Raw genomic sequence first — 126,875 nt, 5'->3', positions numbered from 1 at the left:
ATTCTGTCTTGTCTTTGAGAAAAGACATACAGGTTTCTCTGCGGTTTGGAACTGGGAGCTGTTGAAAGAGAGCAGACAAGCAGGAACAAGCTTTCTGAGACGGGCTAGAGGAGTGACAAGCTTTGATATGAGCTGCCATTCCAAAGATAGCTGTCATACACACTACTTTCTTCCCCCAGCACTGTCTAACTACTAAGTCCCAGTGACGCTTAATTAGCTTAGCACCCACATGGCTAGCACCCTCGACACCTGTTTGTATGCTCACGCCCCTTTCGCCTCAATGGAAGTTACAGCTGTATTTGGTCACCTAATAGTTGAAATGTACTCTCTGTTTTCACTTGCAGAGCAGCATGAAACATTCAGTGTGTGTGTATGTGTGTATGTGTGTATGTGTGTATGTGTGTGTGTGTGTGTGTGTGTGTGTGTGTGTGTGTGTGTGTGTGTGTGTGTGTGTGTGTGTGTGTGTGTGTGTGTGTGTGTGTGTGTGTGTGTGTGTGTGTGTGTGTGTGTGTGTGAATTGATACCTCCTCATCTGCAGGTTCTAGCCCCACACACTTACCATGTCCTCCTTTGTAACCCTAGCCTTATTTGTAACCATAGCCTTATGTTATATACAATACAGTACACAAGCCTTGTTATGATGAGAAGATGACATGGTTGAAAGACATACAGTATAAACACATCACTTAGCTCAATCAAAAAGGCTCTGAAATATTTTCCCTCTGAGCATTGTCTCATGTTTAATAGACTTACCAAGTAATGATGTAAGCAAAAATGTTCACCAACCCTGTTTCTACTCATCTATATAAGCTCTGTACATAAGACAAATTGCTGGAGAGCAAAAGTACCACTCTACAACACTACAACCAGTGATGTAAAGTACTTAAGTAAAAATACTTAGTATTTTTTTTGGGCATCTGTACTTTACTTAATTATTAATATTTTTGGCAACTTTTACTTTTACTCCACTACATTCCCTAAGAAAATAATGTGCTTTTTACTCCTTATATTTTCCCTGACATCCATAAGTACTCATTACATTTTGAATGTTTGACAGGAAAATGGTCTAATTCACACACTTATCAAGAGAGCATCCCTAGTCATCCCTACTGCCTCTGATATGGCAGACTCACTAAACACAAATGCTTAGTTTGTAAATTATGTCTGAGTATTGAGCTGTGCCCTTGGCTATCCGTAAATTTAAAAAACAAGAAAATTGTGTCGTCTTATTTGCTTAATTTAAGACATTTTAATTGATTTATACTTTTACTTTTGATACTTAAGTACATTTAAAACCAAATACTTTTAGACTTTTACTCAAGTAGTATTTTATGAAAATTGGGTAGTTTTTCCACAACTGACTACAACAACTATCAACACTACAACTTTGTGTCATTCTTACTTTCAGTAACAGTCTTACGTGTATGCACACACACACACACACACACGCACATCCGAACAGATTATTGACACAACACCCGTTCTTTGCCAGGACGTGGGCGCCAGTAGCATATGGAGAAGGATCAGACATGCCTCACATGCCTACTTCAGCAAACTGCAGACCACTATAGGCCTACAGGGGCAACTACAAGGACATGTGTTGCCTACCATCATGACATCACTGCTCAGCATCATCAACCATTCAGCCTAGAAACAACCCTAAAGAACCTGGCACTGTAAAAACTAATACATCTCTCTCTTTCTTTTTTTTCCATTTTATTTTAGTTCATTCTTTATGTCTCTCTCTTTTGGTCTTTTCTCTTCTTCTTTCCCTGTCTCGCTCTCTCTCTGTCTCACTCTCTTTCTCTCAGACAGACACACAAACAAATGTGCACGCACACTCGCACCCACGCACGCACGCACACACACACACACGCACACACACACAAAAAAAAGGTAATATGGAACGGAATCCACAGGTTGCTATCAACGAACACCATTCACCCTAAGCCCTCCGGAGTCCATCTCACACATTCTGGATGTGCTTTCTCAAGTGCACTTCCTTCAAGGCATTGTCAAGAATGTCCTGACCCCAGTAGTGTCATCCAAAATGTGCAGTTTTATAGCTAATCTCATGCTATTCTACACATTTTGCATTGAGGCTGAGAGAATTTCGCATTTTTAAGCTAGTTTCTAATCGTCCGCTAACGACTGGGGATTCTGACATGACACCTCCAGTCCCAACTACCCAAGGTCCAACGGCTTAGCAGAGAGTTCTGTCAAAATTGTCAAAGGTCTACACCTCTGCAGAACGGACTATCACCTGCACAAATGTTGATGGGACGTCGCATCAGAATGAATCTACCCATCCATGAGAACTTGCTAACACCCAGAGGTGCTCACAAAGTCAAACTTGCGAAGGAAAAACAGAAACAAAGAAAAAAACAGCGACACGACAAAAGTGCATATACTTTCTAGCTGAAGTATATGTTCATTAAAAGTAGTTAAACCTACACACCGGTTTGTCATTATACAAGGAACAAACATAACATTTCCCAACTCTGGTCCTCGAGTACCCCCAATAGTACACAGTTTCATTGTAGCCATTAACAAACACACCTCATTCAACTCATTGAGGGCTTGATGATTAGTTGACAAGTTGAATCAGGTATGCTTGTCCAGGGTTACAATAAAAATGTGTACTGTTGGGGGTACTGGAGGACCAGGGTTTGGAAACACTGTAGAATAGTATATCACTGAGAGGATATTGTTCAACTCTTAATACTTGTCTACTTAGGAACTGAATAGCTGTAAGTCTGACAGGCAATGGGGAACAATGTCAGATACAGAGCCAAAAACAGGTATCGCATAGCCCCGTTATAATAAAATGTATTCAATTTTAAGTTTTTAGTCCCCTTTACTTTTTGCACATTTTGTTACGTTAACAGCCGTATTCTAAAACTGATTCAATTGCTTTTCCCCTCATCAATCTACACACAATACCCTAAATGACAAATCAAAAACTGAGCGTTCCCAGTGTTGAGGATCAGTGTAGCAGATGTGTTGTTGCCTACTCTTGCCATCTGGGGGCGGCCCATCAGGAAGTCCAGGATTCAGTTGTAAAGGGAGGTGTTTAGTTCCAGGGTCCTTAGCTTAGTGACTGGGCAGTATGGTGTTGAACGCTGAGCTGTAGTCAATGAACAGCGTTCTCACATAGGTGTTCCTTTTTTCCAGGTGGGAAAGGGCAGTGTGGAGTGCGATTGAGATTGCGTCATCTGTGGATCTGCTGGGGTGGTATGTGAATTAGAATTAGTCTACGGTATCCGGGAGGATACTGTTGATGTGAGCCATGACCAGCCTTTCAAAGCACGTGACGCTACAGGGTGGTAATAATTTAGTCAGGTTACCTTCGCTTTCTTGGGAACACGGACTATGGTGGTCTGCTTGAAACATATTGGTATTACAGACTCAGTCAGGGAGAGGTTGAAAATGTCAGTGAAGACTCTTGCCTGTTGGTCCGCGCATGCTTTGAGAACACGTCCTGGTAATCCATCTGGCCCAGCGGCTATTGTGAATGTTGACCTGTTTAAAGGTCTTGCTCACATTGGCTACCGAGAGCGTTATCACACAGTCGTCCCGAACCTCTGGTGCTCTCATGCATGCTTCAGTGTTGCTTGCCTCGAAGCGAGCATAGAAGGCATTTCGCTCGTCTGGTAGGCTCGTGTCACTGGGCTGCTCGTGGATGGGGTTTTCCTTTGTAGTCTGTAATAGTTTTAAAGCCCTGCCACATCCGACGAGCGTCAGAGCCGCTGTAGTATGATTCAATCTTAATCCTGTATTGACACTTTGCTGTACATTAGAAGTTTTGGAAATATATGTGAGGATTTGATCATTACTGTTCTGCTATAGATACGTTTCAACACAGATCCAAAAGTTGCTTGTACGCAACTGAGAAAAACTGTAATGGAGAAATGCAATCGTCTAAGAGGGATACACTGTGACTCTCACTCGCCCCTCTCCCCCTCTCCTCCCTTCATCTCTCTCTACCCCTTGCTTACTCCCTCCCCCCTCTCTCTCTCTCTCTCTCTCTCTCTCTCTCTCTCTCTCTCTCTCTCTCTCTCTCTCTTTTTCTCTCTGTCTTAAATATATATCTAAAAAGAGAGAGAGAGCGGAGGGATTTTAGGTTCAAAGCTCACTAATGTGGCATTTCATAAGGCTCAATGCATTCTCCCTGGTGTGAGGGGCTTTGTGAAACCAGAGCCTCAGGGTACGGGGAGGCGGCATGGGGAGTGAGGATTCGCACATGGCTGGGAGAGAGGGAGAAGCCCAATCTTTTCCCGCAGAGTTGGACCCACAGGTGTCTAGGAACATAAAGTCAATAAAATCTTAATGTTCCTAGACAGGTGTGACTCTTGCAAAATCAATGACACACTGTATTGTAATCATCTATTGTGAAGACAGCATAGAAAGGTAAATATCTACCCAGAAAATCTAACAGGTTGACAAAGTATTCAAGGAGTTTTTTAGTGAAACCATGGTTTAAAAAACTACAAGATACAGGTAAAAAAAAAATCCATATTAAATGCATAGTATTCTCACACATATCACACACATAATCATAGTTACACTGTACAATAAATAATGAAAGTAGACAGAGCTTGACTCTCAAATTCCTTTGCAAAGGAGTTGCTAGGTGATGGATTCTTTAATCCTCTATATTCATACATACCAGCACACCCTCCCACACCCCATAATCCATACACCAACCTCTCTATCTCTCCCCCTGAGAATACAGATTCTGTTCTACTTCACTAATATTGATCAAGGGGATGGTATTTCAAATTCTAAAGACCAAATGTAAAATTATTTGCCATTTCTCTTGACTTTGTGGAGTAATTGTGTTTGTGTCACATTGCTTCAGATTCTAGAATATGAATAGGAAAACAATCTTGTTTATTTACTTTTGTCATGAGTTTCACGCAGTATTCTTCTTCTACACCTGCATTGCTTGCTGTTTGGGGTTTTAGGCTGGGTTTCTGTACAGCACTTTGAGATATCAGCTGATGTAGGAAGGGCTATATAAATAAATAAATTTGATTTGATTCTTATTTTGTACACAGAGAAAGAAACATTAAAAAGTAAATAGGCCACATTTTTTTATATATCTGCTTTGCTTGTGGCTCAGGCAAATTATTGAGGCCATCAAACCGTAATGCCAATGCCACTTCCCTGTTTGCCACACCCCCTCCCTATAAGGAATTGATGACATTCCAACAGGCGGGGGTTGATGACCTCCTCATTTGCGAATGAAGCTTCCGCGAGCCCAGCGTTCAGTTGAGCAACTAATGTGAGTGTTGAAGTATCCCAACCTAGCCTAGAAATAAGAAGAACACTTTCCCAAATGGATCCCCGTGGAATTAAGCTGTTGTTGTTTTCCTATGTATTTATTAGCTTTATATGTATTACACTGCAAACTAAAGAAGGTAAGCGAAGTACTACTTTTACAAATATAATTTCTCCTCTTGCAACAAGTCTATCCTCCTATGCCCAGGTTGTGGGACCACGAGGAAGTTGAACATATAAAGCGCAGCGCAAGAACACACTGATACAATAACGCAACTTGTAGAAATGTTTGGTTTTTGTTGTTGCATTTTGACCACAAAGTAAAATCGATTATCAGCTGTCTATCCCTGATCACTTTATCAACATGAGGTTGGAATTTTGAATTTACAGATTGTCTCTAGATCAATAAGGTTGCAGTATGACATTGTATGAACATATTAAATATAGCACAGATTCTTAGACAAAAAAAGACGATGCTACTTTGCCATAGTTGTCCTACACTGAAATAAAATGATCAGATACTTATTCAAAAAAAAAATATTAAGTGGAGATTTCTTTCGATATTTTTTCAATGGGAATTAAAAAACGATTTCACACTTGTCAGTGCAAGGTAGCCTAACAACTACATATGGGAGACATGGATAATTATCTGCATGGCTGGGCTGAACATTCATGTCTGTTACTACTTAGCGCACGCTCAATGACAGAATATACTAACTTTATCATCAAGTTAATGACTACACCCTAAGCTTCCTTTTTATTTTTAAGTCACTGAGATAGGCCTATGTTTAAGTCTCAATTTAGGAAGTGTAAGGGAATACAAAGTTAAATGGAGTAAATATTAGAGTGGCAATTATAATACCAAGAAGCAAATAAACTTCAAAGTGTACTTGTCCCAGCTCTCTCTGTTACAGCAATCACGTTAAGACAAGATTACATCAAGAATCGTCTGATGGTTGACAATATTAGTTTATCACTTGTGAATTATATATTAGCACTTGTGTATGATGTCCAGCATAAGAAACAATGCTCTTTGCGACTTTTTCGAATCATAGTCGCACACCTCATGTAGCCTAGCCCATATGTTTTAATAAGCTTTGTATCACAACTAAAGTGGCCAAATACCATCTTAAAATGAAGCAAATTAACCTGCTTTACATGGGGTGTAGAGCCTAACTGGCATATATTAGCAGCGCACAAGTTTCAAGTTTGGGGAAGATACCATAAAAATGCACCCTTTTATAATAATAGTATTACATTGCATTTGCGGTCACTTTTGATAATGGTGTTTTCTACTAATGGAACATTTGCGCTTATAGCCTACTACCATGTGCGCATTGCTGCACTTCACTAAGTAAAGTGGTTGAATTAGACTTAATTTGGACTTTTTCCCTTGTGCAGAGGTGCTGTTGGATATGAGGGCATCAGGGAGTGAGCTAGGCTGGCTGACCGGGCCATATGAACAAGGAGACAAGCAAGGGGTAAGTATCCATCCACTCTTTCCTATGCCCTGTTCCTGTACTCTTCTCTTTGGGGAAGTAGGGCTGGAGCAGCACATAATATGCCATGTCTGAATGTCTCACTTTCACACTACTTTCACAACTCTTATTTGCCAGTATCTGCCTTTACAACTTGGTGCTCAAGTACAAATGTTAGTCATTGTAATGTCAAGTTAAATATGTGAAAGGGTCATATTATTCTAATGGGGGTTGGGTTTTAGTGCATATCATGTCTGGACTCTCCAAGGGAGAGACAGACTGGAGAGAATGGCAGTTATAGCAAGCGTGGTAGAGAATACTTGTGGTTTTAAGTCCCTAGTTTCAGAATTGTATGTAAGGGTGCAATTAACTTAAGTTTGGAGCATATGGTACCTTTTGGGGAAAATTTGATGTAGCGAGTTAAGTTATCTGTCGTTTCCCAAAAGTAGAAAATGGGTTGTCTTTCAATTGTTGTTTTTTTTTCTTATCGTTTGCTTTTGTGTCATGCGTGCTTGGGCCCAATTTTGTGTCATTAACATTTGAGTGGTTATTCAGTTGCATGCAAATAATTACAAGTTGGTCTATTTGATGGGTTGATGACTTAAAGGCAAATTTGGGCATGCTGAACATACATAATCCTATCTTAAAATTCCTCAAAATAGTGTCTTCAATTGTGTACTAACAGTTATGTTGAATTTCACCTGGCACAATCTTGCTGAAGTTCAGCTACTGTATAGACCAGGAAGATAAAGTTAATTGAAAGCCTGAATAGTTGTTATTTTACAATATTTTATGTTTTTATAGCACTTAATTGTAGACCAAATTGACACATACAAAGATAATTATGATATCATGTATTATAATTCAAAATGTTTCTACCACGTTTGAATCACCCAAAACATTTTGCAATAGTTTTATGGAACTGCTTGCTCTCGTGTTGCATGCCTCTGTTTATATGTGATGCCACACAGTCAGCCAACAAAGCACGTTCTTTTAATAAATAGCATAGTGGTAACATGCAGAGAACAAACCACAGGCTCAGCCACCCGTAGGGCCAAATGTATTTGAGCATCCACTATTACGCTGAAGCATGTTAGAAGTAGGGCTGTTGCGGTGACCGTATTACCGCCACACCGGCGGTCACGAGTCATGAAGGCAGTCAAATTCCACATGACCATTTAGTCATGGTAATTAGGCTTCTCCAAATTAAGCATATAGGAGTACCTATTTCTTTGTTAACCGCTCAACACAGAATAGCCGCATGTGCACACTCCCTCAAATCGCTTGGAGAAAATACAGTGCCTTGCGAAAGTATTCGGCCCCCGTGAACTTTGCGACCTTTTGCCACATTTCAGGCTTCAAACATAAAGATATAAAACTGTATTTTTTTGTGAAGAATCAACAACAAGTGGGACACAATCATGAAGTGGAACGACATTTATTGGATATTTCAAACTTTTTTAACAAATCAAAAACTGAAAAATTGGGCGTGCAAAATTATTCAGCCCCCTTAAGTTAATACTTTGTAGCGCCACCTTTTGCTGCTATTACAGCTGTAAGTCGCTTGGGGTATGTCTCTGTCAGTTTTGCACATCGAGAGACTAAATTTATTTCCCATTCCTCCTTGCAAAACAGCTTGAGCTCAGTGAGGTTGGATGGAGAGCATTTGTGAACAGCAGTTTTCAGTTCTTTCCACAGATTCTCGATTGGATTCAGGTCTGGACTTTGACTTGGCCATTCTAACACCTGGATATGTTTATTTTTGAACCATTCCATTGTAGATTTTGCTTTATGTTTTGGATCATTGTCTTGTTGGAAGACAAATCTCCGTCCCAGTCTCAGGTCTTTTGCAGACTCCATCATGTTTTCTTCCAGAATGGTCCTGTATTTGGCTTCATCCATCTTCCCATCAATTTTAACCATCTTCCCTGTCCCTGCTGAAGAAAAGCAGGCCCAAACCATGATGCTGCCACCACCATGTTTGACAGTGGGGATGGTGTGTTTATTGTGATGAGCTGTGTTGCTTTTACGCCAAACATAACGTTTTGCATTGTTGCCAAAAAGTTCAATTTTGGGTTCATCTGACCAGAGCACCTTCTTCCACATGTTTGGTGTGGCTTGTGGCAAACTTTAAATGACACTTTTTATGGATATCTTTAAGAAATGGCTTTCTTCTGGCCACTTCCATAAAGGCCAGATTTGTGCAATATACAACTGATTGTTGTCCTATGGACAGAGTCTCCCACCTCAGCTGTAGATCTCTGCAGTTCATCCAGAGTGATCATGGGCCTCTTGGCTGCATCTCTGATCAGTCTTCTCCTTGTATGAGCTGACAGTTTAGAGGGACGGCCAGGTCTTGGTAGATTTGCAGTGGTCTGATACTCCTTCCATTTCAATATTATAACTTGCACAGTGCTCCTTGGGATGTTTAAAGCTTGGGAAATATTTTTGTATCCAAATCCGGCTTTAAACGTCTTCACAACAGTATCTTGGACCTGCCTGGTGTGTTCCTTGTTCTTCATTATGCTCTCTGCGCTTTTAACGGACCTCTGAGACTATCACAGTGCAGGTGCATTTATACAGAGACTTGATTACACACAGGTGGATTGTATTTATCATCATTAGTCATTTAGGTCAACATTGGATCATTCAGAGATCCTCACTGAACTTCTGGAGAGAGTTTGCTGCACTGAAAGTAAAGGGGCTGAATAATTTTGCACGCCCAATTTTTCAGTTTTTGATTTGTTAAAAAAGTTTGAAATATCCAATAAATGTCGTTCCACTTCATGATTGTGTCCCACTTGTTGTTGATTCTTCACAAAAAAATACAGTTTTATATATTTATGTTTGAAGCCTGAAATGTGGCAAAAGTTTGCAAAGTTCAAGGGGGCCGAATACTTTCGCAAGGCACTGTATATATTTTTTTATACAGGTTTGTTCAATTGTATCCTTCATACTATAAAATAATGCCACGGAATTATAAACAAATCTTGTCTGTTAAATGAACTAGTCTAGCCCACAGCCATTTGGCATAACCACATCAGGACCTAACATAAGGACAACTCGGAGTATGCTATTCTTTTCTTCTGAAATTAACTACATTTCTTCATATCGTGCTTCTTTATACCGGTCTAAAATAAATAAAGGATTTATTGTGAAGGTGTAGGCTAGATTACATGGATTTATTCAACTTTTTTGTGTGGAAGCCAGGAGATGCAAAATGTGTTTGTTAATTAACGGTCAATTACCGTGAGACCGACAGGTATTTGCTTGACAATCCCCGGCTGATGAAATTTCGTGAACGCCACAGCCCTAGTTGGAAGACTTCTCACTAAAATGTCTAACTGCTGTGGCAGCAAGAGTTGGATACATGGATCAACATCTTGCTTAAGATGCCTGATTGTTGACAGGCCTCAGGGGTATTTCAATAGTATTGTAAAAATCAGTGGACTTCATTCCTTCGCTAAGACCTCTGGACTTTTCTCGCCACTTATGTCTTGATATGTTCCTTCGGGGTCTCCCTCACTCACTTTCACTTTGCTTCCAGGGTTAAAATTACAGGGGTGCTAGTCACTCCTATAACAAATCAATGCACCCCCATTAGAATTTAAGATGTCAACATGGGCAGTAGGGAACCCCCAATAAGCATTGAACATTTTAACTTTGCTCAAAATGTATCCCCCAGAGTAAGTGTTTGACTGAATCCCTGATAGTCTGTCTGTGTGGTTGTTTCAGTGGGAGGTGGTCCAGAGGAGTCTCAACGGCTCACAGTTCTATACCTACTCAGTGTGTAACGTGGGCGAGCGTGAGCAGGACAACTGGCTGCGCACCACCTTCATCCAGCGCCGCCCGTCAGCCTCTAGAATCTTCGTGGAGCTGCAGTTCATCGTGCGTGACTGCAACTCGTTTGACGGCTCATCACTTACCTGCAAGGAGACCTTCAACCTGTTCTCCTCTGAGTCGGACGCTGATATTGGCACCAACTTCCGCAAGGGCCAGTTCAAGAAGGTTGCAACCATCGCACCCGACGAGATCACCAGCCGCAATGAGCTGCACATCAACACAGAGACGCGGGTGGTGGAGAGCCTCAGCAGGAAAGGGTTCTACCTTGCCTTCCAAGACATTGGGGCCTGTGTGGCGCTGCTCTCTGTCAGGGTCTACTACAAGACCTGCCCGGCCACTGTCAAAAGCCTGGCAGCCTTCCCCGAAACAGTGGCAGGGGGGGGGGAGAACCAGGCCCTGAGGGAGGTGGCAGGGGCCTGCATAGGGAATGCGGTGAGCGAGGAGACACCCCGCATCTACTGCACGGTGGATGGAGAGTGGGTGGTGCCCGTCGGACAGTGCCAATGCAGGCCCGGCTACGAGGCCGTCAACGGCACATGCCGAGGTAAGGCGTATGTTCCTTTGTTGGCTGGTGGTCTGAGAATCCACAGTAATTCCACAGTAACACAATGATGCTGAGACTCCGATTTTTCACTTTAACAATTTTTTTAACAATTTCCACAGAATTTTACAAAACACATTTACTTAAAGAACAGCGCAAATGCAAAGTTTGGTAACAGAATGACGGAACAAACAGCACAAACAGTCATTCTGTTCCCAAACTTTGCATCTGCACTGTTCTTCATGTAAATGCATTTTGCTCCATTTTTAGTGGAAATTGTTAAATGTCATCATTTTGCATAGTTAGCTGGTTTGTTTAACTTTGCAATCAAATCTGATTCTCGGCATCATTCCATAACTGAAAAGTGTTTGAGGTCACCCACTCTTGTTAGTAGCCATTTTTATCAGGACCTTTGGCCCTTGTAAGCTAGTATCCTGCTAATTTATTGTCATTCATTCACTCTCTTATCTTAAATACTCATACATAGCCTTACCTGGGATTTGTAGTCATGTTGCCACCATGTTGCATTCAAGTCCTCATCAGAGGCCCTCTAGTCTACATCTCCTCAGTCCTGCCAAAATGACAGATGTTGCTCAAAGACTGGAGAGGCAGAAGTCACTCTGAAACTGTACTGGTGGTGTATTGACTTCTGCAAGGTAAGAGGAGGGTAGAGAGGTGGAGGAGAGAAAGCCCCTCTGGTTATCAATTCAATTTCAATTCAATTTCAGTTCTCTGGCTTTCTTCGTTACATGCATCAGAGAAATTGTCATTCCTTAAGTCATTGGGCATTCCTTCTCTCCCTCTCTCTCTCATATCTGCTGTAAGAGACTCGGTTTCACCATGTGAGTGTTTTTGTGTGTGACTGCAGCAGGGTGAGTGAGAGCGAGAGAGCGAGCATGTTGGCATGCTCAGGCCTGTTAGGAGCTGTTCCGCGATGTGGCAAACTCCCATCACCGGAATATTAAGCATGTTGCTACACCACTGATTCTGGGAGGCACACACACACACAATCTGTTTCCCCTCCATTGTTGTGTGTGTGTGTGTGTGTGTGTGTGTGTGTGTGTGTGTGATTTTTTTAAAAGTGAGGAATGGAATGTTAAGGTAGGAGAACAATGAGGTGCAGTGTTGAGCTGTAGGCACTGGCTCCTCTCACCCTCCCCTTCCCATTCTCCACTGCATTCCTCTTCCATTTACTCCCAGATTACTGCAGGTCTGAGGAATTCCCTATGGAAAACTCCTGGCCTGTGTCCCAAATAGAACCCTATTCCCTATATAGTGCACTACTTTTGACCACAGCCCTATACATAGGGAATAGGATGCAATTTGGGACGCACTCCTGCTCCCACCTTACAGAAAAAATGGATTGAGGCTGAATACAGGTTGAATACAGAAAGCTACCGTGTAAGGTGAAAGTAAATGAGCTTGGCATTAGGAGTGGAAACATACACAGATAAAACTGTGCATACAATACATCAAATGAACACGCAAAGACATACACACACACACACACACACACACACACACACACACACACACACCTCTTCTCCCCCATGCAGTGTGCTCCAGTTGACTCACTGTTGACATTGACAGTTTTCTTCCTTAAAGGGTAGGTAGCATAAATGTAATCACATGTAACATATGGATTAGCATTAGAATGCACATCAAAAGTCCCAATGCAAAGTTACACTTCACTTTTCTATTTTTCGAGTTATTACATAAAACTGATCAGAATGCTGAAGTTATGCTGGAAAAACATTTGCGTGGTGTGACGTAATATGGATAACCAAGCCAGACTATTCCCTATAATATAAACTCCAACAGAAATAATTTCTAATTAAACAAATCGCTTGCACTCAAATTTTCTGCCTATTTGCAAGCTACTACTTTATGAATGTATTGTTACATATCAGCTTGCAAGGTTGCTAGCCAACTAGCCTACTTACGTTAGGCCTACCAGCCTGCTAACATTGCGTTAGCACTGCGTGAGTCGGCCAGTTGCTATCGACACCTAGCTTACAGCTATATTAAAGTAAACCAAAGTGTCCTAAATGCATAACGCCATCTAACCAATTATCAAATAATGTTACCAGTACATGCCGTTATCTTAGCTAGCAAGCAAGCCTTCCTGCTAAAGTTTATTTTAGCCTGCTAGCTAGCCAACCACCACATTCAACATAGCTGAGTAGTAAGCCAGACAACAACTAGTCTAGCACAGGCTGGAACCCACAGAACACAACAACAAAAATTGCCATCAGATATGAAGTAGAGAGAGCAGAGACTTACCAATTGACGCTAAATTAGCTACATAAGTTAAAGAGCCAATGAGAGGCCTTCAGAGGGAGAGGCCGTTTCACCAGCCGAGGGAGAGTCAGCTAATCCACATTGAATTTAACCGGTTTATCTCCATCACTGCAGACTCTCGCGATGTACCAGTAGGTCGGTATGAAATAGAGGTTGCAGGCGTCGCGCTCGGCACAGCACCTGGTTTCAGTCAGTCTCATTCCAAAACTGAATAAACCGGTCCCGCTTCAAAGCTAGCTCTCATTTCTGAGTTGTAACTCCGTCCTTGTGGATATTATGGCAATATGTGGGTATTACTGCACTAGCTACGAATGACGGAAAACTACTACAATGCTCCCTTGACTACCACTACTAAACGCACAGGAGAAGAGATCTTTCGCATGAAGTTATATGGTTTCTTTGTAGATTTTCACCAGCACCAACACTTGGTTTGGAATGTAATTACATGCTAGCATAGCGAGTAGCTAACGTTAGCCAGCTGGAACTAGCTAGGTAGCACCGGTTCTCCATATGATGTTGAGGAATAGTGCATTGTGGGTAGTTCTGAAGCTATCCGGAAATAAGTTAAGAAATATGTAAAAATTCTCAAACCACTGTGTGTACACTAAACAAAAATATAAACGCAACATGCAACAATTTCAAAGATTTTACTGAGTTACAATTCATATAAGGACATTTGTCAATTGAAATTAATTAATTAGGTCTTAATATATGGATTTCACATGACAGGGAATACCTTAAAATAAAAACAGTTTATCTGGTGTGGCCATCATTTGCGTCATGCAGCCTGACACATCTTCTTCGCATATAGTTGATCAGGCTGTTGATTGTGCCCTGTTGAATGTTGTCCCACTCCTCTTCAATGGATTTGTGAAGTTGTTTGGTATGGGCAGGAACGAGAACACGCTGTCGTACACGTCGATCCCGAGCATCCCCAACATGCTCAGTGGGTGACATGTCTGCTGAGTATGGAGGCTATGGAAGAACTGGGACGTTTTCAGCTTCCAGGAATTGTGTACAGGTCTTTGCGACATGGGGCTGTGCATTATCGTACTGAAACATATGGTGATGGTGGCGGATGTATGGCACAACAATGGGCCTCTGGATTACTTCACGGTATCTCTGTGCAATCAAATGGCCTTCGATAAAATGCAATTGTGTTTGTTGTCCATAGCTTATGCCTGCCTATACCATAACCCACCGCCACCATGGGGCACTCTGTTCACGTTGACATCAGCAAACCGCTTTCCCCCACAAAGCCATCTGCCCGGTACAGTTAAAACTGGGATTCATCCGTGAAGAGCACACTTGTCTGGCATACCAGTGGCCATTGAAGGTGAGCAGTCAGTTACGATGATAAACTGCAGTCAGGTCAACACCCTGGTCAGGATGACGAGCACGCAGATGAGTTTCCCTTTGATGGTTTCTGACAGTTTTTGCAGAAATTCTTCGGTTGTGCAAACCCACAGTTTCATCAGCTGTCCGGGTGGCTGGTCTCAGATGATCCCACAGGTGAAGAAGCCAGATGTGGAGGTCCTGGTCTGGCATGGTTAAACCTGGTCAGTGGTGGTTAAAATGACAGTGGCTTATAGTAGATAATTGAATGTTAATTTATCTGGCAACAGCTCTGATGGACATTCCTGTCGTCAGCATGCCAATTGCAAACTCCCTCAACTTGAGAAATCTGTGGCAATGTGTTGTGTGACAAAACTGCACATTTTCGATTTGCCTTTTATTGTCCCCAGTACAAGGTGCACCTGTGTAATGATGATGCTGTTCAATTAGCTCACTAACAGGGATGTAAATACATTTGTGCACAAAATTAAGAAATAAGCTTTTTGTGGATATGGAATATTTCTGGGATCTTTCAATTTCAGCTCATGAACCATGAGACCAACACTTTACGTGATACGTTTATATTTTTGTTCAGTATAGTTATAGGTTACCAGATCGTGACTACAACTAAGTCTTTTACCACACTGTTTTGAGTAAAAACTCATGCTTCCTACCCTCTAAGAATGTCTTTCTTTACACATAATCTTTGCTGGCAGAAAGGAACAGAAACTTTGTGTTACCACACAAAGACACACATTTGACCTGGCTGCTCCTTGGATTGTGTCGAGCTGACCGTGCCCACACCCTGTCACCCACATTAAAGCCATATGCACACTCATCCCAGAGCTGGGCAAATATGTCTTAAGGCCAACTTGACTTGCGTTCCAAATGGCATCCTATTCCCTATGAACTGCACTACTTTTGACCAGGGACATTTGAGACGCACACTCAGTATCTAAATGCTCTTGTTTACACACAGTCTGAATGTTGTTGAGCTCTTTTTTTTGTCTGTGGGAAAAATCCTGAGGGAACCAGTAAATTAGTTCTGTTAAGGTTATTTTCTCCCAAAGGAGGATTTCCCTTTTCCAGTAATCTAGGCCTAGTTTTCCTCTCCCCTAAACTGATGTCGGTGACTAAGTTGAAGCTACATGACTGTGCCTGCCGTGTGGTGAATGACTTTATGGGTAGTAATTGACTTGGGTGTGTGTGCTTTATGTGCAGTAACTACTGGTTCTGCCTGCGTCTTTGTCTTCCTGCCCTCATTTCTTTTGTGCGTTCTATTTTTTCTTTTTTCTCTTTATTGCTCCCAGGCTCTACCCCCCCCCCTTCTAATCTCCATTTTCCAACTCTCCTGTAAGTTTTATGATCAAAAGTAACATTATTACTGACTATTGCCTCATGGAACCAGCTACAAGACAACATTTTTCTATTGCTCTCTGGATGATGAAGATATTATTATGGTTGGTCTGTGTGCATCTACTGAATGTGACACCATTTGAATCGCAACATCCCGTTTCACGACCCACGACCCAGATGTGACTATTTAGACTTTGTGCTGTTCTGTGTATGCCAGTAAATAAAAGTATTTTTTGCTTATTTGACGACTCTCTCCAAAAATAATAAACAGAAGCTACATTTGAAAAGTATCCCTGATCTGTGTACCGTAGTTTGGTAGGGATACACATACTGTACATGGAGTGCAGGTAGTGCAGGTATTTTGCCCCCGGTGATGTGTTGAGCAGACCGCACAGGAGAGACATGCGGTTGCGGGCGGTGCAGTTTGCCTTACCAGGCACTGATACAGCCCGACATTATGCTCTCAATTGTGCATCTGTAATAGTTTGTTGGTCTTAGGGGCCAAGCCAAATTTAGTTGAAAAGGTGCTGTTGCTCCTCCTTCACCACACTGTGTGGGTGGACCATTACAACAAGCCTACAAGCCCTCAGTCCAGCCTCTCTCAGCCTATAGCGGACAGTCTGAGCACTGATGGAGGGATTGTGCGTTCCTGGTGTAATTCGGGCAGTTGTTGCCATCCTGTACCTGTCCCGCAGGTGTGATGTTCGGATGTACCGATCCTGTGCAGGTGTTGTTACACGTGGTCTGCCACTGCGAGGACCATCAGCTGTCTGTCCTGTCTCCCTGTAGCGCTGTCTTAGGTGTCTCTTGCAATTTATTGCCCTGGCCACATCTGCAGTCCTCATGCCTCCTTGCAGCATGCCTAAGGCACGTTCACGCAGATGAGCACGGACCCTGGGCATCTTTCTTTTGGTGTTTTTCAGAGTCAGTAGAAAGGCCTCTTTGGTGTCCTAAGTTTTCATAAGTGTGACCTTAATTGCCTACCGTCTGTAAGCTGTTAGTGTCTTAACAACTGTTCCACATGTGCATGTTCTTTAATTGTTTATGGGTTATTGAATAAGCATGGGACACAGTGTTTAATCCCTTTATAATGAAGATCAATGACGTTATTTGGATTTTTACAAATTATCTTTGAAAGACAGGGTCCTGAAAAAGGGTTGTTTCTTTTTTTGCTTAGTTTATGTATTCCTCTTGTCCAAATGGAATAGGGCAGTGTGCAGTGTGATGGCGATTGCATCATCTGTGGATCTATTGGGGCGGTAAGTGAAGTGGATCTAAGGTATCAAGGAAGGTAGAGGTGATATGATCCTTAACTAGCCTCTCAAAGCACTTCATAAAAGTTATATTCTTGGTAGTAAAGCTGGGGATATTTTTTTATTTATTTATTTTACCTTTATTTAACTAGGCAAGTCAGTTAAGAACAAATATCCAAAAGTAATTTCCAGTTGTATGTAATAACACAAAAATCTTTCTGGCCTAATAATGTAAGAAATATCACACAGAAAAATGAAATACTGCTGCTTAGGAGCTAGAAGCAGAGCTGCCATATCTGTTGGCACCGTCTCATATCGGCTCATAATAATGGCCGGAATGGAGCAAATGTAATGGCATCAAACACCTGGAAACCATGTATTTCATACTATTCCGCTCCAGTCATTAACACGAGCCCATTCTCCCCAATTAAGGTGCCACCAACCTCCTGTGCTGTACATGCAGCAAAAACAGTTGCCGTTCTTCACATATTGGACAAGAAACGTCCACATTTTGTCCAGATAAAATGTCTACTGAAATGTAATAACTTTTTAATGTTCTGAATATGTCTACTGGGATCACAGCATTGATATGACACAGGTGATAGTGAATACTTGACAAAAAGAGAGGATTCACCCCAGTTTACTCCCTAGAGAGTCATTATGAAGAGCGGAACAATTGTTATTTTGGTGCAACATATCAGCAGTGCAGTCTGGTGCTGGAACCAACTTGTTTATTGTAATCAGAAAGAAACATCTCTGGGACTGGTTTGTGACGTTGTGTTCTTTATCAGATGGGGTGCATAGGCCTACAGTGTTACATATACTATTTTCCGCTCCATGGAATCCATAGCTTAAGAGGAGTCATCATTATGGATACTGTGGATTTACTTGGCCTATGATTGCATTGTGTTGATAGTCAAAGAAATCCTCATTAAGGGCTATTTTTGGACTTTCAGCAATGTTCATATCAGTCTTTCTTTCTTAACCTTTGAAAATGGGGAGGTTTCTGGAGATTGACTGTGATTACATTGAATGTGTTTCTGTGATCTTGTGCCAAGTTGATATCGACTTCTCAAACTGAGGTTCAGAGCGTGGGCTAGATAATGGAGGGACTCTGAGTAAATTGCCTCATGGAGCTTCAACATGCTCTATCATGGTGAAGCTCCATTAGGAATAAATGTAGGACCCGTCATTATTCCAAAATAAAATATAAAATTCACGGCATAGTGGACAATATTTATCTAAATTGTGAATTATAAATATGTTTCAGTGATGTTGTTGAATTGGTGCATTTGAATTGATGGCGCAAGTTTAGCCTTTGTTTTTACATTACTTCAATAGGCCTATAAGGTGTGGTTACAATGTCACATGTCAAATCCTATTGATTTTAGGATCCAGCGGTACAGTTAAAGGGGCAATCAGCAGTTAAAACTAACAGCATAGTCCCCAACCCCTGTTTCGGTAAAAGCGGAGAGATGGGGCTTGAAAGATGTAACTAATCTGAAATTCATAGACTGAGCTATGGATGTTTTATAGTTTATAATTTATAGTTTTAACCAACCATGTATAGTGTTTTAAATGTACTTTGTTTACAAACATTGGCGTAAAACAAGCTCATATTTCGGGTCCTGATGGGGTACGACAGCTGGAAAGGAGAATACCTAGCCAGTTACAACAACTGAATGCATTCAACTGAAATGTGTTTAACCCAACCCACCTGAATCAGAGATGTGCGGGGAGGGGAGGAGGGGGGGGCTTCCTTAATCGACAACATGTCAACTTTGCTCATGAGGCATTTATAAGCTTATAGTCTTCAATGATGACATATAATTAATTCCAAAAATGGATGTAGCAGCTGCAGATTGCCCCATTTTTAAAATCTTTCCTAATTAAATGAGATGGGCTAGTGTTAGAAACTCATAGGCAGTACATAATATGGCATAATAGCATTTGCTAGTCATGATAATGAGTAAAGATGGCTCTTCTCTTCTCTGTGCATATGTAGGCCATAGATTGATATAGGTCTACTTTTTCATATTGCTGACAGTACAACAGTAGAGTAACTTAAAAGGCAGCTCCGCCACTTAACACTTGGGTTGTTATTATGAAGTATTAGTGATGTCCTACATAGTTTTAGTGTAATTTTATGATTTCATGTCTTACTGTTTAGTGATGAGCAAAACCAGAAATTGCTTCTGACATTTTCAAGTAGGATCCCTGAGATTATTAATAAAATAAATGTTTATCTTGACTGTTATTTCAGCGATCTATATAACCCGTCTGTAGTTTTCGGGTTCATATTGAACTGCTACAGTGCATTCTGAAAGTATTCAGACCGCTTGACTTTTTCTATATTTTCTTATGTTACAGCCTTATTCTAAAATGTATTAAATCATTTTTTCTCTCTTTAATCTACCCACAATACCCCATAATGACAAAGCAAAAACTGTTTTTTTTGTTTGTTTTTTATTTGCAAATGTATAAAAAATAAATGGATAAAATGTACATAAGTATTCAGATCCTTTACTCAGTACTTTGTTAAAGCATCTTTGACAGTGATTACAGCCTCAAGTATCCTTGGGTATGACGCTACAAGCTTGGCATACCTGTATTTGGGGAATTTCTTCCATTCTTCTCTGCAGATCCTCTCAAGCTTTGTCATGTTGGATGGGGAGCGTCGCTGCACAGCTATTTTCAGGTCTCTCCAGAATGTTCGATCGGGTTCAAGTCCGGGCTCTGGCTGGGCCACTCAAGGACATTGAGACTTGTCCCGAAGCCACTACTGTGTTGTCTTGGCTGTGTGCTTAAGGTTGTTGTCTTGTTGGAAGGTACATTTTTGCCCCTTTCTGAGGTTCTGAGTGCTCTGGAGAAGGTTTTCATCAAGGATCTCTGTTTACTTTGCTCCGTTCATATTTCCCTCAATCCTGAGTAGTCTCCCAGTGCCTGCCGCTGAAAAACATCCCCATAGCATGATGCTTCTACCACCGTGCTTCACCGTAGGGATGGTGCCAGGTTTCCTCCAGACGTGACGCTTGGCATTCAGGCCAAAGAGTTCAATCTTGGTTTCATCAGACCAGAGAATCTTGTTTCTCATGGTCTGAGAGTTCTTTGATGCCTTTTGGCAATCTCCAAGCGGGCTGTCATGTGCCTTTTTTGCTGAGGAGTGGCTTCCGTCTGGCCACTCTACCATAAAGGCCTGCTTGGTGGAGTGCTGCAGAGATGGTTGTCCTTCTGGAAGGTTCTCCCAACTCCACAGAGGAACTCTGGAGCTCTGTCAGAGTGACCATCGGGTTCTTGTTCAGCTCCCTGAACAAGGCCCTTCTCTCCCGATTGCTCAGTTTGGCCGGGCGGACAGCTCTAGGAAATCTTGGTGGTTCCAAACTTCTTCCATTCAAGAATGATTGCAGCCACTGTGTTCTTGGTGACCTTCAATGCTGCAGAATTGTTTTGTTACCCTTCCCCAGATCTGTGCCTCAGCACAGTCCTGTCTCTGAGCTCTACGGACAATTCCTTCGACCTCTTGGTTTTTGCTCTGATATGCACTGTCAACTGTGGGACCTTTTTATATAGGCAGGGGTGTGCCTTTCCAAATTATGTACAATCAATTGAATTTACCACAGGTGGACTCCCAAGTTGTAGCAACATCTCAAGGATGATCAATGGAAACAGGATGCACCTGATCTCAATTTTGAGTCTCATATCAAAGGGTCTGAAGCTTCTGTAAATAAGGTTTTTCTGTTTAAAAAAATTTTTTTTATACATTTGCAAACATTTCTAAAAACCTGTTTTCACTTTGTCATTATGGGGTATTTTGTGTAGATTACATTTTTTATTTTTGCCATGTTAGATTAAGGCTGTAAAGTAACAAAATGTCGGGGAAAAGTCAAGGGGTCTGAATACTTTCCAAAGTCACTGTAAGTGATGTTCTTGGTCCCAATCGATCAACACAAGCCTTTGCGACCCATTAAACTGAACATGATAAGTACCTCATATCATTTAGCGGGAAAGGGGAGGGGTCTGAATATTTTCCGAATGCACTGTATATGGTGCTCTGGTTGTCTTCCTCTAACATCTGGGGCGGCAGGGTAGCCTAGTGGTACAAATCTGTCGTTCTGCCCCTGAACAGGCAGTTAACTCACTGTTCCTAGGCCGTCATTGAAAATAAGAATTTGTTCTTAACTGACTTGCTTAGTAAAATAAAGGTTTTAAAAAAAAATCTGTAAAAAATTATATTTTCAATGGACGCTCAATAACCTATAGAATGATATTTATAGTTGGCTTATTCCATTTTTTTCTGTTCAAGACTCACGCTCCCATGATTCCATTCTTCGAAACCACTCCCACCATCACCGCCGAAGTTGCAGCTCCAGCAGCCTTTGCTCCCTTCCAAATAGCCTATATTTTTGTATATTATATTATACTTTTTATTAGTTCCAATAGGTCTAGAGTGTTGTGGCTTGGACAATTGTTAAGGCTGTTATTGTTTCACACATTTTAATTTTTCAGATGCAGCAGGGTTAGCTACTTAGCTAGCTAGCATTGCTAATGTTAGGGTTTCAATCATGAAAGACTGGGATTTTGTAGTGATTTCATAATAAATGTTGAGTTCTAACAGGACTATATGTTAAGATTGTCGCTAAGATTAAACTGCTGTTATTGCTGAAAACACTATTTAGGATGTAGCACTAACGTGCTAGCAAACCATCAGACTAACTTATAGTTAGCATTCGTTAGCATCTAGATTATAATTTATTTTTGAGTGTAATGCAATGGATTGGTGACAATGACATTTGAATATATTTGGCAAGATATTCATTCAAGCATTATATTATTACAACCCAAAAGTAATGTGAAATGCACTCATAGGTTATGACATAAGCTTTGTCTAGGCTTGCTAGCCATAAGATAACTGCAGACTGGGTGGAGCATTGCATCCTGGGAGGTGAAATGGACTCTGGGAATTGGACTATACTGTAGATGAGGACAATGTAGAAGTAAAGAAAAATTAGGTATCGTGCAGTATGACTGACAAAAACGCTAAATTAAATGTCTATCAAATCTTACAGTAGTGCATATATACCAACAGCATAATAACTGGTTATAAAGTGGTGGAATTGTCCTTTAAACAAAACAAAGAACAATAAACATTTGGTGTCTCAGTGTTGAATTTGTATGAGTCAAAGACATTTGTCCCATTATTCTACCAGTATCCAGCCATATAAGTATTCCCAGGTGCCACATAGCTCCATTTCCAGGGCAGGTTTTGGGTGCATATTTCCTCTGTATGGCATTCCTGTGCAACGTGGTGGTGGTGGTGGTGGTGGGGCCGTGGAGATGTGTGTATTGTGCTGCTGGTGTGTGAGCTCAGCCCCCCCCCCCCCCGGACAGGACGGGCTCCAGCGGAAACCGGACGCCACCTAATCCGCAGCCACTCTCTATTGTTTTCCATTGTTGCTCGCAGTCACTCCTTTTTCACCCCACCGATTATAAGTAATTTTGTTTATTGGTTCATTTGGCCTCTCTTAACAGGAAGTAGACATGTTGTTGGAATTCAGCATGTATTGCCACCTGGATGTCTAGCCTGGACTTTAAGGAAAGACAAAGGAAGTGTGTCCTAGATGACCATGGTGGCTGTTGTTTGGGCAGTGTAGTTGAAGGACGGGTCACGGGACATCTATTTAGTGTTAGACCTCTGTTGGTTTGTGTGATGGTTGTTTTAATGGCATTGTTAGTTTACAAGCATTTCGCTACACCCGCAGTATCATCTGCTAATCACGTGTATGTAACCAATAAAATGTGATTTGATGGCTTCTTCCTATTTGTACCTCTCTCTCTCCCATTTGCACTACTCCCTGTTCTGTGAGCAGCCCGAGGGAGGAGGAGTGTGAAGAGAAAGGGATTAGGGAATGTATTGTGTTTGTTAAAAACCAGATGCAAGCCTAAGTGGAATTGTAAAACAGATGTAATTCCCTTACATCTGCTCCATTGGTCAGCTAATCCTTTTTACTATTTCCCCACACCTTAACCCGCACACCCCACACCTTGACCCCCACCATCCCCCTCTCTCCAACCCCTCCTCTCTCTGTGACCCCCCTGGCTTCATGTTACTACCATACCTCCCCCATCAGAGAGACACTTTGTTCTACTCAACTACTCCTCCACCAAATCAAATCAAATTTTATTTGTCACATACACATGGTTAGCAGATGTTAATGCGAGTGTAGCGAAATGCTTGTGCTTCTAGTTCCGACAATGCAGTAATAACCAACAAGTAATCTAACTAACAATTCCTAAACTACTGTCTTATACACAGTGTAAGGGGATAAAGAATATGTACATAAGGATATATTAATGAGTGATGGTACAGAGCAGCATAGGCAAGATACAGTAGATGGTATCGAGTACAGTATATACATATGAGATGAGTATGTAAACAAAGTGGCATAGTTAAAGTGGCTAGTGATACATGTATTACATAAGGATGCAGTCGATGATATAGAGTACAGTATATACGTATGCATATGAGATGAATAATGTAGGGTAAGTAACATTATATAAGGTAGCATTGTTAAAAGTGGCTAGTGATATATTTACATCAATTCCCATTATTAAAGTGGCTGGAGTTGAGTCAGTGTCAGTGTGTTGACAGCAGCCACTCAATGTTAGTGGTGGCTGTTTAACAGTCTGATGGCCTTGAGATAGAAGCTGTTTTTTAGTCTCTCGGTCCCAGCTTTGATGCACCTGTACTGACCTCGCCTTCTGGATGATAGCGGGGTGAACAGGCAGTGGCTCGGGTGGTTGATGTCCTTGATGATCTTTATGGCCTTCCTGTAACATCGGGTGGTGTAGGTGTCCTGGAGGGCAGGTAGTTTGCCCCTGGTGATGTGCAGACCTCACTACCCTCTGGAGAGCCTTACGGTTGAGGGCGGAGCAGTTGCCGTACCAGGCGGGGATACAGCCCGCCAGGATGCTCTCGATTGTGCATCTGTAGAAGTTTGTGAGTGCTTTTGGTGACAAGCCAAATTTCTTCAGCCTCCTGAGGTTGAAGAGGCGCTGCTGCGCCTTCTTCACGATGCTGTCTGTGTGAGTGGACCAATTCAGTTTGTCTGTGATGTGTATGCCGAGGAACTTAAAACTTGCTACTCTCTCCACTACTGTTCCTTCGATGTGGATAGGGGGGTGTTCCCTCTGCTGTTTCCTGAAGTCCACAATCATCTCCTTAGTTTTGTTGACGTTGAGTGTGAGGTTATTTTCCTGAAACCACACTCCGAGGGCCCTCACCTCCTCCCTGTAGGCCGTCTCGTCGTTGTTGGTAATCAAGCCTACCACTGTTGTGTCGTCCGCAAACTTGATGATTGAGTTGGAGGCGTGCGTGGCCACGCAGTCGTGGGTGAACAGGGAGGACAGGAGAGGGCTCAGAACGCACCCTTGTGGGGCCCCAGTGTTGAGGATCAGCGGGGAGGAGATGTTGTTACCTACCCTCACCACCTGGGGGCGGCCCGTCAGGAAGTCCAGTACCCAGTTGCACAGGGCGGGGTCGAGACCCAGGGTCTCGAGCTTGATGAGAGCCACCCCCTAATACACCAATGAGACGTTGTCCTGCTCATGCAGCATTAGTGGCAACACGTAGAAATTACAGAGATGCAAAACAACTGAAAATGGGAGCCAAAAATACATTTTAGTCAATAAGCACGCTTCTCATCTGAAAAAGTTCGGAACAGTTTGTGCATATATTATGATGACATTTTGTACAGTTTTTGTTAGTTTTGGCTATCAGCAAGGTTTTTTTTTAGCTGTTTGTGCACGTAAAAAAATTCTGAAGCTGAAGTCTGCGCCCCTTCGTCGGAGATTGGTTAACAGTAAGGATTCTTCAATGAAGTGTTAGTGTTCAACGATAGACGACTCATTTTCACGTGCACATTTTTTACTTGAAATACTGCACTTAATGTCTTAGTTAGATGTAGAATTGTGCGACTAAGATCTTGGAAGAAATGTATGCCCGATTTCTTTATTTTTTTTATTAATTCAGACTATTTTGAGCAAGTATATACAGGCTTAATTTTTTTAATTGAACCTTTTATTTAAATAGCTAAGTCAGTTTAGAACAAGTTCTTATTTACATTGATGGCCTACCAAAAGGCAAAAGGCTTCCTCCGGGGATGGGGGCTGGGATTAAAAATAAAATAAAAATGTAGGACAAAACACACATCACGTCAAGAGACACCAAAACACTACAAAAACAGCATGGTAGCAACACAACATGGCAGCAGCACAACATGGTACAAACATTATTGGGCACAGACTACAGCACAAAGGGAAAGAAGGTAGAGACAACAATAAATCACACGAAGCCAGAGGTGTGGACTCGAGTCACATGACTTGGACTCAAGTCACAAATATGATGACTTGCAACTCAACTTTGACTTTAATACCAATGACTCGTGACTTAACTTGGACTTGAGCCTTTTGACACGACCTGACACCCTCCCCAAGCCCAAATTTTAAAAATGATGCTATTAAAAAAAGTGTGCAGCGCATCAACTCATTACAGTTTGAATCGGACAGCAGCCAATCAAATTGTGCCAGCTGAGAAAAAGATGTGTGTGGCAGTGCAGAGGAACGTCAGCGGGTGAATTCAGATGGAGCTCTTGGAAAGATGATACCCAAAATGATTATTTTCGGATATAAAGACTACGCTCTATAAAAAACGGATTGCAGCTTGCAAGACATGCAGGGAAAAAATTACAGACGGAGGCGCAACAATTTCCAACTTTGTTCGACGTTTGAAGCTGCACAAAGAACGGTAAGTATCGTGGCTAATATAGCCGACAGCTATATAATTTATAACATTACTAGTATAGCATGTAGGCTAACATAACGTTAAATCAATGAGCCTCCACACAGTCAATTAGTGTGGGAACGTGATCATTGCACCCAAGATTGAGCTACAACTGGCAAGGCAGTTGGTAGCCTAAATCCTGCCTGATGTTACTGCTGTTCCTAAAACCATTGACATACGTTAGCCTACTGCAACCACACAGTGTGTGTGTTAAGGTTGAGAGATTGTGTACAAGCCTACATCGCCCATTGCGCCCCATAGCGGTGATCATGATTTGCGTAAATGTAATATACTAACTGTTACTCTTGTTAAAAATATGAAATGGTATTACATTTGTTGAAGAGCACATTATGACTTGTTTCGGACTCAAAACTCAAAGTCTTGGACTTGAGACTTGACTCGGAATTGTCTGTCTTGACTTGGGACTTGAGACTTACTTGTGACTTGTAAAACAATGACTTTGTCCCACCTCTGCACGAAGCAGCCGCAACTGTCAGTAAGAGTGTCCGTGATTGCTATGGCTCTCAAGATGGACAAACCGTACTATTGCCGGTCTTTTAAGGGTGTATGCGAGCTTGTTCACCTAGCCGATTTCAGTTAGGCGCCAGCCGACCCAAAGCATGCGGTAGCCTTTAGCCATTTCCCCTCTCTCACTTCTTCCCCTCTCTCCCCTTTGCTCACTCCTGTGTTTGTTTTAGTTGGCTATTGACTCCCGGTAGTCAAGGACAGTTTAACTCACTACTACCCTGAGGCAGACATGACCCTCATGTGCTTTAAAAGCTAAAGAGCCCAGAACTTGAATTCAGCTTTTTTTCTTCTTCTCTAGAGCACCCCCACTTAACTCAAGTCCTTGGGGGATTTTCTGTTGTCCAACCACTGAGTACCCATTCAATCATCCATCGGTTCGTGCATTCATCACGGTCTCCATCTCCATCCATCTTAACTCCGGCTGACAAACCAGCCAACTCCACTTCCAGAATCCACCAGGTCCCGCCAGTCACTCACTATAAATAAACGCCCAGGCTCTTTAGACACAGGACCTCTCAAATGACAACAGGGCCTACCTCCCAGGGGACCCCGAAGGGCAAAAAAGACATTCTCACTTAAGTTTCTCAGCGGTCTGGCTCTTAAAGAGCTTAACAGACTTTTATTTAGTTGAGAAATGCACTGTGTTTTTACTCCCAGTTATGTTCTCTTTGAAAACAACAATGTAGCTCTCTCCCATATTCTTTCCCTGGACTCTATTTGTGGCTGTGACCACCTTCCCTCGCATGCTTTGATTGGCTGCTGGATGAAGGAAGCTCAGCGTCAGCCTCATGCTTCCTGTTGTGTCCAGCAAAGATTAAGCCCCCTCCTCCTCCCCTCTCTCTAGCTCCCTTTAGAACATTATTTGACCCTTCTTCAGTTTCTATTCTTCTTAAACTCAGAAACTGGTGGTCACTGACTCCTGGTCATCACGTATATTGGATTCATTCCCTGTGATGAAAGGCAGTAAATGGGCCTGAACCCTATGGTTCACCGTTGGGTGGTGTATTCTGGAATGACTGTTGATTACAGTCTCTGACTCTTACAGGCTGACTACACCACTCACGTCGCGTGGGCAAGCGTTGCAAAATAAATTTAGACATACATGTTATTAAATTATTGCACCCACTGCCCCTGTCTGCGTTGCCAAGGGCTAAAATTGAAGTCTGTTCTATTTCTGATGCAGATCGCGCTGCAAGTCCTGCCTCTCCCATCTCCTCATTGGTTTATAGAAGCAGGCACCCATGTGCCATCACCTCATTGGTTATACCCACGTGAGAGACTGAAAGACTAACGAGGTCAGTGGCGGAAATGCACCTAATTTATGAAAGTTGCCAATCGCAACAAAAAGTCAAAAGAAGAAAAGGCCTGGGAGGAGAGATGACTAGAAATGATTCGGTTGACCATTTTATGTGTGGATTAATTGGCAGAGTAGAGATTGTGCATTTCAGGTAAAATAACTCAATGTTTATATCCCAGGACAAATTAGCCAGCAACAGCAAGCTAGCTAAATAGGGCAAATTAGCTAGCTAAATTGCCATAAATGCTTTTCAACCTGTCCTCAAATTAATATAATTGGTTCAGAGTTTGTTTTGATATTTTAACCTGCGCGTCGTGATCGCGTTTGGTATGGGGGGACAAAATGCATTTATGCACGATGACGCACGCGTGCAGCCGGTATGGGTTCCGTGTTAATGTATTTGTATTTATTAAGGATCCCAATTAGCTGTTGCCAAGGCAGTAGCTACTCTTCCTAGGGTACAGCAACATTAAGGCAGTCATATACAATTTAAAATGTTACATTTCATAACACTTTTCACAGGCCACTACTCTACTACCAGATATCTGCAATACAAAATCCATGTGTACGTGTGTGTAGAGTGCGTGCCTTGTGTGTCTGCCTTACACCATCATCCCAGAAACCCTAGACCCACTCCAATTTGCATACCGCCCCAACAGATCCACATATGATACAGTCTCTATTGCACTCCACACTGCCCTTTCCCACCTGGACAAAAAGGAATACCTATGTGAGAATGCTATTCATTGACAACAGCTCAGCGTTCAACACCATAGTGCCCTTAAAGCTCATCAATAAGCTAAGGACCCTGGGATTAAACACCTCCCTCTGTAACTGGATCCTGAACTTCCTGACAGGCAGCCCCAGGTGGTAAGGGTTGGTAACAACACATCCGCCACGCTGATCCTCAACACAGGGGGCCCTCAGGGGTGCGTGCTCAGCCCCCTCCTGTACTTCCTGTTCAGTCATGACTGCACGGCCAGGCACAACTCCAACACCATCATTAAATTTGCCGATGACACAACAGTGGTAGGCCTGATCACCGACAACAACGAGACAGACTATAGGGAGGAGGTCAGAGACCTGGCCGTGTGGTGCCAGGACAATAACCTCTCCCTCAACATAATCAAAACAAAGAGATGATTGTGGACTACAGGAAAAAGAGGACCGAGCACACCCTCATTCTCATTGACGGGGCTGCAGTGGAGCAGGTTGAGAGCTTCAAGTTCCTTGGTGTCCACATCACCATCAAACTAACATGGTCCAAGCACACCATGACAGTTGTGAAGCGGGCACGACAAAATCTATTCTCCCTCAGGAGACTGAAAAGATTTGGCATGGGTCCTCAGATCCTCAAATGGTTCTACAGCTGCACCATCGAGAGCATCCAGACTGGTTACATCACTGCCTGGTATGGCAACTGCTCGGCATTTGACCGCAAGGCCCTACAGATGGTAGTGCGTACGGCCCAGTACATCACTGGGGCCAAACCTCCTGCCATCCAGGACCTCTATACCAGGCGGTGTCAGAGGAAGGCCCTAAAAATGGTCAAAGACTCCAGCCACCCTAGTCATAGACTGTTCTCTCTGCTACCACACGGCAAGCGGTACCGGAGCGCCAAGTCTAGGTCCAAGAGGCTTCTAAACAGCTTCTAACCTGAAGCCATAAGACTCCTGAGCATCTAGTCAAATGGCTACCCAGACTATTTGCATTGCCTCCCCCCCTCCCGTCTCCACACCACTGCCACTCTCTGTTGTCATCTATGCATAGTCACTTTAATTAACTCTACCTACATGTACATACTACTTCAACTAACCGGTGCCCCCACACATTGACTCTTTACCAGCACCCCCCTGTATATACTGTTATTTTTTACTGCTGCTCTTAAATAACTTGTTACATTTCGCATATTCTTATCCATATTTCTTGAAACTACACTGTTGGTAGGGGCTTGTAAGAAAGCATTTCACTTAAAATTACAATTGGATTTGTGATTTCATTTATGTGTGTCTGTGCCTGTGTGTCTCTCTTCACAGTCCCCGCTTTTCCAAAAGGAGTATTTGTATAAAAAATGTTTTAATCTGATTTTACTGTTCACATCAGTTACCTGATGTTCCATGTAGCCATGGCTCTATTTAGTACTGTACGCCTCCCATAGTCGGCTCTTGACTTGGGGATTGTGAAGAGACCTTTGGTGACACATCTTGTGGGGCATCTATGGGTGTCTGAGCTGTGTGCTATGTGTTTAAACAAACAGCTCAGTGAAAAACAAGTAGTGATGAAGTCATTCTTTCCTCCACTTTGAGACATTCGAGATTTACGTGAATATTATTGGTAGCTCTTCGTGTACATTGCTGTAATCTCCCCGCAGCCATGACCAAATGCATCGCAGCCGTTCTCATTCCCCCACCATTGCTGCCGCACAGAAATAGCCTAGTCCCCTCTATTGTTGCGATGTGACATTTCTACTATTTGCAACAAGTGTTTATTAAAAAAAACAAAAAAAATTGAATGGCTTGACGTTCTTCTGCCTGCTGGTTGCTTGTGAAAGAATATGCTAATGAGTTAGCTGGGAGCCTTTTGGCGAGGCTTGAAGGGAAGGGACAGAGGTATTTGTTGATTATCAGTGGGGAGGTCAGAGAAGACGGAGGCCTATGGATTGGGATTCGAGATGGCAGCTGTTTCGTTTGCCCACTCGCAATAGGATTCGATACCCTTCTTTCTTTCTATCCCTCTGCGGCCCTTCTGTTTCTCTGTCCCGCCATGTCTTTTCGACCTTCGAGATCTTATTAATGAGTAGTCATGAATGTTATAGAACCAGCTGGCAGAGAAAGAGAGGAAAGGGGATGTGAAAGAATGAGTAACAATCCAAAATCTTTTCATGCTTCGATTTTTCTCTCAACTAAGAATGCACTACTGTCATTCATGTTCGCCATGTCATCCTACTGCCGACAAATGGCAACTGCAACTTGTAGGCCTCAATGAGGCAAAAGACAAATGGAGCGAAGGGAACGTCTCATAGTTACTTGAATAAATGAAATGTGGGGGCTTTTCTTTCAGGAGAGTGCGAGGTTACTTCCGTGTTCCAAGTCAACTTCAGCGAAGGCGGTAACTGATCAAAGCTGATATTTCTATATTTCTCTGAGAATAGACATCGGTGTCCTTCCTGACTTGCCCCTGGTGTTACCTTTTGGATGCAGACACTGGAACCATATATCATTGATTCTTTACATATTTTACCTTCTTTCTCAGGTCATTCCTCCACTGCCTGTAATCAATTTCTCTCTCCCCCTAATGTCTGATAAAGCAAAGAAGTCAACCTAGGAAAAGAGAGCTGGCTGAAGAAAGGATGCTATTTGAGATAATTGGAATACAGACCCATATTGCAGGGCCTGGAAATAGAAGAACCAAAGCAAACAGTGTGTGTGTGTGAGAGTGCAGTGGAAACAGGTGAAGAGAACAGCAATCCTTCCTCTGAAGTCAGATTTGCTCGCCGTGTGTGTGTAGTCATGTAAGGGGATAGAGCACGGACATGACCAGAAGCCATTGGAATGTTTTTGGAGCATTTAAGGGCGGCCTTCTCATTTTCACTTTCCTCCATGAGACCCTCAGAGATTTCACGCCGTCTCACTCTGATTCCAACTACTGTTGGTGCACAGCTTGAGCTTACCTGTATCTCTCCCACTCTATTCTCCCATGTGTGAAATCAGCAGACATCTTATCTAAGCGATACAGTTTCATATTTGCACAGGGGTCTTTTTAAAAGATGGCTCAAGTATGCACATAATGGTTTCACTTATTCATTTTCTCTCTTTCTGATTTCTTTTCCCACTGGCTTGCACTCCTCTGTTTTCTCTCCTCGTCTCGTGGAGTATTGATGGCTGACTTACTGTCCTGGAAATGTGGGAAGACTGGTTGTATTGGTTTAGAGAGAGAGCGAGAAAAGGTGGATGGTTTAAAGGTTTAAAGAGCAGTAGTATGGCTGTTGTTTCTGCACCAAACACCCACTCAGATGTAGGAAAACACTGTAATAATCATCTACATAAACACTTGTTTTTTCATCCAAATGGCACCCTATTCCCTTTATAGTGCATTACTTTTCATCGGGGTTAATAGGGATCTGGTCAAAAGCAGTACACACCATATAAGGAGTAAAGTGCAATTTGGGATACACAGCATGTTTTCCTTGCCATGTTTTAATTTCCCGTTTCTTAAGTAGTTCCCTTCAGTTCCTAATGAAAGTCTCCCCTGTGTGTGTTTGTGTTTTCAGAGTGTCAGCCAGGCTTCTTCAAAGCCTTCGTGCCCAGCGACACGTGCAAACTATGTCCTGCTAACACCCAGCTGCTGGGCTCCGGGGCGCTGCTCTGCCCATGTGCAGAAGGCTTCTACCGCGCTCCCGACGACCCGGCAACAGGGCCCTGCTCAGGTTAGGAGGAGGAAGGTGTCCATTTTAGGAAAATGACTTTAATGTGCACTGTCACCATTGGTTGATCCCACACTGACAACTAATGAGAGTTTTTATTGTGCTCATAGTGCTCTCTTAATCAAAATAATGACATAATGACACTAAATAGAAAATCACAGAATGCTACAGTGGTTGACATAATGATGACATTAATCATACATTGTGAACTAACATTATATGCATCCATTTTCCTGCTCCTGTTGCCTTAGGCCTGCCCTCAGCACCGCAAGAACTGGTCGCCACGACCACCCAGCTGGCCGCGGGCAAGCTGCATCTGTCATGGAGCCCGCCGGAGGACACGGGCGGCCGTAGTGACATCACCTACAGTGTGGAGTGTAGATGCTGTGATGGCGCCACGTGCCAGCCGTGCGGGGAGAAGGTGCGCCTCGAGCCAGCCAGCTTGGGCCTGATGCACACCTGGGTGGCGGTGAGCGAGCTGGAGCCCCACCTCAACTACACTTTCACCGTGGAGGCCCACAGCGGAGTGTCGCTGTTTGCCAGCCAGGTGGCACCTCGCTCCAACAGGCCCCCGTCCACAAGCACATTGACCACTGCCCTGCACTACACAGGTGAGTCACCATCAGTATTGGGATTTATTACCTGAAAAAGTAATACATTACGTATTACTCATTACATTTACTTTACAGTATTACTTTGTGTTACTTTTATGAATCCAGGTGAATACTATAATCCCTTATTGTTGTCACCTGTTAAACCCACTTCAATCAGTGTAGATGAAGGGGAGGAGACAGGTTAAAGAAGGATTTTTAAGACAATTGACACATGGATTGTGTATGTTTGCCATTCAGAGGTTGAATGGGCAAGACAAAATATTTAAGTGCCTTTTGAATAGTTTATGGTAATAGGTGCCAGGCACACCATTTTGAGAACTGCAATGTTGCTGTGTTTTTCACGCTCAAGAGTTTCCCATGTCGATCAAGAATGGTCTACCACCAAAAGGACATCCAGACAACTTGACACTACTGTGAGAAGCATTGGAGTCAACATGGGCCAGCATCCCTGTGGAACCCTTTCGACACCTTGTAAAGTTCATGCCCTGACAAATGAAGTCTGTTTTGAGGGCAAAAGGGGGTGCAACTCAATATTAGGAAGATGTTTCAAATTCTTGTACCCTCGGTGTATACTCTAAGCAAAACATCTGTGCAGATTTCCAATCTTTTCATTCAAAATATTTATCTCGAGCCGCCAGCTCTGTTTATAGACCGCACGTACACTGACCCATAGAGATGTTTAGAGGGCCCACTTGCCACAACACGGGAAAGCCCTCTATGGGCAAAGATCAGAGGTGCGTCCTCTATAAATTTGTATGGACAACAGCTCTCATGCTTTTACTCAAAACAGCCTTTCTCAGCTCGCTCGAGAACTAAATGAGGAAACGAGACAAGTTCGGATCATGGGTTTTGACCAAAATAACTGTAATAATATTACCCAATTTGTAAAAAAGTACCGTTACTTTACTCCGTTACTCATAAAGTAATCTGATTGCAAAACACATTACTTTTGTAACACTTTACCCTCAACACTGGCTACCGTACTTAGGAGTAATGGTAGTAGAAGTAGTAGAAACCTTTTAATTATGCATGATCAAATGGGATCTGAAATGTAGTTATGGCTTTTCATACAAGCATGATAACTAAATACTCTCTCACACATTGCAATGAAAGCATTTCAAAAGCTCTTGGTTGGTTGAACCTGTGAAGGATATTGCACAACGTCTCGGTATTGTTGACATCTCCCCTCCTTCCTTCTCCTTAGACCCCCCCAAGGTGACGTCCATGCGTCTGGTCGAGCGAAGCCCCACCAGCCTTTCCCTGTCCTGGGCTGTAGCCCCCCACAGGCCCCTGCCCCGGCCCACCCGCTATGAACTCAGCTACCGCAAGAAGGTACAGTACCACCCACGCCACCACTAGCGGGTGCATATTTTTGCACTGTTCTATTGTATGTCTTTTGTTACATAAGGACTTAAAAATGTAATGTTGTGATAGTGCACAAAGGAAAGAAAGAGTAAGAGAAAGAAAATGAGCGGGGTTTCATGGAGGATAAACGCCACATAAAGGGAGCAATATTGCATAACAAAATTATTGTTATTTTGAGTCCTTACTGAAACCCAGTGAATCAATCATGACTTATCTCATCTTTCAATTCTCTCCCCCTTCTCCAACTCTTCCAGGATGACAATCTGGATGTGACCACGTACACTGTTCTGATTCTGGAGAAGAGCTCTGTGCAGATCAATGAATTGTCCCCAGCCACGGCCTACCTATTCAGGGTCAAGGCCCTGAGCCCCGAGGGCAGCCCTGGAGGATCCATGGAGGATGAATTTGAGACCCTGCCTGATAGTAAGGACGGTGGCCATATGAGCCTAATAAGGAGAAGGGAGGATAGGATACTATTTGAGATGATTGGGACACCGCCCCATACTACAGGGCCTCGAAATGAAAGAACCAGTGTGTGTTTGGGTTTTTTTGTGTCTTTTTTGTTACCATTGTGTCTCAGGGTTTGTTGTTGATGTGCCACAGTTCCCCAGAGCAACACGGCGGTCATCTTCGGAGCGGCAGTTGGAGGAGCGGCCATGTTGTTCATTGTGGTGGTCGTCCTGCTCGTACGCAAACGGTTAGCAGCAACCTCCTTTTCCCCCTTCTGCCCCTCGCCCTTTGCTTCTCTCCACTTTTGTTAAGCACCTCCATAGCACTCACCCCTTCACTGGTTTCCTTTCTCATTCTTCTTTACTTTTCTTCTTCTCTCCCCTTCTCCCCTTCTCTCCCCTTCCTTTTGCTACTATCTCTATCTGTTTTCCAGTACTCACTAGGGGAGAATTGGCATTGAGTGCAGCTTGTCATTGCTCAATGAGTATACTCTAACAAGTAGTGGCTTTGAATGGAAGCGGGCCCAAGTGGCACATTGTTTTGGAATAAGAGCTGGTCGGCTCTTCTTGTGGCATACTGTAGCAAATCCTTCAGCACAGCAGCACACCGCTATCTGTCCGTCAATCCGTCCATCTGTCTTTGACACGGCTTAGGAAACACACAGGCTCCAGTCTTTATCAAAGCTTTCCCTCAGTGAATCGAGGTGGCACACACCAATGACTAGGCGTCTTTTGAAACTAGCTGGACATGGAAGGATAAAAAGAAGAACAGATCATTCGATTTTGGATGATAATTACTGATGATATTTCTTTTCTGTTATTCAGGAGAAGGAACTCCCATACAAGACAAGAACCAGAAGATACTTACTTCTCTAGCTCAGGTAGACAAAAGAAAATTAGTACCCCTCTCTCTCTCTACGTATTTTTATCTTTCTTTCACAAATGCCAATCTATTCGTATTCTTCTCCAGAGCAACTGAAGCCGCTAAAGACCTATGTGGATCCGCACACTTACGAGGACCCCAACACAGCCATCCTCAAGTTTGCCAGCGAGATCCATCCCAGCCACGTGACCAAGCAGAAAGTCATTGGAGCTGGTGAGTTCAGAACTAAGTTAAAACAATGTACTTAAGGGCTAAGGATGAAGGAGTTGAAGGGTTTTTCCATCCCCTAAGTCCCAGTTTATAATTTTTTTGGGTGTGTTAAGGCTACAACTTGAGCTCTTGAGTGACAGTGGGTAGACCATTCAGATTGGTATTGATGGATTGCGTCTTCGACTTGCATGTTTAGACATAATTCAGTTTGGCAACTCTGCTTGGCTTCGGGGACCAGTGCTTTATCTCCAAATCCACATGAAATAATAATAAGATAAACAAAAGTAACTGGAGCAGAAAACTGAGTATTTGAGAGGCTATAACCCCTTGAGCCCAAACTCCTATTCTGCAAATGATAGTTTTATTGCAGTGTGACAACATCTGCCATTCTACTCTTTGAACCCCCAACCCCCACCTCCCCTTCTCCTCCCCAACCGTGCTCTGTCCTCTGTGACAGCTGATTCCCATGCTCCCACACAGGCCGCAAGCCTCCACCAATGAGAGATTAAAATGTTTAATGTAACCTTTGTTTAACTAGGCAAGTCAGTTAAGAACAAATTCTTATTTACAATGGCGGCCTATCCCAGCCAAACCCAGACGACACTGGGCCAATTGTGTGCCGCCCTATGGGACTCCCAATCATGGAGAGAAACACATATTTCTTACACAATCCCACAATAACACACCTCTGTGAAAGGCCCGGAGCAAAACAGCTTGTTTACTTTCTCCTTACACAATTTCCATAACCCTCGAGAGACACTAAAGGTAGGGCTGGGCGATATGACCTAAAAATCATATCTAATTTTTTTTTCAAACTTATGGGCGATTCACAATGTCATTTTTTTGGTGTATGTTTTCTCTAAGTTTGAACAAAGTGAACAGGCTAGCATCCTCTTCAAACAGTTGGAGACGGAGTGAAGGGATGTGTTCAATACCAATTCAACTGTTCTACCTTGTTAGCTAGCTAGCCTGTTCACTTTGTTCAGATCTTTGGCTAAAATGCTGCTAGCGGTATGCGATACTGCAATGCCACGCTCAACAAACTGAGCATGAATTTTTCAGAATCAATGTTCGTTGAGACTCCTGTTTTAGTAGTGTCTGTTCTGCATGCAATTTGAGGAGTTGAGACTTGAAAGGGTATTGTTGGAAAGGTTAACTTCTCTATTACAGTAAAATAATGTGTCCGTGTGTTTGTGTCCATATGATTGATTCAGTTGGACCAAACCTTAAATGCAAATAGTGAGTTGAAACCGCTTGTCAGAGAGGATGAAGTGATCTCTCATCATTGTTGTTGTGTGTGTGTGTGTGTGTGTGCGTGTGCGTGTGTGTGTGCGTGTGAGAAGGTACACAGAAAGAGCAAGAGACGAGACCAAAAAGACAACATGTGAACATAAATGCAAAAAATAAATAAAGGGATTCTGCACAAAAACATTTGAACTAATTGAATTTTGATATCGCCCAGCCCTAACTACAAGCCACAACCATATAAAGGATAGAGCTTGAAATATTGCTCAATCTTGTCTGGGTTTTAAAACTGTTTTCTTATGCGCCTCTAGGGGAATTTGGAGAGGTGTTTCGCGGTATTCTGAAAGCGCCAGGGCGGAAGGATGTGGCGGTGGCCATTAAGACGCTGAAGCCGGGATACTCGGAGAAGCAGAGGCAGGACTTCCTTTCAGAGGCAAGCATCATGGGACAGTTCTCCCACCAGAACATTATTCGCCTGGAGGGAGTCGTCACCAAATGTAAGAAGGCTCTGTTAGTCTACTGGGCGCTACCTGTACCTAGAACATTATGCTCCTGTCAAACATGCTCCTGTTAACATTTATTTATTCCCTTTTTTGATTCCAGTCAAACATGCCATGATTGTGACTGAGTATATGGAGAACGGAGCACTGGACAAGTACCTAAAGGTGAGTACAGTACATCGTATGCAAGTTACCTATATAAGTGAAGGACAATGAGTTACCACAGAAACTTCACATGATGTCTCTCTAACATTATGTGTGTGCAACCATATGTGTTTCCTCCTCAGGATCACGATGGCGAGTTGCCCTCCGTCCAGCTGGTGGGCATGATGCGTGGCATCGCCGCAGGCATGAAGTATCTTTCCGACATGAGCTACGTTCATCGGGATCTGGCTGCCCGCAACATCCTGGTCAACAATAACCTGGAGTGTAAGGTGTCTGACTTCGGCCTGTCCCGAGTGCTGGAGGATGACCCTGAGGGCACCTACACCACCAGTGTGAGTTATCATTGGACGTTAGAAAGGTTATCTTTACTTAGCCCTTGCTTATGCATTTGCCTTGTAAACACTGTATTTCAGTGTAAACTGCTCACAGAGGACTTTCATTTAATAAAATGTAATTGAATTGAGAAAAACTATATTTTTTGGGCTTTGACCTGAGTGTTGTCCACTTGTTTCCCCTCCAACAGGGTGGTAAGATCCCCATCCGCTGGACAGCCCCAGAGGCCATTGCCTACAGGAAGTTCACCTCGGCCAGCGACGTGTGGAGCTTCGGCATTGTCATGTGGGAGGTCATGGCCTTTGGCGAGCGGCCCTACTGGGACATGAGCAATTGCGAGGTATGCTACAATTCTAATGCTAACCAGGAGTTGGAACCAGTTCAGGGAACAGAACCAAAAACTGTAAAATAACAAACATTTTCAAGGAACGGAAACAAATGTGATCCATACTGTTCCGGTACAGAACCGTTATTTTTAAAGCATGGGAACCGGTTAATAACGTTCTTTAACGTTCCAGGCATTTTGCTCTAGTCCCACAAAAAATGCAACAAAGTGCCTATGCAAAGCCCTCACTCTGTCACTCAGAAGCGTATTCCAGGATCTGTCTGCAAGCTGAAAATCCTTGTGCGTGTTTAGGCTACCTGCCCTCCAACGTCTGAAGCATAGGCTACTGTACTGACGTTACCATAGGCTGCTGTACTGACGTTACCATAGGCTGCTGTACTGACGTTACCATAGGCTGCTGTACTGACGTTACCATAGGCTGCTGTACTGACGTTACCATAGGCTGCTGTACTGACGTTACCATAGGCTGCTGTACTGACGTTACCATAGGCTGCTGTACTGACGTTACCATAGGCTACTGTATTGACGTTACCATAGGCTACTGTACTGACGTTACCATAGGCTGCTATACTGACGTTACCATAGGCTACTGTACTGACGTTACCATAGGCTACTGTACTGACGTTACCATAGGCTACTGTACTGACGTTACCATAGGCTACTGTACTGACGTTACCATAGGCTACTGTACTGACGTTACCATAGGCTGCTGTACTGACGTTACCATAGGCTACTGTACTGACGTTACCATAGGCTACTGTACTGACGTTACCATAGGCTACTGTACTGACGTTACCATAGGCTACTGTACTGACGTTACAAGTGTGATTCAGAAGATGGGAGTGAGATTTAACTTTTTCAATATACAAGAAGTGCAAAAGGGTAAGACGTGTTTTTAGTTCTGGTGCTGCTCTGCACACACAGCTAGCTAGGTATAATTCTGTGGACCTAATTCAGATAATATGTGTCATAACAAGATGCCCAGTGCTTCAAGCCTCCTCAACTCTCTCTTGCTCTCATCCCACCCGCAAAATTTCTGTCGCATCCTGCGCCATAGGCTACATTGTCGATCAAACATGTAAACAACTAGCTTGCCTGCTCTATCTGCACTGATTGGTGAAGTAATTTAATGTGCTAGATATAAAAAAAAAAAAAGATTTCACAGGTTAAAAAATAACAGAAAGAAATTATATAAACCAGTATTTTTTTGGGGGGGGGGGGGGTTCGAACCGAGTCAGAACATTTATTTTGCTGGTTGGAAGAGTTGGGGGAAAAAATGTGGTTCTGTTCAGAACGAATGATTGTAAAATAATTTTGATGCTAATTACCATAACATCTCATTGAGCCTCGTTTCAAGTCTGAGATCTCAAAGTGACCTCTAGCCTCTGATTGTCAGGTAATGAAGGCCATCAACGAGGCGTTCAGGCTGCCGGCGCCCATGGACTGCCCATCAACCGTCTACCAGCTCATGTTGCAGTGCTGGCTGCAGGAACGCTCCAAGAGGCCCCGTTTCCCGGACATTGTCAGCCTGCTGGACAAGCTGCTCAGGAGCCCTGAGTCCCTGAAGGCAATCGCAGATTTCGACCCCCGGTAAGAGTTCTTTCATCTCTAGAAGGGAATTAAACAGCAAAACAGAGTGGAGTGTAAAAAAATGCAGATCTTGTTAAGTTCTTTGTGGGATAGTGTGGCAGCATAATGTGTGTCTGAACATGTTTTGAACACATTTACATGTTGGTCATTTAGAGAAATATAGGAGCAATTAGGGTTAAATGTAGTGCTTAAGGGCACGTCAACATATTTTTCACCTCAGGGTTTCGAACCAGCGACCTTTCGGTTACACAAAAAACAAAGAGCTGTCTAGTTCCTTCCTTAATCAGTTTCTCCATAGCTGCACCAAATGCTTTTTTCTCACCGTTTCCTCGCAAGGTTATTACAGCCTTTTCCTTGTCTTCATTGTCGGCCGGCTGTTGATGATTATTCCTTGCTCTTCTCGACTTTCCCTACTCCAGCGTATCCATCCGCCTGCCCAGCACCAGTGGTTCGGATGGCTCACCCTTCAGGTCGGTGTCCGAGTGGCTGGAGTCCATCAAGATGAGCCAGTACAGTGAGAACTTCACCTGTGCCGGAGTGTTCACCATGGACCAGGTGCTGCAGATGAAGAACGAGTGAGTAGTGTTTTTTTAAGCGTTTATTTTTATTTTGGGGGGACATTGTCTGTTGCTAGATGAGATGTTCACCATTAAAATCTATCTAATCTGAGAAACTATTGATTGCAAATCATCTAAGATTGGTTGAGAGTGTTGGAATAGAATAGTACAAATATATGTATAGAGTATTTGCACAATGGAGAACAACTGGTTCCCAAGCTGGGCCCTTTCTTAGTTTTCCGAAACATGTTATGGATATGACTTCTGCAGAGTATTTTGGGTTTTCGTTCTTGAAAAAGTTGCTTTCAAAGCCAGAGAACAGTTTACGCACAATATAAGCTCTGGCATTTCTACAACTCTGGAAAACAAGTGAGATGGAAGAAATTATAGAGCAAAAGAAAGACAGGGCTCATTTGTGGTGGCCTGGTGGTGGCTTGTGGTTTGCCCCCTCTCTTCCTCCCTCTGTCCTTTTTACAATTCTTTCCCTCCTTTGCCCACACCAGCAGCCCAGGGCAGCACTTCTGCAGCAGATCGTGGCTGTGTAGGGCAAAGGCCAATGTGACTTATGCATCATAAAAGGAAAGGAGACGGAGAAGAAGAGAGAACAGCCACTAGAGTAGAAGGGGCAATGTGGAGATAAGGGAAATTAAGGCACATGTAGTGTAGAACAGTTGTGGATGAGGAGAGGACTTTAGGGCAACACACACCCAAAAAAATATTCAGACGAAAGCACTGCCCCAAAATATCATATCAGTCTTTCAATAATTACAGTATCTGGGAGTTAGTTAGTCTTCAGACAAAACACATGAAAATGAGCGCTGTGTGGAAACAGGGGAAACGTCTTTGAAGTGTGTGTCATATATTCCCTGGTGAGATTTTCGGTCCCATGCTCGATCTCTTGTCATCTGGTTGCACTCGACCTAGCCAGGAACTATTTACGACACTCCCTCTGCTCGCCAGAGAAGTGATTGATGGGCGAGATGGGAAATCCTCATTAACTAATTAAAAATGTAATTAAACCTGGTAATGAGTGACTTAGATGTGGGACACCTTTGCCAGATTCTGGCACGTCTGGACATGTGAGGGTTTTGCCCTTTCTTGAAAACGTGAAATTGTCCTTCCATCATCCCAGCTAGTCTCTAGAGGTTATTCTCAATAGGTTGCTATCTTTGCTTTGCTAGTGCCTAGTGTGTGCAGGTTTTAGTTTTTTCCTTTCAATTCATACCTAGGTAACCAAGTGAGGGGAGTTTCTTACTAATTAATTACCTTAATTCATCAATCAAGTACAAGGGTGAAGCAAAAACCCACAGACACTTGGCCTTCCGCGGAATGAGTTTGACACGTGACATGAAAGGAATCTGAACCAAGTCAAGACGTGAATTCCCCCGTTGCTATCCAATGACTCTCTCAATCTCTCTCGTCTTCTTTTTCAAAGGGATATCAAGAACATTGGCGTAAGACTGCCCGGCCACCTGAAGAGAATTGCATATAGCATCTTGGGCTTGAAAGACCAGACCAGCACCCTGAGTATATTTGCAGTGTGACTCAATACTAGTGGTACAGGAATTTGAATCGGCACTAAAGCGGGCAACACTGACTGAATATTGAACTCTGTGTTGGACTGGACTGGAGCGGAGCTGCGGGAACGGCTTTGGACAGGCAGAACCAAACTGAACACGTCGTAGGAACATGGTCCAGCCAAAAGAGACTGACATATTGTACATTCTTGGAGATTTGTAACAGACTTGTTAAGTGATTGCTAATATTTTTGAATTTATACAGCAATAGATGTATTAATTAGACTGTGTATATTATACTGTATATATATTTTATTATCCATCTCCATTGTACAGATACAGTTCATTGCTCAATCTTTGTTTTATATATTTTTGCGATGCATGCTTCCATCTCTAGCACCCAATATTGAGAAGAGAAAATGAAAAAAGTGGCACAACCACTTATACTTTGTTCAACTAATATGATTCTTTGTGTGACGTGGACTGCTGTGCCCTTTTCGGAATGAGTCTGGTGTTGCCGGTGCCATTGCAATTCACTGTAAAATGCATTATGGTCAGCGTAATCTCTTGCTAAACTAATAAAAATGGACTCGAAGCAGAGAGTGGACCTGAAAGGGGCTGGCCATAGGTTAACATGGGGCACTGGTATATGCCAGTCTTGAGGTTATTGTCTTAAAGTCCAGGTTGAGCTGTTGTTGGCTACTGTTATGCCTTATGTGGGCTTAATTCAGATGTTAAGCTATCATATGAATTTGAGTTTTTATAAAAACAGTGTGAAAAGATATGAGGTACTCATCATGTTCAGTTTAACATGCTGTAAAGGCTTGTATTGATTGATTGCAAACAAAGAACTCATTTACAGTGCCTTCGGAAAGTATTCAGACCCCTTGCCTTTTGCCACATTTTGTTACTTTACAGCCTTATTCTAAAATTGATAAACTATAATTTTTCCTCAACAATCTACAATACCCCATAATGACAAAACGAAAACCCTTTGGAAACAGGATGCACCGGAGTTCAATTTCGAGTCTCATAAGACCCTGCCTTTCTAAGGTCTTTGAAAGCCAAGTTAACAGATTACCGACCATTTCGAATCTCACCGTACCTTCTCTGCTATGAAATCTGGTTTCAGAGCTGGTCATGGGTGCACCTCAGCCACGCTCAAGGTCCTAAACGATATCATAACCGCCATCGATAAGAGACATTACTGTGCAGCCGTATTCATCGACCTGGCTAAGGTTTCTCAAATGACTGCCTCTCTTGGTTCACCAACTACTTCTCCGATAGAGTTCAGTTTGTCAAATTGAAGGGCCTGTTGTCCGGACCTCTGGCAGTCTCTATGGGAGTGCCACAGGGTTCAATTCTCGGGCCAACTCTCTTCTCTGTATACATCAATTATGTTGCTCTCGCTGCTGGTGATTCTTTGATCCACCTCTACGCAGACGGCACGATTCTGTATACCTCTGGCCCTTTTTTGGACACTGTGTTAACTAACCTCCAGATGAGCTCCAATGCCATACAAATCTCCTTTGGTGACCTCCAACTGCTCTTAAATGCAAGTAAAACTAAATGCATGCTCTTCAACCGTTCGCTGCCCGCACCTGCCCCCCCCCCCCCATCCAGCATCACTACTCTGGACGGTTCTGAATTAGAATATGTGGACAACTACAAATACCTAGGTGTCTGGTTAGACTGTAAACTCTCCTTCCAGACTCACATTAAATATTTCCAATCCAAAATTAAATCTAGATTCGGCTTCCTATTTTGCAACAAAGCATCCTTCACTCATGCTGCCAAACATACCCTCGTAAAACTGACCATCCTACCGATCCTCGACTTCGGCGGTGTCATTTACAAAATAGTCTCCAATACTCTGCTCAACAAATTGGATGCAGTCTATCACAGTGCAATCCGTTTGGTCACCAAAGCCCCATATACTACCCACCACTGTGACCTGTATGCTCTCGTTGGCTGGCCCTCGCTTCATACTCGTTGCCAAACCCACTGGCTCTAGGTCATCAACAAGTCTCTGCTAGGTAAAGCCCCGCATTATCTCCGCTCACTGGTCACCATAGCAGCACCCACCCTTAGCACGCGCTCCAGTAGGTATATCTCACTGGTCACCCAGTGAGTACAGAGATTCTTTATGAAAACCTGCTCCAGAGCACTCAGGACCTCAGACTGGGGTGAAGGTTCACCTTCCAGCAGGACAACAATCCTAAGCACACTGCCAAGTCAACGCAGGAGTGGCTTCGGGGCAAGTCTCTGAATGTCTTTGAGTGGTCCAGCCAGAGCTAGAACTTGAAACCGATCAAAACATCTCTGGAGAGACCTGAAAATAGCTGTGCAGCATCGCTCCCCATCCAACCTGACAGATCTTGAGAGGATCTGCAGAGAGGAATGAGACAAACTCTTCAAATACAGGTGTGCCAAGCTTGTAGAGTCAAACCTAAGAAGACGCAAGGCTGTATTCGCTGCCAAAGGTTCTTCAACACAATAAAAGTAGTATTTTTATTTTTTTATACATTTGGAATAAATTATATTTGCTTTGTCATTATGGGGTATTGTGCTTAGATTAATGATGAAAAAACGATTTAATCAATTTTAGAAAAGGTTTGTTACGTAACAAAAAGGGGAAAAAGTCAAGGGGTTTGAATACTGTCCGAATGCACTGTATATTGTGTAGCACTTAAATGAGTAACAATTGGGTTAAGTTGTCTCATCTAAAAGATCTAACTTGCCATTTTTATTGTCATTATGCCATAGGAAGATCACATTTGAAATAAAATGATGCAGAAAGAATTATATTAATAATGATTAATTTAATTTGGAAAGGTATTGTCGAGCTTCAAGTCAGGAATACATTGAGTGTGTGCCTTTTTTTCAAAGTTAGTTGAAAATACAAATGCCTAAAAAAGTAACATTTCGGAGGGTTAGAAATGCTTTTTGAGATTTCAGACAGTGTAATGTGTAGTTTGATATGCAATTTCAAAGTGACAGTAAAGTAGTATTTACATTTTTTTTTTTAATCAGAACTTGGAAACTATTCTTATTCCGATTGCATTATCCAGATTTCTTATATGGTGTTCAGTAACAACATTTTTGTGGGATGAAACTATTTGCTTTGACAATGCAGATATACTAGTAAGCTTGGTGTATTATTTTTCCTCTGATTGCATTCCATTGATAGTGGCTGTTTCTGGTAATGCCAAGAAAGTATACATTTCCTTCCGTCTTTATTGACCAGCTCATCCATATCCACATTTTCCCCCCCAGATCTGGTTGTGCTCGTCAACTCACATCAAACAATAACATCAATGGAGTTGGCAAGAGCACAAACAGGTCTGGGACTAGTCTATATCCAAAAGACAGTGTTCATAATGTACCCCAATGCTCTTAAAATAAGACTGAAAATCAGTTTACTCTCTCTTCACGACTTGAATTTTTTTATGTAACATTTTGGACTGTCTAATTTCATGAAAATATGATGGTCCTTGTTTCATATGTCTTGTGAACATTATTAGATTACTAAATTTCCATTTGTAAAAGGGATTTTTTTCCTGGTTTATTGACTTACATTTTTGTCTTTTGTATAATTTGCCTTTTGAAAGCCCCCAATACAGTTGTTTTATCTCAATATCAAATCATTAACTGTGGTTTTCATATTAAATATTTTGTTGTTTTTTTTAAAGAAGAAAAAAATGTATTCTTAACAAAGAGCAATATCTCAACAAAGAATTTTGATAAGAATGTCTGGGAGTGGTGAGGGGAAAACTAGCTGTTAATGGCAGAGAGATTTGGAATTCTTATTGGTCTATTAACTAGTTAACTGCCTTGTGACATCACCAGGCAGGCCAAAACTCCATCCCACCAAAACAGGCAAAAATTTCAGGCGGTCTTTTCAAACAGCTCTTACACTAAATGGGCATTATCATTTTCAATGTCATAGAATTATTCCAACCACATAGTGTAGAAATTTACACTGAGGATACCAGACATTAGGAACACCCTCCTAATATTGAGTTGAACCCCCTTTTACACTTCAGAACAGCCTCAATTCATCGGGGCATGGACTCTACAAGGTGTAAAAAGTGTTCCACAGGTTTGATGGCCCAGGAAACTATTGAGTGTTAGAAACCCAGCGTTGTTGCCATTTTGATAAACTGGTGCACCTGGCACCTACTACCATACCCTGTTCAACGCCACTTAAATATTTTGTCTTGCCCATGCACCTTCTGAATGGCACACATACACAATCCATGTCTCAAGGCTTAAAAAATCTTCTTTACCTGTCTCGTCCCCTTTATCTAGATTTAACAAGTGACATCAATAAGTGTTCACCTGGTCAGTCTATGACATGGAAAGAGCAGGTGTTCTTAATGTATTTTTTTTTTAAACAGGAAAATTACATTTTTGACTACTGGTTCTTTAAGCAGACAAATTAGCAATTTCTTGATTAAAAAGTAAACTCCATTTTATACTTTATTTAAGTCTATTTTTGTACTTTTATTTATTGTAATTTTTACACTGAGCTGGGATTTATTTGTAATTGAAGGTTGTTTTTCAGTCTTAATAAACTATTGCCTTTCATTCATATTTGGTACTTATTAGGGTACCATTAGCTGCTGCAAAAGCATCGTCTACTCTTCCCTTGGTCCACATGAAGCATGACATAATACATAGTACAGAACATTACTAGTCAAGGACTGAAATACATTCATTTAAAATGTCACACAGCCTACGTATCAGTACATACAGTGCATTCGGAAAGTATTCAGACCCCTTCACTTTTTCCACATTTTGTTACATTACAGCATTATTCTAAAATTGATGAATACTTTTCCTCATAAATCTACACACAATATCCTATAATGACAAAGCAAAAACAGGTTTTTAGGAATCTTTGCAAATGCATTAAAAATAAACTGATATCACATTTACTTAAGTATTTAGACCCTTTACTCAGTCTTTTGTTGAAGCACCTTTGGCAGCCTCGAGTCTTCTTGGTATGACGCTACAAGCTTGGTACTCATGTATTTGGGGAGTTTCTCATTATTTTCTGCAGATCCTTTCAAGCTCTGTCAGGTTGAATGGGGAGCATCGCTGCACAGCTATTTTCAGGTCTCTCCAGAGATGTTCGATCAGGTTCAAGTCTAGGCTCTGGCTGGGCCACTCAAGGACATTGAGACCTAAGCCATTCCCTCGGTGTCTTGGCTGTTTGCTCAAGGTCGTCCTGTTGGAAGGTAAACTTTCGCCCCAGTTAGAGGTCCTGAGCGCTCTAGAGCAGGTTTTCATTAAGGATCTCTCCATCTGTACTTTGCTTCGCTCATCTTTCCCTCGATCCTGACTAGTGTCTCAGTCCCTGCCGCTGGAAAACATCATCCCAGCATGATGCTGCCATCATGCTTTACCGAAGGGATGGTATTGACCAGGTAATGAGCGGTGCCTGGTTTCCTCCAGACATGACACTTGGGTTTCAGGCCAAAGTGTTCAATATTGGTTTCATCAGACCAGAGAATTTTATTTCTCATAGTTCTGAGAGTCCTTTAGGTGTTTTTTGGAAAACTCCAAGCGGGCTGTCATGTGATTTTTTTTTATTGAGGAGTGGCTTCTGTCTGGCCACTCTACCATAAAGGCCTGATTGGTGGAGTGCTGCAGAGATGGTTGTCCTTCTGTTAGGTTATTCCATGTATATGACATTCTCCCAATCTTCTTCTGGATCATCCAAATGCTCTCTAGCAAACTTCAGACGGGCCTGGACATGTACTGTCTTAAGCAGGGGGACACGTCTGGCATTGCAGGATTTGAGTCCCTGGCGGCGTAGTGTGTTACTGATGGTAGGCTTTGTTACTTTGGTCCCAGCTCTCTGCAGGTCATTCACTAGGTCCCCCCGTGTGGTTCTGGGATTTTTGCTCACCGTTCTTGTGATCATTTTGACCCCACAGGGTGAGATCTTGCGTTGAGCCCCAGATCGTGGGAAATTATCAGTGGTCTTGTATGTCTTCCATTTCCTAATAATTGCTCCCACAGTTGATTTCTTCAAACCAAGCTGCTTACCTATTGCAGATTCATTCTTCCCAGCCTGGTGCAGGTCTACAATTTTGTTTCTGGTGTCCTTGGACAGCTCTTTGGTCTTGGCCATAGTGGAGTTTGGAGTGTGACTGTTTGAGGTTGTGGATAGGTGTCTTTTATACTGATAACAAGTTCAAACAGGTGCCATTAATACAGGTAACGAGTGGAGGACACAGGAGTCTCTTAAAGAAAAAGTTACAGGTCTGTGAGAGCCAGAAATCTTGCTTGTTTGTAGGTGACCAAATACTTATTTTCCACCATAATTTGCAAGTAAATTCATTAAAAATCCTACAATGTGATTTTCTGGATTTTCTTTCTCATTTTGTCTGTCATAGGTGAAGTGTACCTATGATGAAAATTACAGGCCTCTCTCTTCTTTTCAAGTGGGAGAACTTGCACAATTGGTGGCTGACTAAATACTTTTTTGCCCCACTGTATATATAAAAACAATTCTATAAAAAGTTAGACTTTATGATTTTGTTTGTTTCAAAAGAGATGATATCTTGATCTGCAATGAATTGACTTTTCCCTTGGGAAGTCACCAATGTGTAGTATCAGAACTTCTCCCATGAACTTTAAGCTTATGTTAAACTTCATATAATAAGACCAGTCATCATCCATTTACTCAACTGGTAACACTGGCTTTTCGAGATTTAAAATCTGTAATGAGTCATGGTCAACATGCAGATGACAATGAAAACTGCTGTACAATGTATTCTAGCAAGCCCAGACCTGCCCTTTCCTTTAAATTGCACTTGGTGTTGACCAATCCTCTCCTAATCTCATTCAGGCTGACCTTGTATTGAAAGTCACTTGGGTCTGACACCATCTATTTTAAATGTATCAGCTGGGATTGATTGATGCAGGTAACAAAGCATGTAATGCATTCTATAGATAAGACGAACATACAAGAAAGGGAATGTAAATATTTAGATAGACTTTAGTCTAGCTGGGAAAATGGGCAAACAAAGAACTAACAAGGAAATAGTACAGGTAGACAGAGAGTGGGCACAGTGATAGCCATGTAAGCATGACTGTCCTTGACTTAGTCTCGGCCTGCAGTGTGTAATCTACGACACTTTGAGGTGAATTTGACACCTAGAAATAGTCACGGCTTTGTGTAAACAGAAAAGAAAGAAAGTCTTCCACCCTTCCAGTGTGTCTCATATGAAGTGGAACCTTTTGTTTATGTTCCCAGAGGGAAAAACAAGAGCAGAACCTTAACAAGCTGTTTCTTTGCTAAATGTTTGTATTCATGTTTGTGTGGTAATCCATGTCAGAACATATGTAAGCCAACAGCTGTTGTATGTCTTGTCAGTTTATTTGTACAGTGCCTTGCGAAAGTATTCGGCCCCCTTGAACTTTGCGACCTTTTGCCACATTTCAGGCTTCAAACATAAAGATCTAAAACTGTATTTTTTTTGTGAAGAATCAACATCAAGTGGGACACAATCATGAAGTGGAAGGACATTTATTGGATATTTCAAACTTCTTTAACAAATCAAAAACTGAAAAATTGGGCGTGCAAAATTATTCAGCCCCTTTACTTTCAGTGCAGCAAACTCTCTCCAGAAGTTCAGTGAGGATCTCTGAATGATCCAATGTTGACCTAAATGACTAATGATGATAAATACAATCCACCTGTGTGTAATCAAGTCTCCGTATAAATGCACCTGCACTGTGATAGTCTCAGAGGTCCGTTAAAAGTGCAGAGAGCATAATGAAGAACAAGGAACACACCAGGCAGGTCCGAGATACTGTTGTGAAGAAGTTTAAAGCCGGATTTGGATACAAAAAGATTTCCCAAGCTTTAAACATCCCAAGGAGCACTGTGCAAGCGATAATATTGAAATGGAAGGAGTATCAGACCACTGCAAATCTACCAAGACCTGGCCGTCCCTCTAAACTTTCAGCTCATACAAGGAGAAGACTGATCAGAGATGCAGCCAAGAGGCCCATGATCACTCTGGATGAACTGCAGTGATCTACAGCTGAGGTGGGAGACTCTGTCCATAGGACAACAATCAGTCGTATATTGCACAAATCTGGCCTTTATGGAAGAGTGGCAAGAAGAAAGCCATTTCTTAAAGATATCCATAAAAAGTGTTGTTTAAAGTTTGCCACAAGCCACCTGGGAGACACACCAAACATGTGGAAGAAGGTGCTCTGGTCAGATGAAACCAAAATTGAACTTTTTGGCAACAATGCAAAACGTTATGTTTGGCATAAAAGCAACACAGCTCATCACCCTGAACACACCATACCCACTGTCAAACATGGAGGTGGCAGCATCATGGTTTGGGCCTGCTTTTCTTCAGCAGGGACAGGGAAGATGGTTAAAATTGATGGGAAGATGGATGGAGCCAAATACAGGACCATTCTGGAAGAAAACCTGATGGAGTCTGCAAAAGACCTGAGACTGGGACGGAGATTTGTCTTCCAACAAGACAATGATCCAAAACATAAAGCAAAATCTACAATGGAATGGTTCAAAAATAAACATATCCAGGTGTTAGAATGGCCAAGTCAAAGTCCAGACCTGAATCCAATCGAGAATCTGTGGAAAGAACTGAAAACAGCTGTTCACAAATGCTCTCCATCCAACCTAACTGAGCTCGAGCTGTTTTGCAAGGAGGAATGGGAAAAAATTTCAGTCTCTCAATGTGCAAAACTGATAGAGACATACCCAAAGCGACTTACAGCTGTAATCGCAGCAAAAGGTGGCACTACAAAGTATTAACTTAAGGGCGCTGAATAATTTTGCACGCCCAATTTTTCAGTTTTTGATTTGTTAAAAAAGTTGGAAATATCCAATAAATGCCGTTCCACTTCATGATTGTGTCCCACTTGTTGTTGATTCTTCACAAAAAAATACAGTTTTATATCTTTGTTTGAAGCCTGAAATGTGGCAAAAGGTCGCAAAGTTCAAGGGGGCCGAATACTTTCGCAAGGCACTGTATATACAGTCATTTCATTTTGCACACCTTTGTTGCGTGTTCGAGCTGGTGTGTGCTTATGTAATAGAAAAGTTAACAATTCAGCAGCGCAAGTGGTAAACCTTCAGGCTGAGAAGTGAGTTTCACACATTCCCACAGGGGTGGTGCAACCCCCCCACCCCCAGTTCTATCATTGGAATGAGATACAAAACTTGGCAACAGTGTGCTTTAGGACCATGCAGTGCCTCTGAGCGGCCGCGTAGACTGTTTGGAGTGTTTATCCGACTGGATAAAAATATATATGTCCCCCCACTTCTAAAACCAAAGTTGCGCCCAAGTGCTTAATTTACCCCCCAAACTTACTCCACAGCAACCTTAGCGTTGAGCGCATATGCAGATCCAAGGTCCCTAGCACTATTTGTAACACTGCTTGCTTACTGAGTACCACTTCCTCCTAAGACTCAAACTCAGGACCTCTGCTTTACTAGCACACATGACCACCGTCACAAAGCATCTTACCAATCGGTGCCACTGAATAGTTAGCAATTTGGCAGCGCAAGTGGAGACACTTCAGGCTGAGGAGTAAGTTTCACACATTCCCATGTGCTACACATGCATGCAGTTGTGCACTCACACGTCATACGTGGCTTAGCTGCAGTCCACAATAGCACATGCAGTGATTGTGTTGAAGGCTGTGAGTCAATGCCTGTGTCTGGGACACATGGTAAAAATAAAGTCTGCCCTGTGGATTCTTCTGTTTGTGGGCCGGCTGTGGCTTTTACTCCTCCTTTTTGTGGCTTTGAAGATGTCTCTGTTCTTCTATAAAAGAGAGGGGGAAAAGAAACGATCATGCCACTGTTCACATATGACTTCTCTCGTCCATTCCATTTTTGTTCTAGGTAGACTTGCAAAGGGAGGGTATATTAACTTTTGAAGTTTACCAGTAAAATACCAGAATTTGTATCATTTTCAAGTCTTTTGGGGAATTTTATCACATGACATGTAGTGGCCTTTTTGGTACTGTGTCTGTCATTATCTATGGCTCTCTGTGTGGCCTTATCATATGTACAATGTATTAAATAAAACAACAAAGCAATAAAACATTATCCTGAATTTAAACCACCAACTTAGTTAATACCATTGGTGTTTAATATGAGGGTTTCAGCATGAAATATCCTTTATATTTTTTACACACTTTTATTTATTTTACTATATCAATATGTCTTTGATGTCAATGTTTTTGTGCCAAACTGGTGGCAGTTGTGAAATAAGTCAATAGTTGGAAATAGTTCATTAGAAATAATGCCATTGTTGATTATATGCTTTTTTTCATTAATTAGGCTATTTTCTCTTGAATCATAGGGTCTATCCACTAGAAACTCATGGACAATATTGACACATACAAACAATTAATACTATATATGAATAGATTTTCATTTCATGTTTTCAAGTAAAAATGACAAAAGTTAACATAGATTGCCTTAGATTACCTGTTAATTACCAAAATTACAGAATTCTCTGTAGTTTTGCAAACCTAGTTCTGGGTAGCTCTCATTTTTATATGTGGATTTAAAACCGGCAACACTGTGGAATTTACATTCATGCTAATTTTAGAGATGGGTTCCTGACCAAAAAACACATCCTCCAATTTGGTCTATATTGGTCTTCCTTCGTCTTTCAGTTCTCTTTTTTCCCCTTACTCCCAGGCTTTTAAAAATGATTCTCTTCCTAAGTCGTTCCCCCATTTCCTGCCCCCCCTGTTCATGAGATTCTCAGCTTCCGCAATAATCTAAACTACAGAATTACTTTTACCTATTTTAGTGAATACTGTTTGATTACCGTTTATATAATGCCTCCAGAAATAATTCATACCGATTTACTTATTCCAATTCCACATTGTGTTATTACAGCCTGAATTAAAAATGTATTAAAACAAAATAAATCTCACCTATCTACACACAATACCCTGTAAAGACAAAGGGAAAATATTTAAGACATTTTTGCAAATGTACAGTTGAAGTCGGAAGTTTACACACACCTTAGCAAAATACATTTAAACCCAGTTTCACAATTCCTGACATTTAATCCTAGTAAAAATTCCCGGTCTTCGGTCAGTTAGGATCACCACTTTATTTTAACAATGTGAAATGTCAGAATAATAGCAGAGAGTGATTTATTTCAGCTTTTATTTCTTTCATCACATTCCCAGTGGGTCAGAAGTTTACATACACTAAATTAATATTTGTTAGTATTGCCTTTAAATTGTTTAACTTGGGTCAAACATTTCGGGTAGCCTTCCACAAACTTCCCAGAATAAGTTGTGTGAATTTTGTCCCATTCCTCAAGGCAGAGCTTGTGTAACTGAGTCAGGTTTGTAGGCCTCCTTGCTCGCACACACTTTTTCAGTTCTGCCCACAAATTTTCTATCGGATTTAGGTCAGGGCTTTGTGATAGCCACTCCAATACCTTGACTTTGTTGTCCTTAAGCCATTTTGCCACAACTGTTGAAGTATGCTTGGGGTCATTGTCCATTTGGAAGACCCATTTGCAACCAAGCTTTAACTTCCTGACTGATGTCTTGAGACGTTGCTTCAATATATCCACATAATTTCCCCTCCTCATGATGCCATCTATTTTGTGAAGTGCACCAGTCCCTCCTGCAGCAAAGCACCCCCACAACATGATGCTGTCACCTCCGTGCTTCACAGTTGGGATGGTGTTCTTCGGCTTGAAAGCCTCCCCATTTTTCCTCCAAACATAACGATGGTCATTACGGCCAAACAGTTGTATTTTTGTTTCATCAGACCAGAGCACAATTCTCCAAAAAGTATGATCTTTGTCCCCATGTGCAGTTGCAAACTGTAGTCTGGCTTTTTTATGGCGGTTTTGGAGCAGTTTCTTCTTCCTTGCTGAGCGGCCTTTCAGGTTATGTTGATATTGGACTCGTTTTACTGTGGATATAGATACTTTTGTACCGGTTTCCTCCAGCATCTTCACAAAGCCCTTTGCTGTTATTCTGGGATTGATTTTCACTTTTTACACCAAAGTACGTTCATCTCTAGGAGACAGACCGCGTGTCCTTCCTGAGAGGTATGACGGCTTTGTGGTGCCATGGCGTTTATACTTGCTTAATATCGTTTGTACAGATGAACGTGGTACCTTCAGACATTTGGAAATTGCTCCCAAGGATGAACCAGACTTGTAGAGGTCTACATTTTTTTTGACTGATTTCTTTTGATTTTCCCATGATGTCAAGGCACTGAGTTTGAAGGTAGGCCTTGGAATACATCCACAGGTACACCTCCAATTGAATCAAATTATGTCAATTAACCTATCAGAAGCTTCTAAAGCCATGACATAATTTTCTGGTATTTTCCGAGCTGTTTGAAGGCACAGTCAACTTACTGTATGTAAACTTCTGACCCACTGGAATTGTGATTAAGTGAAATATTCTGTCTGGAAACAAATGTTGGAAAAATTACTTGTGTCATGCACAAAGTAGATGTCCTAACCGATTTGCCAAAACTATAGTTGGTTAACAAGAAATTTGTGAAGTGGTTGAAAAACGAGTTTAATGACTCCAACCTAAGTGTATGTAAACTTCCGACTTCAACTGTATATACATTAAGTATTCACACCCCTTTGTTATGACACTCCAAATTGAACTCGGGTGCATCCAATAATCTTTGATTATTCTTGAGATATTCACTACAACTTGATTGGAGTCCACCTGTGGTCAATTCAATTGTTTTGACTTGATTTGGAATGAAACACACCTGTCTATATAAGGTCCCACACTTGACAGTGCATGTTACAGCAGAAATTAAGGAACTGTCCGTAGATCTCCGAAATAGAACTGTGATGGTAGCATCATGCTACCGGGATGCTGGTAAGGATAGATGGAACAATGAATGGAGTCAAATACATGCAAATCCTTGATGAGAACCTGCTTCAGAGTGCAACCGACCTTAGACTGGGGGGGCAAATATTTACGTTCCAACAGAACAATGCCCAAATCCAGATGTGCAAAGCTGATAAAGACATACCCAAGATGACTCAAAGCTGTAATTCCTGCCAAAAGTGCTTCTACAAAGTATTGACTCAGGAGAGAATACTTAAGTAAATTAGATATTTCTGTACTATTTTCAATAAAATATCAAAAATGTCAAACAAAGGGTGAGAATGTGTATTTATTTAATACATTTTAAATTTGGGCTGTAACACAAAGTGTAGTAAGTAAAGGGGAATGAATATTTTGTCTGTGTGGATTCTCATGGGTGCTTCTTAACAGTAAGAATTTGCTCTGCAAAAGCTTTGAGTTTAACTACACACAGTCTGGGTGGTATAGTTGTACATGTGGGCCCCAGGTTTGGTATAAATAATTCTAAATTTGGATGATGCGTTAAGCCACAATAATATTCACTCCAGTGCTGCTCCCTCCTCTGGATATACGAACCCTCAGGGTTAAACACATTTCACAGAAAACAAAACCGAGAAGCTCATCATTCAATTGCTCTTGGCCCACACAGCACGACATGTCTTTCCCAACTTTATTGTCCTTTTTGCTATGTTTCCTTGTGTCTACATGTTTTGTGGGCCAGTAATCGTTGGTGCACAACGTGAACCCCAGCAGATAATTAGTCCTTAAACCAATTAGGAGGCAGATGGAGGAGGCTTTGTATTGCCCTGAGGCCTGGCCCTGTTATCCAGCTCAGGACTAGGCCTTGGCCGAGGTGGTCTCCCCCAGCTCTGGCATCGTTTTAAGAACCAAGTGACATTACTTCATCCCAGTTCTGGATTAATACAATTTCCTGTCAGTGTGGCCTTGGAAAGACCTTGCCAACTTAGCTGCAGGCAAGGCACCATAGTCCAAAAGCCACGTTTTTGAGAACAAGGTGGTCATTTTAGGTTTGTCATCGTGACGTGTGGAGCTTAAAGTGCTACCTGTGGTTTTGGAGAGAAAGGGGAGAGAACGGGATTGGGAGTGGCAGGGGAAAAAGAGTTGTGAATTCTGCAGACATTGGTTTTCAACATTTTCTGTCCATCCTGCAATCCTTGAGTCAATGTTTTGGTTTCATTGTGCTGGGAACAGTAGGAGGCCTAGAACTGCGAGACACAAGGCATTGTGCATGTTTAGGCAGCATGGTTCTAAGCCATCATCGAGTCAGATGGGATAAAACTCCTGTAGCAATCCATGTTGGGAAAGCTACAGACACCTCCCTGTGAAGTATCATATGGTTACTGTGGTGGACACGTATTTGTACACTTCGTTCTTTCAGACAAATGTTTCCCAGTAGTCATATTGTTGTGCTTGGCCTATGTAGGTGAACTCTTAAAAGAGCGCAGTTGTGATTTTAGCAAATGTTAGAAACTCAGGTCTTAATGGACAGTTTTGAATGATGAATATTCATAATTTAGAAACAACTTCTGGCACTTTTTATTACAACTAAATAGTTCATCTTTAACTCAAACATTGACTAAATTGAAATAAATAGCTTATTTACAAGAAATCCCATTTTCTCCAGAGCTTTCACTTCCAAATCTGAAAGTGGGTCAAATCCATCAATGCAATTGTTGGTCGTTAACTCTGCAAATTAGTCCGCAGTCTGATCAAGCAAATTCCAATGTCATTCTCCACTGATTGCTCTTGTAATCAGGTTCATAGGTATAATTGATTATCATTCGTGATCTATTTTTCTCCAAGGAAAGTAACAATGCCATTACACAAACAATTACAAACCTTGCCAATACCTGTGAAACATTCAGAATCTATGCTCTAATGAAGTTATTATCACCAACAAAGTCTCTAAAAACAGTACACTGTCTCATAATGGTCTCATAACATGAGTCCCTTGTTTACAGTATAATCAGAAGGCGTAGAACCACCTCTTTGTGGTAGTTTTTATAGTATTGTGAAGTGTTGGAACAAGCTCCGCATCAGACACCAAATGAAACAAAAAGCCTGCTATAAACATCAGTATTCTACAAAGACATTCTATTGAATCTTTCACATGGTGCTACTCTGCAGATGTCTGTTTATCTGACTTTCCTGAGTTAAAACGACAGTCTCCTAGATTACTGATTTAATTTGTGTTCTTGCCGTCAAACATGTCAACATGCTGGAGACAGAGGAGAGGAAAGTAGAGAGTCAATACAAGCCTCAGTAATAACACTGACAATAGAAAGTTGTTGATTTAGACCCTGGATTTGAGAATAGCTGTTTATCTACACTCCCTAGAAAGAGGTTTACAGAAGGGGGGGGTCAAGACAGGTTATGGGAGAGAGGGGAGGGGACATGAGGCGAGTTTAGGGCCAAGCTAGTTCACTCCAGGGAAGGCAATGATTGACACTTCTGGGAATACTCCAGAAGACACATTTTCCCAGCGTATGTTTCATGCAGAAACCTTGACATAACGTTTGGGGGCGTGTGTACATGTGATTGTGGGTGGTTATTTCATTTTAATTATGGAAATGCTGCACTTGTATCTGAACACCAATAGAGGTCAGCCTCCTCCTACATACTCTTCTTTCTCTTACATTCAGATCATACATGCTCCCATACTCTGATTTCAACTTAGCCATATCAATTAAATTCAAAGTGCTTTATTGGCATGGGAAACATAGATAATAAACCATCAGAAATTAACTGTGAACATTACACTCACAAGTTTCAAAACAGACATTTCAAATGTTATTATTGGCTATGTATTGTCTTGTAACAATGTGCAAATAAACTCAGAAAAAAAAGAAACGTCCTCTCACTGTCAACTGCGTTTATTTTCAGCAAACTTAACATGTAAATATTTGTATGAACATAAGATTCAACAACTGAGACATAAACTGAACAAGTTCCACAGACATGTGACTAACAGAAAGAAATAGAATAATGTGTCCCTGAAGAAAGGGTGGTCCAAATCAAAAGTAACAGTCAGTATCTGGTGTGGCCACCAGGTGCATTAAGTACTGCTGTGCATCTCCTCCTCATGGACTGCACCAGATTTGCCAGTTCTTGCTGTGAGATTTTTACTCCACTCTTCCACCAAGGCACCTGCAAGTTCACTGACATTTTGTGGGGAATGGCCCTAGCCCTCACCCTCCGATCCAACAGGGCCCAGACGTGCTCAATGGGATTGAGATCCGGGCTCTTCGCTGGCCATGGCAGAACACTGGCATTCCTGTCTTGCAGGAAATAACGCACAGACTGAGCAGTATGGCTGGTGGCATTGTCATGCTGGAAGGTCATGTCAGGATGAGCCTGCAGGAAGGATGAGCCTGCATGAGGGAGGAGGATGTCTTCCCTGTAATGCACTGCGTTGAGATTGCCTACAACGACAACAAGCTCAGTCTGATGATGCTGTGACACATCGCCCCAGACCATGACGGACCCTCCACCTCCAAATCGATCCCGCTCCCGAGTACAGGCCTCGGTGTAACGCTCATTCCTTCGACGATAAATGCAAATGTGGGGCGGCAGGGTAGCCTAGTGGTTAGAGCATTGGACTAGTAACCGGAAGGTTGTGAGTTCAAACCCCTGAGCTGACAAGGTACAAATCTGTCGTTCTGCCCCTGAACAGGCAGTTAACCCACTGTTCCCAGGCCGTCATTGAAAATAAGAATGTGTTCTTAACTGACTTGCCTGGTTAAATAAAGGTAAATGAAAAATAAAAAATATAAAAATCTGACCATCACCCCTGGTGAGACAAAACCATGACTCGTCAGTGAAGAGCACTTTTTGCCAGTCATGTCTGATCCAGCGACGGTGGGTTTGTGCCCATAGGAGAAGTTGTTGCCGGTGATGTCTTGTGAGAACCTGCCTTACAACAGGCCTACAAGCCCTCAGTCCAGCCTCTCTCAGCCTATTGCGGAGAGTCTGATCACTGATGGATTGTGTGTAACTCGGGCAGTTGTTGTTGCCATCCTGTACCTGTCCCGCAGGTGTGATTGTTCTGATATACGGATCCTGTGCAGGTGTTGTTACATGTGGTCTGTCACTGTGAGGACAATCAGCTGTCCGTTCTGTCTTCCTGTAACGCTGTCTTAGGTGTCTCACAGTACTCACATTGCAATTTATTGCCCTGGCCACATCTGCAGTCCTCATGCCTCCTTGCAGCATGCTTAAAGCACATTCACGCAGATGAGCAGGGACCCTGGGCATCTTTCTTTTGGTGTTTTTCAGAGTCAGTAGAAAGGCCTCTTTAGTGTCCTAAGTTTTCATAAGTGTGACCTTAATTGCCTACTGTCTGTAAGCTGTTAGTGTCTTAACGACCGTTCCACAGGTGCATGTTCATTAATTGTTTATGTTTAATTGAACAAGCATGGGACACAGTGTTTAAACCCTTTACAAGAAGATCTGTGAAGTTATTTTGATTTTTACAAATTATCTTTGAAAGACAGGGTCCGGAAAAAGGGACATTTCCTTTTTTGCTGAGTTTAGTTGAAGGACAAAGGGGAAAATTAATAGACTGATATATATAGCTTGTATTTGTGCTTCACTGGTTGCCCTTTTCTTGTGGCAACAGGTCACAAATCTTGCTCCTGTGATGGCATAAATATGGGAATTTATCTTAATTTGATTTGGTTTCAAATTCTTTGTGGGTCTGTCTAATCTGACTGAAATATGTCTCTGTTAGGAAGTGCAGCTCAGTTTTCACCTCATTTTGTGGTCAGTGGGCAGTCTTCTCTCAGGAGCCAGGTCTGCCTACGGTGGACTCTCAATTACAAGGCTAAGCATTCCTTACTTTTAGGTCAGTCACAGTGGTCAGGTATTCTGCCACTGTCTGCTCTCTGTTTAGGGCCAAATACCATTCCAGTTTGCTTTGTTTTTTGGTTAGTTCTTTCCAATGTGTCAAGTAATTTCATTTTTGTTTTCTCATGATTTGGTAGGGTCTAATTGTGTTGCTGTCCTGGGACTCTTTGGGTCTGTTTGTGTTTGTGAAAAGAGCTCCAGGACCAACTTGCTGAAGGGACTCTTCTCTAGGTTCATTTCTCTGTCGGTGATGGCTTTGTTATGGAAGGTTTGACATTTGACTTAGAATTCTAGCAGGGTGAGGCCAGGTGCTGAAAACTGTTCTAGTGCCCTCGCCAATTCGCTGATATACTGTATATGTTGAAGAGAGTGGGGCTTAAGCGGCAGCCATGTCTCACCCCATCACCCTGAGGAAGGAAATCAGTGTACATGAATATTATGCTGTATGTTTTTTCCCCCAACACCTCTTTCCATCAATTTATATAGCAGATCCCAAATTGAGTCAAAAGATTTTTTGAAATCAACAAAGCATGAGAACACTTTGCTTTTGTTTTGTTTGTCAATTAGGGTGCGCAGAGTGAATATGTGGTCTGTCTTACGGCAATTTGGTAAAAAGCCAATTTGACATTTGCCCAGGATGTTGTTTTCACTGAGGAAATGTAGAAGTGTGCTGTTTATGATAATACAGAGGATTTTTACAAAGGTTGCTATTGACACAGATCCCACGATAGTTATTGGGGTCAAATGTGTCTCCACTTCTGTTGTTTGGTTCCACATATTGGGGAAGATGCCAGAGCTGAGGATGTTAAAGTATAGCCAATTAGAATTTGTGGTCCGAATATTTTATAATTTAATGTAAGATACTATCAACACCACAGGTCTTTTTAGATTGGAGGCTTTGTATTTTGTCCTGTAGTTTATTCAACGTAATTGGATAATCCAGTGGGTGAGTCTGAGTCTTTAATAGCTGAATCCAAGATTTGTAGGTGTTCATGCATATGTTTTTGATGTTTATTTGTTATAGGGCCAAAAATATTGGAGCTATTTGTTTCGTCTGTTTAGTGTGTTCCAAATCTCCTTCAAAGCGTCACTGCTTTAATCCTGCTACTTTAAAGGATATATTTTCAGGATCTTTTCAGTTAGCTGATCCTAGGATTGCAGGAGATTTTGAGTAATTACTCAATTCATCACAACTAATCTAATCCTCCATCTTCAAATACATGTCATCACACATTCACCTCCTTACCGGATTAGCACACAGCAAAACATAGAGTAAGGGATTGTCATGGGAACAGGATTTTCCCAATGATGAGGATTCGACTGTTTCAGGGGAGAGAGCTCCAGCATGGAGCTCTAGTTAAAACATTACTAGTGTTGGGGTCATTTTGATGCGTTGAGAGACAAAAGTAATGTCGACCGATACACACAAATGCTTGCTGTGTGCGCACACCTGAGTTGTGACAGTCCGAGTCGGCAAACCCAATGACACTACATTTCCATTCAGCAGCTTACACTGTATTGAAATGAATGTGTTTACAGACGGCTGCTATGTCATGTTCATAGGAGAGTGTTTAACTTAGCTAACTGTTGCCAGCCATCTTATCCCCAGAAAGTGTAGATCCTTAGCTAACTGTTGCCAGCCATCTTATCCCCAGAAAGTTTAGATCCCTAGAAAGTGTAGATTCGAGCGGTCGCATCTACACTTCGGTCCGCAGGTAGTATAACTTTTCATTACATTTTCATTACATTTTCATTACATTTCATTATAGTACAACGGTTTGATTTGTCTAATCTTAGCAATTTCTTCTTAGCTAGCTACATAGCCGTCTTTGTATCAAAGATAATTGCGTAATTATCGTATTTCGTCGTCCTAACGTAGTCTACACTGCTATCTGCCCAGCAGCTAGCTAACGAATACCAGCACTGTAGAAACTATTCACTCAACTGAACGACTCGATTAGTGTAGTGTTAGCTAGCTACATAGTTGTCTTTGCTGTCTTCGTATCCAAGATAATTGTGTAGTTTAGAGTGTGTAGACTTAGAGTGATTATCTTAATTTACCGAGGTTAGCTAGCCAGCTATTTGTCGTCCTTAACGTAGGAGATACTGCTAGCTAGCTAGCCAACAGCTAGCCAACGTCTACCGAATAGAACTTCAACAACCCAGTCAACATTCCGCCTCGATCCACAGGTAGTATCACATTTTCATTTCACTTCATTACAGTACAACGGTTTGATTTGTTTGATCGTAGCTAGCTAGCTACATAGCCGTCTTTGTATCCAAGACAATTGTGTAGTCTAGAGCGATTTTCTAGGTTAGCTAGCCAGCTATTGTCGTTCTTTTAACGTAACGTAACGTAATCAACACTGCTAGCTAGCCAGCTAGCCCCCGAATAGCAGCACTAAAGAAACTATTACACTCGACGGAACGACTTGATTAGTGTAGTGTCAACAACGCAGCCACTGCCAGCTAGCCTACAAAGTCAACAACGCAGCCACTACCAGCTAGCCTACTCCAGCAGTACTGTATCATTTCAATCATTTTAGTCAATAAGATTCTTGCTATGTAAGCTTAACTTTCTGAACATTTGAGACGTGTAGTCCACTTGTCATTCCAATCTCCTTTGCATTAGCGTAGCCTCTTCTGTAGCCTGTCAACTATGTGTCTATCTATCCCTGTTCTCTCCTCTCTGCACAGACCATACAAACGCTCCACACCGCGTGGCCGCGGCCACCCTAATCTGGTGGTCCCAGCGCGCACGACCCACGTGGAGTTCCAGGTCTCCGGTAGCCTCTGGAACTGCCGATCTGCGGCCAACAAGGCAGAGTTCATCTCAGCCTATGCCTCCCTCCAGTCCCTCGACTTCTTGGCACTGACGGAAACATGGATCACCACAGATAACACTGCTACTCCTACTGCTCTCTCTTCTTCCACCCTCGTGTTCTCGCACACCCCGAGAGCTTCTGGTCAGCGGGGTGGTGGCACCGGGATCCTCATCTCTCCCAAGTGGTCATTCTCTCTTTCTCCCCTTACCCATCTGTCTATCGCCTCCTTTGAATTCCATGCTGTCACAGTTACCAGCCCTTTCAAGCTTAACATCCTTATCATTTATCGCCCTCCAGGTTCCTCGGAGAGTTCATCAATGAGCTTGATGCCTTGATAAGCTCCTTTCCTGAGGACGGCTCACCTCTCACAGTCCTGGGCGACTTTAACCTCCCCACGTCTACCTTTGACTCATTCCTCTCTGCCTCCTTCTTTCCACTCCTCTCCTTTTTGACCTCACCCTCTCACCTTCCCCCCTACTCACAAGGCAGGCAATACGCTCGACCTCATCTTTACTAGATGCTGTTCTTCCACTAACCTCATTGCAACTCCCCTCCAAGTCTCCGACCACTACCTTGTATCCTTTTTCCCTCTCGCTCTCATCCAACACTTCCCACACTGCCCCTACTCGGATGGTATCGCGCCGTCCCAACCTTCGCTCTCTCTCCCCCGCTACTCTCTCCTCTTCCATCCTATCATCTCTTCCCTCTGCTCAAACCTTCTCCAACCTATCTCCTGATTCTGCCTCCTCAACCCTCCTCTCTTCCCTTTCTGCATCCTTTGACTCTCTATGTCCCCTATCCTCCAGGCCGGCTCGGTCCTCCCCTCCCGCTCCGTGGCTCGACGACTCATTGCGAGCTCGCAGAACAGGGCTCCGGGCAGCCGGCGGAAATGGAGGAAATTCGCCTCCCTGCGGACCTGGCATCCTTTCACTCCCTCCTCTCTACATTTTCCTCCTCTGTCTCTGCTGCTAAAGCCACTTTCTACCACTCTAAATTCCAAGCATCTGCCTCTAACCCTAGGAAGCTCTTTGCCACCTTCTCCTCCCTCCTGAATCCTCCTCCCCCTCCTCCCTCTCTGCAGATGACTTTGTCAACCATTTTGAAAAGAAGGTCGACGACATCCGTACCTCGTTTGCTAAGTCAAACGACACTGCTGGTTCTGCTCACACTGCCCTACCCTGTGCTCTGACCTCTTTCTCCCCTCTCTCTCCAGATGAAATCTCGCTTCTTGTGACGGCCGGCCGCCCAACAACCTGCCCGCTTGACCCTATCCCCTCCTCTCTTCTCCAGACCATTTCCGGAGACCTTCTCCCTTACCTCACCTCGCTCATCAACTCATCCCTGACCGCTGGCTACGTCCCTTCCGTCTTCAAGAGAGCGAGAGTTGCACCCCTTCTGAAAAAACCTACACTCGATCCCTCCGATGTCAACAACTACAGACCAGTATCCCTTCTTTCTTTTCTCTCCAAAACTCTTGAACGTGCCGTCCTTGGCCAGCTCTCCCGCTATCTCTCTCAGAATGACCTTCTTGATCCAAATGAGTCAGGTTTCAAGACTAGTCATTCAACTGAGACTGCTCTTCTCTGTATCACGGAGGCGCTCCGCACTGCTAAAGCTAACTCTCTCTCCTCTGCTCTCATCCTTCTAGACCTATCGGCTGCCTTCGATACTGTGAACCATCAGATCCTCCTCTCCACCCTCTCCGAGTTGGGCATCTCCGGCGCGGCCCACGCTTGGATTGCGTCCTACCTGACAGGTCGCTCCTACCAGGTGGCGTGGCGAGAATCTGTCTCCTCGCCACGCGCTCTCACCACTGGTGTCCCCCAGGGCTCTGTTCTAGGCCCTCTCCTATTCTCGCTATACACCAAGTCACTTGGCTCTGTCATAACCTCACATGGTCTCTCCTATCATTGCTATGCAGACGACACACAATTAATCTTCTCCTTTCCCCCTTCTGATGACCAGGTGGCGAATCGCATCTCTGCATGTCTGGCAGACATATCAGTGTGGATGACGGATCACCACCTCAAGCTGAACCTCGGCAAGACGGAACTGCTCTTCCTCCCGGGGAAGGACTGCCCGTTCCATGATCTCGCCATCACGGTTGACAACTCCATTGTGTCCTCCTCCCAGAGCACTAAGAACCTTGGCGTGATCCTGGACAACACCCTGTCGTTCTCAACTAACATCAAGGCGGTGGCCCGTTCCTGTAGGTTCATGCTCTACAACATCCGCAGAGTACGACCCTGCCTCACACAGGAAGCGGCGCAGGTCCTAATCCAGGCACTTGTCATCTCCCGTCTGGATTACTGCAACTCGCTGTTGGCTGGGCTCCCTGCCTGTGCCATTAAACCCCTACAACTCATCCAGAACGCCGCAGCCCGTCTGGTGTTCAACCTTCAAAAGTTCTCTCACGTCACCCCGCTCCTCCGCTCTCTCCACTGGCTTCCAGTTGAAGCTCGCATCCGCTACAAGACCATGGTGCTTGCCTACGGAGCTGTGAGGGGAACGGCACCGCAGTACCTCCAGGCTCTGATCAGGCCCTACACCCAAACAAGGGCACTGCGTTCATCCACCTCTGGCCTGCTCGCCTCCCTACCACTGAGGAAGTACAGTTCCCGCTCAGCCCAGTCAAAACTGTTCGCTGCTCTGGCCCCCAATGGTGGAACAAACTCCCTCACGACGCCAGGACAGCGGAGTCAATCACCACCTTCCGGAGACACCTGAAACCCCACCTCTTTAAGAAATACCTAGGATAGGATAAAGTAACCTTCTCACCCCCCTTAAATGATTTAGATGCACTATTGTAAAGTGGCTGTTCCACTGGATGTCATAAGGTGAATTCACCAATTTGTAAGTCGCTCTGGATAAGAGCGTCTGCCAAATGACTTAAATGTAAATGTAAAGTAATGTATACATAATGTATGGCATGTGCGTCATGTTGGTCTTGTGCTAATTTTGCTCACTACATTTTACAGCTATGCAATATTTAGAGGCAGACTTGTCAGGATCTACAAGATTAGCCTTGTTTAGAGACACCATTTAACTAAAGACTCATCTGGCAGTCAAAGCTACTGTCATGGTTGGATGTGTATGATAGCCAGTGGTGGAAAAAGTACTCAATTGTCATACTTGAGGAAAAGTAAAGATACATTAATAGAAAAATTACTAAAGTGAAAGTCACCAAGTAAAATACTACTTGAGTAAAAGTATCTGGTTTTAAATGTACTTAGGTACAGTGGTGTAAAGTACTCAATCATACTTGAGTAAAAGTTACATTAAACTCTTTATATTAGGCAGTGGTGGATGTGCTTCAGTATCAAAAGTAAGAAATGTGAGAGCCATAAATCCAAAAAGCAAAACAGCCAGACCTACAGATGCAAGAACAGATTAAAAAAGTGGATTCTCAAATAGGCAACATTTCCAAATACATCTTACAGACAAAATATAATTATGCCTTAATAATGAAGGAATATAGCCAGTAAACATAAGCACTTAGCTTTAGAAAAAACATCCTATAATAGAACCCTATACATAAAAAATATATAATTTGAGCTCATCAAAAGTACATACCCCACTGTAGGAATATGACGACATCATCACAAATGGAACTCTATTAGAAATCAGTCTGTCAGGTCATGCCATTGTAACAAGGACACCTATAACTTGTGAATTTTAAACAAATTAACAAAACGCATAAGGCATCCGTGTCCTTGGGCTTGCTCGCATTAAGCTGTCATTACTTGAAGTTGAAGAATTTACGGTTCATCTTCAATAAAAGCTGGTTTTCAAAGTTTCTGGAGTCCAGCCTTGCTCTCCTGGGGCTGAAAACAAATCCTGCAATGCTGAACAGCCTTTCACAGGCAGCTGATGCAGGTAAATGTGTGTTTAACCTCAGGGATAGCTTATAGACTGCCGTGAGCAACGCAATATGATCAGCTGAACAGGTTAGGTATCCGTCCAGCTGTTTGGCGCTTTCTTGTGTTTGAGATGTATCCATGGCATCCTCATCTGATGAATTGGTGCCATCACCTAGCTGCAGAAAGAGTTCTTCCAGGTGGTCCTTGATGTAGTCCATTCCTGGAATACAAGGGAGATGACAATAGAAATCATGCAGTTGGGAGCCTACATTAATCCATCCCCCATCGATATAAACCAAGCAAGAAGGCGAAGGCGAGTTCAGCTGGATTGAACCTATGAACAACATGAAAAGTTGAAGTTTACGTACACCTTAGCCAAATATATTTAAACTTAAGTTCACAATTCCTGACATTTAATCATAGTAAAAATTCCCTGCTTTAGGTCAGTTGGGATCACCACTTTATTTTAAGAATGTGAAATGTCCGAATAATAGAGAGAATGATTTATTTCAGCTTTTATTTCTTTCATCACATTCCCAGTGGGTCAGAAGTTTACATACACTCAGTTAGTATTTGGTAGCATTGCCTTAAATTGTTTAACGTTTGTCAAACGTTTCATGTAGCCTTCCACAAGCTTCACAGAATAAGTTGGGTGAATTTTGGCCCATTCCTCCTGACAGAGCTGGTGTAACTGAGTAGAATTTGTAGGCCTCGTTGCTCACACACGCTTTTTCAGTTCTGCCCACAAATTATATAGGATTTAGGTCAGGGCTTTGTCCATTTGGAAGACCCATTTGCAACCAAGCTTTAACTTCCTGACTGAGGTCTTGAGATGTTGCTTCAATATATCCACATAATTTTCCTACCTCATGATGCCATCTATTTTGTGAAGTGCACCAGTCCCTCCTGCAGCAAAGCACCCCCACAACATGATGCTGCCACACCCATGCTTCACGGTTGGGATGGTGTTCGTCGGCTTGAAAGCCTCCCCCTTTTCCTCCAAACATAACAATGGTCATTATGGCCAAATAGTTCCATTTTTGTTTCATCAGACGAGAGGACATTTCTCCAAAAAGTACGATCTTTGTCCCCATGTGCAGTTGCAAACCATAGTCCGGCTTTTTAATGGAGGTTTTGGAGCAATGGCTTCTTCCTTGCTGAGCGTCCTTTCAGGTTATGACGATATAGGACTCATTTTACTGTGGATATAGACATTTTTGTACCAGTTTCCTCCAGCATCTTCACAAGGTCCTTTGCTGTTGTTCTGGCATTGATTTGCACTTTTCGCACCAAAGTATGTTCATCTCTTGGGGACAGAATCCTTCCTGAGCGGAATGGTGGCTGTGTGGTCCCATGGTGTTTATACTTACGTACTATTGTTTGTACAGGTGAACGTGGTACCTTTGGAAATTGCATCCAAGGATGAACCAGACTTGTGCAGGTCTACAATTTTTTCTGAGGTCTTGGCTGATTTCTTTTGATTTTCACACGATGTCAAGCAAAGAGGCACTGAGTCTGAACGTAGGCCTTGAAATACATCCAAATTATGTCAATTAGCCTATCAGAAGCTTCTAAAGCTATGACATAATTTTCTGGAATTTTCCATGTTATTTTAAAGGCACAGTCAACTTAGTGTATGTAAACTTCTGACACACTGGAATTGTGATGCAGTGAATGAAATAATCTGTCTGTAAACAATTGTTGGAAAAATGTCTTGTGTTGTGCACAAAGTAGATGTCCTAACTGACTTGCCAAAACTATAGTTTGTTAATATCACGCCCTGGTCTTAGTATTTTGTGTATTCTTTCTTTATTTGGTCAGGCCAGGGTGTGACATGGGTTTTGGTATGTGGTGTGTTTTGTCTTGGGGTTTTTCGTAGGTCTTGCGATTGTGGCTTAGTGGGGTTTTCTAGCATAGTCTATGGCTGTCTGAAGTGGTTCACAATCAGAGGCAGGTGTTTATCGTTGTCTCTGATTGGGAATCATATTTAGGCAGCCATATTCTTTGAGCGTTTCGTGGGTGATTGTTCCTGTTCCTGTGTTAGTTTGCACCAGTATAGGCTGTTTCAGTTTGTGTGTTATGTTTGTTGTTTTTTGTATTGATTCGTGTTCCTTGTTTCATTAAAACATTAATCTAAATAGCCACGCCGCATTTTGGTCCGACTCTCCTTCACATAAAGAAAGCCGTTACAGTTAACAAGACATTTGTGGAGTGTTTGAAAAACAAGTTTTAATAACTCCAACCTAAGTGTCCGTAAACTTCCGACTTCAACTGTATATAATAATACTGTGTTTCCTAACCCTATACAAAGGGGACCACTAATCATTTCACCTGATTTAACAACAGTAATCAATGGCTGGTTGACTAAATGGATCAATGATAGTGTATGGCTACAACATGTGAAACAGTTGCTAGTCCCCAAGCAAACGGTCAGGAAACACTGAAACAGATTTAGACAACATTCAAGACCTTCAATTATGACAAAATAATGCATAATCCTTACTTACACTGGAATCTCAGTATGTGCAGAAAACTCTGATGGCCACCTCTCCTTTGCTTCCACTGTCTCGTTGTTTTAATCTTCTCCAAAAACTTGGCAAGCTTTGAAGAAATTAGAGCCGTTGTCTGTTGTTCTCACAATCTTAACCCGGATTTCAAACTCAGAATGGATGTCATTAAGGTCGCCTGTCAACACATCAAAGGTGTGCGATCCTCTCAACCGTTGAAATGGATGCTGGGCATCTGTTTCAGGGTCTATCCAGTGAGCAGGAACACCAGTGAAGTTCTGTCTTCTTGCAGATCAGCAGTCAGTGGTGGTGGCGATGTGGTCAACTCCTCTCATGGCCTCGGTCAACTTCTTATTTTCTTTGGAGGCTTCATCATCCTGGAGCACAGTGTGGGCCTTGATAAGTTCTTTGAGTTAGGCTGCAGATCCTGGACAAACTATCTGAATGGTTCTTGTTCTACAACAGTAAATGTTTGCAGCCCTTGGACCACATACTTCACCACAGCTTGGTCCATGGATTTTTGAGACACTGTCTTCAGTAATGTGCTCTGCATGATAGTGGAGGGAGTCAGGGGCATGTTTTCTCTTCAGTGTGTTTGCCGCCAGTTCTCCATACTTCTTAAGATGGTGTACATGCTCTCTCTGAAATAAGAAAAGTAAAAGAGAAAGACATTTACTAGCTAGCTAGCTTGACCAGAGAAAAGGTACTGTACCTGATTGTGATAGAGCCCATTTGCCTGTATGGATGGATTTGCAAATATTTGATCCAGCTGGGAGAAATGTGTGTGTGTGTGTGTGTGTGTGTGTGTGTGTGTGTGTGTGTGTGTGTGTGTGTGTGTGTGTGTGTGTGTGTGTGCGTGTGCGTGTGTGTGTTGTGCATGTGCCTGTGCCTGTTCCTGTTTCCACCACCGTCTCATCTGATTACCCGGACCCCAGAGGAGACATGCCCAGATTGATTAATCTGTAGATGTTGTTCACAAGCTCTTTTTTGTTTTCATTATGAATCGTTCATTTGAGACGAAAAAGGCTATATTGTAAGAATTCATGAAAATGTGTTTTTAGGTCTTAATTTAAGGTTAGCAGTGTGGTAAAGGTTAGGTTTAAAATCAGATTTTCTGACTGTGTGGCTGTACCAGCTAATGACCACTCTGCAGAGCTGGTGAAAAGCCAGTCAGTCTCTGGAAGATTGCTAATGTAATTTAACTCACCCTGTGTGTATGTCATATCACTCTCTCTGCATGCATGTACACATGCAAGCACACATACTCTCGCTCACTCTCTGCTTCTCTAGTCTCTCTTCATTTTGTTCTAAACTCCAGTCTCACTTTACCTTTCCACCTGTTTCTAAATGCTTCACCACTCGAGTCTCTCTCTCTCACATGTAAATTAATAATTGTGGCTGTGTTCAGGCTTTCTGAACTTTTCCAGTAAGAGCCCCCTTTAAAAAGCGGGGGGAGGGGGGGGATTTGGTCATTAAGATGTGCAGTGGCCATAACTGAAGCTAAATGAGAGTTGACTTCGAGGTGGGGCGTTTAATGTGGGTGTCTTTTTTTTGTGTGTGTGTTTGTACATTGCAAGAATTTGTACATTCACTCTGGCAAAACAGTACACAGTTAGTCACTCACCATTCTAGATAACTTGCCAACTACTTTCGCCAATTAACTTCAGCTGGCTCGTGTGCAACCGTGGCAAAATTGGTTTGACATAGACTAGCCAATCTCTAGGGCTACTTAGGGAACATCAATAATTTACACAATGTAAATGGGACAACATTATTCAATCTTTTAGTTTGTCTTTTTCAATATTTGTACATGAATTTCCAAAATGTGTAGTTTGAGGTTTTTAAGACATTGACATTTGGAGCTATTGGCATTTTTAAATATTGTTTGATTTACTGCTGGTCCCTAAATTGCCCGATAGGGATATATCAAATGTCAAAACAAATTGACCATGGGCATTATGATCAGGTCATATGTAGCTGCGCTCCAAATTGATGATTAATTGGGTGCTGCGAGCTGTGTGCAGGATTGAAATAAACCCTACCCATTTTTTTCCTATCATCTGACTGACTTTATGACAAATTATCCTATTTACACTTTGTAGTAAATTTTTACACTAGAATAAAAGTTTCTGACTCATATCAATGCCACATCGGTTGTTTTCAAAACGAGAAGCTGCTTTTCAGGGGCAATTGTTTTTTAAAACTATAGGGAGGCTATATACCCATTGTCTTATTCCACATTTTTACAATCTGAATTCAAAATTGAATCAATATGTATTTTTCTCACCTATCTACACACAACATCCCATAATGACAAAGTGAACAAAATGTTTTTAGATTTTTCTGGCAAATCTATTGAAAATTAAATTCATATCTCATTTACATAAGTATTCCCACCCCTGACTCATTATTTTGTAGAAGCACAGCTGTGAGTCTTTCTTGGTAAGTCTCTAAAAGCTTTGCACATCATTTTTTTTCAAGATCTGCCAGTTGGTTGTTGATCATTGCCATGTTCAAGTCTTGCCATAAATTGTCTTGAAAGTCTAAGTCAAAACTGTAACTACGCCACTCAGGAACATTAAATGTTGTCTTTGTAAGTAACTCCAGTGTATTTTTTGCCTTGTGTTTTAGGTTATTGTCCTGCTGAAAGTTTGTCTTCCACTGTCTGTTGGAAAGCAGACTGAATCAGGTTTTCTTCTAGGATTTTGCCTGGGCTTAGCTCTATTCCATTTCTTTTTATCCTAAAAAACTCCCTAGTCCTTGCCAATGACAAGTATACCCATAACATGAAGCAGCCACCTCCGTGCTTGAAAATATGAAGAGTGGTACTCGGTGATGTGTTGTGTTGTATTTGCCCCAAACATAACGCTTTGTACCGAAGACATAAAGATTATTTATTTGCTATGTTTTTTTCCCAGTTTTACTTTAGTGATTATTGCAGTACTTATTGCAAACAGGATGCATGATTTGGAATATTTAATTCTGTACAGGTTTCCTTATTTTCACTCTGTCATTTAGGTTAGTATTGTGGATTAACTACAATGTTGTTGATCCAACCTCAGTTCTTCTATCATGGTGAAATCTCTGAGCAGTTTCCTTCCTCTCCGGCAACCGAGTTAGGAAGGACGTCTGTATCTTTATAGTGACTGAGTCTATTGATACACCATCCAAAGTGTAATTAATAACTTCACCAGGCTCAAAGAGATATTCAATGTCTGCTTCTTTTTTTTACCCGCCTACCAATACCCGCCTACCCTTCTTTGTGAGGCATTGGAAAACCTCCCTGGTCTCTGGTTGAATCTATGTTTGAAATGCACTGCTCGACTGTGGAACCTTACAATTATCTGTATGTGTGGAGTACAGAGATGAGGTAGTCATTCAAAAATCATGTTAAAACACAATTATTGCACACAGAAAGTCCATGGAACTTAATATGCGACTTGATAAACACATTTTTACTCCTGAGCTTATTTAGGCTTGACTCCTGAGCTTATTTAGGGGGGAGAAATCACTGGATGATGTCTTTAAAGTTTAGTATTTGGTCCCATATTGCTTGCATGCAAAGACTACATCGAACTTGTGACTTTACAAACTTATTGGATGCATTTGTGGTTTGTTTTGGTTGTGTTTTAGATTATGTTTTGCCCAATAGAAACTGAATGGTGAACAATGTATTGTGCCATTTTGGAGTCACTTTTATTGAAAGGATATATAGAACATGTTACTGAACACTAAACCACTCATGTGGATGCTACCATGATTATGGATAATCGTGAATGAATTGTGAATAATGATGAGTAAGAAGGTTACAGAAGCACCAAAATCATATCCCCGAACAAATGCTAACCTCCCCTGTTATTGGTAATGGTGGGAGACATTCTTAATCATGGCATTAGACGGCATGGCATTGGACAACATGGGTCCCATTATGCCTGGCGAAAACCAAACACTGCCTTCCACAGTAAGAAGCTCATCCCAACGGTCAAGCATGGTGGTGGTAGTGTGATGGTTTTGAGATGCTTTGGTGCCTCAGGACCTGAACAACTTGCCTTATTAGAAGGAACCATGAATTCTGCTCAGGTCATCCGTCTAGTCATCCGTCTGTGGGCTGAAGCTGAAGCGCAGCTGGGTCATGCAGCAAGACAATGATCCAAAACAATGGCCTAGTCAAAGTCCAGACCTAATCCTAATTGAGATGTTGTGGCAGGACTTGAAACAAGCAGTTCATGCTTGAAAAAACACAAATGTCGCTGAGTTAAAGCAGTTCTACATGGAAGAGTGGGCCAAAATTCCTCCACAGCAACGTGAGAGACTGATCTACATGAAGCATTTGATTGGAGTCATTGCAACTAAAGGTGGCACAACCAGTTATTGAGTGTAAGGGGGCAATTACTTTTTCACACAAGGGCATTGGATGTTGCATAACTGTGTTTATGAAATACGTATGTACTTGTGTTATTTGTTCACTCAGATTCCCTAACAAAAAAAATACTAGATACACAAAGGGCTTTCTGTTCTAAATGGTAAAACAGCGATACATAAAAAAATATATATATCATAAGGTGACATTCTATACTATAGCCTCATAGGAAACAATTTTTTTTTATCTCAAATCCAAAATGCTGGAGTATAGAGCATATGTGGGAACTCCTTCAAAACTGTTGGAAAAGCATTCCAGGTGAAGCTGGTTGAGAGAATGCCAAGAGTGTGCAAAGCTGTCATCAAGGCAAATGGTGGCTATTTGAAGAATCTCAAATATAAAATATATTTTGATTTGTTTAACAATTTTTTGGTTACAACATGATTCCACATGTGTTATTTCATAGTTTTGATGTCTAAACTATTATTCTACAATATTGAAAATAGTAAAAAATAAAGAAAAACCCTTGAATGAGTAGGTGTGTCCAAACTTTTGACTGGTACAGTATCTCTCTCTCTCTCTCTCTCTCTCTCTCTCTCAATGCCTTAGAACAACACATGCTGGGAACACTCCCTCTTTCCCTACCAGTCTCTCTCCCCTGTCTATCTTCCTACCTGCCTCTCACTCTTCTATCAATCCCTCTTTCTCTGGCAACCTGCTCTCTGTTAGTTTCTCTTCCTAAATCTCCCCCTCATTGCATCTTTCTCCCTTTCTAGCACCAATCTTTCTCTGTTGCCCCCCACTCCCCTTTCCCTCTCTCGGTGAGCAAGTTCATTAGAAAGTGCATCTGCAATGTTATACCCACAGCAACGATTAAAACATTCCCAAACCAGAAACCGTGGATTGATGGCAGCATTCGCGGGAAACTGAAACCAGGGCAAGGTGACCGGAAACATGACCGAATACAAACAGTGTAGCTATTCCCTCCACAAGGCAATCAGGCAAGCTAAGCGTCAGTATAGAGACAAAGTAGAGTCGCAATTCAACGGCTCAGACACAACAGGTATGTGGCTGAAAACCAGCCCCGTCGCGGACCAGGATGTCTTGCTCCCAGACAGAATAAATAACTTCTTTGCTCGCTTTGAGGACAATACAGTGCCACTGACACGGCCAGCAACCAACACCTGCGGACTCTCCTTCACCGCAGCCAAAGTGAGTAAAATATTTAAACGTGTTAACCCTCGCAAGGCTGCAGGCCCAGACGGCATCCCCAGCCGCGTCCTCAGAGCATGTGCAGACCAGCTGGCTGGTGTGTTTATGGACATATTCAATCAATCCTTATCCCAGTCTGCTGTTCCCACATGCTTTAAGAGGGCCACCATTGTTCCTGTTCCCAAGAAAGCTAAGGTAACTGAGCTAAACGACTACTGCCCCATAACCACACTGCACACCTCCCTAACCCATCTGGACAAGAGGAATACCTATGTGAGAATGCTGTTCATCAACTACAGCTCAGCATTTAACACCATAGTACCCTCCAAACTCATCATCAAGCTCGAGACCCTGGGTCTCGACCCCGCCCTGGTACGGCAACTGCTCCGCCCACAACCGTAAGGCTCTCCAGAGGGTAGCGAGGTCTGCACAACGCATCACCAGGGGGCAAACCACCTGCCCTCCAGGACACCTACACCACCCGATGTCACAGGAAGGCCATAAAGATCACCAAGGACAACAACCACCCGAGCCACTGCATGTTCACCCCGCTATCATCCAGAAGGCGAGGTCAGTACAGGTGCATCAAAGCAGGGACCGAGAGACTGAAAATCAGATTCTATCTCAAGCCCATCAGACTGTTAAACAGCCACCACTAACATTGAGTGGCTGCTGCCAACATACTGACTCACTAGCCACTTTAAACAATGCCACTTAATATAATGTTTACATACCCTACATTACTAATCTCAGATGTATATGTATACACTGTACTCTATATCATCTACTGCAGCTTGCCATCTTTATGTAATACATGTATCACGAGCCACTTTAAACAATGCCACTTAATATAATGTTTACATACCCTACATTCCTCATCTCATATGTATACACTGTACTTGATACCATCTACTGCATCTTGCTTATGCCGTTCTGTACCATAACTCATTCATATATCTTTATGTACATATTCTTTATCCCTTTACACTTGTGTGTATAAGGTAGTAGTTGTGGAATTGTTAGGTTAGATTACTCGTTGGTTATTACTGCATTGTCAGAACTAGAAGCACAAGCATTTCGCTACACTCGCATTAACATCTGCTAACCATGTGTATGTGACAAATAAAATTTGATTTGATTTGCTCTCTCTCTCCCCATCCCTGTTTCTCTCTCATATCTTTCTCTCTCCCCTCTCTCTAACTCTCTTTCACTGCCTCATATCTCTCTCTCTCTCTCTCTCATCTCTCTAGAATAGAATCCCAAACAGACATGGCTCCTGACTGGTGCCACGGTCACTCTCTTGTGGGGAGGTGAGCCGTAAATCGGATAATTGGAATCACTTTTCCGTGACCTTAAAGGACAGAGCAAGAGGCCATACAGAGCTTCACTTTTATTGCTCTCGATTCATCATTTATTTTTGGCTTCTCCTTGTGAATTAAGGAGCCTTGAAGCTGAGAACACCAAGTCAATTGGTTAATTAATTGCAGACTGTTTGCAACACTGTCAGAGGACAATATGATTTATCAGGCAAAGCATCATTAACATTGAACAGCGGCTCAAAGAGACTCAAATCAAGAACATTCTCCATTGATGTCCTATATCCCATTTAGATATTAATAGCTACTGTGCCCTCCCAACCAATGTCAACTAATCTCCAGTGCAAAGGTCAGCCCTCCGCCAGCCCTCCGCCAGCCCTCCACCGACGGCTTTGTTTCCAGACGCATTCTTTCCAACTTCCCTCTTCTCACCATATCAGAAGTAAAGAAAACATCACCAGCTCCGGAGGTCTATGTCACTGGCCTTCTAGGCATCGCTGAACTGGATCATTTACCACCAACCCCGGACTGTCTCATCTCACACCTGGTTCCCATTCCCCCTGATTAGTATGTGCCCTCTGTTCCCCATTGTCCTTGTTCATTATTGATCCAATGTGACAACAGCAAGTCATTATTGTAAGATATGATATTGAAATGGGTAGATGAAAAGTGTAGCCTACATACTAAGTTACTAGTTACATAATTTAGATATGATTCTCTAAGCAGTATCGGTTAAAATTAGTTACCTCCAGTTTTGTAATTAGTTTAAATAAGTATCCTAATACCACATGTAACAATTGTTACCATGTCATATGTAAGTAAACACCAGGCAACAGATGTTTTATGGCTATGTTCCCTAAGAAATTAAAGAATATATGTTAAGTAACCACTGATCCACAAGATAATCAAATGTCATGACAAAAAAGGAAAACTGATGTGTACAGAGATTAAAAAAAACAGATAGGAAAGAATAGAGGATTATAGCTATTTCAGGTATCAAGTGTCTGGAATGCCAACTGTTGACTCAACCCCTCTTGCCTTCCTCTCCCCGGCTCCCCAGCTCTCCCTCTCTTAACCCCAAACTTTTCTCCCCAACCCCCCTCTCTCTCTCTCACACACACACACAGGAAGAATAAAGCATTTTGTCTCCACATATATAAGGTCCTGTGCGTGTGACTGATTGGATATGCTCGTGGACACACTTGACCGACACACTTATCCAAAAGACGGACGCAGACACACACACACATCTTCAAACAGTGGGAAGGAAAACATAGCATCTTACAAACCACCTGACAGGAGGGAATATTGTGCAACTGGATCTGCCCATCCTTCACTTTCCCTCGGATGTAAACTGAGTGGACTGGGCCAGGACTGAACCACTAAAAAGATCTCCTCCGTTTTGTTCTCTCTCCCTTTAAAAAGTGGATCTTTTTCCTACCTCTCATGCAGACTTAGCCATCAATGAGTGTGACCAACTCCTCTGCATACCGATCAGAGCGCAGTTCCCAGCAGACCTCTTCATCCAACAACCATACATGAAGAAGAGCAGGGGGCTCTTTGCAGAAGACGTTGGCTCTTTCATGCATCCTGAAACAGATGTTTTGGGATTTCCCAGTGCGTTGATTTGACATGAATTCCCAATTGTGGACCAGCATTATTATAATCTACTTATTCCATACCTACAGTATCAAATACTATTTCTGAGTGAATTTGTCTGTTGATTCATACTGTATGAGATGTTCATGTATGTTGGTTTGAACATACATGTACATTAAAACCAATCATTCTAAAAGACAGAGGTGTGTGTGTGTCTCTGTGTCTGTGCCACACATGTGTAATCGTGTGTGTAGATTGCCTGCTGAACTCTATAAGCCTCTGAGCTTGTGCTTGATCCAGCGGCTTCGCAACAGGACAACACAGCGCAAAGGGGAGGGAGGTTTGGATGTTGGGTAGTAGTAGTAGGGCAGAGCAGAGTATTTCAGTGCTGTGACTAGTATGCCCATGCCTCTGGGAAAAGGAGGAGGTTGCTGGTGATGGAGGCAGGACAGGGTAGGATGGGAGGGGCTAGGAGGTGTCCACCAGTCGGGAATATTGGACACAGCCAACGCTGGGATCTCACTCAAAGAGAATGGCTGGAATGATGTCTGGGAGGTGACGGGCTAGACTGTTGCATAGCAACCAGCATCCATACACAAACTGCGACACTGGGCGTCATGCAGCCAAACAGACAAATACCTGTATGTTAAGTAAGAATCACCCAGGCATCTCACACAGTGGAATGGTAATTTCCAATTTGGGGACACACTTCCAACATTGCTTTTTTTTAATCAACACAGACAGTAAACAGGCCCAGCAGGGTTCATAGACTAGACAAACCTTTGGAATGTGTATGAATGTATTATGCATATACATATATTTAAGGTGCATCTAAGGTTACGAGTTATCATCTTAGTTATTAAGTAAGGATAAGACTGATTGGGCTGCACTCCCCATCTATAGAAAGACAAATAGTGTATAGGTCAAGAAAGGCTAGGTTTCAGTTAACACCTGCTGAAACATCCAAATATCTTGCTTGTGTTTCCAGGTCGGACGTGGACAGCAGGGAAGATCAAACCAATGGGAGACAGCTACCAGTTCACAGTGGACGTCCAAGACTTCTCTCCAGAGGACGTCATCGTCACCACCTCCAACAACCAGATCGAAGTCGATGCAGAAAAGGTGGGAAAACCCCTTTTTAGTGACAACTGAATTCTCCATAATTTTGAGAATGCTATCTTAAAATATCGGTACAGTGATGAACACATTTACCCACAAGTGCCAGCTGCCTGAGGATGTGGACCCCACCTCTGTGACATCAACATTGAGATCAAGATCTAAGAAGACAGACTGGACTCTCTCATGACCTCTGCTCCCTCGCTGCCTGCAATTTGTAATGCTACAGTGTATACTGTTTTTCGCATTGCCTGCCTTTACTATTATACCTGTCCATTCTGGATGTCTTCCTCTTCTGCCATACCACCTCCTCCCATATAGCTTCCTTGAATTGACAGTAGTTAGCCTACTTTGTTCTTATGTTTTCCAACAGTTATCACACATGGGGTTGAAAAATTCCTGGAACTTTCAATAAACTCTCTGGTTTTCCAGAAAACCATTTTGCTTCCGTAATCACACATCACCTCCATGTGTGTGCACACCCTATCCCATCCATCAATAAAGTAATGCTTCTGCTATTGAACTCTACAGTACTGCTACCATACCAGTATTGTACATTGTAATAGTTCTGTGAGTAGTTGATTGATAAATGATTTCCTATTTTGAGAATATAAACTGTTGTGTACATCAATGTATGGTGTTTGTCATGGCTCAGAAGATCGAGACCAGTGACAGAAAGAAAAAACAGGTTAAAAAGTGCAAAGAAATGCCAATCACTACATTTCTCACTTACCCCTATCAAACATTTACACCAGAGCTGTCCATTATTTTAGCACGTCATTATGACCATTAGAAGCACATACTATAAAGGTTTAGGGCAGCACAAAGTAGTTGTGAGAGTAGTAAAATAAGTTTATCACTGTGTTGAGAATGAGACAACCTATAGGGAGGAGGTCAGAGACCTCGCCCCCATTCTCATCAACGTGGCTGTAGTGGAGCAGGTTGAGAGCTTCAAGTTCCTTGGTGTCCACATCACCAACAAACTAACATGGTCCAAGCACACCAAGACAGTCATGAAGAGGGCACGACAGAACCTATTCCCCCTCAGGAGACTGAAAAGATATGGCATGGGTCCTCAGAACATCAAAAGGTTCTACAGCTGCACCATCAACAGCATCCTGACAGGTTGCATGACTGCCTGGTATGGCAACTGCTCGGCCCCCATCCGCTAGGCACTACAGAGGGTAGTGCGTACGGCCCAGTACATCCCTGGGATCAAGCTTCCTGCCATCCAGGGAAGGCCCTAAAAATCCAGCCACTCTAGTCATAGACTGTTCTCTCTGCTTCTGCACGGCAAGCGGTACCGGAGCGCCAAGTCTAGGTCCAAGAGGCTCCTAAACAGCTTCTACCCATAGCTTCTAAGCCGTAAGACTCCTGAACAGCTAATCAAAGGGCTACCCAGACTATTTGCATTGTCCCCTCCATGCTACTCTCAGTTATTATCTATTCATAGCCACTTTAATAACTCTACCTACATGTACATAATTACCTCAATTACCTTGACACCAGTGCCCCTTGCACATTGGCACATTTACTCTGTACCGGTACCCCCTGTATGTAGCCCTGCTATTGTTATTTACTGCTGCTCTTTAATTATTTGTTATTCTTATCTCTGCCTTTTGGGGGGATTTTCTTAAAACTGCATTGTTGGTTAAGGGCTTGTAAGTAAGCATTTCACTTTAAGGTCTACACCTGTTGTATTCGGCGCACGTGACAAATAACATTTGATTTGAACCACATTGGAAGCATCCTGAGTACGATCAGGCATAGCGCGCCATCGCGTGGTCATTTTAAACACCATTCCATACGCAGGAATAAAACTGCGCGTGCGCAATATGTAAACTATCCACCCGGCCACTATCAATCGATCAGAGAGTGGAAGATGGGGGTAAATCGAGTCTGTGGGGCTAGATCGATCACCGAAAAACTCGATTGAAGGAATTCAACGGATTGTGTTAAAATAGTACAAAACAACACCATAACAAGCGTTTGGAGCGGGGAATTCAGCGATCATCAAGAGGTATTTTGAATGTACGTCTTTTGAAAGATGGTGCATGCTTAAAGCACACAAAGAGGCTCTAAGGACGGGCAGAACGAAAGGCCCCAAAACATGTATGTCTAGGCAGGCTAAATTAATCCCGGATAGGGAATGTAGAAGGATATAGTATTCGTAATCAATCCGCTGCATCGTCAACCTAACAAAAATGCAAGATGTTCCTTGAAAACGACCAACATTATGTCTCGTCGATTATTAAGCTAGGACTCTGATATTAATAATCGGGAGGCCATATAGGTGGTATAGGCCAACTCTTTTGATAAATTGAATTTTGCATTGCTATAAATTGAATATTTTAACATCTTTATCTATAAAACAATCCCATATCTTGTGAGCACCGATGATTAGGTTGTCAGGCTATGTCAAATTATTAAATTGCATGTCATAAATCACCCAGGAATACAACTAGCTGTAGGTGATTATACTGTATCATCATATTAGTCACATTTGAAGTGAGAATCCCCTCCAGTCATGGCTTTTTACATTTCCAAACATTTTGATAAGTTTGACAGTGGTAATATGTTACCTCATCTGATTGACTAAATCCAACACAACCCATATTTACTCAGTGGTGTAAAGTACTTCAGTAAAAATATTTGAAGATACTAATTAAGTCGCTTTTTGGGGTGTCTGTACTTTACTATTCATATTTTTGACAACTTTTACTTCAATACATTCCCAAACAAAAATATGTACTTTTTACTCCATACATTTTCTCTGACAGCCAAAAGTACCTGTTACTTTTTGAATGTTTAGCATCCGTGGTCATCCTTACTGCCTTTGATCTGGTGGACTCACTAAACACATGCTTTGTTTGTTAATGATGTCTGAGGGTTGGAGCATGCCCCTGTCTATCCGTATATGCAAAAAAAGCAAGAAAATGATGCTGTCTGGTTTGCTTTATATAAGAAATGTGACATTATTAACTTCTGACACTATATTTGATAGTATATTTAAAACCAAATACTTTTACTCAAGTATTTTACTGGGTGACTTTTACTTGAGTCATTTTCGATTAAAGCATCTATACTTTTACTCAAGTATGACAATTGGGTACTTTTTCCACCACTGCCCACTCTCACCAGGATGGACTTTCCCTGGCACAGTGGCAAGGTTTTGGAACAGCTCAACCACCAGCGCCAGCTGGGACTGCTGTGTGACTGTACCTTCGTGGTGGACGGGGTGGACTTCAAGGCCCACAAGGCTGTGCTCGCTGCCTGCAGCGCCTACTTCCACACCCTCTTTCTGGACCAGAAGGATGTGGTGCATCTGGACATCAGCAATGCAGCAGGTACATCCGACTGGGTACAAACTGGTTGAATCAACGTAAACATTTGAGAGTGAAATTTCAACCACCGGATTATGTCATCATGGTGACTTAATTTCAACACAGACAAATCTTGTTTCAAATTTTTTATTTGTACTTTTAAAACGATGTAATATTATCAACATTATACTTTTTTATTTAACTAGGCAAGTCAGATAAGAACATTCTTACTTACAGGACAGCCTGGGAACAGTGGGTTAACTGCCTTCTTCAGGGGCAGAATGACCTTGTCAGCTCAGGGATTCGATCTAGCAACCTTTCGGTTACTGGCCCAATGCTCTAACCACTAGGCTACCTGCCACCCCAATATAAGAAAAAAATACAATTGGCTGGTCAGCACCTCCTACTGGAGAATAGATCTATCTACAGCTATCATTTGGTCTCCCATCCAATGTTTTAACCAAGCCCAGCTTAGCTATATTAATTATTTGTCAATGACTATTACCAATGTGCTGTCGTGAGAATGATTGTTGAGAGATTGTTGAGAGATCTCCACTTAAAAACGACACTGATTCGCTTTTGCTCTTGAAGTCATTCCAAAGGGTAGATTTAACAGAGCAAATTAAATGTGATCATATATTATCAGTCATCAATGATGCTATTTATCCCTACAGTATATAACATTTGCTAAGTCATTAACAGCAATTGAACCCAGAATTCAGCTAAAAATAGACAATAAAATAGGACTGGTTGATTTCAAATGTAATGATATTTAATAATATTAAATTGTGTTTGGTTGTGAACGCAACCAAATATCAACATTTGAAGGAGATAATTTGAAGGAGACAGTTTAATCTGTGCCACTGACTTAGTCTTGCTCAGGGTTGGGGAGTAACGGATTCCATGTCATCCATTACATATGTTAAAAAGAAAAATGCTATTGCAACCACTTTGCAATACGGAATTGAGACCAAAAGCTTAAGAGAAGTTTCAAGTGTTTAATACCATGGATACAGTCAGCTGAGTGCATACATTTAGAAAACTCACAACACATGTTATACTCTTCCCTTGTAGGTATCACATGTCACCTCCCCAGCTATACATTTTATGACCCCAATGAGTTTCCCTCTGGTTCCCTTGTGGAATGTCCATGGTTCTCTCTTTGTTTAGCCAGATGTCAGAATCACACACAGTCCATCATCTGTTCTGGGCCTGACCCTGCTCTCTGATCCTAGGCAGTTTCCTCTTATCTGATTAGGTCAACATTTCTAAATTAGCATATACACAGTTTCATGGCCTAAACTCCATTAATACTCACAGTAATCATTCACTAAACAGGATACAAACAAACTACAGTTTCATTTGAAACATGTTACATTTTAATAGACATATAAGGGATTACAAAAAAAATGGTAACTGGAATCCGTTACCAGCTAAAATATTGTAATCCGATTACTGATACTTTTGAAAAACTAGGTGATTACTTTGAGGATTACTTTTAAATGCAGAAAGTATGTTTGTGGAAAGCTTAATCTTTGTCACTTCTGTTTTCTCAATGACGTTTAAATCAGCATAGAAAAGAGGCGCAAATGTAAGTTAGTTCCACCTGAGCGAGTCTGACCACAAGTCAGAGAACACTATAATGACACACCAAATGGGTTTGATGGATCGCGGGAAAAGAGCAGGAATAGGCTTTTGTAGGCTACAGTCCAAGCAATGTCTTCCAATGGTGCGGCTGCTGTCTGCATCCAAAGATTATCCAACGTGAATAAACACTTGGAGGTAAGGGTGACAGCAGTGTAGTCTATGGCGATACAGATATCACTTATTATTGATATCTACATGGCGCATTGATGTGAATTACACTGCTGCTCTCTCATTTAGCTATTTGCTCCTTACGGATTGTGGTTGTTGTGTGGATGGCTGTTCACAAATCTAAATGTGTATTTAAAGTAGGGTTGCACATTTTGGGGAATATTCAGAGGTGGAAACTTTCCATGGGAATATATGGGAATTAACAGAAATATATTGAAATTAATATTAATTTAAATGTAAATGTTTTTTACATTGGATATATTTACCATATCATATGGGGACAGAAACATAAACATTTTATCATATCATAAGTAGACATAATTGCAAATGATTAAATCCTTCCAATAGAAAAAAATAATAAGAATTAGTTACGAATTTAATTAAATTAGTTGACTCTTCACATGGGATGATTTCACTGAACAACAAAAGAAAGGGAATATTGAATGATCCCCAATGATCCATCGCATCTCCCAAAAACGTTTTCAACATACATCTGTAAAATGATAGTCTAAAAACTAAAGCTTTGGTTGTCTTCCTCTCAGGCTTTCATGTCTTCTCCCTGGACCTGCTCAATGTCCACCTCTTGAACATCAGACTCTGAGGCCTCATCTTCACTTTCACTTTCCAATCCTGTTGAGGATAGCTCGTTGTCAGGCTCAAAAAGCCTCAAATTTGCCCGGATGGCCACCAATTTGTCAGCCCTTCTATTAGTCAGCCTGTTGCGTGCTTCGGTGTATGTGTTCCCAAACAAGGACCAGTTGCGCCCTGAGACGGCTGATGTTGGTGGGATTTGGAGGATGATGGAGGTAACATGGGAAAGAGCCTCAGATCCACAAGATCCCTTCCACCAGGTGGCTGATGAGATATGTTGGCACGACTGCCATAATTGCATCTCCATCCCAAAGCACTTGCTTGGAAGTGTACTTCGCAAGACTGCCAAGAACCTTGCTCTTATCCAGGCCAAGGTGGCGAGACACGGTAGTGATGATACCATAGGCCTTGTTGATCTCTGCACCATACAGGATGCTCTTGCCAGCATACTTGGGGTCCAACATGTACGCTGCAGTGTGTATGGGCTTCAGGCAGAAGTCTTCACACTTTTTGATGTATTTCAGAACTGCAGTTTTCTCAGTGAAATGGGCAGGGCATTACGGATTTCTTCTCTTATATCTGCAAGCAGAGTCTGAACATTAGACAGGATGGCATTGTCTCTCTCAAGCCATGCAATGGCTACTGCTATAGGTTTCAGGAGTTTCAGGCTGCTTACCACTCTCTCCCAAAATACATCATCCAGGAGGATCCTCTTGATGGGGCTGTCCATATCGGCAGACTGTGATATGGCCATTTCTTGGAGAGACTCCTTCCCCTCTGGGAGACTGTCAAATATGATGCCAACACCACCCCAACGGGTGTTTCTGGGCAGCTTCAATGTGGTGCTCTTATTCTTCTCACTTTGCTTGGTGAGGTAGATTGCTGCCTAAACTTGATGACCCTTCACATACCTAACCATTTCCTTGGCTCTCTTGTAGAGGGTATCCATTGTTTGCACTGCCATGATGTCCTTAAGGAGCAGATTCAATGCATGAGCAGCACAGCCAATGGGTGTGATGTGAGGGTAGGACTCCTCCACTTTAGACCAAGCAGCCTTCATGTTCGCAGCATTGTCTGTCACCAGTGCAAATACCTTCTGTGTTCCAAGGTCATTGATGACTGCCTTCAGCTCATCTGCAATGTAGAGACCGGTGTGTCTGTTGTCCCCTGTGTTTGTGCTCTTGTAGAATACTGGTTGAGGGGTGGAGATTATGTAGTTAATTATTCCTTGCCCACGAACATTCAACCACCCATCAGAGATGATTACAATACAGTCTGCTTTCTCTATGATTTGCTTGACTTTCACTTGAACTCGGTGGAACTCTGCATCCAGCAAATGAGTAGATAAAGCATGTCTGGTTGGAGGGGTGTATGCTGGGCAAAGAACATTCATAAATCTCTTCCAACACACATTGCCTGTGAGCATCAGAGGTGAACCATTTGCATACACGGCTCAAGCAAGACATTCATCAGCATTTCTCTGACTACGTTCCTCCATTGAGTCAAAAAACTTCTGATTCCAGGAGGACCATGAGCTGTCGCTATCGATAAGGTGTCTGATTCATCATTTTCACCTTGAATAGAAGTAGAGGGACTTTTGTCAGAGGTTGCTTATTGTGAGCGCTAAGGGAACTTTATGCACTTGGCTGATTCTGAAACTTTGTTGCATTCTTCACATATGATTTGGCACAGTATTTGCAAATGTACACATATTTTCTTTCTACATTAGCTGCAGTGAAATGTATCCACACATCAGATAGTGCCCGCTGTAAAGATTATTTAAAAAAGTTGTTTAAAAAACCCCAAATACAATTCCATGTACAGATAGATAGTTAAGCAGTTAGATTAAACAACTTGTTTGTAGGATAAATGTTTTCAATTGAAACATGTATGGAAACAGGTGAATTAACACTCCTCAGTTAGCAGACTCAAGCAAGCTAAAACCCACATGGTAGCAAAAACGAACTTGCAGAAATTGTTAATAAGTTAGAAATGATTTAAACACACTTTGCTGTAGGCTACTATTTACTAGTTAACAAAAAATAATGTATGTCATATATATTCACCCCACCCAGTATTGAAATCAAAACTTTCCAGAATGCATGTAGTCCTTGGCTCAGACAGTGTAGTAGTGTGGGCTCAATAGCATCTCATTAGTGTGCAAGATCTTGAGAATCAGCTGTACATGTGATGGAAGTGTGCACTGCACATGTGATGAAGAATGCACTGTGTATGCAATTCCATTGAATTGGGGATAGTTTATCCAAAATATGCCACAAGACCCTACAATTGCCTTATGTGTATCCCACAAAACGATTCACTGTTATAAGTTAACTTTTTTTGATGAATTTAGGCAAAATTCCCCAAATTCCCATGCTTAACTTCCCATGGAAAATTTCCAGAAATTTTCTGGAAAGTTGTTCGACTCTTTGCAACCCTAATTTGAACTCAATAATGGTTGAATTCAAGAAGTTTAAGCTGCCTATAAATCATTGTTTTTGAAACCAGTGGGACAGCCAGTGAATAATGTGCTCTTGCAACAGCTGCACAGTGCGGATCCCAGCCTATGGAATAAAAGTGGGGCTTTTATTGCTCAATCTAATTCATGCTGATAAAACATTTTAATCCATAGACCTAATGGACACATGTTCAAACTCGCACGCTTTTTATAGATTAAAGGGGCAATCTGTAGTTGATACATATATTTTTGGACTTAGAAATTATATATATATATATATTGTTTGTAGGATAAATGTTTTCAATAAATGTTTTCAATTGAAACATATATATATTGATTCTTGAAGAATATAAATTCTAAATGCCTCAGGAGTTTAGTTCAACTGTCACACTCCATGATACCCCAAAATATAAGCTTGTTTTTCGCCAATGTTTATTAACATTGTAAATGTAAACAAGCACTTTGATATCATGGATGGTCAGTCCTTGCATCCATAGCACTGCCTATTAATCTGAGAGGGCCCATCCTTCAGCCTTTTACCAAAACAGAGATGGGGCAACCATTTTATTATTGTTTAATCTATTGATTTGCCCTTTAAACAGCTGCATATTATCAAGATATCAAAGTGTCACCAACTAAAAGGTAAACAATAGGCCTATAGCAAATGCAGCATACGGCATTCATTTTTCACATGTAAACAGCACTTTTCGGTAGTGCTCAAAGCATGCCATTCCATGAGCGCCGCATTTATTTTTGAACTTGAATCAATGAGCCCAATCAGTCCTCCATGACAACAAAATCATAAACAACAGAGTTGGGCTGGATAATAAATCTTTAGTTTTGGGATTATGCTCAGGTAAAACAATATGGCTAATTTAGACTTCCATATTTCCACGTCGTATTCTTGAAGATCAAAGGGTATAATATTTATTGGAATGACTGGAATTCTGATAGACTTTGGTTTTTAATGTAAAGATATAATTTAATGGAAATATTATATGTAGTAGAAAGCGTTGGTTTAGAAGAATTCTACATAACCAACCCATAAAGTAAAAATGTACATCGATTTATCCTGCAATAGATGTTGTTCAATTGGTAACATTCATTTTTGTCTTCTTCTAATGCCACTTAAGGGGTAGGTAATCTAAAAGTAACTGCATGTAATCAGATTACATTGCAGAGGTTGGGTAATCCAAAAGTTACATTACTGATTACAGTTTTGGACAGGTAACTAGTAACTGTAACGGATTACATTTAGAAAGTAACCTACCCAACCCTGGTCTTGTTTAGTTCCAGTTTATCTACAAAATAATAATTGATATGTTTGATATCATGCCTCCATCTCAAACAAAAATCGAAGTAAAAAAATTGTGCTAAATTAAATCAAACTTGATTTAAAGTGCATTTAAAGTTTGATTTGATTTATAGTGTTCAAGATAGCATGCATAAGACATTGCAGATCTGTGGAGATCTTCACAATTGCTGTTGTAATCTGTGCAGGATCTTAAACTGCATTGATAATTTGCACCATGTACTTTTAATGTAACCTAACTGCAATCCAGGTCATTTGGTTCTGCTATAAGATGAAGCAAAGTGATATCAAATTCATCTGAACTCTATTTGCTTTACCTTAATATCCAAGACCATGTTGAACATCATGATTGGGGTTCCTAGTGGCACAGCGGTCTAAGGCACTGGATCTCATCTCAGCTTGAGGCGTCACTACAGACACCCTGGTTCGAATCCAGGCTGTATCACAACCGGCTGTGATTGGGAGTCCCATAGGGCGGCGCACAACTGGCCCAGCATCGTCCGGGTTTGGCCGGTGTAGGTCATCATTGTAAATAAGAATTTGTTCTTAACTGACTTGCCTAGTTAAATAAATAAAATAAAATCTGTCTCACAGTCACAGCAGGGCTCATGGATCCATTCCTGTGTGTATTCTGCAGGTCTGGGCCAAGTCCTTGAGTTCATGTACACGGCCAAGCTGAGTCTGAGTTCTCAGAATTTGGAAGATGTGGTGGCAGTGGCCACGTTCCTTCAGATGCAGGAGATAGTCAATGCCTGCTCTGCTTACCAGTCGCTGGCTGTCTCCACAACATCCCAGTCAATACAAGACTTAAATGACAGTGAGTACAGTACAGATCAGTACACAAACATTGGTTATTAGTACACAGAAATATCCATCAATAATTATTATGCTTTCTTTAACAAGCCCACTAATGTTATCCGTCATAGCTTTGCACAGCTGAAGCAAGCACACTGATTTTCTTCAGGAAATGTACATTTTGTGGTTTATATTGCTCTCTCCCATAATCTCTTCCAAACCATAAAGACAAGATTGAGGAAGAAGAGCAGAACATAGAGAATGAGCCATCAGAGACATGGTCACATGACGAGGAGATGCTAAAAACAGCAGATGACGGAGGGTCAAAGGGCGTTCAGGAGGACCCGAACGAGACCACCCCAGACGATGGACAGACCAACAGTAAGACCCCCGACAAACCCAACCCACAGACCCCGGGGAGAGAAAGACCCTCCAAAACCTCCAACTTTGCCGCACCAAGAAAAGCCACAGCAGAGAGAGAGGAGATGGAGAGCCCTACTAAAGATGTGCCTGAGTGTCAAGATGACCACTCGGATGTGGACTACACTCCCAGTCAGTGAATTAGTCTTCATACTTTTCATTGGTGATCTGTATGTTTAATATTGCTGTGCGGATAAAGATGTATTTTGTTCTTAGAGTTTCCATTTAAGTCTGAAGCCGGTATATCTTACATGAGTACCAGGAGAAGGACACGGAGAGCTCCTCATCGCAACCACTCTCGGGGTAAACAAACAGCTTGACTGACCTTCCTACCTAGGAGCAATCACTAATCTGCCATGCTTTCTCCTACCCAATCATGTTAGATCAGTGACTACTTCGAGGAAGGAAAGATGGACGGCTACATTTTCAAAATATTTGACTGCAGTGGGCCACAGTGTCTGATGGTTATACAATTCCTCTTCATAGATAATGACTCCGATGAGGGGAACAGCGCATCAAAGACGATAAATGAAGAAAAAGAGGTTGAAGAGGGTGAGATGGAGGAGGGTGAAGAAGAGGGAGGTGGTGTGGAGGATGAGGAGGAGGATGAGGGAGAAGATGGCCAGGAGACGGAGAGCGGAGAAGAGAGGAAGCAGCTACAGTCGGGTGCCGTCACCGACCGCACCGAGTCACGGTCCTACGGCTCTGTGACGCACAAGTGTGAGGTGAGGACCGTGTGTGTTTGCGTGTGCTAGTTTGAGTGTGTGGTTACTTTGCACACTGCGATTAGAAATGTAAAGGATTGAATGATTTTGGATGACCCATTCCCTATTAGAGGACTTATTGTTTTGAACTGTGTATGTATATTGTCCTTTCAAATGAACCATCATATAGACAAAATTGTCTTCAAAAAGAAAGGAGGACCAAGGCACTCTTCATATAATTAATTAAAATACATTTTGGGATGGAACCAAGATTTATTTTTAACTGACTTGTTTCGGTTGCATGGCCTTTGTCAGGGGGTACGATGATACAAAATTATTTTAAACCAAGCATTTTACAAACAACCCTGATTAGAGGGAATAGTCAGTCATTGGAAAACACCTAGTAAAAAATAATATACACTGAACAAAAATATAAACGCAACATGAAAGTGTTGGTCCCATGTTTCATGTGCAGAAATAAAAGATCCCAGACATTTTCCATAAGCACAAAATCTTTATTTCTCTCAAATTCTGTGCTCAAATTTGTTTACATCCCTGTTCGTGAGCATTTCTCCTTTGCCAAAATAATCCATCCACTTGAAAGGTGTGGCATATCAAGAAGCTGATTAAACAGCATGATCATTACACAAGTGCACCTTGTGCTGTGGACAATAAACAGCCACTCTAAAATGTGTAGTTTTGTCACACAACACAATGCCACAAATGTCTCAAGTTTTGAGGGAACATGGAATTGGCATATTGACTGCATGAATGTCCACCAGAGCTGTTACCAGAAAATGGAATGTTCATTTCTCTAACATAAGCATAGTTTTGGGCTTAATTAATGTATTTCAATTGACATATTTCCTTATATGAACTGTAACACAGTAAAATCTTTGAAATTGTTGCATGTTGCATTTATATTTTTGTTCAGTATACATTCAAAATGGTCTACTAGAGAATATTGCATTCACATTCATGTAATTCGGGTTTGAGCATATCTAACTCACTAAATTGACATGTATTTTCTAGGACTGTGGAAAGAAGTTCACCCACACGGGTAACTTCAAAAGACACATCCGCATTCACACAGGAGAGAAACCTTTCAGCTGCCGTGACTGCCACAAGGCCTTTTCAGATCCGGCTGCCTGCAAGGCTCACGAGAGAACACACAGGTTAGTATCAACCTCCTCACTCATCTCTTTGGCCCAATGCCAAACACATCCCTTAGTGTTCAATAACAACCCTTTGTATGACAGAGACGATACGCATTTGTGCAACACGTCCTCTTGTAAAATAGTTATTCATTGATAATGACAATGATCAAATTGATAGTGAATTAAAAATCAAGACAGTCATAGTAATCACAGTTTCATAGCATCAACATCCCCTCGAACCTCAGCACCAAAGTAAGTAGCTATATCTTACTTAAATATCTTATGTTTCTCTCTCTCTGTGTAGCCCCCTGAAACCCTACTGCTGCTCCTCGTGTGGGAAGAGCTACCGGCAGATCAGCCTGCTCAATCTACACCGGAAAAGGCACACAGGCAAGGCCCGATACAGCTGCAAGGACTGTGGCAAGCTCTTCACCACGTCTGGCAACCTGAAGCGCCACATTCTGGTGCACAGCGGCGAGAAGCCGTATCACTGCAACTACTGCGACCGGGCCTTCTCCGACCCCACCGCTAAGATGCGCCACCTGGAGACCCACGACGCAGACAAGGGCCACAGCTGTCCACACTGTGATAAGCGGTTCAACCAGGTTAGGACCACTTCTTGACCACTACATTGACCAGTATTGGGGATAGTAGGGAGAATTTGACCTGCATGTAAATAGTTGGGAGATGTGTGTGGCAATGTGTTTGAGCAGTGGTGGGAAAAGTACTCAATTGTCATACTTGAGTAAAAATAGATACCTGAAAAGAAAATGACTCAAGTAAAAGTGAAAGTCACCCAGTAAAATACTCTTGAGTCATTATTTATTTTTTAAGTCAAAGTCTCCAGTTTTAAATGTACTTAAGTACAGTGGTGGAAAAAGTACTCAATTGACATACTTGAGTAAAATTAAATGCTCTACATTAAATTCCTTATATTAAGCAAACTCGACAGCGAAAATGTTATTACATGTTTTATTTACAGACAGGGGTACACTCAGACATCATTTACAAACGTGGAATTTGTGTTTAGTGAGTCCACCAGATCAGAGGCAGTAGGGTTGACATTGCGTTATATTGATAGGTGCGTGAATTGGCCAATATTGCTGTCAAAATGTAACAAGTACTTTTGGGTGTCAGGGAAAATGCATGGAAGTAAAAAAATGCATATTGTCTTCAGGAATGTTGTGGAGTAAAAGTCAACATTTTCAAAATATAAATACCCCCAAAAAGTACATACTCCAAAAGTATGCTCTAAAGTATTTAAACTTAGTTACTTTACACCACTGTGTTTGATTTAAGTAGCCCTATTTTGTACAATCCTGTATATAGTCACTCTCTATCCTTGCATTGAAATGTTGAACTGTATCTAACCTGGCTATTCTTCTGTCTGGACAGACTGGGAATCTAAAGGCTCACCTGAAGATCCACATCACAGACGGCCCTCTGAAGTGTAAAGAGTGTGGCAAACAGTTCACCACTTCCGGTAAAACCAGACCAGACATGGACTTCTGAACCTGTATTCATAAAGCATCTCAGAGAGTAGGAGTGCTGATCTAGGATCAGGTACTCACTGTCCATGTAATCTTATTCATTATGATCTAAAAGGCAACACTGGTCCTAATAAAATTACATGGACAGGGAGGGGACCTGAACATAGATCAGTACTCTTACACGCTTTATGAACACAGGCCCTGGTCTCTCGATGTGTTGATATATAACTAGTCTCTGGTCTTCGCATTGATATATAACTGTAGTTTTTGATTCCCAGGGAACCTGAAGAGACACCTGCGCGTGCACAGTGGGGAGAAGCCTTATATCTGTATGCACTGCCAGAGAGCTTTCGCTGACCCAGGGGCACTGCAGAGACACGAGCGCATACACACAGGTAACAGTCCTGGATTTAAAGGAATATGTTCACATTGACCTCTTTCTTTGTATTTTTTATTTATCCTTTATTTAACTAGGCAAGTCAGTTAAAAACAAATTCTTATTTACAATGATGGCCAACCCCTAATCCGGACAACGCTGGGCCAATTGTGCGGCGCTCTATGGGACTCCCAATCACGGCCGGCTGTGATACAGCCTGGAATCAAACCAGGGTCTGTAGTGACGCTTCTAGCACTGAGATGCAGTGCCTTATTCCGCTGCGCCACTCGGGAGCCCAAACATGTGTAGCCAAACATGTGCAAAAAGAACAGGGAATGCCTGTGCATTGCATGATAGGTTGGAGACTGTCATGTAATTGTAGTGTCTGTGTGCATGCTTGTGTGTGGGTCCTGTAGGGGAGAAGCCGTGTCTGTGCCGGATCTGTGGGAAGGGGTTCACCCAGGCCAGTTCACTCATTGCTCATGTCCGCCAGCACACTGGAGAGAAGCCCTATGTCTGCGACCGCTGTGGCAAAAGGTAAACACACACACACAGTATGATCCTATTGATGTAACATAGGGCATCAAGACAAAAAGGGCTCTATCTCCAACTCCAGGTTTGTCCAGTCCAGTCAGCTCGCCAATCACATCCGTCACCATGATAACATCCGGCCACACAAGTGTCATAACTGCAAAAAGGCGTTTGTCAACGTCGGGGACCTCTCCAAGCATATCATCATTCACACAGGTAGGAAGACATGGAATGTACAACAAACTGTGAGTGAGAAAGTAAGGTTCGATGGGAGTAGTGGATATTAATGGATAGTCAAAGAAGTCTATAATATGTCACTATCTTGTGGAATATAGGTATCTTGTGTATATTTATCTAGTTAGGAAAACAAAGCTGTTGGGTATCTGGGCACATTCTTTCACCTCCATCTTTAGTGTGCCTCCAACCTCCTTCCCCTGAGGTATAACATTAACTGCATTAGTCTACATTCCCCCTTCAAGTAATTCTCCCCCACGGGTGGTGTCTGATATCACCTGTGACGAATGTGGTCAAATAACACAAGTGTGTAATCTGGGCACTAATTCGATACAGTTGACAATTACCCACGCTCTAACCGCAGCAGGTAGCCTAGCGGTTAGAGCGTTGGGCCTGCACCCGAAAGGTTGATAGTTTGAATCCCTGAGTCGACAAGGTGAAAAATCTGCTGATCTATCACTTAACCCTAATTGCTCCAGGGTTTCTGTCAATAATAGCTGATCCCTGGCCATGACCCGGTCTCCGAGGGAGCGGGATACACAAGTATAAGCACCCCCTATTAAAAAATAAATAAAATAAAGAGCATTAATCACATTTATTGTCCCCCATGATGAAATTAGGGGGAGGGGGACGGACAGGCTATGGATCTGTACATACGTAAGTCACGTGATATCAGACACCACTGGCCCGATCTTGACTAAACTTACAAAATTACAGTGATTGGCCTAATGGGGATGCTGCGTCATTCTTGGGGGAGGACATGTTTACTGTTGCCTTGTTCTCTTTTTTTTTACCATCCCCTAGGAGAGAAGCCCTTCCTGTGTGACAAGTGCGGTCGCGGGTTCAATCGTGTCGACAATCTACGCTCCCACGTCAAGACCGTCCACCAGGGTAAGGCTGGGATGAAGCGCCTGGTGGTTGCCGGGGGTGACAGTGACGACGGGGGTGACGGGTTCCATGGCGGGTCGGCCTCGGAGATGGACGAAAATGAGATCAACATAGTCACTGTCACCACCGAGGACATCGTCACCCTGGCGACAGAGGCCCTGGCTGGCAGCACTGTGTCCCAGCTGACAGGTCAGATGGAGCGCATGCTGGGTAATGTACTTCAGACGGGTGGGAGATGGGGACTATGCAAGGGATGTGACTGTAAAAGGAATGGGATGAAAGGAAGGTGGCTGTGTAAGAGTCAGAAGGAAATGGACTCAGAACAAAGGGAATAATAAAGAAAATTCTCCTGTCATGTGTTTATATGGGATTCTGTCTGTTTCCAGTGGTGCCTGTGGCTGCATCAGTGTCAGCAGATGAGACGGAGGCTCTGAAAGCTGAGATTGCGAAGGCTGTGGAGAAGGTGCAGGAAGCAGGTGAGACTGGCCACACACAGCTTTGAATAGCTTTTACTATGCATAACTTCTTCATTCATCCTCACTGTCTATCTCCTCTCCCCCCAGACCCCAACACTCAGATCCTGTATGCATGCGACTCTTGCGGTGAGAAGTTCCTGGACGCCAGCTCACTGGCCCAACATGTGCGAATCCACACCGCCCAGGCCCTGGTCATGTTCCAAGCTGACTCTGACTTCTACCATCAGTACACCGCAGCTGCCACCACTGTGGGGGAAGATGTTACCACAACCTGGCAACCCACTTCCGAGCAGGTTATCCAGGGAGGGGAGCTCGTCTTCCACACCCGAGAGGTTGAGGCGGAAGGGGATGAGGTGACTCAGGAGGAGGGAGGAGAAGTGGTGGCCCAAGCTGACCCCCAGCCAGAGGAGGAAGATGAGGCTGTGACAGAAGAAGGACAAGGAGAAGAGATGGAGTGTGGAATGTGCAGTGATGTGGCACTCAAGAATAAGAATAAAATGCAAAGCAGTCAAGTTCTTACTGGGGTCTGACAATACCTCATACGAAGCTGCCAGTCTCTGGGTCTCTCTGAGTCTCTGCATCAGTGACATGAACATCTGTGTCCAAAGTTTGGGAAGAAACCGTTTGGCTTGTTTTTTGGACATTGTATAAAGTTAAATTATATATATATATAAAAAAAGAAGCAAAACACATTGCTATAGGCCTATCTGTGTGTTTTACCATTACCTTGAAAATAAATGTGTTTAGAGTTAAATAAGTTTGTTATTTGGTGTGTTTTTTTATTTTTATGAGGCATGTGGCCCACGATGCACACTGAAATTCTCAATGTGGCAGCCCGGGGAAAATTATTGCCCACCCCCCTGCTGTACAACATTCAAACTGGGGACCATTGAATGCAGGGGTCGGCAACCGGCAACAGTTTTTGGCCCCCCATATATATTTTTTTTATGCAAAATATCCCAAAAGTAATGTCCCAAGAAGGAAGTTACCCCATCTAAATAATGCAAAAGGTATATTAACTTCAATTATTGAAGAGGGCAGGAGACAGTCAACTAAAAAGGTAAGCTGGCAGACAGCTTTGGAGTGCTGAAAAGTGAAGCGGTGGCCTCGACAATCAAAGGTGGACTGCAAATGGTGTTGAAAGTCATTTGAGTAGCCTAATTAATTTCAACAATCGTCTTCATTAGACTTAACAACAAGAGGGCTTTGTTGGCGCCTATGTCTTCCTATTTAAAAAAGAGGTATGCTATCCGATGCCTCAGTTTTAATTAATTAATTGAAATAAGGCTATTGTTTAGGGGCACAATGGGGAAGATGGATTCTAATCTAGATAACTGGCGAAGTGTATTTTGGGTCGTATAAAATAAGAATATAGCTTTTCATGAACAATATATTTTTAAGTTAATGTATTTTATCCAGCTCAACTTCAAGAAAGAACCTGAAAAAATGTTCTTCAAATGCCAGCAAGACACTGGGAAAGCACTGGACACAACCAGACCAAGTCAGTTCAGTGCTCTGAGCATTGTCAATCAGCGGCCACTAAACTAAATCAAATCCAACAGTCACCCACCTAATCCAGACAGCCATTTTTATTTGTAATGTTGTTGTTTTTTTAGTTAACTAGGCAAGTCAGTTAAAGGTAATGGGTGTGAGTTAACACCATCCCTTCAGACTGTCTATGAACAGACAGAGACCGAAGATGAAACTGAGACACGCCAGTCATAATTCTTTAGAATTTGGGGCGGGGCTGTGATCTGGTCTGCTTATTGTTCTTGCCTCGTGGAAAAGTTGCCCTTTTAACAAAATGTCTGGTCAAGGGAGCCTCCTCTGTGGAGCGGGATATTTTTGTTATCCATAATCTTTGGCCTGTCTGATGTTTGTCTCAATCAAATCATTCCAGACCCCTCCCATATACTCCATCCAGAGTTACAGCCTCTCTCCTCAGTCTATGCAGTTCCTCTATGGACAGTTAATAGATTAAGACCCAGTATTCATTCATTAGTATTTGATTTTCTGTTTGTTTCATTAAATAGGAAGTAAGCAGACGAAGCCATGTGGCCATAAAGATGTAAGCCTAATTGGTAAATCTAGGAAGTCTAGATATTGTTACGTATTCGGTACATAATATAGAGAATGCAAACAAATACTGCATTCAACTCATCCGTGCACAATTCAAAGTTGCTTAGGGATCTGACCCCTTTTTTAAATTTTCGCATAAAATGAAATACCCATATCTAACTGCCTGTAGCTCAGGACCTGAAGCAAAGATATGCATATTCTCAATACCATTTGAAAGGAAACACTGAGGTTTGTGGAAATGCGAAATTAATGTAGGAGAATACAACACATTAGATCTGGTAAAAGATAATACAAAGAAAAAAACATGTTTGAAATGAGAAAGGCCAATATGACTTAGGAATATAGCCGCAATTTCGACAGTATATATTCAAAGTTTTAGACTGATCCAATGAACCATTGCATTCTGTTCAAAATGTATCAAGACTGCCCAAATGTGCCTAATTGGTTTATTAATACATTTTGAAGTTCATAATTGTGCACTCAAACAATAGCATGGTATTCTTTCACTGTAATAGGTACTGTAAAGTGGACAGTGCAGTTAGATTACCAAATGTAAGCTTTCTGCCCATATTAGATATGTCTATGTCCTGTGAATATTGGTTACTTACAACCTCATGCTAATCACATTAGCCTACATTAGCTCAACTGTCCGGCAGGGGATACACCGATCCTGTAGAGGTTAATTTGGCTACAATTTGTTCATCAATGTTGATTTAATTAACTTGCTGGTGGTCCAATATGATGCGTCAGCTTGCCTGCCTGTCGATCTATCTGCGACTACAGCTGATTTTTTTCTCAATGCTTTGTGCTGACCAGTGTTCCTACAGAATGCCTTCTTGTTATGCTATTAATGTACTTGAAGATAAAACTCTGGGAAACCTTTAAAAATAACTGCAGTAGTGAATAACACATGGTAAGGTTAAAAGAAAGCCATCATGTTTATTTGTACAACGGTTCTTGGCCAACATTTCACGAGTGCATAACATGTTTTATGTCGCAGAGGGGCCAGGCTAAGGGTGTAGTCTATACTCTTGTATAATCTTTACTGCAAAATTCAGACAAATACATCAGTCTACACCATTTAGGAAGAAAAAGTAGTGACCAAGATGTTTGATTTTTTTAACAAATTAGATATTATTAGTAGTATCTTTGGTAGAGCACACATGGCTTGCCTCACTCCGTCTGACAGTCAAACAGTGAGGTTTTGAGACTGTTCATGAAAGTAACAAAGTAATATAACGTTACTTTCTATGCAAAGTAATATTGTAACATTACTTTTGTTACATGTTCTTATAACTAATCACAACACTGCCTAGGACTAAATACACTTAAAAAAAATAAAAAAAATCTGATAAATAAACAAACTGCAAATTAACTTTTACATTATTGGGGTAATTGTGTGAATATTAAACATTGTACATAATATCGTCTTGATTACAACTAGGGAATCTGGGTGCACTGCATTTCAGACAGGCAGAGGCACAGACTGACAGACAGGCAGGCAAAGGGACAGAGACAGGCAGGCAGACAGATATGCAGGTAGAGGAACAGACAGAGGCAGAAAGACGAGCAGACAGAGGGCCAGACAGACTACAACATTTATTGGTAGTCCTGCTCACATGTGCTGTAATTCTGTTCTTGACATAATACTTCACTGCCCGCCAGTCCCGCTCTCTGAGGGCTTGTGGCACTGCCTTGATGCATGCAAGAGTCTGCATTCCCTGGAGTAGCTCCAGAGTCCATGAATTGAATATATGTTTCTTCCACTGTCCCTTTGTCCTCCTCACTCCACTTCCTCTTCTTAGAACCTTGGGACAAGTAAACAACAATTAAAAAATATTTGAGGCATTTTTGCTGCATCACCATACATCATGCTGTATTTGAATTCTATGCCTGTGCTTTTGCTTAACTGAAGTCATGCATTATGTTGCATGCTGTTTACAAACTGGATACATTTTTATTTGTATTTTTTTAAACATTTCAGTCATTTAGCAGACACTCTTATCCAGAGCGACTTACTTAGGGTTAAGTTCTCAAGGGCACATCTACAGAATTTTTCACCTTGGAGATTTGAACCAGCAACCTTTTGATTACTGGCTTAACGCTCTAACCACTAGGCTACCTACCTCCCTTTATTGTTCTGCGTCTCCTACCTCCACCCCAGTCTCCACCTGCTTTGGGTCTGCTCTATCCCTGTGGGGAATGTAGATTATTCCATTCTCTACCTATTTTTCTTTTCATTTAATTGAACTTTGTTATGGTGCTTTTGTTGTAGGGAGTATCCCAAAAGGATCAGAGTCCATACTCAATATATTGCCATTTATATTTGATTCAATAAATTGTTAAAATGGCCAAATCTTCTCAGTTTCTTACAGAATTAAGTTTCAGAGCCTCTAGAGAGTTCTAGAGATCTTAGAATAGGAGAGACTATAGAGGCCGCCATGGCCTCCCGTATCCTATGACATGCCCATCCACCAGGGAGCCAGGGCCAGCCAATCAAAATGTGTTTTTCCCATCAAAAAGGGATTTATTACAGACAGAAATACTCCTCAGCACCCCACCAGCTCAAAATGCACCTGTGTAATGATCATGCTGTTAATCAGCTTCTTGATATGCCACACAAGTCGGGTGGATAGATTATCTTGACAAAGGATAAACTGCTCCCTAACAGGGATGTAAACAAATTTGTGCATACAATTTGAGAGAAATAAGCTTTTTATGCATATGGAAAGTGTCTGGGATCTTTTATTTCAGCTCATACAACATGGGACCAGCACTTTACATGTTGCGTTTACATTTTTGTTCATTGTAGAAACAATAACGTTTACTCACTCTCTTACTTTCACGTAGGCTATTTTTGCTTTGACCACATTGATTCGGATGGGGTTTCTCACGATCCACAAATGCGAGTTGTAGTTGCCATTTACCGATGGGAAAAACAAATGCTATTTGTTGAGTATTAGGAGTACAGTAATACTTCAGGCATTTCTGGAAAGCACTGTTATTTACAGCTATTTACTGTTATTGATAGTTACGATGGGTAGAAAAATGACTGTGATATGTGGTTGTCCCATCTTAAGGTGATTGCACTAACTGTAAGTTGCCCTGGATAAGAAAGTCTGCTAAAAGACAAAAAATTATAATAAATTGTTGTGGCTAAAACTACACTAAAATTGTCCAGAGTTTTAGATAACTAAAACTAACGAGAGATGAATTTACTCAAATGTGACTAAGACTAAAACAGCTAACAAAATGAACACTGGTCTCACTGAGTCTCTCTTTAAAAAATTGGAACATTGCATTATAAGAATGTAATTGTTGGAGCATGAGTAATGAAATCACGAGTGTGTGGATTACTTGTTCATTTTTAGAGCCACAATTTGAGACTCCTTCAGCAAAGTGGCTAAGCACCACTTACTAAAGAACAGAGCTCTAAGATCTGGCTTGGCAGGAAATATAAACCACTAATTCACCGACCACAGTCTACGTACAAGGACTAATATGTCTATAATAAAAATGTTTGTGGGAGTAAACAGAGAAACTATTTTGACATGACTAAGTGCTGGAAATGCATGCAGACATTTTAGAATAGTAGAGACTAAAGAGCCAAGTGGAAACAGGAACAAACACATCAATAAGATTAATTTGGGAAGGTTCCTTACCTGATCTTCCTGCCATGGCCTCCCGTGTCCTCTCTGGTGAGCCAATGGAAACACATGAATACAAATTCCAAATTCCTAAATCCCATGGATCAGTATGAAATCCTACAACATGCTGTTTGCATATACAGTATCAATTAAACTGTTGGCCCTAAGGTACAGTATGCGTGTGTCATTTATGAATATGTTATGGCTGGAAATTAAAATTGAACAAGTTTCTAAAAGCTGCTGGGCCTTAAATGCTTTCATTCCACATCAAAATCTTTACCTTGTGGCTCACATGACCTTCCAGGAGTTTCTTCAGTCAAGTCTGTATCACTCTCTTCATCCAGCTCAACACACTCTGAAATACAACCAAGCAAGAACATCTCTTAGCAAGGAGAGCGAAATAGACAGGTTGCACAGAAAAAGTCACCATGACAGGGTTGAGGTACCAGGTTCAACTTGACAGATTGTTACATACCCACTGGACTGATGTGGATCTGGTCAAGACCTTTCCCCTTGAATTCGTTTAGCCTTCCCTGCTCCATCGCCATGAGGACTTTGGTGATTTTTGCCAGCTGAAGTGTTCCCTCAGGTAACCTGTAATATTTCTTGTCCATCTGTAGATCATGTCCCAGGAAATCGGCTAGCAGGTCCATGTCGGTGTCATTTAAGTTGAGTACAGTAGACATCATCGTGATGTGTTTACGCAACTTGGTGGACGAGAGGGATTCTGGACATTTAGCCCCACACTTCTTGGCAAAGAGACGCAGGCAATCTGATCCGCTGAATGATGTTGGACAGCCTGGAATGGCGAACATATAGATGTTCTCCTTCAGAATGCTGCAATGTTCACGCTTCTCTGCAAGCAGCTCCATTGATTTGATCATTGTAGGGGATAGAAGCACTGCGACTTTTCTTGATCGCTTTCCACGTATTTCTATGCGACTAAAATGTTGGCATAGCGCCCGTTCAACATCTGAAAGGGAGTTCCCATAATCGTCATGTAAAGCAGTTTTGTCTCGAGACACGAATGAGGCCACTGTCATCAGGGAGGCATCCCCTAGTCTTTTTCGGTTAAAGACCGTCATTTGTGACAGAGTGACTTTAGCCAGCTGTGCCCACGTCTTCCTGTTAGGTTCTTTGGAAAGTTGGCTGTAGCATGTTTTCTGTTTTTCTTGAAGGTGGATGTGCAGTTTCTTGACATCTTCAGCAAATGTCAAGATCAGTGGAGCATTGAACTTATTTTCTTCAAATGTTTTGTGAGCATGACACGAGATGTACTCTCTCCAGCATGTCTTATAGATATGTTTGAAGTCCTCTACCTTCTGAGCCTTTTTCTTGTTACCGGAGACCCTAGCCTCACAACTAACTATGTCTGCAACCTTCTGAAGGTTATGGCCAAGTTTTAAGGCTAGTGAAGGTGTCTTTAGTGTATTCTTATCACTGTCAAAGCCACAAACAGCTTTCACTGCACTGATTGTGTGGAGGAAGTTGGCTGGATCAATGTATTCCTCCAATCTCGTGAGAGGTGATACATGCTTCCCTTTCAAAACCAGTCTCCCCAGCTCGCGCATTTTCTGCCGTATCAATTCATGATTGGCACGTCTGTGTCCCATGATGTTGTAATGTTGCTCCCCGAACTGGATGATACATTTGTCTCTCTTTATGACATCTACCACCTCATCTTGTGTCATATCATTGACAAGTTTCCACAGTCCCTTGCTTATCCCATCTGGCACAGGTTGTGCATGGGCACAAATAGCCTGCACTCGTGTTTTACCAGGTTTCAGCCGTACACCACTCAGTGGGCACCGTTTCATGTGTTTCCATAGGAATTTTCTTTTAAAGAGTCCTTGGCAATTTGCACAGTGCAGGAAGTCTTTTGGATTTCCATTTGGGGAACTGGTTTGTTTACAAGGAACTATAACACCTTTGCCTTCTCTTATGACTTGCATGTTGTGTGCTCTGTCCCCTCGTTTCCTCAGTATAGTCAGTTGGAGCTTTCTGTCCTTGGAGTTCTTTGGGAAAGAAAGGGCCTTTGCGACTTCAGCTTCACTTTTATGAATCATTTCCAGATGCCGGGCAATTTTTGATTGTGGTTTCTCACAAAAGAGACAGTAATGTTTTTTGGTGTATCTTCTTGATCCATCTTTAGTCTTTGTAACGTGCATGACTTCAAGTGAACTTGTCGATTCTTGCACAGAGGTGTCAGATTCTGTATTTCTATGTCTCTTATAAGTCTTTTTTGGACCATCTTTAGGAGCAGATCTTGCTTTGATGGGGCCTTTGTTCTTCAATACAGTGCAGTGCTCCAAGCTGCTCTCATTGTCACTTTCTGTTCTTGACACACATTCATCTCGTGTTATTTCTGTGCTGCTGATTGAATCTTCAGAATTATATCCAATCCTGTCTTTGTCAAGTTGGCCATCTTTAGGTTCCAATCTTGCTTTAGTAGGGCATTTGTCCTTCAATGCAGTAAAGTCCTCTAAGCTGCTCTCACTGTCACTTTCTGTTCCTGGCACATATGCATATTCTGGCACATATTCATATTCTGTTATTTCTATGCTGCTGATTGAGTCTTCAGAATCATAACCAAGCAAGTCTTTGTCAAGTTGGCCATCTTTAGGTGCAGATCTTGCTTTAGTGGTGCATTTGTTCTTTAATGCAGTAAAGTCCTCTAAGCTGCTCTCACTGTCACTTTCTGTTCCTGGCACATACTCATATTCTTTTATTTCTATGTTGCTGATTGAATCTTCAGAATCATATCCAAGCATGTGTTTGTTGAGCTGAAATCATGAAAACAAATCAGAATTGATACATTTGTTTTACTAAATGCATTGTCTGATCACTGAAAACCTGAACTGTTTTACTCCAACATATCAACTCATTTACAAAACCAATAACTGTGTCCCTTATTATTCTGAAAGGGCCTATTTCATGCAATCAAGTAATAAAATAAAACCATGCTCCTTTCTTATTTGTAATCATTCCATTATCTATTCTGTATGCTAGTGTACAGAGTAAAACATGTATCAGGTCTCTAAGTTCCTGACCCCACAGCTAAAGGGATACCGAGACACATTTGGTCCTTGTGAAAGGAATGAGACTAATTTCATCCCTGTATGATAACCACAAATCAGAGTGGCCCTAGAAATATGATATCCACAGTATCTTGGCCTGAGCTCAATCTTGCTCGACCTCTTCAGACTCTGTCACAGACAGAAATATCAACTCAGGGATAATCTTCAGACTTTAAAGTTTCCTGAATGGTGACTTGCTCAGGTAGACCATTTTTTGATAGCTAAAAATCTCATTGGGCCCATATAATACATAGTCACCTCAAATTATTGGCACCCTTGATAAAGAAGAGCAAAAAAGACTCAACTAAATACCAATACTGAGCTATATTTTATGCTCCAAAAAGTTTTAAAATTATTATTTTATACTCATATAATTTCTCAGAGAAATAGATGTTTCAATATTTTTTCTCTCTTAAAAAAATGTGTGAAGATAATTTTGACCCCTCTGTCAAAAGTTTAGTGTTTCGTATTTAGTTCCATATTCGTAGCACACATTGACAACATCAAGCTAGTGACTACAGAAACTTTTTGCATTCATGCTTTGTTTTGGTTATGTTTCAAAGACCATATCCTTAAGACATGCTAACCTCTCACCATTAGCAATAACAGGGGAGGTTGGCATGTCTTGGGGTATGTTCTTTGGCCCTAATCTATGGATTTCACATGAGTGGAAATACAGACATGCATCGTGACACGTCTCCTTCGAATAGAGTTGATCAGGCTGTTGATTGGAATGTGGAATGTTGTCCCACTAAACTTGTTGCTTGATATTGGTGGGAACTGTAACACGCGTTCCTACACGTCAATCCAGAGCATCCCAAACATGCCTGGCGAGTATGCAGGCCAGAAACGGGGACATTTTCAGCTTCCAGGAATTGTGTACAGATCCTTGCGACATGGGGCAATGCATTATTATGCTGAAACATAAGGTGATGGCTGCTGATGAATGAGCCTCAGGATCTCATCACGGTATCTCTGTGCATTCAAATTGCCATCGATAAAATGCAATTGTGTTTGTTGTCTGTAACTTATCCCTGCCATACCATAATCCCAACGCCACCATGGGGCACTCCATTCACAACGTTGATATCAGCAAAATGCTCGCCCACACGACACCATACACGTGGTCTGCGGTTGTGAGGCTGGTTGGATGTACTGCCAGAATCTATAAAACGACGTTGGAGGTGGCTTATGGTAGAGAAATTAACATAACATTCTCTGGCAACAGCTCTGGTGGACATTCCTACAGTCAGCATCCCTCAACTTGAGAAATTGTGGCATTGTGACAAAACTGAACATTTTAGTGGCCTTTTATTGTCCCCAGCACAAGTTGCACCCGTGTAATGATCATGCTGTTTAATTATCTTCTTGATATGCCACACTTGTCAGGTGGATTGATTATCTTGGCAAAAGAGAAATGCTCACAAAATGAGAAAAATTAGCCAAAATTCACCCAACTTATTGTGGGAAGCTTGTGGAAGGCTACCCTAAACATTTGACCCAAGTTAAACAATTTAAAGGCAATGCTACCAAATACTAACTGAGTGTATGTAAACTTCTGACCCACTGGGAATGAGATGAAAGAAATAAAAGCTGAAATAGATCACTCTCTCTACTGACATTTGACATTCTTACAATAATGTGGTGAACCTTACTGACCTAACACAGGGAATTTTCACTAGGATTAAATGTCAGGAATTGTGAACTTAAGTTGAAATATATTTGACTAAGGTGTATGTAAAGTTATGACTTCAACTGTGTGTGTAATATATATATATATATATATAAATAAAACATCCCTTTTTCAGGACCCTGTTTTTCAAAGATAATCCAAATAACTTCACAGATCTTCATTGTAAAGGGTTTCAACACTGTTTCCCATGCTTGTTCAATGAGCCATAAACAATTAATGAACATGCACCTGTGGAACGGTTGTTAAGACATTAACAGCTTACAGATGGTAGGCAATTAAGGTCACACTTGTGAAAACTTAGGACACTAAAAAGGCCTTTCTACTGACCAAAAGAAAGATGAACTGCGTGAACGTGCCTTAGGCATGCTGCAAGGAGGCATGAGGACTGCAGATTGTGGCCAGGGAAAGAAATTGCAATGTCCGTACTGTGAGTCGCCTAAGACAGCGCTACAGGGAGACAGGACGGACAGCTGATCGTCCTCGCAGTGGCAGACCACGTATAACAACACCTGCACAAGATCGGTACATCAGAACATCACACCTGCGGGACAGGTACAGAATGCCAACAACAACTGCCAAAGTTACTCCCTCATGTGGTACCCTTCCTGCAGGCTCATCCTGACATGACCCTCCAGCATGACAATGTCACCAGCCATACTGCTCGTCCTGTGCGTGATTTCCTTCAAGACAGGAATGTCAGTGTTCAGCCATGGCCAGCGAAGAGCCCGGATCTCAATCCCATTGAGCACGTCTAGGACCTGTTGGATCGGAGGGTGAGGGCTAGGGCCATTCCCCGGAGAAACGTCTGGGAACTTGCAGGTGTCTTGGTGGAAGAGTGGGGTAACATCTCACAGCAAGAACTGGCAAATCTGGTGCAGTCAATGAGGATGAGATGCACTGTGGTACTTAATGCACCTGGTGGCCACACCAGATACTGACTGTTTCTTTTGACTTTGACCCCCCCCCCCCCTTTGTTCGGGGACACATTATTCCATTTATGTTAGTCACATGTCTGTGGAACTTGTTCAGTTTATGTCTCAGTTGATGTATCTTATGTTCATACAAATATTTACACGTTAGGTTTGCTAAAAAATAAACGCAGTTGACAGTGAGAGGACGTTTCTTTTTTAGCTGATATATATTTATATATATATTTTTTATTAAATCTAATTTACAAAAATCTGCAAGGAACAAGAGAAAATGCCCAAATCCAGATGTGCAAAGCTGCTTCAGGCATACTCAAGATGACACAAAGCTGTAGTCGCTGCCAAAGGTCCTTCTACAAAAGTAGTGACTCAGGGTTGTGAATACTTATGCAAATGAGATGTTTATCCTTCATTTTCTATACATTCGCTAACATTTCTAAAAGCATGTTTCACTGTCATTATGGGGTTGTGTGTGTGTGTAGATGGGGGGAAAAAACGAGCCGAATACAATAGGTATTACCGTGAAATGCTTACTTACAAGCCCTTAACCAACAATGTAGTTTTCAAAAAATACGAGTTAAGCAAATATTTACTAAATAAACTATAAAAAGTTACAAAATAACAATAACGAGGCTATGTACAGGAGGTACCGGTACAGAGTCAATGTGTGGAGGTAGAGGTTAGTCGACGATACATAGATAATAACAGCGAGTAGCAGCAGCTTAACAAAATGTGAAATAAGTCAAGAGGTATGAATACTTTCTGAAGGCACTGTATGTCAAGGGTTTTTGAAAATCAGGAAGGCAGAAGCCTCTGCAGAATTGCAGTTCACAGTCAGCCTAAAACATGACATAGTTGCTGCTGACACACAATGGAAGTGAAACAAGCTCCAAAATGGCTATTGTACAATTATCCCCAAACATTTCTCCCCAAACACAAGTGGTGACAACTTTGCAGGACTTAAATAATATCAGCCATTTTGTGTTGTGATATACAATGATACTTACAAATACACTCTCCACTTCTCTGGTTGAAGAAGATGTATTGTCCATTTCTGAGCTTGACTGAAAAGAAAATCTAAAAAGAACCATTTCAGGTAATGAAATGACCACACTCATATCAGTGACTTGCATCTTATGTGATGTTCAACGGACAGTCTTCCAAAATAAAAAAGGAAGCAAAGCGCCTTACTAGCAAGAGTGACACAGACAAGCTGAAATGTTAGAAGACAACATCTAGGTTAGGGCTATTCAAATGGCTGCCAGTTGGCAAGATGCGGTCTTTTACCAATTTAGATTGGCCATTTGCTCAAACATAAAAAACAATTTCATCAGTTAAAAATCCATGCAGAAATCCAATGTTTAGTGCCAAAATGAGTTCAACATTCTCCAATGGGAGAATCTGTTTTCCTAACATCCTGCCCATTAAGTGCTGTCAATCAATAGCACTAAGATACCAGTTTCAGCAAATCAGAGCAGCTAACAAGGGTACAGGGTCTGTCTGGCCGCCTATAGGTGGTATGGACTCTTTCACCGCAGATGTGACTGCCTGAGTGTGCTTTGCGCTAAACTCTGCGGTGAGTTAAAGAATGCACTGGACTCAGTTATGGCCATCATAAGCTTTATCTGATCAACATTTAGCCTTCAACATTGCTTGTTTCTTAGTCTGCTGAAAGACATGTCTGCTGAGCATCATGATTCAGTGGTTAAATAAGGGAAGACCTAACGTTCTCAAGAGAGTATGTGAGCTTAGGGAGGGGAGAGTTGCTTATCTCTCGACTGCCGTCAGAAGAAACCCATCACATTCTAGAGAAAATGAATTTTTCATGACATCTTCAATCACTTGAATGGATTTAATTTGGGACTACAGGGGAGGAACAAAACAGTTAATGACATAAATTAAAAAATAGTCTGCTTTTCCAAAGAAATTTGGGTAACACTTTACTTGACACCCAGTATCATAACGTTGTGGCACGGTCAAAACCATGTCAAAATATGTCATAACAGCTAACAGAACTTTTCATAACATAGTCATAACACTCATGACCCATATATGTACACCTGCTGATACAAATTGCATCATTTTATAGTTTGTTATGTTCAAATGAGTTTTTTTTCCCTGCCAATAACTTTCCTTTCGTTTGTTGTTGTAACAAATTCTTTAGTCATTTTTATCTCTGTCATATTTTAAATAATTTATCATAAAGCATTATGACCATCATAATCATATAAGCCAGATATGTCAATCACATACTTTCCCGTATGTCAGTCATCAGTCAAATAGAGGGCGTCTTGTCCTGTTCCTTAAATCTGCTCCTGCATGCACACCAGTCATCAGAAACAAAGCATTTGGGTAGTTGCATGTCTGACATCAATGAGTGCACAATTACAATGATATTAAATTCTGGTCAATTCCAGAAAATGTTTGGTAACATAAACATACTACTGACAAGTAGGCTATGGTGTAATTAAATGTTTTGCATTGTGTGGTAGGTTGTGGGTTTTGACATTTATGTAGGCGTCATAACCAGCCATAAAATAATCTAATATGTCACCACAGGTGTAAATATGCCAGTTTATGACAAGTTATGTCAGCTGTTATGACATGGTTATGACCATTTCATAACGTGTAAGGACGCTGGGTGTCAAGTAAAGTGTTACAGACATGTTGTATTTTCCCAAACATCTTTGCAACGAGATTTGGTGAGTTTAATCTCCCCACAGAGGTGCTGCATTTTGTTAGGGACATGTTTGATACTGAAGGGGGAGGGGGCACTTCTATGCGAAAGCTAAACAGGTGCCGACGTCACTCACCAAGGGTTCCCTCCAGCTGTAGACATGCAAACATCTTAACTGAGGCAGGCACTTAAGTCTGTGGGCTGTGCAATGTTTTGGACTGATCATATTACTGTAGAGTAATTCCCAAACATGACAGCACTGGCGTTTTGTCTTTTAACGGTGTTTGGATCAACATACACGACATATAAATTCAGCTTCTCTCACATCAAAACGAACACTGTTCTTCTCTGTCAAATGTGCATCAACAACACTGCAGGTTGCCCTGAATTCATATGTGCCAAATGTTTTGGTCTTTCACAATTTAAAAATTGCATCCAACTTGGAATTCTAACTCAGAAACTCTGGCATCTTTCTACAGCTCAGACTTTCCAACCTGAAGATTACTGACATTGTGATTTGACCCTGTTTTTTCCCCCCAAGTTCCCAGTTGTCTTGAAAGCACCATTAATGTTTCTGCACTTTAATGTTAATGTTCCAACATTATGCAGTTTTACATATTCATAAGCATGATCATTTCATACTTCAAAACATGTTCATAACAATTATCAGATTATCTTGAACCATCATCATAACATGGCCTGTGCATTGTAACAATTAATAACCCCTTACATTGTCAGGTTAATAATTTTACTGATAAAAGTCTTTACAGTTTGAGTAGAATACCTCTGACTTTTATTGACAAATATCTGTCAAATAGGTCACAATGCGTGATTACTGATTGTCTAGTTTTCTGAATATTACAAAAGGTGTACCGCAGAGATCAGTATTGGGACCTGTTCTCTTTCCCATATTAAACTGTTAAAACTTGTAATATTCATCTGTATTCAGATGACACTTATGTATGCCATTGTCCCAACTGTTGACAAGGCTATATTAGAGCTGCAATTTGACTTTGTTGCCTTACAAAATAGCCTGTTTGGTTTAAAACGTGTACCTCATGCGGGCAAGACTGTTGTATGTTGTTCTCTAATCCTCGCAAACAAAAAACATTTAACTACAGATTTATTCATTGGCTGGTTCTTCCTTCAATCTGGTTCCCGGCAATAAATACCTGGGCATTTGGATTGACAAGATTTAATTTAAAAAAAAGATATGGATGAGCTAGTTAAAAATCCACGATTTAATGTGGGCTTCTTTATAGAAATATATCTTGCCTCTCCCTAAATAGCAAGAAGCAGATTGTACATTCAACTTTCGTGCCAGTTCTTGATTACGGTGACACCATTTACCAGACTGCAGCAGCCATTACTGTTAACCCTTTGGATGCCATGTCTCCCATAGTGCCCTTCACAGGTGACAGTTTCAATACTCACCACTGAATGCTGTATCAAAAGTTTGGCTGGTTCTCATTAATGTCCCGTAGATCAGTTAATTATTACCTTATTGTTTACAAAGTACTACTACACAAGCTTCCGACTTATCTAACTTCACTGTTCAAATATAAAAACATGAGATACCAATCCCGTTCCACGAGGTTGGTTGAATCTTAAGGTTCCTCAGGTCTCCACCGAACTAGGTAAATCTGATTTTAGTTTTAAAGCACCTCATTGCTGGAACCAACTATAAAATACATTACAATTGCATGTTCTGGTGCCACTCTGGCAATTTAAAATATTGATTGGGGACCTGCTTATTGAGGAATGTAATAGTTTTCCTTGAATATTTGTGTAGTGCTGTATTTTACTTGTTTCATATAATATTTGATTTTTAGATTTATGAAATTATATATAGAGGGCTCCCTTGTGAAAGAGAACCTCATCTCAATGGTGACTCCCTGCTAAAATAATGATACAATTAAATAAAATTAACTGGCAACATTGCCCAGCCACCCTCAAACCCTCAACCCAATACAGAGAGAGGTAGGGAACTGGCAGTAATTAGACACTGAATGCATGTATTCACTAGGAAACAACATTAATACATGTAGCTAAGGATGCACAATCAATTAATTGGCTAGTAAGCCTACATGAAGCAGAAAACAACTAGCTGAATGTCAAATGTTTTTAATCAGATAATGTTACAATATCTTACCGCCACACCAGTCAGGAAAGAGTGCTTTGTCCTGCTAAAGCGTCAATTGGCCTGTTTAGTCCCTGAAAGAAAACAGATTTAAAAAGATGATTTGCAACATTTCCTGGCTAGCCAAATAACCAATTCAGGATTTAAAAAAATAAGCGGTTCTTTGTAGTTGACACATTCCTGAATGTACAATTAACTAGTTAGGTTAACTTTGGTTGTTTATCTAAACACCGCCTGCTGGCATTCAGCAGGGACATAAACGTTCAGCCTGCTGCAGAGACCCTATCCATGGTCTCTCTAGTCTAGAGCAATGGTTAAATTGTATTTATGAGCATTTTTTTACATCTCTAAATGGATAAACTTGTGAGAAATGTGATTATTGAACAAATCTGTGAGTTTGCATAATTTATTATCATCCTAAATTAAGATATTGAATTATTTTGCCATATCAAAATACAAAATAGGATTAATATGTAATTAATGTATATTACGCTACTTTCCATGATGTGGACAGTATATAAACTGTGTGTTACTACTACATTACACAAACTGACCACATCGAATGGGGGGAGGGTTACACATGCTTTTTACCTCAGATTGGTGATGTTAGTATAAAAGTTTATCGTCAACACGATGACAAAATATAAATTGCTTAAAACAGATCAATATCTTTGGTGTTGTAATGTTGATTTTGTCATACACGCTGAGGGTAGCAGGATGTAGAACGCTAATAACATGTTATTTCTCAAATGGCGCAGATAATTCGGACGGTCTATATAAAAGTCGATGACTACACAACAAAAGACGGAATTGAAAGTCAAACGATTACTTAAATAGCAGCCAACCGTTGTCAATGTTGATACCTTATGGCGGGCCGTGATTCGTTGTAAAGTAACTAAACAGAAAAAGTGTTGTATTCCCTTTTCCATGATGGCAGCCTCCCGAAATCAACATCCGCCATTTCAAAATAAAGATAGAAGCCTTATACAAATTATCATCTAACCAACCATGTACAGGTTATTCCAAGTTTCCGTGTGGCCTTTGAATAGCGTTAGTTTAAACAGCGCTACACCGCAAACGTTTACCCCATGTTCTATTGATGTCAGTATGATATCGATGGAAGTGATTAACAGAAAGGTGTTGCTACACTTACCTCGTTGGTGACCTATTTGAATCAAAATGCAACACTTCAAATTGTAGCTTGCGTTCTTCTACAAATTGTCCTCCAACCAGTGATGTACACATGATTCTCAGATTCCGTGTGCTTTTTGAGTGTGTGAGATTTAACAGCACGTGCAACCTAATCTTCCCCCCTCTCGGGCAATTTATTTCAACATGATAATAGATTTGAGTGATTGACAAAACAATGTTGCGTTTCTCTTTTTGTTTTGGTGACCCCCATATCCAAATGCAACATTCCAAAATGCAGCTGACCGTTGTGAAGGGTATCATCTAACCAGTGAAGTAAAAATATCCTCATTCCATGTGGTTTTGAGTTGTGGTAGTTTGGTACAGCGCATATCCCCCCATCGATTAATGATTTAGTACCACTTGACAAAACGGGGTTTTGGTGCGTGTGGAGTTTATAGGGTGCTCGTTTAAAAGATACAAGTAATATGATTAATATTGTTGCACATGTAAGTGTAGATAGTAAATTGTACGTTTACGTTTTCAATATATCACAAACTGTTTCTTGCATATTGGTTATTGATTTGGACACTTTAAAACTGCTGGACATTGGGCTATTTATTAATGTCTTGTCAACAGGAAGCAGCGGCTGCATTATTTTCAACTAAAGTTATAGGAATATAAATTGAATTTAGCATTTAATTTAATGGTATTGTACTGCTGAATGAGTCCAAAAACTTGCAGTGATTTATTTATTTGGATGATTTACCAAGAATCACCAAAACGGGTTTTTCGTCCCTACGTTACTAATCGGACGGTAGTGTCCAACAATGTAAGCTAACAGTAGTTAGCTAGATAGCTTGCTTGGCTAGTGGGATGATGTTGAAAACACACTCGGCGTTGCATGCCCCAATGATCGAATTAAACATTCAAATGAAAGTAATTTGTTGAATAAATAAACGTTGTACTCACATTTCACGAAGTTGGTCTTTGTTATTCTAGCGAGAAAGCGTTCTCCCAAGAAATCTTCTTCAAATGAGTGTGGCATATCACAATTTACTGTTAGGTGCATATAGCGCCACCTTCTGTACTGGAGTGTGAGGCCTTCCCTATTAATCGAGGTTATTAATCAATTTCTTTTATCTAGGCCCTGCGTTTCTGCCTACTTCTGGAATGTGAATTCATTGTAATTTGAGACAAAAATGGAAGGGAAAAGGACGGGGAATATGGAAGAAAAACTGCCCTACCAACTAACCCTATACCCAAAAAAACGCACCACTATTCCACTACTTGGCTCTATCTGATCCTACACCAAGCCGGCAGCCTGGGAGAACCCGGGACAACTATTGCCCAACATTAGCGTCACGGAAGCGTGTGTGGATTTTGTCAAGAAGGGATAAAGATGTTGTCAAATTGGACTTTTCGTAGGGGGTTTAGGAGAACTAATAAAAAATACGAAGTCAAATCATGAAGTCAGTGACTAGGTCAGAAAGTCGGAGCTCTAGAAAGAGGCTTTTTTTAAAATTGTTTTTAAAATATCATATCAATACATAAATCACATGAGGGAACACAAGCATACATAGATTACAAACAATAGACAATCGAGCTAGGGGGTACAATATCACATTACAATTACACAAGGACCTTAAGGGACATGCATATACTTACAATTCTAGCCCGAGTGGGAATTCTGAGTTGGATGACCATTCAAAATGATTTTTTACCAGGTGGAGCTCGTTTTCCAAGTTCCCAGTTGTATTGAACGTACTGAATTGGGAAGTTGGAGATTTCCGAGTTCTCAGTTGTTTTGAACAAGGCATTCAAAGCGCCACCAAAAACCGGTGAATGAGTGAGATTTATTGCACGTTATCGTCATAAACCTGACATTTTTAAAGAGACGGTGTACAATGTAATGCGTTTCAATAAGAATATAGTGCTTTACACAATGTAGAAACAACTTATTTTGTAATTTCAATGACAGGTATTCATATCAACATTTTAGCTTTTATAATAAACTGATGTATTTACAGTGTTACACATTAATTTCTATGGCACAACATGTGCTTCAAATGTAGCTAGATTTCATATAGTCCCAATATAGACTGTATCTCCCCCCAAAAATTCTGGCGCTCCTAAATTTAATTTGGGGGCTCCTACCTTTCTTTAAGAAGGGAGTACCAGTGCTACCAATATTATTGTTTTAAATTTAGAGCCTTGAACGCAGCTATAATTTTCTTTCTCAAATAACACAGGTAATTCGGGCGGTCTCTATAAAGGTCACTGGCCACACACCAATAAGACAGTCACATTATCAATACATAGCAGCCAACGATTGTCAATGTTTTTATTTTTTAACCTTTATTTAACTAGTCAAGTCAGTTAAGACCAAACTGGAAGTCTGGAACTCAGTTAAGACCAAACTGGAAGTCTTCCGACTAGCTTGGAAAGACAGTACCGTGCAGTACCGAAGAGCCCTTACTGCTGCTCGATCATCCTATTTTTCTAACTTACTTGAGGAAAATAAGAACAATCCGAAATTCCTTTTTGATACTGTCGCAAAGCTAACTAAAAAGCAGCATTCCCCAAGAGAGGATGACTTTCACTTTAGCAGTGATAAATTCACAAACTTCTTTGAGGAAAAGATTATGATTATTAGAAAGCAAATTACGGACTCCTCTTTAAATCTGCGTATTCCTTCAAAGCTCAGTTGTCCTGAGTCTGCACAACTCTGCCAGGACCTAGGATCAAGAGAGACGCTCAAGTGTTTTAGTACTATATCTCTTGACACAATTATGAAAATAATCATGGCCTCTAAACCTTCAAGCTGCATACTGGACCCTATTCCAACTAAACTACTGAAAGAGCTGCTTTCTGTGATTGGCCCTCCTATGTTGAACATAATAAACGGTTGAATCTGTTGAATCTGACAATTAATCTTAATGGTTGTACAGTCGTCTCAAATAAAACTGTGAAGGACCTCGGCGTTACTCTAGACCCTGATCTCTCGTTTGAAGAACATATCAATACCATTTCAAGGACAGCTTTTTTCCATCTATGTAACATTGCAAAAATCAGAAACTTTCTGTCCAAAAATGATGCAGAAAAATTAATCCATGCTTTTGTTACTTCTAGGTTAGACTACTGCAATGCCCTACTTTCCGGCTACCCGGATAAAGCACTAAATAAACTTCAGTTAGTGCTAAATACGGCTGCTAGAATTCTGACTAGAACCAAAAAATTTGATCATATTACTCCAGTGCTAGCCTCTCTACACTGGCTTCCTGTCAAAGCAAGGGCTGATATAAAGGTTTTACTGCTAACCTACAAAGCATTACATGGGCTTGCTCCTACCTATCTCTCTGATTTGGTCCTGCCGTACATACCTACACGTACGCTACGGTCACAAGACGCAGGCCTCCTAATTGTCCCTAGAATTTCTAAGCAAACAGCTGGAGGCAGGGCTTTCTCCTATAGAGCTCCATTTTTATGGAACGGTCTGCCTACCCATGTCAGAGACCCAAACTCGGTCTCAACCTTTAAGTCTTTACTGAAGACTCATTACTTCAGTGGGTCATATGATTGAGTGTCGTCTGGCCCAGGAGTGGGAAGGTGAACGGAAAGGCTCTGGAGCAACGAACTGCCCTTGCTGTCTCTGCCTGGCCGGTTCCCCTCTTTCCACTGGGATTCTCTGCCTCTAACGAGGTTATGATGCAGTACTTTATGGGGCTGAGTCATTGGCTTACTGGGGCTCTCTCATGCCGTCCCTGGAAGGGGTGCATCACCTGAGTGGGTTGATTCACTGATGTGGTCATCCTGTCTGGGTTGGCGCCCCCCCCTTGGGTTGTGCCATGGCAGATATCTTTGTGGGCTATACTCAGCCTAGTCCCAGGATGGTAAGTTGGTGGTTGAAGATATCCCTCTAGTGGTGTGGGGGCTGTGCTTTGGCAAAGTGGGTGGGGTTATATCCTTCCTGTTTGGCCCTGTCCGGGGGTGTCCTCGGATGGGGCCACAGTGTCACCTGACCCCTCCTGTCTCAGCCTCCAGTATTTATGATGCAGTAGTTTATGTGTCGGGGGGCTAGGGTCAGTTTGTTATATCTGGAGTACTTCTCCTGTCCTATTCGGTGTCCTGTGTGAATCTAAGTGTGCGTTCTCTAATTCTCTCCTTCTCTCTTTCTTTCTCCCTCTCGGAGGATCTGAGCCCTAGGACCATGCCCCAGGACTACCTGACATGATGACTACTTGCTGTCCCCAGTCCACCTGTCTGTGCTGCTGCTCCAGTTTCAACTGTTCTGCCTTATTATTATTCGACCATGCTGGTCATTTATGAACATTTGAACATCTTGCCAATGTTCTGTTATTATCTCCACCTGGCACAGCCAGAAGATGACTGGCCACCCCACATATGCTCTCTCTAATTCTCTCTTTCTTTCTCTCTCTCGGAGGACCTGAGCCCGAGGACCATGCCCCAGGACTACCTGTCATGATGACTCCTTGCTGTCCCCAGTCCACCTGACTGTGCTGCTGCTCCAGTTTCAACTGTTCTGCCTTATTATTATTCGACCATGCTGGTCATTTATGAACATTTGAACATCTTGGCCATGTTCTGTTATAATCTCCACCCGGCACAGCCAGAAGAGGACTGGCCACCCCACATTGCCTGGTTCCTCTCTAGGTTTCTTCCTAGGTTTTGGCCTTTCTAGGGATTTTATCCGAGCCACCGTGCTTCTACACCTGCATTGCTTGCTGTTTGGGGTTTTTGGCTGGGTTTCTGTACAGCACTTTGAGATATCAGTTGATGTACGAAGGGCTATATAAATACATTTGATTTGATTTGAAGAACACGTTTTATTTTATAATGATGGCCTACCCTGGCCAAACCCTCCCCTAACCAATTGTGCACCACCCTATGGGACTCCCGATCACAGCCAGTTGTGATACAGCCTAGGCTCTAACCAGGGTCTGTAGTGATGCCTCTAGCACTGAGAAGCAGTGCCTTAGACCGTTGCGCCACTTAGATATTGTATGGCGGGTTGTGAAAATGTGTTTTGTTCCCTTTTCGCTGATGGCAGCCTCCCGAAATTAACATCAGCCATTCCAAAATATACACTGAACAAAAATATAAACTGGATTTGCAACATTTTCAAATATTTTACTGAGTTACAATTCATATAAGGAAATTAGTCCATTGAAATACATGATCCCCTAATCTTTCGATTTCATGTGACTGGGAATACAGATATGCATCAGTTGGTCACAGATACCTTCTTTTTTTAAGTAGGGGTGTGGATCAGAAAACCAGTCAGTATCTAGTGTGACCACCATTTGACCACATCTCCTTCACATAGAGTTGATCAGGCTGTTGATTGTGGCCTGTGGAATTTAGCCCCACCCCTCTTCAATGGCTATACAAAGTTAATGGATATTGGCGGGAACTGGAGCACACTGTCATACACGTTGATCCAGAGTATCCCAAACATGCTCCATGGGTGACATGTCTGGTATGCAGGCCATGGAAGAACTTGGACAATTTCATGCTGAAACATGAGGTGATAGTGGTAGATGAATGGCACAACAATGGGCCTCAGGATCTCGCCACGGTATATCTGTGCATCAAAATTGCTATGATAAAATGCAATTGTGTTCATTGCTAGTAGCTTATGCCTGCCCATACCATAACCCCACTGCTACCATGGGGCACTCTGTTCACAATGTTGACATCAACAAAACGCTCGCTCACAGGACGCCATACACTGTCTGCCATCTGCCCGGTACAGTTGAAACCGGGATTCATCTGTGAAGAGCACAGTTTTCCAACGTGCCAGTGGCCATCGAAGTTGAGCATTTTCGCACTGAAGTCGGTTACGACGACAAACTGCAGTCAGGTCAAGATCCTGGTGAGGACGAGGAGCACGCAGATGAGCTTCCCTGAGATTGTTTCTGACAGTTTGTGTAGAGATTCTTTGGTTATGCAAACCCACAGTTTTATCAGCTGTCCAGGTGGCTGGTCTCAGACAATCCCGCAGGTGAAGAAACCAGATGTGGAGGTCCTTGGTAGGCGTGGTTACACGTGGTCTGTGGTTGTGAGGCTGGTTCGATATACTGAGAAATTCTCTAAAGCAACGTTGCAGTCAGTATGCCAATTGCACGCTCCCTCAAAACTTGAGACATCTGTGGCATTGTGTTGTGTGACAAAATGGCTTATTTTAGAGAGGCTTTTTCTGTCCCCAGCACAAGGTGCACATGTGTAATGATCATGCTGTTTAATTAGATTCTTGATATATCACAACTGTCAGGTTGTTGGATTATCTTGGCAAAGGAGAAATGCTCACCAACAGGGATGTTAACAAATTTGAGCTTATTTTGAACATTTTGAACATTTCTGGGATCTTTTATTTCAGCTCACGAAAAATGGGGCCAACAATATGTTGCACGCTTTCCTGAGATTGAGTAGCACAAGAACCATCTTGTGGTGGAAGAGATCAGGAGCAATCAGGTCAACATAATTGAGTGAGAGTTTTTATTCTGAAGCCATTATGGTTCTTTAGGTGCCAAGCTTATTGTAATGTTGCAACCGTGTGTAGGAGGGAGATTCTTAGATGTGAGAAGTGTGCAGTAGGGCATGAGACAAAGGAATGTGTAGTATTGGTGGGAAAAGCTGTGTGTGTTAACTGTAAGGGTGCCCATGGTCCTGGAGATCAGAAGTGTCTGGTGAGAGAAAGGTAGTTGAGGTTGCCAGGATCAGAGTAGTTCAGAAGGTGTTGTATGCTGAGGCAGTGAAGAGAGTAGCAGAGGAAAAGGGGTCCAGTGTAAGGGATCATGAGAAGCTCTCTGTGAGTAGGCTCAGGCCAATAGAGAGTGATAGAAATGAAATGTGTTTCAGTGAGGTTGGCTCCTTAACATTCATAGCCATGGATATCAGCTGTACTGCAGAAATGGAAACGTAAATCACAGAAAATAGATGTGGTGGCAGCTGCAGAGAAGTACTTGGGTGTATGAGATTTTACTGCAGAGGAGTTACAAGGTGTGTTGAGCGATAGTATCGGATCAGATAGGATAGGTTTAATGGGTGTAGGGTTATAGATGGTAGGGAAATTTTTTCCCTCCCTTTTGTGTCACAAAGTGGACCGAATTCACGCTCAAAAACAGTAGGCAGAAACACAGGGCGAGATACAACAAAAAGATTAATAGGGCCTCATACACTCCAGTGTAGTAGATGGCAGTGTATGCGCCTTTCAGTTGGTTGCGATCAGCCAGTACACATTTTAAAAAGAAGAAGAAGAAGAACGCTGACGTCGACTTCTTCTCCAAAATGGCGAAGTGGACCTCAGACAAGCAAATGAATTGGTGCAGTTCTACTTTGTTGTTAAAAAAACGCACTGTAAGCATGGCTCAAACAAAATCCAGATTGTTGGGAAACAATTTTATTTTATTCTTGATGATATCGTCCATGATGCACATGGTATTGGCTGACGGAAAGACGCTCGTTTTGTTGGACAACCTCAACATCAGAGATACCCATGCAATCTTCTTCCGCAGTCTGGCAGGTGGAAGGAATACATGTTCTTTTCTCAGCTAGCTAGCTACAATTATACGTTTCTTTTTATCAATAACGAAGATTTGTTTTCATTAATTTGTTTTCGTTCCGTTAGTAAGCTAACGTTATCTTAGTTAGCGCTCGTAACTCCACTAACGTTAGCTAATCTTTGCTAGCTAGGTTGCCAACGCAACGTTGCATAGGATAGGAATAGGTGTCACTCCTGGGTCATGTGGCATTGATTTGGGTAACAAAAAAAGTAACTAGCTAGCTATCATTGTCGATGTTAAAGGCAAAGAAAGGTCGTATCTGTCTACTTGCACAACTACGTGTCGGGGCACCTGAGAATTTTAGCTTTTGCACTGTGATTGCACTACTACTTCATGCACATTCTTTCAGTCCCTACTGCGCATGTACTGTTACATGATGTTTATCCCAAAATGATGCATAAGTGTGTGTTGTTTTTATGCACTAGAAATGCTGTGTTAACCAACCCTGGGCATAAAAATGGTTTAAAACAAAGTAACTTTGCGGACTTATTTCCATATCAATTTCCACCAGGCTGATGTAGTTCTGTGTCCCTTTTTGCAGATCGTGGCTTTGACCTTTCATTCAAGACTGCAGATGATCCTTCTCTTTCCCTGATCAAATATGGGCAATTTCTCTATGACCACCTCATCATCTTCTCCCCATCCGTGGAAGGTTAGTTACCTAACATTGCAGTTCTAATTTTTGACATTTCTTATCTTGCATCAAATCATTTTTTTTTTTTTTTACAACAGAGTACTAAATATTTAATGCAACTTTTATCCTTTTAAAGACTTTGGTGGCAACATCAGTGTTGAGACAATCACTTCCTTCATCGATGGTGGAGGCAATGTCCTGGTTGCAGCAAGCTCTGATATTGGTAAGTGGAAAAATTATATTATTCTTACTTGTGTAAAAAACACATGTTGTTTCTACAACATGTACATGCTGACCAAACTAACCAAGATGTTGCAAAATAAATGTACACAGGTTATTTAATAATTTCATCCAAACATCAACAAACTTGGTTCCATTTTAGACACTTGACCCGCTGCAAGTCCTGCCTCTCCCATCTACTCATTGTTTTTTAGGAGCATACTAACCCACGTGGTTGATTGAAAGATGAACAAGTTCCACACGCCAGTCCAGTTGGTGGTGGTAATGCACCTTAAAGTTGGTTGCCAACTTCAATATAGAATCCACAGAAGAATAAGAATGGAGGGAAGATTAATTAAATAAAACTTTAAAACTAACTAGGGTTCCCCTTTTATCTATGGATTAATTTTCAGAGTAGAGAACACATGATTTTGTGACTCAAAATGGGTCAAAATTTTACAAAGAAAAAAAGGACCATGTGCATTTCAAGTAAAATAACAATCCAATGTTTATCTCCCAGGACAAATTAGCTAGCAACAGCAAGCTTGCTAAATATCCATGAATGTTTCATGTGTGTTTTGACCTGTCCAATAATGAATATAGTTCATTCAGTTGGTTTGGTATTTAAACCTGCGTGTCATGAGCACATCTGATGGGGATAGACAAAACATGCGCGCACTGAGTCGGTTTGGTCAGAATGTTTCACAGTAACTAATGTCATTCTCCTGTAATCTCCTTTGTCCTAGGTGACCCTCTGAGAGAGATAGGCAGTGAATGTGGAATTGAGTTTGATGAGGAGAAGACTGCTGTCATTGATCATCACCATTACGATGTGTCAGACCCTGGTGAGGTAAGCAGAAGAAAGAACATTCTAATGTAACCCTTTTAGCATTAGGTTTTGCAATTTCTTACAGGGGCATGTGTCAATGCACTTCTGTCTAATGTAGAATTCCCAAGTTAAGTCTCAAGAAAAGGTGTGAAATGGGTATTGAGTGACCATTAAAATTGCAGAGCACTTGAGGTAGGCGAATGAAGTGAATCATAAGAGGTAAACTTCCCCCCCTATTCCTTCCCCTAGCATACCCTGATTGTTGCTGATCCAGACAATCTTCTGAAGGCTCCCACTATTGTCGGGAACCCCAGTGACAAACCCATCCTCTTCAAGGGTGTTGGGTGAGTCTACCATTACAGTTGAGAACAAGTATTGTCAGTTCTAAACAAGGGAGTTACTACACTGGTATTATGTTATACATACCCCTATGGACATATTTTTCTATGGTAAAGGATTTTTGTTGTCCTCTCCCCTTCTTCCAGCATGGTGGCAGACCCAGATAACCCCCTAGTCCTGGACATTCTGACTGGCTCCTCCACCTCCTACTCCTACTTCCCTGACCGACCCATCTCTCAGGTAATACCAGCACTGTTTCCTTCCTTATCAAACATTCTCCTTTGAAATTTGACTAACTTATGTGTATAAGGTGTTTTATAACTGAAACTTTATATTTTGGTTGACACTACGCTCTCCTTTCTGGACAGTACCCCCATGCTGTTGGAAAGAACACTCTTTTGATCGCTGGGCTCCAGGCCAGGAATAATGCCCGAGTGGTATTCAGTGGCTCACTGCACTTTTTCAGCGATGCCTTCTTCAACGCCGCTGTTCAGAAGGCCACACCTGGCTCCCAGAGGTAACCCTCTCTCATAATGCTTTTCATCTTCTGCTCTGTAGTTGGCTGCCATACTTTTATCCTGATTTTCATTGTTCAATAATCACCTTTTATATTTTAAGAAATTGAACAACTGTGTTTTAATTCCAGTCTTGGATCTCTTGTAGGTACGCTCAGACTGGGAACATGGAATTAGCCGAGGCTCTGTCCCGTTGGGTGTTCAAGGAAGCCGGTGTACTCCGGGTGGGAGCCGTTACACATCATCCTGTGGGGGAGAGCACCCCTCCTGCGGCTTACACCATCACAGACCTTGTGGTGAGTCACTATTTAATCATTCAACATCTTGTGGTAAGACATTTTTACTGTCCATTATGACAGTATTTAGTTACTTTTCTTATTTAACAAAACATTAAAATGTGAAAATATGCCAATTTAGCTAATGTGAATGAAAAAGATAAGAGCGTCTGCTAAATGACTTAAATGTAAATGTAAATGAGAGCGTCTGCTAAATGACTTAAATGTAAATGTAAAAAAAGGCATGAATATTTTTGTTTTTTTACTCCATGAACTGTGGCCATTATATTGTTTCTGTCCTTTTCCTCCGACACAGGAGTACAGCGTTGTAATTGAGATGCTGTCCGAGGGCAGCTGGATTCCCTTTGATGGGGAAGACATCCAGCTGGAGTTTGTGAGAATCGACCCCTTCGTCAGGACCTACCTCAAGAAAAATGGTATGAACATTTCAGATTTTACTCTTTATTTTCATGATTATTTACATTGTGGAAATTGATTGAACAGTTTGATGTCAATCAAATAATTATATTTACCTGAATAGGAGATAAATACAGCGTCCAGTTCAAGTTGCCTGACGTGTATGGAGTGTTCCAGTTCAAGGTGGACTACAACAGGCTAGGCTACACACACCTGTACTCCTCTACTCAGGTGAGGGAACTGTCATGTTTTGAAATGGAAGGCTCTTGAGTATATCAAGGGCTACACCAGCTAATTCATTGTACGTGTCACACTATAAGCAAACAAAGTATAGTACTCAATTGCTAATGTATACATGTCCTCTCCCATAGGTGTCAGTGCGTCCTCTGCAGCACACGCAGTATGAGCGCTTCATCCCCTCAGCGTTCCCTTACTACGCCAGTGTCTTCTCCATGATGGGAGGACTCTTTGTCTTCAGCATAGTCTTCCTTCACATGAAAGAAAAGGAAAAATCAGACTAGGGAGATGAAACGTTTCGAGAAAAGCTTATTAAAATAGGAGGGAGGGGTGGTAGATTAAGAATTTGCCTTATTGGGGTGAAGGTTCTTGGTTGCTTAAATCATCTGGCAGAGTCTGCAAGAAGAGTTGGTGAGAATTGAACATGTTTCTTCTCTATTGGTTGTGGGGGAATTTAATGAGGGTTTTGCAGGCAAACTAATTCAGCTGTGGCTGAGATTTTTTGTAATTCTGAAAATAATACACTTGTGCACAGATAATTTGAGTGATTATTTTACACATCTCTGAATTCAGTCAGCAATTGGATATGGTTGCTTCACGATCTCAATAAGATGGAACACTTGTTTGGAAAAATCCCATGAATGTATGTTTTTCCCACCCCCTTGTATGAGGATAAAATAATCTTGATGCAGTACATGCACTGAATATTTGTTTTGTCTGATCAAATAGGCTCGCCAATAGAAACACTAACATGTTTGCAACAAACGTTACACAAATCCTTAAACTACAATAAAATGTTGACATTCCACTCTGAAGTCTTATTACTATCCTTAATCTAATTTAGTAACCCACAGCTGGATCAATTGTGTGTATATATAAATCATTGGGCTGGATAGGGTAGAGAACATGTAGTTAGTTTTTTTTAAAGACAAACTACAGCAAAAAAAAAATCTGTTACCCACTTTTGTTGGAGGTGATGTTAGTGGGTTACGAGCTCGTTGACAGGCATTTGGTGACTTATCAGTCAATTCTATAACTTCAGATGGCTAGCTGCTAAATTTAACCGTAGATGGGCAGAAATTGCTTCCCAAATGGAGATACCCGATCACGCTTCGAGGCCATGTCATGGCGACGTTGGCTGGCTAAACTCAAGCGCAGAAACACTTCTTCCGTTCTAATGATGATCTCGCGCCGGAATGCGTACGTACTGGACGTCGATTTAAAGGCACTCCTTCGATAAAGTAATTTTTGACAAAGGAAAACGTGTCAATTTCACGAGGTTGGAGTAATAACATGTTCAATTTAGACCTGGGCTCGAATCTAGGTTGTGTATTGGAATTTCTAGAAAATTAACTATAGAATACCCTTTCACTTCTGTAATTGAATTGTTAAATCCGAAACCCCGGTCTGTTCTGATTGCTGTTTCGCAAGCATTCCCGGAAGCCTCGCTATGTTGCACCTCTGGCTTTAGAAACTGGGTTAGCATTGTCTTGAATATATTCCTCCGGACTAAACATCGAACTTGTTAAAACTTGGTAATGGTTTCTACATTTTACATAAAGTTGAACTACAACATAAGTTTAAACAAGTTGAGTGCTAGCTAACTACAAAAAGTAAAAGTTACCGGCTACGACAGCAGGAAATTGACTCCCTACTAGCACTGACGCCAACTAACGTGCTGGCCAGTTCGGTTGACTAACGACGTTAGCCATTCGAACCTTAGTAGGAGGGAGGACGACGTTGCCAGTCAACGTTATTAGCCATGGCCATGTTGTCTTATGCTAGTTGTTACATTACCTAGCCAGCTCTTTGTTTGATATGTTGTTCGCGTCGCTAGCCAATTATCAGTGTTGAAAATATATGGCTGGCTAGCTTTGAGAACATCGACAGCAGACCACATTGAGACCCCTGGAAATCAGCTGACAGCTGCAGGCAGCCAAGGAGACCAGTCAGTGATGGATCAACTCAAAGTCAAGGACCGAATATTGGAAAACATTTCTTCGTCTGTCAAGAAGGTAAGACTGATACCAAGTCTATACACATAGCGTTAGCTCAAAGTCATGTTAGTAAGATCAGCTAACTTATTTGAAGACGGTAAACACCAGTATTACCCTGCTTGCCATGATAGGTGGGCCTGACTCATCGTAGAAAACAGTTGCTGACTATCTGTGAGGTCTTTGAATATTGTTTAGCTAACGTTAAACACATGGATTACGTATGTAATGTCATGGGTGTTTTGTCTTGCTAACTTAGCTGACACTGTGTTGTATTCGCTCATGCTGTCATGTAAACAAACACTTTCTTACTTCTAAAATTCAGAGTCACGGCCAATTCAACAACCCTCGGTTAGCTAGGTCTATTTTGAAGGCCAAATTAACTTTTGTTGCTTATTTTCCAAACACATTTCAATATGCTTGCTTAATATAGGCATAGTTACGCATACTGTGACCACATTCAATTTGACTTCTGGGTTACTTAATCAATTAAGCTAAACCCTGGTTGAATGTTTGTTGATGTTCATCCTTTGCATACACCTGTACAGTTAACGTTCAGTCCCATCCTTCCAAAGTATTTGCACTGTGCCAGACTGACAGTGCTTTAATAGACCTTGCCTGGTATGATTTTCAAGTCCTCTCCAGTTTATATTCAGTTTGTTCCTGTTCCCAGTCACATGATCGTCATCAGGTGACTGGAATTTAAGATCCCACATTCCTTTATATTCTGTCAATCCTGTTAAACTAGTCTTTTCTGGGGTTATGAACAAAAGTCTGATTAATGCTTTTAAGTCAGTCATAGTAATACCATTTAGTGGATCAGATGTACAGTAGCAATTATCCAATTTCAGGCTCCATGCTTGCAGATATCTGTCACTGAGGGACTCCTCTCAACATCTCATGAAGAAGATATCCCTATATTTCTAGTTTGGCTGTGGGCCTAGTACTCTTGTCAGCTCCATATGTTTTGTGCTCTGACTGCAGTTGCAGAGTTACTTTGCTGCCTGTGAGGATGAAACTCCAGCCATCCGGAATCACGACCGGGTCCTACAGCGACTGTGCGAGCACCTTGACCATGCTCTACTCTATGGGT

At 41.8% G+C, this 126,875-nt stretch overlaps 5 protein-coding genes and 1 pseudogene across 8 annotated transcripts in view; 5 read left to right on the top strand and 1 right to left on the bottom strand.

Annotated features, from left to right (window-relative positions):
• The first annotated feature begins 5,258 nt into the window (after positions 1-5,258).
• LOC135504333 (ephrin type-A receptor 2-like) lies at positions 5,259-46,841 on the top strand. The gene is made up of 17 exons (XM_064922804.1): positions 5,259-5,423; positions 6,685-6,764; positions 10,497-11,148; positions 32,325-32,480; positions 32,729-33,088; positions 34,296-34,423; positions 34,711-34,879; positions 35,060-35,153; positions 35,731-35,786; positions 35,876-36,001; positions 37,555-37,740; positions 37,847-37,908; positions 38,031-38,240; positions 38,432-38,581; positions 39,984-40,177; positions 40,597-40,752; positions 42,170-46,841. The coding sequence occupies exons 1-17, from the start codon at positions 5,342-5,344 to the stop codon at positions 42,276-42,278; spliced, it is 2,970 nt and encodes a 989-aa protein (XP_064778876.1). The 5' UTR covers positions 5,259-5,341; the 3' UTR covers positions 42,279-46,841.
• A 30,708-nt stretch (positions 46,842-77,549) lies between these two features.
• LOC135559335 (heat shock protein beta-7-like) lies at positions 77,550-78,990 on the top strand (annotated as a pseudogene).
• Positions 78,991-80,641: 1,651 nt separating this feature from the next.
• LOC135504331 (zinc finger and BTB domain-containing protein 17-like) lies at positions 80,642-98,331 on the top strand. 2 transcript variants are annotated; one of them, XM_064922801.1, is made up of 15 exons: positions 80,642-80,820; positions 81,942-82,147; positions 88,937-89,116; positions 89,323-89,646; positions 89,731-89,817; positions 90,001-90,239; positions 91,251-91,393; positions 91,680-91,980; positions 92,771-92,858; positions 93,144-93,260; positions 93,658-93,778; positions 93,858-93,988; positions 94,811-95,083; positions 95,281-95,370; positions 95,458-98,331. In XM_064922801.1, the coding sequence occupies exons 2-15, from the start codon at positions 81,943-81,945 to the stop codon at positions 95,898-95,900; spliced, it is 2,742 nt and encodes a 913-aa protein (XP_064778873.1). In that variant the 5' UTR covers positions 80,642-80,820; position 81,942; the 3' UTR covers positions 95,901-98,331. The 2 variants fall into 2 exon arrangements, with proteins under 2 accessions (XP_064778873.1, XP_064778872.1); XM_064922800.1 differs by having other exon boundaries at positions 80,642-80,831.
• Positions 98,332-98,363: 32 nt separating this feature from the next.
• Positions 98,364-113,797, bottom strand: LOC135504332 (uncharacterized). 2 transcript variants are annotated; one of them, XM_064922802.1, is made up of 7 exons: positions 113,710-113,797; positions 111,622-111,683; positions 107,800-107,869; positions 101,572-103,879; positions 101,377-101,451; positions 101,112-101,144; positions 98,364-99,257 (listed from the first exon to the last, which is right to left on the bottom strand). In XM_064922802.1, exons 3-7 carry the CDS (start codon positions 107,842-107,844, stop codon positions 99,049-99,051), a joined length of 2,670 nt encoding a protein of 889 aa, XP_064778874.1. In that variant the 5' UTR covers positions 107,845-107,869; positions 111,622-111,683; positions 113,710-113,797; the 3' UTR covers positions 98,364-99,048. The 2 variants fall into 2 exon arrangements, with proteins under 2 accessions (XP_064778874.1, XP_064778875.1); XM_064922803.1 differs by lacking the exon at positions 107,800-107,869.
• A 6,195-nt stretch (positions 113,798-119,992) lies between these two features.
• Positions 119,993-124,594, top strand: LOC135504330 (dolichyl-diphosphooligosaccharide--protein glycosyltransferase 48 kDa subunit). Its single transcript, XM_064922799.1, has 11 exons — positions 119,993-120,283; positions 120,865-120,975; positions 121,094-121,180; positions 121,923-122,026; positions 122,255-122,349; positions 122,491-122,584; positions 122,713-122,861; positions 123,008-123,155; positions 123,451-123,571; positions 123,676-123,782; positions 123,923-124,594. Exons 1-11 carry the CDS (start codon positions 120,049-120,051, stop codon positions 124,070-124,072), a joined length of 1,401 nt encoding a protein of 466 aa, XP_064778871.1. The 5' UTR covers positions 119,993-120,048; the 3' UTR covers positions 124,073-124,594.
• Positions 124,595-124,981: 387 nt separating this feature from the next.
• Positions 124,982-126,875, top strand: part of LOC135504329 (pleckstrin homology domain-containing family M member 2-like) — a 67,527-nt gene continuing 65,633 nt past the window's right edge. For both annotated transcript variants that reach the window (XM_064922796.1, XM_064922797.1), the window contains exons 1-2: positions 124,982-125,803; positions 126,767-126,873. In XM_064922796.1, coding sequence (XP_064778868.1) covers positions 125,744-125,803; positions 126,767-126,873 — 167 coding nt within the window. In that variant the 5' untranslated portion in view covers positions 124,982-125,743. The remainder of the gene's footprint in view (positions 125,804-126,766; positions 126,874-126,875) is intronic.

Source organism: Oncorhynchus masou, chromosome 18 (assembly GCF_036934945.1).
Source record: "Oncorhynchus masou masou isolate Uvic2021 chromosome 18, UVic_Omas_1.1, whole genome shotgun sequence".
Lineage (NCBI taxonomy): Eukaryota > Metazoa > Chordata > Actinopteri > Salmoniformes > Salmonidae > Oncorhynchus > Oncorhynchus masou.
This window is presented reverse-complemented; position numbering and strand designations above follow the sequence as displayed.

What these genes read in the sequence shown, in the direction of transcription:
- LOC135504332 (XM_064922802.1), bottom strand. Translation starts at nt 107,844, where the DNA reads ATGGACAATACATCTTCTTCAACCAGAGAAGTGGAGAGTGTATTT. An exon ending in GATCCACATCAGTCCAGTGG is followed by an intron (nt 101,452 to 101,571) that starts GTATGTAACAAT and finishes GTTGTATTTCAG; the next exon opens with AGTGTGTTGAGCTGGATGAA. An exon ending in AAGGTCATGTGAGCCACAAG is followed by an intron (nt 101,145 to 101,376) that starts GTAAAGATTTTG and finishes TTGGCTCACCAG; the next exon opens with AGAGGACACGGGAGGCCATG.
- LOC135504330 (XM_064922799.1), top strand. Translation starts at nt 120,049, where the DNA reads ATGGCGAAGTGGACCTCAGACAAGCAAATGAATTGGTGCAGTTCTACT. An exon ending in CTTCTTCCGCAGTCTGGCAG is followed by an intron (nt 120,284 to 120,864) that starts GTGGAAGGAATA and finishes CCCTTTTTGCAG; the next exon opens with ATCGTGGCTTTGACCTTTCA. An exon ending in CTTCTCCCCATCCGTGGAAG is followed by an intron (nt 120,976 to 121,093) that starts GTTAGTTACCTA and finishes ATCCTTTTAAAG; the next exon opens with ACTTTGGTGGCAACATCAGT.
- LOC135504333 (XM_064922804.1), top strand. Translation starts at nt 5,342, where the DNA reads ATGGATCCCCGTGGAATTAAGCTGTTGTTGTTTTCCTATGTATTTATT. An exon ending in TACACTGCAAACTAAAGAAG is followed by an intron (nt 5,424 to 6,684) that starts GTAAGCGAAGTA and finishes TCCCTTGTGCAG; the next exon opens with AGGTGCTGTTGGATATGAGG. An exon ending in TACTTACTTCTCTAGCTCAG is followed by an intron (nt 35,787 to 35,875) that starts GTAGACAAAAGA and finishes ATTCTTCTCCAG; the next exon opens with AGCAACTGAAGCCGCTAAAG.
- LOC135504331 (XM_064922800.1), top strand. An exon ending in GCTCACGAGAGAACACACAG is followed by an intron (nt 91,394 to 91,679) that starts GTTAGTATCAAC and finishes CTCTCTGTGTAG; the next exon opens with CCCCCTGAAACCCTACTGCT. An exon ending in ACACGAGCGCATACACACAG is followed by an intron (nt 93,261 to 93,657) that starts GTAACAGTCCTG and finishes TGGGTCCTGTAG; the next exon opens with GGGAGAAGCCGTGTCTGTGC.